The sequence below is a fragment of the Stenella coeruleoalba genome (genome assembly GCF_951394435.1).
Source record: "Stenella coeruleoalba genome assembly, chromosome: 20".
Classification (NCBI taxonomy): Eukaryota; Metazoa; Chordata; class Mammalia; order Artiodactyla; family Delphinidae; genus Stenella; species Stenella coeruleoalba.
Genome location: NC_137166.1, coordinates 45862639 through 45994305, shown reverse-complemented (window position 1 = coordinate 45994305; position 131667 = coordinate 45862639). Strand labels below are relative to the sequence as shown.

Below are 131667 nucleotides of genomic sequence, written 5' to 3'. Positions count from 1 at the left end.
GCCTTCTCCTTGAGCTCGCTGACGTCCGTCGCGTCCTGCAGGAGCAGAGATGGGGCCGAGTGGCGCAGCCGCGGTGGCCGTGGGGCTGTGGGTCTTGGTGACGGTGGGCGTGGCAGCGGACCCCGAAGTGGTGGAGCCTCCGCGCCGCTTCCTCTCACACTACCGCTCCCTGGACCCCCGGGCGCTGCTGGCCATCAAGGCACTGAGGGACCGCTACGTGAGTGATGCTCAGACGCCCCCGCCCCCTGGACCGCGGGCCCACCGGGCTCGGAGACACCAGACTTTGTCCCGAGGGGCCCTCGCGTCCTAGCGTCCAGCAGGCACATCTCAGATTTCAGGGTCCAGAATTGTGACCACGACCTCTTCCCGGAGGCCCGGGTGGTCAGCTCATGCCCGGCCTTGGTGCGGGTCACAGAGGGGCGCCCCCTCCAGGCGGACTCGGCTCCACATCGGGGCACAGGCTCCGCACGGGGAGCGCGGGTACCTTTCAGCCCCGCTCAGCCATCGGCGCGCTGCCTGGTTCGGGACACGATAAGCACAACCGTCCCGGCCAGTCCCCAGCCACGTCCAGGAATCTCCGACGTTCCAGTGCTTCAGGGGCCCTTGCCAGTAGACCCCGCGTCACCCCAGCCCTTGCCCCGCAGGAAGAAGAGACGCTGAGCTGGAGGCCGCGCAACTGCTCGTTCCGCCGGAGGAGGGACCCTCCGCGGCCTTCCGTGAGGCCCGAGGGCGGCGGGCGGGGTGGGGGTGGGGTGGGGAGCGCGGGCTGGTGCGCGGCCCCGTCTAACTCCCGCCCGGTGCCCGTAGTCCCGTGCGCTGCTCCGCCAGGTGGCCCGCGGCCTCGCCGACGCCCAAGAGGTGCTGAGCAGCCTGCCGAGCCCCGAGCTGTTCCCCGGCGTCGGCCCGACCCTGGAGCTGCTGGCGGCCGCGGGGCGGGACGTGGCGGCCTGCGTGAGTGCGCCGCGCCCTGGCCCCGCACACTTCCCGGCTCGCTCTGCGCCCCTGGTCTCGAGGCCAGGCCCCCGACAGCGAATCTGTCCCATGAGGCCAGAAACGGGCGCAGACACGATTCACCTCCTCTCGGTGTCCCCAAATCCGGGCTTTGGTCTGCGGGGGGGGGGGGGGGTGCTTGGTTCCCCGCCGCCTTCATTAACCTCCTGTTCTCCCTCCAGCTCGAGCTGGTCCGGCCAGGCTCCCGGAGCAAGTCCCTGCGGAGGCCCAGGAGGCGTCCCCAAACTCGCACAGCTGTGAGTGGAGCGGGAGGCGGGAAAGAGGCTAGACGGGAGCCCGGCTTGGAGCCGTGAGGGTCTGGAGAGGGGTCTCTCGGGGAAGGAGATTCCTGACTCAGCCCCGCTCCGCCTCCTTCCCGGGCTGCAGGACTCGCCTCGGTGCCACGAAGCCACCGTCATCTTCAACCTCCTGCGCCTGCTCGCGTGGGACCTGCGGCTGGTGGCGCACTCGGGTCCTTGTCTGTGATCCCGCCGCGGCTCCGCCTGGGACCCGAAACTCTGGGGGCGCCTGGCTGCGGACTCCGCCCTCCTCCGTGGCCCCATCGGACCAGGCGGATCTCTCAGCCTGGACCCGCCGGCGCTGGTGCCAGAGGCGCCCTTTTCCCAAAGACCACAACGAGTTCCCCCGGAAGCAGCGATATTTCCGCGGGATGCGTTGCCCTAAGATCTTCCAGGGCCCGGGCTGGCAGGAAAAGACTGGAGTCCGTGTCCGCCTTGGTCGCTGACCACCACGTACCATGGACCAGTTTCTACTTCTGCGGTTACAGGAACAGCCCTGTCTCATGACAGGTCCCAGCCCTGCTTTGAACCTTCAGTGCCCGCTTTGCGATTCCATGAATATGTGACTCTTGGACGTGCCCGCTGGGGAAGTCTCTTTCCCTGAGGGACTGGGTAGTGAAAGGGCCAAAAGTCCTCTGGATGAGTAGTTTTTTGAATTCCATTACTTAGGTGTGTTTTGTGTTTATGAAGTTTCTGTGTGTATTTGCCGTTCTGTCTTCTGCTGTTAATTTATTGCGAATTATTAACTATTTTTGCATTTCTTTGGGTTGTTTATTCCGTGATCATTTTGAGGGGGGCTGTTCAGCACAAAATGCTGAGACAGGGAAATCAGGTGACCTGAGTTTCAGGTCTGCCCCTGCCCCTTAAGTGTTGCGTGTCTGGGCAAATTACTTCTCTCTGAGCCTCAGTTTACTCATTTATGCCATGGTATTGTTACACTTCCCTTGCAGTGAGTACTATACGTTGAAATAATGTTTCTGAAGCTTCCAGCTGAAGCCACAGAATGGCCTTAATAATTGGTCTCCATTAAATAATCACACACGTAAATGCAGAACAATTGCACTTTTAAAATCTGTCTGCATCTGTGGATGGGCATCTTCGTGGCCAACTGCAAAGGCTGTTTGCCAAGGTCACACAGCTAGAGAGGGTCAGAGCCAGGTTTGAGCCCCAGAGTCTAGCTCCAGCTCCCATGCTCCTAACCACTCCCCTGAACTTCCTTTCTAAGAGAAACAGTATGATGTTGAGGGATTTTGAGATAATTTGTCAATTTTCAGGATTCACAGTTGTTGCAATGTGTCCTCCCCCGATGTAAGGCCGATGCAATTAATAGAAACTGACCATAAAGAACACTGGTAGGTGACTTGGGCACATCCCTGCTGTTGCTTTTATTTTTATTATTATTATTATTATTATTTTTTGCTGTACGCGGGCCTCTCACTGTTGTGGCCTCTCCCGTTGCGGAGCACAGGCTCCGGACGCGCAGGCTCAGCAGCCATGGCTCACGGGCCCAGCCGCTCCGCGACATGTGGGATCTTCCCGGACCAGGGCACGAACCCGTGTCCCCTGCATCAGCAGGCAGACTCTCAACCACTGCACCACCAGGGAAGCCCTGTTGCTTTTATTTTTAAAAAACATGATTATTTATTTTGGCTGCTCTGGGTCTGAGTTGCGGCATGCATGCAGGACCTAGTTCCTCTACCACGGATGGAGCCCGGGCCCCCTGCACAGAGTCTTACCCACTGGACCCCCAGGGAGGTCCACCTGCTGTTACAGGTGAACCTATCTGCAGGGCAGGAGTAGAGACGTGGACATAGAGAATGGACATGTGGACAGAGTGGGGGCAGGGGAGGGTGGGCCGAAGTGGGAGGGTAGGGCTGACATATATACACTACCATGCGTAAAATAGCTAGCTAGTGGGAACCTGCTGTAAAGCACAGGAAGCTCAGCTCAGTGCTCTGTGACGACCTAGAGGGGTGGGATGGGGGCGTGGGAATGAGGTCCAGGACGGAGGGCATATAGGCATACATATGGCTGATTCACTTCATTGTACGGCAGAAACTAATACAACGTTGTAAAGCAATTATACTCCAATAAAAAAATTTCTAAAAAACGTTACGTCTCAGAGCTCAAGGACATTCCCAAATGAGGACTTTGGTCCACCCTCTCCCCGGAATTATGAATGAGGGAAAGAGGGGGTGGGAGTAATAGTCAAAAGGACTCCACACCTTCTGTTCGAGACGTCCATTACCTCCAAGTCAGGAGATGTAGCTACGCTGGGGCCGTTGAGTGTAGTGGTTACTCTCTGGTGTCAGACAGAACTCAGTTAATATCCTGCCCTCACCACTTGTTTGCTGTATGACCTTGGAGAAGTCTCTTACCTCCTCTGAGTCCCTGCAGTGTCCTCTCTATTTGCAATGTAGGCAAAGCACAGGATGTCCTTGGTGCTACCATGAGTATTCAGTAGCACGTTGCGAGGGAATTCCCTGCCATTCGAGTGGTCAGGACGCCGCGCTTTCACTGCCGAGGGCCCGGTTCAATCCCTGCTCGGGGAACTGAGATCCTGCAGGCAGCGCGGCCAAAAACAACAACAACAACAACAAAGAAAACAAACCACATTGTGGCAGAGCCTCTGTGAACAGGGTGAGATGTACAGGCTCCCAGAAGGAGGGGCGTGTCTCTGTTTCTCTTTTTCACTGACTGTTCCCTTTTCCTGGAAGGCTCCCCCTCAGATCTCCACAGACCTCCCTCCCTCACTTCCTTTAGGTCTTCCCTCAAATGTCATCTCATGACCTCATTAAATACAGATTTCCTCTCGCACTCTGCTCTCGTCCCTGCTTCACTTCTTTCATTTTCCGTTATCTGACTTGACCTAACGTAATACATACCACATGCCTCATCCCCGTGTCCCAGACAGGTACTATCTCGTACCTCTCTCCAGTAAAAAGCCCCATGAAGGATTGTTTCATGTCTTTTCTTTTTTCAGTGCTTTCTTCCTGGCACCTTGAGCAGGGTCTGACCCAAAGCGGGGGTGGGAGGGCAAATAGGTACTTGGTGAATGAATGAAGGCATTTTTCTCAACCCCACCTGATTTCCCTGAAGTACTGGTCACAGCTCAATTTCATAGCACATCCTCCTATTCCTGGGTCCTTGTGCGCCTGACAGTCAGAGAGCAGGCCGGTGCAGGCTCCCATGCTGTCTCTATAGGTACCAGGTGGGGAAGGGTGGGGAGCAGCTGGTGTCCTCTCTGAATTCGCGAGTGTTTTGCCTTTCTCACTCTCCCTCCCACCCGCAGCAGCACCCCTGGACCTTCTGCCGTCTCCTAGACAGCCTCCCTCTTGGAAGTTCCAGGCTCTTCATGGCAACACCTCCTACAGGTGCCTTTTGCCTCTACTCCCTGTACTGGGGACTCTGCCAGAAAGGAAGTCCCTCTGTCCCCTCCCCACCGCAGTCCTAGATCAGCCTGGGCACCGGCGCAGGAGACCCGCCGTGTGGGGCTGAAGCTGCCCCAGCCCTGATTTTGACTTCCTTACTCACTTTCTTGGAGGTGAAATGGGACATGAATCCATGTCAGTTTCTCTTTCCCTGAGCAGCTCACAGGGCTCACAGGCCCCGCCCCGCTCTGGGCTTTCCCAGCGCTCGGCTCCCCTGTTGCCAGTGTCAGCCGCTAGCTGTGTTTTCACTTTTCCTACATCAGCTGGGGTTGCCCAGCTGCACAGGCTAAAAGCTGCGCCATGGAACTCAGGCAGGAATTACACCTGAGACGGAGCTGGAAGTTCAGAGACAAGGACAGAGCAGCGAGCTGAGATCCAGAGGAGGAGGCTGAAGTCAGAGACGCCGGACGAGACTGAGAGACCCCAGGCGGCAGCCTCAGAGCAGACACTTGATCCCCATCTGCTGCAGAGACCAGAGAGCAGGAATGAAGCTGGGTCAGCCCCTACATCATTGTCTGGGACCCTCGCCTCCCCAGAGCCTCCCCCTCCCCCCCGCGACGCCCTCCCTCCCCTCACCTTCTGTCCTTCCTTAACACAGACGTGGCCCCCGGCTGCAGGCTGCTGCTGGTGCTGATGACTGTGGCGCCGAGCGGGACAGGAGCGGTTCCTGTGCCCTCACCCCTCGGGGCCCTCCCAGGTGCAAGGGGCTGCCACATGGCTCAGTTCAAGTCTCTGTCCCCACAAGAGCTGCAGGCCTTCAAGAGGGCCAAGGATGCCTTTGTGAGTCTCCCCCGACTCCTCCTGCAGTGGGCGACCCTCCACCCCTCCCTCTGTGCGCTCCCAGGCTACCTGGGCTGAAGGTGGGCCTGCCCTCCCCGCACTGGGCTGACCTCCACCCTCCCCGCGGTGGGCGATCTCCTGTCCTCCTGCAGTGGACCTGCCTCTGCGGTCCTTCTGGAAGTCAACCTCCCGTCCTCCTGTTGTTGGCCATCCTCCAGTCTCCCTGGGGTCTTCCCTCTGTCCCTCCCCCCATGGGCTGACCTTGCCCTTGCTCTCCAGGAAGAGTCGCTCTTGCAGAAGGACTGGAACTGCAGCTCCCGCCTCTTCCCCAGGACCCGGGACCTGAGGCAGCTGCAGGTGAGTTGGGAGAGTCAGGCCCGCCTGCCCTCACCTGCTTGCCCTGCTCCCGCTCTGCAGGTGGCCCCTCACCTCCTCCTTCCCTCACGTCCTTCTCTCCCTGCCCTCCCCACCCGTCCCCTGACCCCTTCCCCTCAGCCAACCACATCGGCTCTCAGCTGACCCCGACTTTCACCTTCCACTGTCCCTTCCTCTGTCCCCCTCACCTGTGCCTCCTCGCCTGTTCTCTCTCACGTGCAACTCTCACCTGTCTTCTGTCTCCTCCTCAGGTGTGGGAGCGCCCCGTGGCCTTGGAGGCGGAGCTGGCCCTGACACTGAATGTCCTGGAGGCCACGGCTAACTCATCCCTGGATCACATCCTGGACCAGCCCCTTCACACGCTGCACCACATCCACTCCAAGCTCCAGGCCTGTGTGAGCACTCGGGGCACCCGGGCCGCGTCTGGGCTCTGGCCACCTGTACGTGCCCCTCTGTCCCAGGCCCTGCCTCACACCCTCAACACCACCCTCCTCTGCCCACAGGTCCCAGCTCGGCCCACAGCAGGCCCCAGGCCCCGGGGCCGCCTCCACCACTGGCTCCACCGGCTCCAGGAGGCCCCGAAGAAGGTGAGTGACCGGGGAGGGGAAACCGATGGCTGGGCTCAGCTGGGAGCCCAGACGTGGGAGCTACTGAGCCATCCCCCTCTGCCCCCAGGAGTCCCGGGACTGCCTCGAAGCCTCTGTCGTGTTCAACCTCTTCCGCCTCCTCACCCGGGACCTGAAATGTGTTGCCAGTGGAGACCAGTGTGTCTGACCCCAGAGACCCACCTGTCTCAGCATCTTATTTATTTTTTTTAAATTTAATTAATTAATTTATTTCTGGCTGCATTGGGTCTTTGTTGCTCTGCACGGGCTTTCTCCAGTTGCGGCAAGCACGGGGTACTCTTCATTGCGGTTCATGGGCTTCTCATTGCGGTGGCTTCTCTTGTTGCAGATCGCTGGCTCTAGGCGTGTGGGCGTCAGTAGTTGTGGCACGTGGGCTCAGTAGTTGTGGCGCACGGGCTTAGTTGTTCCGCGGCAATGGGATCTTCCCAGACCAGCACCCTAACCCGTGTCCCCTGCATTGGCAGGTGGATTCTTAAGCACTGTGCCACCAGGGAAGCCCTGTCTCAGCATCTTAGATATTATTTATGCACAAACTACCTCCACTGGATTATTGCTTCCAGATCCCTATTTGTTTTTGAAGCCCCTAAAAGATATTTATTCTTGTACTTTTTGTAAAATGTGTGAAAATAAACAATTTGTCTATGACATTGACCTTGTTTATATGTGACTGTATAAGTGACCGCACAACTGAGTATGTGACTGTGGCCCTCTGAGTGTGCGTGTATTGCATTTGGAAGGAGAAGTGAGAGATGAAGAGACTATGAAAGAATAAATGAATGAGGAGTGAAAAAATCACTGAGGATGTTTTCAGCCACAACAATGGAAGATTTCATTGCATCACAAGCTATCATTACATTAAGTAATAAGATGTCTAGAGGAGGCTGTGTCTGGGTCAGATCAGTGGGACCATGGCTTTATCATGGACCTACGGTCTATAACTGTTAGTATTTCTAAGGATATGTGTTATAATTGTGTTTGCGTTACATTCACCCCAACCTCCTGTGGTTCTAAACCTGGGATGACTATTGTCAGGGTGGCGATGTGCTGGGAGAAACATCACAGAGAGAGTTGTCACCAAAAAGTCATTAAGTTCCACTGTGGGCATTGTTCTATGTAGACAGTGGTGTTGACTGCAAATAATTTTCTTGTCTGATCTGTATGTCTTTTATTTCCTTTTCTTGCCTTATTGCACTGGATAGAACTGTAGTACTATGTTGAATAAGAAGGGTGAAAGAGGCCATCTTTGCCTTCTTCCTGATCTTAGGGGGAAAACATTCAGTTTCACCATTAAGTGTAAATGTCAGCTGTAGGTTTTTTGTAGATGCTCTTTTTCAAGTTGAGGAAGTTCCTTTCCATTCCTATTTTTCTAAGAGTTTAAAAAAATCATGATGGGGACTTCCCTGGTGGTCCAGTGGTTAAAAATCTGCCTTCCAATGCAGGGGACATGGGTTCGATCCCTGGTCAGGGAACTAAGATCCCACATGCCACGGGGCAACTAAACCCGTGTGCCACAACTATTGAGTCTGTGCACCACAACTAGAGAGCCTGTGTGCTGCAACTACTGAGATTGTGCACTCTGGAGCCCGTGCGCTGCAACTAGAGAAGCCTGTGTGCTCTGGAGTCCACGTGCCACAACTAGAGAGAAGCCTGCGCACTGCAACGAAGAGCCCGTGTGCTGCAATGAAAGATCCTGCATGCCACAACTAAGACCTGACACAGCCCAATTAAAAAAAAAAAAGATCATGAATGGATGTTGAAATCCAGCAAATGTTTTTTCTTCATTGATTGATATGATCATGTGATTTTCTTTAGCCTGTCTTGGTGGATTGTATTGATTGGTTTTCAAAGACTGTCATTGATAAAAAGCTGCAAAGAGTCCTTGTATTCAGTATCCATGGAAGGGGGGCAAGAAGATGAATAATCTGGGGCTGCAGTCTGGGGAAACATGCTCTTCTGCCTACTCCTGTCTCTATGACATTACTATTTCTTACCTCTGTAAGAGTACATGGTGTACCATGCACTGGCTCTTAGAACTTCTGCTCAGAAATGATACACACCACTTCCATCCCCATTTCATTGGCCCAAACAAGTGACATAGCCAAGCCTGAGGTCAATAAGGCAGAGATTAATAATTTTCCCCAAGAAATGGATTCCTCACTTTGGAAAGGAAGAAGGTATTTGGAATGATAAGGCAGTATAAGACATCCTAAGTTCTTATCTCCAACTCTGACTTTATTGTTTATTTATTTTTTGGCTGCATAGGGTCTCAGTTGTGGCACGTGAGATCTTTCGTTGCGGCATGTGGGCTTCTCTCTAGTTGCAGCATGTGGGCTTCTCTCTAGTTGTGGTGCACGGGCTCTAGAGCACGTGGGCTCAGTAGTCACAGCACGCGGGCTTAGTTGCCCCTCGGCATGTGGGATCTTAGTTCCCCGACTAGGGATCGAACTGGCATCCCCTGCATTGCAAGACGGATTCTCAACCACTGGACCACCAGGGAAGTCCCTCCAACTCTGACTTTAAAGACAAAGACAAATTAGCTTTATTATTGTGTGTAGAAACCAGCTCAAGTTCAGATCCAAACTGGACCAGCTGATAAGCCAGTAGCAATGAAGACTCTCATCCTAAAAGTTCCCATGCCATTTTCCGACTAATGATCCGTAGAAAGGGATTTGCTGGTGGGAACCCCCATTAAGAAGAGCTAGTCCACAGTGCTGAGAAGGCAGGCCCACTGTCCACTCTCCATGGTCCTGAACACCACTCTTGGCTACAGGAGGGTGGTTTCTTTCATCCCTGGGACCTTGGTGGATGCCTGTTAACCTCTTCAGCACTTACAGATTTTTAAAATGAAATATTGTCACATCACATAATGGTTATGGGATTTTTTTCTTAAATAACAGAAAACTTCAACTCAACTTGCTTAAACAATCAGGAATTTGTAATCTCATATACCAAGAAGCCTGAGGGGAAGAAAGATAAGGAGTTGGCTAATTCAAGAAATCACACTAATGTTATTAATCATTCAGATCCTTTCCATCTTTCAGCCTTGCTGTCCTCAGCATTTCAGTCTCATCCTCAAGTTTGATCATCTCAGGTCACACGGTGGCTACCGCAGTTATGGATATTAAATCCTTTGAGCAATGTCCAGAGGAAGAAAAGGGACAGCATTTCCATGTATCTTTCTTATCACTGAGGAAAACTTTTCCTAGGAGCCCCTAGCAGACTTTCCTTCAATCCCACATTAACATCCTATTAAAAATTGCAAACCCGGGCTTCCCTGGTGGTGCAGTGGTTGAGAGTCCGCCTGCCGATGCAGGGGACGCAGGTTCGCGCCCCGGTCCGGGAGGATCCCACGTGCCGCGAAGCGGCTGGGCCCGTGAGCCATGGCCACTGAGCCTGCGCGTCTGGAGCCTGTGCTCCGCAACGGGAGAGGCCACAACAGTGAGAGGCCCGCGTACTTCCAAAAAAAAAAAAAAAAAATTGCAAACCCGCTAGTGCTCCTGATATCCTAGTGCTCTACTTCCCCCCGCCATAGCACATATCTACTTCTAACACACCATAAATGTGCTTACTTTAAAAAAAAAATGTATTTATTTGGCTGAGCCAGGTCTTAGTCGTGGCACACGGGGCCTTTGTTGCTGCGTGCGGGATTTAGTTACTTCCCTGACCAGGGATCGACCCCAGGTCCCCTGTATTGGGAGTGTGGAGTCTTAAGCACTGGACCAGCAGGGAAGTCCCAAGAATGTACTTACTTACTGGGACTTCCCTGGCGGTCCAGTGGTTAAGACTTCGCGCTTGCACTGCAGGAGGTGCGGGTTCGATCCTTTGTCTGGGAACCAAGATCCCACAAGCAAAAAAAAAAGAAATGTGGTTACTTATTATGTTGTTGTTTATGACCTGTCTCTCTCTACTAGAATATAAGCTCCACCAGCTCAGAGGTTATTGTCTGTTTTGTTCACCTCTGTCCCCAGCACCCAAAAGAGGCACAGAGTAGGTGCTCAGTCAATACTTATTGAAAGGATGGATGACTGTCACATTGTGTCACATGCCTCAGCCCGAATGATTTGCTGGAAAGGGACATGAGACAACTATAACTGGCTCAGACCAGAGATGGTCTGCTTTGTAGAGCGGGGTTGGGGCCCACTTCTCCTGAAAGCTCAGGTCACAGCAAAGACGGTAGATTTCTGATCAAAATGGGGGTTATTTCAGGCCTCCATAATCTATTACAAGCCTCCAATACTTATTTCATATTTTCTCCCCTCTCCTTAAAACTCCAACTCCTCTCCCCCATCCTCACTCTCACAGATGGCTTTGCTTCTTCCACTGAAAATACGGAAGCAATAGAAGAGACATCCCATATGCTCCCACTACCACATCCACATACCTACCGGCATCGGGGCCTGGATGCTCTGCTATCCTCCTTTCTAAACCCAGCTTCTCCATTTGGACCCTGGATCCTACCTGTTTCTTACTCATAATTCTCCCCTCACCGCTTATCCTGCATCATCAGTTTTCCCCTGTCTATTCCTATCATTTCTATTATTTATTCTATCTCGGGAACTCCCTGGTGGTCCAGTGGTTAGGACTCCACGCTTCCACTGCCAGGGGCACAGGTTTGATCCCTGGTCAGGGAACTAAGATCCCACATGCCGCGATGTGGCCAAAAAAAAATACATAAAAATAAAAACATAGAGAAATTCTATCTCAATCCCACACCCCCTCCAGTTACCACCCCATTTCTCTGCCTCCTTGTACTAGTCAGGCTTCTCCAGAGAAACAGAACCAACAGAATACAGATATATATATATATATATATATATATATATATACTATATATATATGTAGAGATATATATATATATATACATATATATTTATTACGAGCAGTTGGCCATGCATTATGGAGGCCAAGTCCCAAGATCTTCCGTTGGCAATCTGGAGACCCAGGAGAGGCGATGTGTAGTTCCAGTGTAATTCCAAAGCCCTGAGAACCAGGAGAGCCTATGGTGTAAGTTCCGGTCCAAAATCCAGGATGCTTGAGACCCAGGAAGGGCCAATGTCTCAGCTCGAATCTGAAAGCCAGAAAAGAACACCATCTCAACTCAAAGCAGTCAGGCAGGTGGCGTTCTCTCTTACTCAGCCTCTTCCTTCTATTCAGGTCTGTCGTTGATTAGGTGAGGTCCACCCACAGTAGGGAAGGCAGTATATTTACTCAGTCTACCAGTTCAAATGTAATCTAATCCAGAAAAACCCTCGCAGACACACCCTGAACAACGTTTGACCAAATGTCTGGGCACCCAATGGCCCAATCAAGTTGACACATAAAGTTGACCATCACACTCCCTTTTCAGCAACGTTTGTCAAAAGAGTTGTCTATGTCATTGTCTCCTCTTCCCCTGTGTCTCCTTTGAGTAAGGCTTTTGCCCCAACCACTCCACATTCAGCTCTTGTTCAGACCACCAATGACCTCCATGTTGCCAAACCCAGCGGTTAAGTCTCAGCACAATTTTTCCTGATCTGTCAGCAGTAATTGACATGGGTGTGCATCCTCTGCTCCATGAAACACATTCTTCGCTGGCTCCCACTTTCCTGGTTATCCTCCTTCCTCTCTGGTGGTTCCTTCTCATTCTCTTTTCTGATTCTGCTTCTCCCCGAATGTACCAGGGGCTCATCCTGGCCCTTATCTCTCAACTGTCTGTGATGCATGTATCTATTCTCATGGCTTAGAACCCAACCCCACCTCTACAGTCATGGCTCTTGTGGCAGATTGAATTCTTGGTGCAAATTTTCCCCCTCCCTGCATCTATACCCTTCCCATGGCCTCATTGAAGGCAGAGTTTAATTCCCTGCCCCTTGATTTTGGACCTAGCCATGTGACTTTTTTTTTTTTTTTTGCAGTACACGGGCGTCTCACTGTTGTGGCCTCTCCCATTGCGGAGCACAGGCTCCGGACGCGCAGGCTCAGTGGTCATGGCTCACGGGCCCAGCCGCTCCGCGGCATGTGGAATCTTCCCGGACCGGGGCACGAACCCGTGTCCCCTGCATCGGCAGGCGGACTCTCAACCACTGCGTCACCAGGGAAGCCCGCCATGTGACATTTTTTTAGCCAATGGTATGTATGTGCAATGATATACAATAATGTGCCTGTTCTCAGTCTAGTCCTCAAGAGGCCTCATGGGTTTCCTGTGTCCTCCTGGGATTTTGTCATGACAATGAGAAGAGCTCCCCTGGCTTGCTGCTTTCCTTCAGCCTGGCCTCAGACCTGAGCCAGCCAGACCCTCAGCTTGAATCAGAGCCACCCAGCTGAACCCGACCTGCATCACCCAGCCCCAGAGGTCAGCAGAGCCATCCCCAGCTCCTCTGTGGATGGCTGAGCTAAGTAAGTGGTTACCGTGGTTTTGAAATTTTTCTGGTTGTTTGTCAGTCACAGCACACACTGACTGATACACCTCCCAAATTTAGCTCTTCAGACCTCACTCCTGAACTCCAGGCTTATACATCAAACTGACTACTGAACAGCTTCATCTGGATGTCTAATGGGCTTCTCAAACTTATCATGCCGGAAAGGCAACTTCTTCCCTTCTCCACCCTAAACCTCTCCTTCTATTATTTTTCTCATCTTAGTAAAGGGCAGCTCCATCTTTCAAGACCCACAGGCCAAAGACTTTGGAATCATCCTCGGCCCCTCTCTTTTTATCATCTCCCACATCCAGTTAGTAAGTCCAGTCGATGCTACTTGAAAGAATATGCTGCATTGGACCATCGCTCGCTCCCTCTCTGGCCCCACCCTCTCCCAGCTGGACCATGGCAGCAGCCTCTTGCCTGTGCTCCCCAGTCCTGCTCTGAGCCCACCGTCTGTTCCCCACATGCAGCCAGAGGGACTCTGTGAACACCTGAGTCAGGTCAGGCCCCTCCCCTGCCCAGAGTGCTCTCCTGGCTCCATCCCACTCACAGTAAGTGTCCATTGACCAATGAATGAATAAACAAAATAATGATATGTATGTCAAAGAAAAATTGACCAGTCGATCTAAGAAAGAAATGGAATGGATTTGCATTTCCTTAATGATCAGTGAACATATTTCCATATGCTTATTGGTCATTTGCATCAAAATGAGTCTTAGAGGGCTAAAATCAAGGTGTCAGCAGGGCTGATTCCTTAGGGAGGATCCTGGGAAGAATACGATTCCTTGCCTTTTTCAACTTCTAGTGGCCACCTGGATTCCTGGGCTTGTGGCCCCTTCCTCTAGCTTCATAGAACATCACCCCAGTCTCTGCTCCCATCATCACCTCTCCTTCTCATCTGTAGTCACATCTCCCTCTCATAAGGACATTTGTGTCTCCATTTACGGTTCGTCCAGATAACCCAGCACAATCTCCCCATCTCAAGATCCTTAATTCAATTACATCTGCAAAGTTTCTTCTGCCAAAAAAAAGGTCACATTCATAGGTTCCAGGATTAGGACCTGGATATCTTAGGAGACCATTATCAATCAGCCTACCAGAGTCAGCCTTCCCTCTACTGTACCCAGGTTGTGGAAAGACTGAATTCCCTTTATTTTCCCCTGGAGATCTGTGTCCTGTCTGACTCTCTGATCATCCCTCAACCTGCCTCTTACCCAAGCTTTGTGATAATACCTTAATATCTATTCTTCCTTTATTAATAGGAAACTTGATTTTTTACCAGGCATATGGCTAACCTGAGTCATGACTCAGCTTCTTATGACATCATATGCTCACCTGTAGCTAAGTTCTGACAGAAAGAGCTCTTAAAGGGTGGGGCATTCTCTTCTTCTTCCCTCCCTCCTATTCTCCACCTGTTGTCTGGGATACGGATGCAAAGGATGGAGTTCAAGCAATCATCTTGGACCGCGAAGAGGAAGCCACATATTGACGATGGAGCAACAATATAGAAGGAGCTTGGGTTCTCGCACTGTGGAACCCCAGACAGTCTGACACTGGAGCCCCAGACAGCTTGGGTGGCACCTCTCTTCATGAAGGAGAGAAGAATCCTCCTCATTTGCAGTAAAATCAAATACAAATTAGTGATAGGCAGAATAATGGCCCCCCCAAAGATGCCCCTGTCCTAATCCCCAGTTATGACAAGGAGGAGATAAGGTGGCAGATGGAATAAAAGCTGTTAATCAGCTGACCTCAAAATAAGGAAATTATCCTGCATTATCCGGGTGAGTCCAATGTGATCACAAAGATCCTTTAATATGGAAGAGGGGCAGAAGAGGAGGTCAGAGTCAGAGAGAGATTTGAGGATGTTGTGTTGCTGGCTTTGAAGAAGGAGGGGGCCACAAGGTAAGGAGTGTACGCAGCCTCTAGAAACTAGAAAATGCAAGGAACTGGATTGTCCCCTAGAGCCTCCAGAAGGAATGCAGCCCTGCCAACACCTTGATTTTAGCCCAGTGAGATCCACTTTAGACTTCTGACCTCCAGACCTGTCAGATAATGTCTGTGTTGTTTTAAACTACTAAGTTTGTAATCATTTGTTATGGCAGCAATAGAAAACTAATATATAATTGATCCAGGCTTCTTCCCCTGAATCTTTCTGTCTTTAAGGCCCATCACTAATAATAATAATCAAGGGACTTCCCTGGTGGTCCAGTGGTTAAGAATCCACCTTCCAGTGCAGGGGGCGCCAGCTCGATCCCTGGTCGGGGAACTAAGATCCCAAATGCCACGGGGCAACTATGCCTGCACGTCACAACTACTGAGCCCGTGTGCCACAACGAAGAGCCCGCACGCCTTAATGAACGATCCTGCAGGCTGCAGTGAAGATCCTGAGTGTCGCAACTAAGACCTGACGCAGCCAAATAAATAAAAATAAATTTAAAGAAATAATAATCAAAACCAACATCAACATTAATAGTTAACATACTGAGCATCTTCCTGTGCCTGACACAATCTCAGCACATGACACTTATTATCTCACGTAAGCCTCACAACAATCCTACAAAGGAAGTAGAAAGCCTTAAATACAAATGTGGGAAAAGAAAAATGAGGCTGAAAATTAGCAAGCTAAACATCAATCTCAAATGTTAGGATAAGAACAACACAATAAACTCAAAGAACGAATGAAAACCAAATGCACAATAGAAACTAATGCTGTTTATTATTATTAATGAAATAAGATCAAATGAAAGAAAAAAAACTCAAATATGCAATAGAGAGGATCTACAAAGCCAAATGTTGGTTATCACTAGTAATTTGAAAAGACTAATAAAACCCTTGCAATTATATCTCAAAATAGATGAGAAAAAAGATTCAGCCATTAAAAAAAAGAAGGAAATCTTGCAATTTGCGACAGCATGGATGGCATTATGCTAAGTGAAATAAGTCAGACAGAGAAACAAATACTGTGTCATCTCGCTTATATGTGGAATCTAAAAAAACAAAACCAAAAACAAACGAAAAACTGAACTCACAGAAACAGAGAACAGATTGGTGGATGGATGAAGGTGGTCAAAACGTACACATTTCCAGTTATAAGACAGATAAGTCCTGGGGATGTAATGCACAGCATGGTGACTATAGTTAACAATACTGTATTGTATATTTGAAAGTTGCTAAGAGAGGACATCTTAAAGGTTCTCACCACAGGGAAAAAAATGCAATTATTCGAGGGGATGGATGTTAACTAACCTTACTGTGGTCATCATTTTGCAATATACGCATATATCATTATGTTGTACACCTTAAACATATACAATACTATATGTCAATTATATCTCAATAAAACTGGAAAAGAGAAGGAAAAAGAAAAAAGAGAGATAGAGAATATATCAATGACCAATATAAGCAACAGAAAGGGAAACCTTCCGAAATTTTGCCACTTGCAGCAACATGGGTGGACCTAGAGGGTATTATGCTCAGTGAGGTAAGTCAGACAGAGAAAGACATATACTGTATGGTATCACTTACATGTGGAATCTAAAAAGTACAACAAACTAGTGAGTATAATAAGTAAGAAGCAGGGAATTCCCTGGCGGTCCAGTGGTTAGGATTCAGTGCTTTCCCTGCCGTGGCCCGAGATCGAGTTCAATCCCTGGTCGGGGAGCTAAGATCCCACAAGCCTGGGAGCCAAAAAATAAAAAATAAAAATAAAGTAGACATAGATACAGAGAACAAACTAGTGGTTACCAGTGGGGAGGGGCAATATAGAGGTGGGAGAGTGGGAGGTGTAAAGTAAGCTATAAGGATGTATTGTACAACACGGGGAATATTGCCAATATTTTATAGTAACTGTAAAAGGAGTGTAACTTTTAAAAATCGTATAAAAAGTAAAATAAAAGGAAAGGAAACGTTCCTTACAAGTCTCAAAACTAGAAGAGGTAACTAGCTTTTGTGTGTATTGTCTCCACTTCACACACGAGGAAACTGAAGTTCACAGAGGTTGAGTATCTTCCCGAGTTCACGCAGCAGGTAAGTGGCAGCGTTTGGATTTGAACCTGAGGCTCCAGCACTCACCTGCCCGCTACACGAATCTCTGGCTTTGGCGCCACCTCGCGAGAGTGCCCAGCCTCCCCTTCCCGGCCGGCAGCCCGCGAAACTCCGCCCCCTCCCCGAATTGAGTTTAGGGTTTCTACCGTCCACCTGCCGGGAATCTCGGGTCAAAGTTGTTGCAGCCCTTAGGAGGTTCAGACTCCGCTTACTCCACAGGCTTCCTCCTGAAATTTCATTTGATTTTCTCTTTCAGTTTCAATCGCTCCCCTGCAGTGGCCCCCACCCTGCAGCCTTGATCACCTCTGAATTCCTGCCATGCCCTCCTGGTGGCAGGTTGCCTATTTGGAGCTCAATTATTGCTGTATCTGTCTCAGCTGGGAGTGTCCGCCTTGCTCAAGGGCCCCCAGCAGCCTGACATCACCTGGGAGCTGGTAGGAAATGCAGAAACGAAATTCTACCCCAGACCTGCTGAATCGGGATCAGTATCTTGACCCCCCACCCCACCCCACCTCGACCCCCAAGTAATCTGCGGCACAGTGAAGGCTGAGTAGCTCTGGCCTAGACCGCAAGGGGACCGTGGGACCCAGGGAGCCTTCCAGGCAGGCCCCTCACCTGGAGCAGGTGTAGCTGAGAAAATGGTCTTCAGCCACGTCCTGAAGTTAGATGATTTTGTGTCTGAGCTGGAGAAGATTCAAGTGCATTCCAGGCACCTGGGTTCCAGGCACTGTCTTACGAGGCTCCGTCGTGGACCCCAAGAGATGTTCCTTTTTCTATTGCTAATGGAATTTTAGTTTGTTTGGAAAATTATATGAAATAAACTTTATAGGAGCTGAGCAAATTGAGGTATCAATACAGAAAATTCTAGATGTGATAAACAGTCAGTGACATATGAAGTCTTAGAAGACCAAAGCCCTAACCCAGTGGTTCTCAAACTCTAGCATCAAGTCACCAGGAGGGCGTTTAAAACTCAGACTCCTGGGCCCCACCCCTAGTTTCTGATTCATAGAACTGGGGTGGGGCTGAGAATCTGCATTTCTCACAAGTTCCCAGGGGATACTGATGATGTTAGTCCAGAGACCATGCTTTGAGAACCACTGTTTCCAAACTACAGAGTCAGGGCTTCTTTGGAGGGTGGTATTAGCCCTTGAGAATTATATAGAAATGATCCCAGTCAGTGACCTGTCATTACAGAAGAGTAATTCATTCCAGTGATCCAGTGTAAATTTAAGTACTGATCTGAATATTTTCCTGTATTTATGCACGGATTTAGCATTTTCATTTAAATTATGTGTCACCTATAATGGGATTTATGTTCAGGTTCTACCCTGATTGAGACAAAAACTTTCTTTTTTCTTCTAGTGTCACTTTCAAGTGTATACCCACCTCCTTTTTTTATGGTCTGATGAGAAATGTCAAATCAAGATGTGAGATCTAAAAAGGGGATTTTTTTCCCCACATGGTACGAATCAAAATACATCGGTGGATGGTTTTTAAAAAAACCTGCTGTTCTTCCCACTGCATTCCCAGAGTCCTTTGCAACGCACCTGTAATAGCTCTTTTCACATTGTGTTCGAATTATTGATTTACCATCTAACTTTCTGAAGGGCTCATGGGTTTCTCAAGGGCAGGACATTCTTCCATTTGAAGAAAAAAAAATGTGCAATAAGGAGATGTTTATTTTTCTACTATTTGTCCACTATGTTATCCATAGCGAGGAAACTGTTTCTGGGGGAAGATGCCTGATGGGTGCTCCCATGGGCATGTTTGATGTGTGCATGGAGTTTTGTGATTTTGAGATTTCATGGGGCGTAGGGTGGGAGCAGTTGAGAACTGGGGTTCTGTTGATGATGGTGGGCGTGTGATTCTGTTGGAAGGATATTGTCTGGGACCGTGTTTCTCTGGCACTGTGGTATCAAGCATGTGCCTACACTTGATGCCTGTAATCCTCTAGGATCCACCAGTGAGAATCAGTGACCATCGGTGGCTGACTGTGTGAAGGGGTACCCCTACCCCCCCGAACCCATGTGTGTGTCTCTGGACTGGGGATGCTGTGCCCGTGCACCAGATCTCTGTGGGTTCTCTCTGACGCTGGCTGTGTGCTGTGACTCAGTGGGTCCTGCGTTCCTGTCCCTGGTCTGCCTCCGTGTCAGGGTCACCATTCCATGTTACTCTCTGTGTCTGAAGCTCATGGCCCTCCTGGGTGGCTGGGGCTCTGGGGGATTGTGTCCATCCCCAAGTCCGGTGGCCCTTGCAGAGCTGGGAGGGTGAGGACTCTGTGTCCCTGAGGTTAAGGAGGCCCGCTGGGAAGTTAGCAGCTGGAGATAAGATTTCACAGTCATGAGCGGAAAGGAGGGAGAAGGATCCAGATTTGGTCTGAGGCAGGGCCAGGCCAGAGTCCAGGGTCTCAGAATCATTATAAGAATAGTTCTAGGGACTTCCCTGGCAGTCAGTCCAGTGGTTAATACTCTGAGCTTCCACTGCAGGGGGTGTGGGTTCGATCCCTGGTTCAAGGAACTAAGATCCCGCATGCCATGCGGTGCGGCCAAAAAAAAAAAAAAAAGTATAGTGCTAATAGCTCCTGTTAATTGTGCATATACCATGTGCCAGGCACTGTACTTCATGTTTTACAGTTATACTGTTTTTATATTTATACTGTCATTTACAAATATAACTATATTTATATTTATACTGTTGTATTTATTCAATATCACAATTAAGTATTTATAAATAATTATATGAATTGTTCCTAATGTTTTTGAATAATATTCTATTATTTATCAATTACATAGTAATTTTTTTTTTTTTTTTTTCGGTACGCGGGCCTCTCACCGTTGTGGCCTCTCCCGTTGTGGAGCACAGGCTCCGGACGCGCAGGCGGACTCTCAACCACTGTGCCACCAGGGAAGCCCCATAGTAATTTTTAATTATCATTTTCTATTATCCCATTGAAGGTAGGAAGAAAAGTTCAGAGAGGTGAGTTCACTTGCCCGAGGTCATTCAGCAAGGTGACAGAGTCAAAATTTGTACCTAGTTCCAAGTGTTTCCGGCCTTTGGCTCGTGACCATTGCATTACCCTGGTCAAGGCGGAAGACGGCATCTGGGGGACCAGGAGGGAGCAGTGTTAGCTGGGTGGCCGTGCATAATAGCAGATTGTTGTCGGTGTCGCGTTGTGCTGGTGTGTGTTTATTGAGCCTTTAATGTGTGCCAGGCACCGTGCTAAAGGCTTTCACAATAATATGGCAAGTGCTCATATGGCATTTAGCAAGGGCCCTACTCTAAGTACTGTTATGTGGATTAATTCATTTACTCCTTATATCAGCGTCCTGAGGTGGATACCGTCCTTGTCTCCATGAGGCCCTGAGGTGGAATCATGTGTGAAAGCTCGTGGAGGAGCTGGGATCTGGCTCCAGGCAGCCTGGCTCCATAATTGTTCCTTTAGCCCCCATACTTTCTATTATCCCTTGTACTCTTCACAAAAATCCTATAGTGTAGGAAGAAATATCACCCATTTTACAGATGAGGAAACTGAGGCCCAGACTTGGACTCACCCACAGAGCCACAGACTTGAACCACTGTCTGTCTGACCAGCTCATCCACACACCTGACCCTGTTCCTGTCTGGTGGGAGGCCAGGAACTCCAAAGAGCCTCTGAAGGGCCTTGGCCAGACTCCCAGATGCCAGGGGCCCTGTCTCTCCCTGAGGTCCCAGCCTCCTTAACCTTCTTGTGCAGCTCCTTAACTTTGCCTTTGGCTTGTGCCATTTCAGCTTGCTGATTAGTAAGCAGTCATGTTAACAAAAATTGTCTATTTTCCCCCAGATTAGGTTTTTATTTGTTTGTTTGTTGCTCTACAAAAGGTTTAAGTTTTGTACAGTTCAAAAGGTCCTTTGTTTATATTATAGATGCAAGATTTCCAATCTTGGTTAAGAGAATCTCCTAGCTCCTTGGGAGTGGGAATGCCGGGCAGTGGAGTGGGGGGGAGGCAGCCTCTTCTTCCTTCTCTCTCCCCCTCCTTGGCTTGTCTTTCTTGGAGTGGGGACTGGGGGCGGGGTTGTTTGATATCTTCTTGTCAATTTATAAGCCCTCTTTATATATTATAGCTACTAATTCTACGCTGTCCCAAGTGTTGCAGAATTTTCCCCAAGCCTTTTGTACATTGCCTTGCAATGGTTTTTGTTATGCAAATATGTCTAATATCTTAAGATTGGTTAGGAAGATCTCCTGCTCCTGGGGAGGTGGGGGGGTCCCCCTCCCCATCTCCCCTCTCCCCCCTCTTCCTTCCCCGCCAGGGTCTCTCTCTCCTTATCTCCAGCTGTTCTATTCCCAAGGGCCTGCCTCCCGGGAAGGGGACCTGCCCAGCGTGGAGGCCCAGCTCCCCTCCCCCTCTTTGGGTCTCTTGGTATTTGGAAGGGGGTTGTCCATTCCTTGTCAGTTTTTAAGAGCTTCTCCTCCTTATAACTTTTTTTTTTTTTTTTTTGCGGTACGCGGGCCTCTCACTGCTGTGGCCTCTCCCGTTGCGGAGCGCGGCCTCCGGGCGTGCAGGCTCAGCGGCCATGGCTCACGGGCCCAGCTGCTCCGCGGCATGTGGGATCTTTCCGGACTGGGGCACGAACCCGTGTCCCCTGCATCGGCAGGCGGACCCTCAACCACTGAGCCACCAGGGAAGCCGCTCCCTATAACTATTAACTCTATGCTACCTTCTGTATTACAAGCCCCTGGTCCTGTCATTTGCCACATTAAATCTTAAGCTGCTAAGTTTTATACGAATAAGTCCGTCTTGTATTCATCTGTTGTGGGTTTCCGACCTAGGTTGGGAAGACTCCCCGCTCCTAAGCGCCCTCCTCTTCCCTCCCTAAGTCCTTATCTCGCAGCTTTTCCCTTCCCACGGGTCAGGAGCATAAAAGCGCGGGAGGGCGCTGCCCTGCAGTGTCAACATGTCCCCTCTGTGCTCACTGCTGCTGGCCGTGGCCCTGGCGGCCGTCCCCGGCGTCCGAGGCAACTGCCCGGAGCCCGCCAGCCTCAAGAAACCCGACGGGACGCGCACGTGCGCCAAGCTCTACGAAAAGAGCGACTCCTACTACGAAAACTGCTGCGGCGGCGCCGAGCTGTCGGTGGAGCCGGGCACCGACCTGCCCTACCTGCCCTCTGGCTGGAACAACGCCATCTCGTCCGCCGTGGTGGCCCCGCGCTGCGAGCTCGTCGTGTGGTCCTCTCGCGGCAAGGGCGGCAAGACGCGCAAATTCTCCTCCGGCACCTACCCGCGCCTGGAAGAGTACCGCCGCGGCATCTTCGGGGACTGGTCCAACTCCATCTCCGCGCTCTACTGCAGGTGCCCGCCCGCTGGCCCGCGCGCCTAGGGACTCGGCCCTCCAGTCCGCACATCCACCTGCCTAGCTCCCAACAGAGCACCCGGGCTCCAGCCCCATCATCCAGACCACTGAGCCTCTGACCCAAATTGGGCAACCTTAGAACCAGTCCAGGAGGTCCCCCTTCTCACCCACGCCCCCTCCCCCAAGCCCATGCCTCTTGGATCTCCCTGACCCAACTCTGGGATTCCCAGGCTCAGAAGCTGACCCAGTAATCCAGCCTCCGTTCTGGGAGCACCCTCTCCAACCTCAGATCCCAGAGCTCTCAGACCCAACTCTGGGACTCCCAGATTCTAAACCTGACCCAGACCTCAAGACCCCAGACCTCATTCTAGGATTTACCCTATCTAGCCCTCATGCTCCACCCCCCTAGACCCTCTAGATCAGCCTTGGCCCCAGAAACCAGTTCCAGAGCCCCTGTTAAGGTTCTGAAGCCCCCAGACCCAACTTGGAGGCCCCTGAGCCCACCCTGGACTCACATATCCAAGCTCACAGACCCGGGGGCCCTAAATGTAGCCAGGGCACCCTCTAAAACCACCCCACCTGTCCCTCTACCCCCAAGAAGTCCAAGAGCCTCCAGCCCCAAACTTCCAGGCCAGGATGTCTAGCTCCTGAACTTGGAGTCCAGCCTGGGACCCCCACCCCATTTCAGGCTTCTAGAATCCCTCCCACCTGGCACCCCCTGGTAATAATCTTTGATTCTGTGGCAGGTGCTACTGATACCTTAGCAATCCCTCATCTCCATCCCCCGCAAAGCGCTGAGCCCCTCACCTGGCCTTGTCCGTGGGGTCTGCTGAAGTCCGCAAGACCCAGAAGAGAGCTCACCGTCTGCCTCCACCACCCTTCCTTCCCCATAATACAACTGTTATGAACTTGTCCCTGTCTGCCATCTATTGGTGCCTGGGACCCAAGCCCATGCAGATGCGGGTCAGGATGGAGGAGAGAGCAGGGTGGTCAGGCCTGGGTCAGCCCATACTTGGGACAATGCCGTGGATGGGGACACACCCATAGATTCCGACATGGGTTTAGGTGTGGACATCCCCCCCCCCACACAGGACATCTGGGTGACATGCCATGGTACTGCCGGTTGATTGTTAAACATTGAAATGCTTCCCACACTTTTTTTTTTTTTTTTTTTTTTTTTGCGGTATGCAGGCCTCTCACTGCTGTGGCCTCTCCCATTGCGGAGCACAGGCCCCGGACGTGCAGGCTCAGTGGCCATGGCTCACGGGCCCAGCCGCTCCGTGGCATATGGGATCATCCCAGACCGGGGCACGAACCCGTGTCCCCCACATCGGCAGGCGGACTCTCAACCACTGCGCCACCAGGGAAGCCCTTCCCACGCTTTTTGATGGCTAGCCCTTCTCTGAATGCCCCCCAGCTGTTCAGGCCTGCCGGGACCTCCAGACTCCCTCAGGATTTATGAATAGGACAGTAGGAGGCCTTCAAGGACCCTGCTCCAGGCTAGGGCCAGGGTCCGTTTTGCAATCTGGTCACAGCCCAGGACTTATGGGTTGTGAAGTGCTTTCAGTGCCCCTCTACCCAACACATGGAGAACACTTCAGTTCTAATTTGTATAGTTTTGAAAATTCGAATTTGCAATTTACTACTCCCAAGGAGCAGGGCCCTTGATGGGTACCTGGGTTTGGGCGCTCTGAAGGAGTGAGGGAAGAGAAATGAGGGGTCTTGGGGGGAGAAGAAGTAGGGGGACAGCTCTGGGGGATGATAACTTGGGATTGGAGGAGGAAGGGAATCTGGGGGGATTCTGAGTTAAGAGACATGGGAGAAGAGGTAAGTGGAGAGGCTACGAGGCCATAAATTGGGGATACGTGAAGAGATCAGAGGTCAACGGAGGTACTGGAGGATCAAGGATTAGAGGATGGGCAAGTTGGAAAGTGGGAGATGAACACAGTGAAGTTTTTTTCTTTTTCTGGCCACCACGCACGGGTATGTGGTATCTTAGTTCCCCTACCAGGGCTCGAACCTGCGCCCCCTGCAGTGGAAGCGCAGAGTCTTAAACACTGGACCGCCAGGGAAGTCCCTTGGTGAAGTTCTAAGGATCAAACACCACGGAAATAATCAGCATCCTTGGGCACATGTATTTATTCATTCAGTCAGCAAAGATTTATTGAGCCCCTACTATCTGTCAAGCACTGACTCAGGAAGAAGTGGCCACTGCCCTCATGGAAAATGCCAGAGAGTCAGACATTCAAAGATGTGTGAAGATGTCAAATGAGAAACCAAGGGTCAGGCAGGATTACGGGGGCATAGGAGGTGGTACGTGATCCAAGAGCAGCTGAGGGGTCGTGAAGGTCTAGAGGGAGCAGGGAGGTGCTCAGGGAACACGGTAAGCTTAAGGGTCAAGGAGGTGCCAAGGGTTAGGGACTTCTAAGGGTCAGGGAGCTGCTATGGGGTCAGAGAGACGCTAAGACGTCAGAAGTGATAAAGGAGCAAGAAGATGCTAAAGGCTCAGGGAGGTGTCAAGGGGTGGATGGATATGACAAGGGGTCAGAATGGGCCCGGAGCCAGCCAATCACTCCCTGAACTGCACAGACACAGAGGAGTCGGTCACCCTCGTCCGCAGCAGCCCACCGCGCTCCATCCGGTTCTTGGTCTTGTGCAGGAAGTGGACAAAGCGGACGCCAGGGCCGTACTGGCGGAATACGTGGGACACCTGGGGCAGCACCAGGGTCAGGAAGAAGTTCTTATGAGGGACCCATAAACCCTGCTCTCCTCCCTCTGTGAGGTCTTGGGATGCGAAAGCACGTGTGCGGGTGGCAGACGGGGTAGGGAGTCTCACCTGGACCCAGTGGCCAGGGGGGCCTCTCCCAGAGGTCCGGGGGGCCACGTGGTGCTGGGCGATGACTGTGCGGCGGTCAGCTGCCAGCAGCCAGACGTGCAGCTCATACACACACACGTCCAGTCGGCTGTCCTCATACCTGGGGGTGGGGGCCAGGCCTTCAGCTGCCTCCACTGCCCCTACCTCCCAGCCCCAAACCCTGGCTCAGCCGCCTGTCAACACACACTCCCTGGCACCCACTTTGTGCACCGGGGCTGGGTGGTGTTAGCACCACAGCGGTGACCAAGACAACCCCACACCCCGCCCTCATGGGATTCATGGTCCGGTGGGGGAGGCGGACATGTCACCAGGCAGTGACAAACAGGAATGGTCAGGGCCGAGATGGGGGAAATCCAGGGCCCCGGAGGGTAATGCATCTGACACAACCTGGGGGCGGCCAGGGGAAGGCTTCCTGGTGGAGCCACATGTACCGACTCCTGAAGGAGACGGGGGACTTCGCCTCCAGAAAAGAGGGTGGCCACATCCAAGGAAGAAGGAACAGCCTCTGGGCTGGCACACTGCAAGAACGGACTCCGAGAGAAGGGGCCACAGAGGTGGGCAGGGCTGGGTCCTGCGGCGGCAGGAGGGTCTCTGGGAGGATGGCGTGAGGCTGGCGCTTCGGGGAGCGCCTGTGTGCGACCTGGCTGGGCAGGCCGGTGGTGCAGAGGCACATACCAGTCCATGACCGTGATGTTTGGCTGCTCAACGTCGAGCAGCTCCTCCCACAAGCCCTCTGCCAGAAGGTCCACACTCTGCTGCTTCACGGTCCAGCTGTGAGAGACAGCACGGGGGAGGCGGGGTCTGCCTGGAGATTCTCCCAGGCCAGCCTGGCCCCAGCAAGCAGGGCACCCTGATCATTGCACCCTGGAAGTGATGTCAAGGGCACCGGCATAAGGGCACGGAGAGCTCACTCAGGCTACCTCACGGCCTCAGTTCCCATGAACTCCTCTGAAGGTAATGCATCCTGAGCCCCGTGTTGCAGATGGGGAAACCGAGGCTCACAAAGGGAAGTGACGTGTCAAGATCGAGCAGCAAAGAAGTGGCAGAGCTGGGATCCCAACCCAGGTGCCTGTGACTTTGAGCTTCTGAGGTGCACCATCCCACCCACCGTTCAGAAGCAGGGCCTGGTTTAATGGCGGATGGCTGGTGGCCTGGGTGACCCTCCCCCTCCTACGGAAAGAGGCTGAGCATAGGAACAATATTAACTGCTGTTTATTTAACACCTACTATGTGCAGGCTACTCCCAGCGAGCCAGGCGTGTGTTTTATGGGCATGCTCTTATGACTAACTCTGTTTACAGAGCAGAAGACTAGGGCCCAGAGAGGCCGACTGTTTCTCCAGGTCCCACAGCGAGGAAGGCCGGAACAAGGAATCACAGGCAGGCCGCCGTGGGTCCCGGCCACTCACCTGAGGCCCTGCTGGAGCTTCTCCGTCTTAATGTGCCAGCCTCGGAAATTGCCTGGCGGGTGGACGAGCAAAGGATTAGAATGTGCCCATTCTCCAGGGCCAGCCCCTCAGCACCGGGCTAGCCACAAAGTGCTTACCCAGAGTCTCCAGGGGTTGCTGTGTGGGACCAGTAGGGGGCGCTGGCTCATAAATGTTGATGCCTGAAATGCGCAGGGAAGCAGAGCCTCAGGCGCGCTGAAGCTGCCCCGCTTCCGAATGCTCCCCACTTTCTAACCCCAGGGCAGGTTGGAAGAGCAGGAATCAGTGCCCTGCCTGCCAGACCAGACCAGCCAGGCAGGGGTGAGTGGTGAGTCATGGCCCTGGGAGAGCCCTGAGAATGTCCTGGGGGCAGAGGGACAATGCTTGGAGAGGGAGGGCATTGTGGTGAGACAGAGACAGAGGGACAGAGAGAGAGGCACCAAGAAAAAGAGATAGAATATGGGCGGAGGGAGGGAGGGAGAGATACGGGGTGAGACAAAGAGACAAAGGGAGAGATAGACAGAGACACATGACGTAGAAAGAAACAGAGACGCAGGTGGGACAAAGAGACACAGGAGACAGAGAGAGGCACAATGACAAAAAGGGACAGAGAGGGATGTAGAGGAATAAAAAGACAGAGGCACACTAACAGACAACGACGGAGAAACAGAGTAGAGAGACAAGCAAACAGACGGAAAGAAGAGACAGACGATCTGGGTGAGTGAGCCTGGGGAAAGAAGGCGGAGACGTCTCCAGCTCCGCGCGGACTTCTGTCCCGCACCTTCGGGGTTGGGAGAGCGGAGCAGGTTGCGGTAGAGCGGCCGCTGCAGGAAGAGAAGCTTCCAGGTGAGGCGCGGGGGCAGCTCCAGGCTCCCTCCCGGCGGCGCCCATTCCTGTAGCAGCAGCTGCTGTGCATAGCCCTCGGTCGGCTGCTCAGGCACCGGGAGCCCGGGGGTCTCGGGGGCCGCGGGCGACGGCAGCTCCTGGGTGCTCGCGGGTTCCTGCATCCCGCCACCGAGCGCTGGTCCTTCCCGCACCTCCTCCATCCGTCGGGTCTGGGCGACTGTCCCGGCTCCTCTGCAGGGCTCGGTGTTAACCCAGGGCGGGAGAGGGCGGAGCGCCTCGTCTGGCATTTAAGCGAAGGGTGTGTTGGGGGAAGGCTCTGGGGCCCCAGGCCCGACTCCCTCAGATCCAGCAGTCCAGGTCACAGCGCCTCCTTTTCCCAGACTGTAGAAGTCCGGGTCCCGGCCCTGCTCCGTTTCCCAAGCCTCCTGCCCCAGTTTCCCCAGGGCCAGTTGAGGACCCAGACACCAGCCCTGGGAGAGGGGTGGGACCAAGGCGCTAATGCCAGGGATCCGGGGCACATCCACCTCTTTAAGATCCCACATGGCAGGATTAGAGGTTAATTCATGAAGCCCCCCTCTTCCCACCCCCGTCAGCTAGGCAGTAAGGGGTGGGGGCTGGGAGGGTAGGTCCTCTGCCAGTTCCTCCTCTGCCCTGACATGGGACACAACCTTGGGACCTGACATTTCCTGTTCTGGAAACATAGTGGGGGTGCAGTGGAGGTCAGAGAGAGACCTGGAGCCTGAGATGGGGAGTCACAGAGATGGGGAACATCAGGGAGACACTGAGATAGCACCAGAGAGGGAAGAAGCAACCCCTTCTGGGTATCAGGGTGCCTTGCATCCCTTCCTGGGGCTGGGGGAGGTGGCACTGCTGCCAAAGCTTCCTCCCTCGGAGGTCGTAGGGAGTTTGGAGTGAGGGCTGGAGTGATGGTAGGGGTAGGAGGTCGGGGTGCAGAGGAAGTGGGGTGGCAGAGGAACCTGTAGGGCCAGACACCCACAGCCACTTTCTGCCCGTGCCACGTCCCACACCCGGCCCCAGTAAGCACAGGCTCAGAGTCCCACACAGGTTACCAGTAACAAGTGCCACAGTGAGAGATTTCTGCTTGCTAGGTGCTGTCCTAAGCGCTTACAAGTTCATTTCATCCTCTAACGACGTAGGTGCTACTATTTGTGGGCATTTTATAGGTAAAAGAAAGAATAGAGAACGTGTGTGGAGCTGCATGTCGGCCCAAGCGCTCCAGCATCCGCCTGCACACCAACCCTGAGTGGGGAACTGTTGTTATCCCCATTTCACAGATGAGGAAACAGAGTCCCACCTCACAGGCCTGGTCCCATACTGCCCCAGATAACCCCATATGCTTCCATGGGTGCCTCCTGCCTCGGATTCCCACAAGACCCTGAGAGACACATACTGCAGACATACAGAATTGAGCTCACACCGGAATGATGATGCTTGAGGAAACTGAGACTCAGAGAGGTCTAGTAACTCACCCAAGGTTGCACAGCTGGTGTGTGGCGAGCTGGACACAGAATCTCAGTGAGATACACAGGGATTCAGATTCAAACTGCCCCTAGAGAGAAACACTGGCTCAACACAGAAACAGACAGGAGAAAATGGTTACATTTATTGTCTGTCTTTAACTCATTAAATCTTACAACCCTGGGAGGTGGGAACTGGTACTAGTACCTCCATTGACAGATTGGGGAACTGAGGCAAGAGAGGTGAAGAGGGAAACTTGGGAATTAGCCAGGGCCCTGGGAGGAGGGAGGACCCATGGAAGCGGGCAAACCAACGAATGTGCAATAGCCCCGCTGCACCTGGAGTCTCCAGGAGATTCCCAGACAAACACTCGCAGAGCCCGCAACACACGCACAACCGGAAATACTCCCTTGGCCCACTACAAGCGCACAAACCCACAGCCGTGTCTGGCTGGCTGCCCACCTGTCTTCATTGGAGGAGGGGGAGGGGGAGGGGAAAAGAGGGGGAGGGGGAGGAGGGGGAGGGGAGGGGGAAAGAGGGGGAGGAGGAGGGGGGAGGGGAAAAGAGGGGGAGGGGGAGGAGGAAAGGACAGAGCGAGAAGGAGGAGTGTCTGTCTAGTGGACTCAGAGCTGTCCCCTGGTCAGAATCCAGGGCAGGGAGTGGCTCGGAGCCAGAAACCTAAAAAAAAGCGCAGCAAGTCTATAGAACGGGGATCAACACCCCTCCTCTGTCTGCCCCCCTCCTGCCATGGTGTCCACATTATCTCCCTCCTGGGGTCCTCACCCCCTTCTCTTACACACACACACACACACACACACACACACATACACACACACACACACACACACACACACGCCACAGCCAGACGGGTCTTATGAAAGCTTAAACCCAAGCAGTCGCTCCCCCACTTAAACCTGCCATGGCTCCCCAGTGCCGGAGAAACATCCCAGCTCTTTGTCAGCATTAGAGACCCTGGATTTCTGCTCCCTGTTCTCTCCCGTCTTAAGGACTTCGCTCAGAAAGTTCTTTCCACCCAGAATGCCCTTCCCTCTCACCCATACCCCCATACTCAGTGGTTCCCAAGCTTTAGGGCGCGTTAGTTTCACCCAGGGAGCTTATTTTATACGTGTACTTTCAAGCCCCACTCCCAGGAGGCTAATTCAATCCCTCTGGGCCCCAGAATCTAAAAGTTTAGAAGCACCCACCCCATCATTCCATACTATGAGAAACATTTTTACTTAAATCTGAGGGATCCAGGGACACAACCAGGGCCATACAAAGCCAAATGTCTTCAACATTAGATCTCAAACGTCTCCTTTCTCCACCTTCTGAGCGGTAAAGGTCCCAGTGTGGGGACTCAAGCTCTGAAAGGCTGTTTTTCAAAAGGGCCAAGGCCTGGATGACCAACACAGCACGCCTCCCCACAGCCACCTCTCATGTGTCACGAAACATTAAAAAGTACAAGCGATGGTGTGACCACTTTGGAAAACAAATTGGCAAATCTCTCATAAAACCAGATATGCTCCCACGCTACAACCCAGCCATCCCACTCCTGGGGATTTAGCCGTGGCCACCAAAAGACCCACACCCAATGCAGCTTTCCCATGATGACTCCAGAGCAAGCCCACAAAGTGCCCGTCGACAGGCGAGTGGATAAACCAGCCGTGCCGTGTCCACACTGTGGGATGCTCTCAGTAAGAAAACGGAATGACTCGCCAAATGTGCAGCCACACGGATGAACCTAAAAATCCTCACACAGACTGACAAAAGCCCTGCAGAAATGAGCACGTACTGTGTGATTCCGTTTCTAGAAAATTCTGGACAAGGCAACAGTAATCTAGAATCAGAGAAACAGGTTGGTGGTTTCCTGGGTTGCGGGGCAGGGGCGTGGACTTTCTGGAGTGAGAAAAAAAGCTCTTTCTTTTGTGTGTATTTATTTTTTTTAATTTTTAATTTTTTTTGGTGTCACCTCAGGTCATGAGGGATCTTGGTTCCCCAACCAGGGATCGAACCCATGCCCCCTGCAGTGGAGGCGCAGAGTCGTAACCACTGGACCACCAGGCAAGTTCCCAAAAGTTCTATCTTAATTGTGGTGGTAGTTATATGGGTGTATACATTTGCCAAAACTCATCAAACTGTACCTTTAAAATGGGTGTATTTTCTTGTGTGTAAATTATACCTCAATAAGGAACAAAGCAGAAAGGATATGGTAACTCTCTCCACGTACAAACAAGGAAATAGCAACAAGTCTATTGAGTGAAAAAGGCCAGATCTAGACTAGTGGGCCTCATAGGCTACTATTTGTGTGAACAAAAAATATATATGAAGAAAACAAGGATCCATAACTTCCCATTGCCCTTTCTACCTTTTGTTCTTTTAACAAATACTTATTAAACATCCACAGTGGCCAAGGCCTCTGCATTGCGGATATAATGGTGAAAGAACAGACAGATTCCTGTCCCCATGGGGCTTCCTCGTGGGAGGAGGGACAGGCTTCAACTGTTCAACAAGTAACTAACTGACAAGCAGCATGAAATGCTTTGATGGTGAAAAAAGGTTGTGATGGCAGGGAAGAGCAGCGGGTGGGAAGCCTGTTTTAGCTGAGGTGGTCAGGGAGGGCTTCTCGGAGGAGGTGACATTTGAGCAGAGACCTGAAGAAGAGGGAGCAGCAAGTGCAAAGGCCCTGAGGTGGGACCAGGCATGGTGCATTTGGGGAACAGGAGGGAGGCCAGTGTGGTTGGAATGGAGGGAACGCAGGGGAGATGAGATCAGAGAGAGGATGGGGTGTGCAGCTCTGCAGGATTTATCTAAGTGTAATAAATGCAAAGTGAAACTATGGGGAAGTTTTTGGCTGGCAAGTGATGAATTGATCTCTGGCTGAGTGAGGGCAGGGAGGGGGCAAGGAAACAATGAGGAAGGAGATGGGGGTGGGCAGGACCAGGGTGGGGCCATAGAGTGACTGGTCGAGGACAAGTTTAATATCTTTGCTGATCTGACAAAGAGGAAAGGCTTGATTGGACTTGAGGGTTGAGCAATGGGCAGAAGAAGGTGGCACCATTTGCAGAGAGGGGAAAACGAGGTCAGAACAGATCGAGGGCGAAGAGTGGGCACGAAATCAAGTATTTTATCTCAGGTGTCAGTACTGGACATCTAAAGGGGTGATGGGAATTCCCTGGCGGTCCAGTGGTTAGGACTCCGAGCTCTCACTGCCGAGGGCCGGGGTTCAATCCCTGGTTGGGAAACAAAGATCCCACAAGCCACAACAAAACAAAACAAACAAACAGTAGCAATAATGGAGCACTTACTGTGTGCCTGGCACTATGTGCTCTATGTCTGTTAACCAAATGCACCCTCTAAGGTAGGTATTATCATTAAACCTATTTCACAGATGAAGAAACTGAGGCACAGTGATGTGATGCGTCCTGCCCAAGGTCACACAGCCAGAAAGTGGCAGAGCTGGGATTTGAACCCCCGCTGTCCGGCCCCAGAGTCTGCATCCCCAGGGAGGGGAGGGAGGCCCAGGTTAGGGTTCAAGCTCCTCATGCTAGTGTCCAACTCCCAGCATCATGATCCTTTTCACCAGCCATCTGACCATGGCTCTGCTCTCCCTGAAACCCCTCCCGGCTCCTCAAACCCCACCCCCAAGATCAGATTCTAGTTTGCAGCCCCATTTCTAAGTCATCCAGTTGGTCTCAGTGCACCTCAACCCCACCCCTGCCCCTCTCTTTACATCCCAGCAGCTCTGAATTCCACTCCTAAGAAGACTCGGAGCTCTCGGGAAAATGACAGGATGAAGCCAGTGCCGGGCACGGTGACAGGGAAGCCCGGGTGGGCTCAGTCTTCTGCCCGAGGTGGGAAGTCAGGCTGGAGTCTGCTGCTCGGTCTGCCCCATCAGACAGTGGATTCATCTCCTAGGGCTGCTGTGACAAATTAGCACATGCTTGGTGGCTTAAACAACAGAAATGTATTCTCTCATGGTTGTAGAAGCCAAAAGTCTGAAATCAAGTTGGCGGGCAGCACTCACTCCAGAGGCTCTAGGAGAGAAGACTTCCTCGCCTCTCCCAGCTCCTGGTGGCAGCCGGCATTCCTTGGTTTGTGGTCGAATCACTCCAGTCTCTGCCTCCGTGGTCACATTGCCTCCTTTGCTCTCAAATTTCCCTCTTTCTCACTCTTATAAGGACACTTATTGAATTTAGGGCTCTTCCGGAGAATCCAGGATGATCTCATCTCAAGGTCCCCAAACTAATTATAGCTACAAAGACCCTCTTTCCAAAAAAAGGTGGCACTCACAGGTTCCGGGGATTAGGATGTGAACATATCTTTTGGGGGGACCATCAGTCAACCCACAATGGACAGGGATTCCTCATAGGGCAAGAGCAAAATTGGGGGAGGCAGGAGAGCCTGGTTCAGTGGTTCTCAAGTTTGTGTGTTAGAACAGGAAAAAAAAAAAAAAAAAGATCGTGTGTTGGAATCCTCTGGAGGGCTTGTTAAATGCAGGCTTCTGGGCTCCACACCCCTGTGCCCACCTGAGAGGTGATGCTGCTGCAGATCTGGGATCTTGGTGGTGAGAAGCAGAAGGCTGCCTGAGCTCAACAGTCCTCACCCTTACTCCGTGTGTCCTTGGGCAAAGGACTTTCCTTCTTTCCAAAGCTTAGTCTATAAAATGGGGCTATCTTCTCCTCCCCACAGTGCTACTTGAGGTGACCCATGCCTTCCTCTTCACCCACTGTGAGTCCCACATTTTTGCTGGGCCTTGACCCTCCAACTTCCTTCCCACCTCAGGACCTTTGCACATGCTGCCCCTTCTGCCTACAAGGCCTTCCACTCCACGCCTCCAGTGGATGCCTCATCTCCATTCAAATGTCATCTCTTCACAAGGCACACGCCCTTCCTGCTTTATTCTACCTAACAATACATCTCGGTGATTGTTCCCTATTGGTTCCTATAAAGCATCTTGGGCCCTCCCCCACCAGGTCAATTTCCCACCCCCTGCCACACCCTGTTCTTTCTTTCTTGAACTGAGCATTGTTTGTAAATACCTGTGAGTACAGGGGTATGTTCACTTGGTCATGAACTGTGTCACCCGGTAAGAATGTCAACCTCACCAGAGCAGGGCCTTGGGTGGGTTTGTTTATTATTTGTCCTCAGCTCAGGGTTGACACTGACTGGTTGCTCTATTTGCTGAGCAGGGAGGGCAAGAAGGCCGGTCCCGAACAGGAGGAAGAGGCTCTGTCCAGCCCAAGAACCACATCCAACCTGCGCAAGTCTAGCTCCCACGGCTCCTGCTGCAAAACCAGTATCACCCCCAGGTGCATCGGCGCGTCCCAGGGCCCAATCCTGCTGGTGCAGAGAAAGAATGTCCTTGAGGGCGGGCATCAGGGCTTGGAGGAGCAGATGGTGGCTTCTCCACCAGGGCTGCAGGGGATGGGAGAGCCCAGCCAGGTCAGGCGTGGGGTGAGGGTGGGAGAAAGGTGTGCTAGGTTGGGTGCCACGTCCCCCAAATATAAACCACTGGGCTCTGAGGTGGGGATATGTGTTGAGCCAGCTTCACCCTGTAGGGGGCGACAGAGAGGTGGGGATGAGTTGGGGTAGAAGGAAGGAAATGAGAAGGGGTGGGAGGAGGGGAGACGGAGGAGGGACGCTGGTAAGGAGGAAAACAAAGAGACATCCAGACAGAGTGATGAAGATGAAGACAGAAGGAAAGAGAGGTAGAGAGATCTAGAGAGGCTGAAGCAGACAGACAAAAGGAGAGATGCTCATAGGGACTGGGATGGAGTTGATCAGATCCAGGGAAGGATCCAGAGAGTCAGAGATACCCACAAGGCATTACCTGGGACAGAGGGCAGGTGGGAGTCCAGGGACAGGCAGGGGAGGCGAGGCGTACACACACCAGATAAATTTGCCAAATAGAAAGTCCGTGCAAGGTCTCTCCTGTGGCGTTGTTTAGAAAAGCAAACAGCCGCAGGCTGAACGTCCTGAATGTCCATCAGCAGAGGCTGTTTCAGTGAATCAAGGTTCATATGCGTCACGGAATACTACCCAGCCATTAACAGGAGCGAGGCTGCTTTTTATGTACCGACTGGGATCAACCACTAGAACACATTGTTAGGTCACAAAAAAACAAGGTGTAGAAGGATGTGTACAGTATGCTAACATTTGCGCAAAGTGGAACATATATCAGTATATGCATGTAGGTATTTCCTGGTGTATGCATACATTTCTGAAAGCAGATACAAGAAACTTGCATCAGTGGCTGGTCCTGGGGACGGGGACCGAGAGGCTGGGGATGCAGAGGAAGGGAGGTTGACTTTGCAACTTATTCCCTTTGGAATCTTCTATATTTTGTACCATGGGCTTCAGTTACCTGTTCAAACACTAAATAAGATTAAATGATAGAATAAGAAAGACAGAGGGAGACAGAAAGTCGGGGATAAAGCCGTGGGGAAGAGAGGGATGGAGGAAGAAAGGGAGAGAGAGTTTAACTCTGTTTAATCCAGTGGTCCCCAAACTTCTGTAGATGCCTTTGGTCATCCGGGGAAAGGCTGTGAGGGGTCCTGACCTCCCCAAATGACAGGCCAGGACCCTATTTGCTGCCCCATTTTGTCCCCCCAGGCCTAATACCTCTCAGTCTTCTCCTGGAGTGGCCATCTTTCTTCCGGAGTCTCCTTTTTTGGGGTCTGGCCTAGTTGAGTTGACTGGCGGCCCTGGAAGACAGAGGTTGACCCTTTCCTGTTGAGACCTGTGGTCCCTCAGGTGCGGTTGGAAAGGGAGGTCCTGCTCAGTCTTCAGGAGGCTGTGGCATGGTGATGGCTTTGAACCCTGCCTCTACCACTTTCTTGCTGTGTGACCTCAGGCTGGTGACTTCGAGTCTCTGTTCCTCAGTCTCCCAGCTATAAAATGGGACAAGGAAGGTACTTCCTCGGAGGGCTGCTAGGAGGGTTGTGTTAGTTTCCGGGGGCTGCCATAATGAATTGTCACACGCTGGGTTGCTTAAAACAGCAGAAATGTATTCTCTCACAGTTCTAGAAGCCGAAGTCTGAAATCAAGGTGTCAGCAAGGACTCGCTCCGTCTAGAGCTTTAGAGGGAGAAGACTTCTTTGCCTCTTCCTGCTTCTAGGGGCTCCCAGTGCGGTTTTGCTCGTGGCCCCAGGACTCCAATCTCTGCCTGTCTTCACAAGGTCTTCTCTGGGTGTCTCTAGTCTACCTCTGCTTTTCTTTTATAAGGATATTTGTCACTGGATTTAGGGCCCACCCAGATAAGCCAGGATGACCTCACCTCAAGGTCCTTAATCACATCTGCAAAGACCCTTTTTCCAAATAAGGTCACAGTTACAGGTTCCACGGGGACACGTCTGGTTTTTTTGGGGGGGTGGGGTGGGGAGGGGACACTAACCCACTACAGGATTAAATGAGGTAGAACTAGGAGCTCAGCAAAGCGCTGGACACAGTAAGGTTTTGATGAATGTTAACTATTCCCTTGATTTTGCTTGGCCCACATGATATTGTTAAATGTTTTTCATAAGTTGCCTACCTTTGAGTTCAAAAGCTTTCACATGAAAATGAGGATCTCTTGAGGAAAATCAGAACATTTTGCATCATTGGACCAAACCCCCGCAAGGCCAAGGAGCCCTGAGAAGTGACTGACCTTCGAAGGGGCGTGTGTGTGGCCACTTCCCCAGTCCCCAGTGTCACCTGCCTGGCCCTGGGGCATCAGAGTTGGAGCCTCCTGGACCAGATCTGTCCTGCTCACTGTTGCCGCCCCACCGCCCAGCCTGAGGCCTGGCTCAGAAAGCCAGTGAGGGACCCAGGACTTCAGGCCTGGCCCTCGTAGGATGTGCGACCCTGGGCAGGCCCTTCCCCTCCATGGACCTCAGTCTCCACATCTGTGAAATGGGGGAAGGTGTGAGATGATTCCTGGGCCCTTCTCGTTGTGGGGCGTTGGCAGGAGGCAGGCACGAGTTTGAGGTCACCAGTGACTTACTGTGGCAGATAAACTGCCCTTCTCAATCCTGGCTGCATGTTATAATTGCCTGGATAATTCTCATTTTATATACCTATGACCAGACTCCAATCCGCACCAAAGGGGGTTGCCCTTTGCTCACAGAACAGACCTTCAGCATGGCCTTCAAGGCCTTTATTCCTCCCAAGACCACTCTCTCATTCATTCATTCTTTCCCTTTAGCCCACTCCTTCTTCCATTCTCCTCACCATGAGCCATTCTGTTCCGTAAATGAGTTTCTCTTTTTGGTCTTGCCAAATGAGGACTATTCTTTTATGTCCACAATTTTTTGATTTACAGACTTGGTTGGCTTGGCTCCCCATTCCCATGGGCACACTTGGTCCCTGGCTCCTGATGGCTTCACAGGAGCCCTTGCCTTGTGCCCTCAGATCCTGCATGAATACTGCATGGTCCTGAGGGAGAATTTCTTTGGGAAGTCACCCAGGAGCGGAATTACTGCGAGATACGTACGTGCAGCACTTCACCTGACTAAGCCAGACTTTCATTTTTACCAGATTCGTACTGTTACTATGACAGCTCATCGCTGAATTTGCTTTTCTCTGATTACTAATTGGTTTGAGCACCTGCGCACATCCCTGTTGGCCTTTTAATTTGGTATCATCAACTTGATTTTTTTCTTCATAATTTGTTTCTTTGGGGGAGTTTTCAGAAGTCCTTCTCTGCCCCTAGCTCATCAATTATTTTCCTCTATCAACTTTATAGTTTACCTTTCACGGTGTTTTTTTTTTTTTTTTAATATTTATTTGTTTATTTATTTTGCTGCATCGGGTCTTAGTTGCGGCACGCGGGATCTTCGTTGCAGCATACGGGCTCTTAAGTTGCGGCGTGCAGGCTTAGTTGCCCTGTGGCATGTGGGATCTTAGTTCCCCGACCACGGAACAAACCCACGTCCCCTGCATTGGAAGGCGGATTCTTGACCACTGGACCACCAGGGAAGTCCCCACGGTGATATTTAATCCAGCTAGGGAAAAACACTGTCAAAACAGAACTGAGATAATAGAAGGTTTTCGTATATCTACTGTTTAATCCTCAGCCGCTGGCCAGAAGTAGCAATTGAACGTGTGAAATGTGGCTAGTGCAACTGAGGGACCGAATGCTTAATTTTATTTCATTTAATTTAAAAGTAAATAGGCACATGTGGCTAGTGGCTACTGCCCTGCACAGCACTGATCTCAGGTTCCCTTTCATTGTATTCGGTAGGGATTCAGTTTTCTTTTTCTTAATAAAATGAACCAATTTCTTCAACACTATTATTAAACAATCTATTTCCCCCCTTCAATTTGCTCCTGCGTACACTTGGGCCTGCCTCTGGGTTCTGTGGGGTGAAGCCTGGCGAATGTAGTGAATAGCAGGGATGGAGGATCATGATTCTACAGAAGCGTTTTTTTTTTTGTTTTTTTGGCTTTTCCATGCAGCATGTGGGATCTTAGTTCCCCAACCAGGGATCGAACTCGTGTCCCCTGCATTGGGAGCGTGGAGTCTTAACCACTGGACTGCCAAGGAAGTCCCAGTAATAGAAGTTGTAATTAGACACACGGTCGTCCAGAATAAAGACTACATTTCCCAACCTCTTTTGCTGCTGGGTGTGGCCACGTGACTAAGCTCAGGCCAAAGAGGCAATGGTGAAAGCTTTGGGGTCACTGCCCTTTAAAAGGAAGGGGTGTGCCCTCCTATTCACGTGGGAGAGGTAACAATCCTAGGATGGAGGAGCAGCAAGATGGAAGGAAGCTGGGACCTTGCTGACTGGGCAGGACTGAGTCCCCCACTCCTTGGCCTCTTATTGAGAGCAACTGTAGATCTCAGTGGTTCTCAAACTTGAGGGGGCATCAGAATGAGGCTTCACACTGCAATGGCTTCTCCTGCTGCAGAGCAAGGGCTCTAGAGCGCAGGCTCAGTAGTCGTGGTGCACCGGCTTAGTTGCTCCGCGGCATGTGGGATCTTCCCGGACCAGGGCTCGAACCCGTGTCCCTTGCATCGGCAGGCAGATTCTTAACCACTGTGCCACCAGGGACGTCCTGTACTATGCTTTAAATCTCTGTGTTTATCCATCTAGATCATGTGTGTACTTGGCCAGGCTGACACAGAAACAGTGCCGGATCCCTGGGGGACTCAGGTCCTGTGGAGAGGGGTGCTGTGGGGTAGGGGCTGACAGTGGGGGCGAGGCAGGACTAGGTCGGATTCTCTGGCTCCTCTCCACACACTTCCAGCCCACAAACCAGACTGAGGTCCCTGGTGCCGGTGACGCCTGGAGGGCTCTGGGAAGGGGGTCCCCTCCTTGGTCTCTCAGTGTCCCCAGGAGGCCGCTGCTGCCCCGACACCTCCCAGGGTGCTGGGAAGGACATACGCCGAGCCAACACTGGCCTGGGGCAGTCACTGCCCAAAACGCAGAAGCAGCGCCGTCTCCTGTCGGCCGGATTTTCTCCTCTCCCTGAGACCCGGCCTCAGCCTGGAGGGCAGGACACGGCCAATGGAATATTTCTGAGGCTGGCAGCTCCTGGTCCATCCGTCTTAGCCGACGCCCCAGCAGCCCATCTGCCTGTTGACCGGTTTCCTAACATCAGCTCACCAAGGATCAGTTCCCACCCACTGAACGCACTCCAGACAACCTTTAAAATAGGTTTCCAGCAAACTGCAGATTTGGCAAACTGGTCATCATGGCACATGGACTGGTAAACTGGCTGCTTCCAGGCCTGGGGGGCATCAATCCAGCCCTGTAACCGGCTGCTTGGACCTGGAACTCCCGCCCACCCACAGACACGGCCCTGGCCCTGAACTGGGCTGGAATCCTGGGGTCAGCCAGGCCTCCCTCCCAACCCTAGAGCCCCTCCCCATCAATTCTCCCCACAAGACGGCCTGGACGGCGGTGGGGGGGTCTCTATGCACACTGCACACACACAAAACAAGAAACTGGTTTAATTGTAAAACTAAGTTGAGGGAGGGGCGGGCGGGGCTGCACTGAGGGGGCAGGAACCCGATTCTTCAAGCAGTGGTCCTGTCCCCGGTGCCACCCCGCGGGACAGGGACCATCCGTCCCCAGATGGGGGCTAGAGTGTTATAAAATGACAATATAAATAGACTTCTAGAAAAGAGGAGGCTGTTCCAGGTGCAGTAGTCATGTTCTGCAGAGGCTGGGGGTGGGTGGGAAGCCCTGACCCCTGTCTCCGCATCCAGCCACAGAGAGGGGTGTGGGGCGAAGGGAAAAGGCCACTCTTCAGACATTCATGATCGACCCCCGCAATGGCTCAGGGGAGAGGGGCTGTGGATCAGGCGAGGTCTCAGAGACACGCACTCGCAGGCTGGAGGACAGAGGAGCTGGACCTTCTACATGCACACATGCGTGTACACACACACACACACGCGTGCGCACGCACACACACACACACACGCACACACACCTCTTTCGTAGTGTTGTCTCCACCCCTGGCGGCCCCCACTGCAGGTTTCCAGTGATGGGAAGGCCGCCCGTCCTTCCTGGAGACAGGACAACACTGGGGCGGGCCTGTCCCAGAGGGTTGGCGGGTCCTGGGAGCCTCGTGTGCTCCCACAAGTCCCTGCGCTTTTTTAAAAGTCCCAAAATCAAAACGGCAGTTCAGTAGTAGGGTCCCGCACACCCCCCAGCAAGGAGGGCAGAGCCATACAGAGTGTCTCCTGGGCTGGGAGGGGCAGGGGCCGGCCCTCCACTGGCCTCTGGCAGGGCAGGGGTGACCCAAGGGGCTCTTTGGTTCAGGGTCAGGGCGCTGGGCCTCATCTGGTGCGGTTCTGGCGCATGAGGGGCACGATGCTGGCGGGCGGGCCCGCTTTGGCCAGGAATGGGTGCTTGAGCAGCTCAGCCGCCGTGGCCCGCTGTGCCGGGTCACGCACCAGCAGGCGGTCCAGGAAGCCCTTCAGGGATGGCGACACCTGTCAGGAGGCGGGCGAGAGGGTCAGGGGGTCTGAGAGCCAGCTCCACTGCTCACTCGCTGTGGGGCCTCAGTCTCGTCCTCTGTCAAATGGGCTGACAACACCTACTGCCTAGGGAGGGGGCAAAGAGGTCCCAGGAGCTTGGCCCCAGGGGCTCATTCCCTCCCCATTTCCAAGGTTCAGCAGGACCCTGGCAGCAGCTGGGCCCTGGAGGCACCCCTTTCTCACCAGGCAACTCCTTCACCACGAAGTCCCCTCTCCTGGACCTGGCTATGCTGTGTGCGTCTAGCCAGGCCAGCCTAAGTACAACTTCTGGGATGTGGGGTGGTGAGGGCACAGAGTTTACACAGACACTCGAGGCCTGGGGGACACGGGGGTGACCCAGCGCACAGTAAGCGCCACCTCGGGAGGGAGCCATCCATACCCCAGTGCTGCCCGCACCCAGCGCTCTGCTTGGGTTCGGGGCTGGGTGGAGCCCTGTCCCCCCACCCCCACCTGCCTGCCGCCTGCGGGAGGGGCCCACCTTGTGCAGGTTCTTCAGTCGGGGTGGCAGGTTGTCCCGAATCATCTTCATGGCTTTGAGGGGTGGCTCATTGAAGTAGGGGGGCTCCCCATCCACCATCTCGATCACCATCACCCCCAGAGACCAGATGTCCACCTGCGGTGGGGACGGGGCAGCAGGGCTGAGCTGTGCAGGCATGGCCAGTGCTCGAGCGACACCCACAGAGGGATGGCCCTGGTTCTGTCTTTGCCTCTTCGCTCCTAGAATCCTTGGGCCCTGAACACCCTCGCTGATACCTAGCCTGCCGGACCCTATGCACTCCTCACCCAGGGAGCCCTCTGAAGGGTTCTGCCCACCCAGCATCTATCCCCTTCTTTTTTGCTAACCCCCCTCCTTCCCCTGGGTTCCTCTGGAGAACTCCCTCTCCCCTACTTCAGTCCATGGAGCATGACCAGGTAGCCTAATCGGCAAGAGTCCGGACACAGTAATTGGTTCAGGAATGGGCACAGGACCCAAGCTGAGCCAGTCACAGTCAACCCTGAGACTTCAACCAAAATATTCAGGAAAACAGTAGGACTCATGTGATGTGTTCCGGAGTTGCCAGGGTCATGTCTGTGCTGACCAGGGGAGCACCTGCCTGAGTGAAGACTACAGGGGGGAAATTCTAGGGACCCACAGCTTTCCATTTTGCTAAATCCGTTTGAGATAGTTTTGTCACTCACAGGCAGTCCTGATTGAGATGGTCCCTCAGAATCTCCTCCCAGCCTCCCCTCCCAGTGTGATCCCACTCCTGCCTGAGGTTCCCCCAAGATATGCTTCCAAGGGCACCTTGGCCAGGCCCTGGGTCAAGCCTTGTTGACTGTGGAGGAATCCTCAGGGCCACAGGCCACAGCTCAAAGACCAGGCAGGTAACGGCAGGGAGTGAAGCAGGTCAGTGCAGGCAATAGAGCTGGGTGGGGACTACGGCCAAGACGAAGGCGCCCCTGCACTTGCTAACGTGGAGCAGCCCCTCAGCGCCTGCTGACTGTTGCTGTGCGGGAATTTGGCCTCCACATGGCCAGAGCTCTTGGTTTTCTGACAGAGGATAAAATTCAGACTTTCACGTGAGAGCTCTTTTTAAAATGCTCGCAAGAGCATCTTCAGAGCACGTCAGCCAGTTTGTGGCCTCTGCCCCAGGCTGACAGGCAGGGCCAGGGCCAGGGCCACTTCTGCTCAGCATTCTGTTCCCAGCTAAGCACTGGCCTGGCTCCAAACTAGAGCCCAGTCAGCAATGAGTGCACGCAGCCATGCCTACTTCTCCCCCAGACTGTTCCCAGGGACTGAGCCCCCTCACCCCCAGCACTCTGGCTGTTCCGGACTGTCACAGCGTAAACCAGTGCCGAGCGGCACGGCCGGCCACCTCTGGCTCACCTCTGGCCCGTAGGGGAGGCGGGAGATGAGCTCCGGGGCCATCCAGTAGGGCGTGCCGACCAGGGACTTCCTCCGGGGCACCTCCTTGCTCACCTGGGCACAGAACCCAAAGTCTGACAGCTTCACCTGCAGTAGGACGTAGGCAGTAGGGTCAGAGGTGCTGGTGGGAGCAGGGTGAGCAGAGGCATCTACCTAATTGATTCCTTGGCCTCGGACGCGCTGGGTCTCCACGATGCTGCCCAGAGGTCAGAGCCTCTGGGGAGCTCTGCCGTCTCCTGGCTGGGGCCCTCAGCCGTGTCACTTGCCCAAGATCGCACCATCTGCCTCCGTGACAGGGTCTGCGCTGGGGCTCTCGGGGGAAGTGGCCCGAGTCCCAGGGGTACCAAAGGCTGGGCGGGGACTCAGACTGAGGCTGGCTCCCAATGCTGTGCCCTGGGCCCCTGCTTCCCGGCAGGAAGCACACCTTCAGCTGGCAGGTGTCCAAGGGGGGTACAAGGGGACACAGCCTGCCTCTGCAACAGCTACGTCCCCAGACCAAGGATTTATACCTTTGCTGGAACTGTGGGCCCTATCTGGACTCTCGAGGATGTCTGTGGACCCTCCCACCCCCAGAGAGCATGCTGACACATGTCCCCTAGACACATCTGCAGACAACTTTAGGTGTTCGTGGACCCCAGCTGAGACTCCCGGTGACACTGAGCCTTCCCCCCACCCCCCGCCTCTGCTGACTGGCGTAACGTTCCTGGGGGAGGGCGGGCAAATCACCAACAAGAATTTGGTGAAAGTCAAGGGCCCCCTCCCACTGAAAATCATGTTCACTCTTGGAATATAAATGCAGGTTCTGGTCACTGTGGACCACCCATGGACCTCAGACTCAGAACTTCAGCCCAGAAGATGGGAGACGGGACTGGAGTCCACAGCCCACGCCTGGATGCCAGGCTAGGAGCAGGTTCTCACGTGGCCGAGAGGCTGGCCACCCAAATGGAGTCTCCCCTCTCTGGGCCCAGGGCTAGCCTACAGTTCCCAACGGCCCGTGCTGACGGCAGAGCCCCGCCAGCCTGAGCCCCTGACCGCAGGGGCAGAGGCCGCACTCACGTGGACCCCTGACTCTGGACTGCTGCCCAAGGAACGAAGGAACTTACTGCTCCTCACGTGACTGCACTCGGGGGTCAGAGCACACCCTACCAGCAGAGGGAGAGCTGGGCAGAGGCGGGGGAAGGCCAAGCCACCCCGTTCCTCACCCTGCCATCGTGGGTCAGCAAGATGGAGTCGCTCTTGATGTCCCGGTGGATGACCCCCTGGGCGTGGAGCACGGACAAGGCCTGCAGCACGGCCAGGCACACGGCGGCGATCTGCTCCTCGTTCATCCTGCGGGGGTGGGTGGGTGAATGACGGGGACAGACAGGGCCCCGCCCTGGGGTTTAAGGGGGACACAACACTACCCTGGGCTTTGAGGGGGACATGGCCCCACCCCAAGGGGTCTGGAGGGGGCCAGTTCTATCGTGGGAGAGGTCTGAGGGGGCCCAGGTCCACCCTGGGGAGCCGGGGGAGACAGCAGGCTGGCTGTCACAGGGCCCAGCTGTCCAGCAGTACCTGGTGTGGGTGACGATGTCGGTGAGGGCGCCTCCCTCCAGGAACTCCATCACCACCCAGAGCTCGTCCCCGACCAGGTAGCTGTTGTACATCTCCACCACATTCTCATGCTGGTAGTCCCTCATGATCACCACCTGGGCATGGGAGGCCGGGTTGGCGCAGCGGAGGGAGGACGGCCAGCCCCTGCCACCGGAGCCCTCCCCCCTCCCTCTCAGCCTGGGTGTGGACCCTGCCACACTGCGGGTCTGCTTCCACCCGTCACTCCTGCTCATCGGGGTCCCCCTGGGCTGTCCTCCCACGGCCAAAGTCAAGAGACCTCAAAGGCAGCGTGGGCCTGACGTCTGCACTCTATTCCAGGGGTGCTCCCGCCCCGCACACACCCCACACTTCTGACGCTGGTCTCTGACCAGCCCTGGGCTGGGCCGCGAGTGGCTCTGATGGCCAGGCTGGTGTCGGGAGAGGGAGCTGGAACGAGGGCGTCTAAGCACAGGGCTGAGACCAGAAGGCCAAGCAGGTACTAGGCAGGTCAGATAAAAGGCAGTGGGGGGTGGGGGGGTGAGGGAAGAGATTTCAGGGGCAGGAAGGCCTAGCAAGGCAAAGCCTCACGGAGCTGGGGGAACACGATGCTCACAGGGGCCACATTACACGGGGCAAAGCTGAGGAGTGTGGAGAGGTCAGGAGGCAAGAGCTAGAGTCGGACGACCCTGGACCTGACGTCCTCCTGGGATTCCTGCATCAGAGGCCGGGGGCTGCTCCCAACACAGATTCCTCTCGGGAAGGAGCCAGGGGTCTGCCTTTGCAACATGCTCACTGGTAGTGAGCCCCCCAAGGGCCAAAGCCTGAGGTCAGACAGAAGCGAGGCCTAGATGGGGGCGGATCTCAGATGCACGGCCAAGAGGCCAGGCCTTTGTCCTGAGGGCACCAGGGGGCGCTGCAAGGGGCAGTAAAGGGGTGTGTGGCAGCCCTTTGGCTGTGGTGTGCGGAATGCCCAGGGGGCAGGGCCGAGCAGCAAATGGGCTACGTGGGGACAGGAACGGGGATGGGGGAAGGAGTGACAGGCTCAGGACTGACAAGCCGGGGTGGGGGCCAGGGAGGTCCAGAGCTCCGGCCTGCGGACAGGAGTGGCGGGGCCTCTCTGAGACAGGGAACCAGGAGAGGCAGGTTTGGAGTACACGCTTCGGGGCCAGAATGGGACTTGGTGGGTATGAGGGGCCTGGAAGGCACGCAGAGGGTGGGGCTCAGGGGGATTAAGGGAGCCTGGAGCTGGGGCTCGGGGCCTGGCCAGGAACAGGACAGCCGTGGCCATGGGTATCGTGGGGACAGAGGAGACAGCCTGGGGAGGTGTGACGAGTGAGGACAGGAGCCGGGCCCAGGACCCAGCCCTGGGGAACCCCATCCCCGAAGGCCCTTTCCCCTCCTCACCCCATGTGCCCTCAAAAGCCATGGGGCGGAGGAGCCCCAGGAGGCGAGGTGAAGGCGGGGGCGGGGCAGCAGGCCCACCTCATTGAAGAGCAGCTCGCGCCTCTGCTGTTTGCGCAGGTCCATCTTCTTGACGGCCACCAGCCGGCCCGAGCTGCGCACGGTGGCGATGCACACGATGCCCGTGGAGCCCTCGCCGATCTTGATGAAGTTGTCCAGGTAGGAGCGAGGGTCGCCGGGGTCCACCACCAGTTGCAGGGCAGCCCGGAACTGCTCGTGGGACACTCGCTGGGGTTCCCGCTGTGGCGAGCGGGGTCCGGGGGGTCCGGGGGCGGGGGGCGCAGGGGGGGCGGCGAGGGTGCGGGCTGGAGGGGCCAGCTGGGGCTCGGAGGCGTGGGGGCCCAGCACTCCAGGGCTGGGGGGGCCGTGGGCTCGAGCGGGGGGCCGGGAGGCAGAGGAGGACTGGGGGACGGCCAGGCCCCCCACCGATGGCCCATTGGGGGCCACGTTGTGAGGCTCCCCCTGCAACAGAAAAGAGAAGCGGCTGTCAGTGGAGGGGCCAGAGGGACGGGGACCCCGGCTGTGGGACAGACACATGGTGGTCAGGATGCAGATGGACGGTGGGCTGGGCACAGGTTGGAGTCGGTGGGTGGCAACGGGGAAGCTCCGGGCAAGGGGACAGTGGGGCGGTCCTGGGGCAGGGGGAGCAGTTACCTGGGCGCCCCGGGATGGGTGGTCCGTGTCGGCCCGCGGGTACGTGTTAAAGGGCCGGCCAGCTGCCACTTTCGCCCCGCTGGCCAGACCGGCAGGCTGGTGGGGGGTGCCGACGTCAGGCCCAGAGAGGGGTCGCTTGTCCCGGGAGGACTCCTGGGGCCCCCCTGAGCCCTCCCTGGACGACTTGGGCCTCTTGTCCGGCCCCACCCGCCGCCTGTCTCCACTGCTGCCACCCGCCTCGCTGCGACCGGCGACCCGGCCTTGACCGCCCGCCTTCTCTGGGCCCCCTCTGGCCGTGGTGGCCTGCTCCACGGGCATCCCGTTTTCCTGGCGGGCACGGGCGGGTGGCGGCGGGCTGTCTCTCCGCAGGGAGTTGGAGCGCGTCACCGACATGTTCTCAAACTCGTCGAGCAGCAGCGTGAGGGCACCATCCTTGGCGCCTTTGCTGCCCCGCACGATGGTCTGGGGTCCGGGGCAATGGCGGGGTGGGGGCCGGGCAAGGAGGAGGGGGACACAGGACGTGTATCCGACACACGAGGACAGGACAACACAACACACACACAGAGACAAGACAGAGACGGAATGAAGAAATGCCATGGGTGATGACAGGGCGGGGCGGCAGGGGGGGCGGGCAGGAGCAGGGAGGCCCCTGCTGCCCCTCCCCCAGCACCTAGCCTTGGGTGGCAGGAGGGGAGTGGGAGGAAAGCCTGCCCATCCGACAGGCTGTCGCCCCCCCCCCCGTGGGCTGCACCCGTCTTTTTCTTGCTCTCCGGACTGGGGGGCGGTCCCTGCCCTGTGGGGTGCAGGGGAAGAAGGGCAGAGACTATGCCACCCCATAATCAGCCCTGGAGAGCTGCAAATTACAGGATGCTGGGGCCGGGGCCCAGCTTGGCAGTTCCTCCCCTGCAGCCCGCCAGGGCTGTTAACTCCAAACCACGCTCTCTGTCCCTCTGGAGGCTGAGGGCGGGTTAACGGGAGAGCCAGAAAGGTTTGGGCCCGAAGTAGAGGTGCAGGAGTGCCCCAGGAGCAAGGCTGGCAAATGCGAATGCCTGTGTAAAGCCTGTCCTGAACCCACCCTCACCCGCCATGGCCACCATCCTGATCCAGGTCACAGCCTCCAGGGTTCCCCCTGCCCCCGACTCAGCTCCAGGCACATGGGCCTCCTAACTGCTCCTAAAACACACCGGACACACTCCAACCTCAGGCACTGGCTGTTCACACTGCCTGGAACGTCTTCCCCCAAGTTTGCCCTGAGCTCCCCTCCCCAACACACCCCCCTTTCAGGTCTTTGCTGGAGGCTTTCGCTGACCGCCCGTGGTCTGAAACGCCAGCCCCTAACACTCCCTATCCCCCTCCCCTGCTTTCCTGTTCTCTAGAGTACTTAAAACCAGCTGACGTAAAGCATGCGTACAGCTGTCCATGGCCTGCTCCCCCAGTGCAATGATCGTGAGGGAGGCCATGGTTTCCTCCTGTCTGTTTCTGTTCTGGCTGGTATGCAGAAGGTGCTCAATAAGTATTTGCTGAACCCGTGAGTGAGTAAGGCAGGCAGGCTGGGAGGAGGCTGAGGGGAGCAGAGCCCATGCCCCTCAGCCCTGTGCCGTCAATCACTGGCAGGCAGGGACACAGGCTGCCAGACATCCTAAAGCCAGAACCACTTCAAATGTGCAGAAAACACAGATCCCACAAAACCCTCCTACAGGCCGCCGTACCCCTGTGGGGCCAGCCCCTGCCCCCGGCCTCTCCTGGGCTTGGCTGCCAGCCTAGAGGCCTGGCCTTGCCCAGGGGCCCAGCGAAGCAAGGGAGACACCTGGTCAGGCTTTGGTGCTGGAATAAGAGGTCGAGAAGTCCCTGGGGGTTGGGGGAGGGTCTGGGAGGACTAGGGAGTTTCTCAGCCGAGGGCAGCAAACACAAGCGCCCACAGGGGCCCCAGGAGAGTGCCAGCCCGTGTGGCACCTTTGTGTGGCTTAAGGTGCCCCTTCCTCCTGGCACACACAGTCCCAGGTAGGGCTCGTGGCTGGCAGGCCAAGCAGGGGCTAGATTTTAGGAAGCGCCCTAGTGCGGGCATAACCAGCAGACAAGCAGCCACAGGGCCGGGTAGGGGATGGAACTGAGGTGGGCTGGGTGGGGCCTGCGGGCCCAGAAGAGCTGGCACCCCGCCTGCGGTGGCAGCTGCCCCTCCAGTGGCCCCAGCCGATCTGTCAGGAGAAGCCAGAAATAGAGATTTGGATGTGAAGCCTCTTGCTTTTTTAGGCAGTGGCAGAGAATTCAAAGTATCCAAAAGCCCCCTGCCTGGGGCACATGAACGCCTCAGTGGGCTGCCAGCTGGAGACCCTGGGGGAGAGCTTCCGCGCCCCGCTGGCCCGGGGCGGGGCAGGATGAGTCAGCCCTGGGCCTGCCCCCTGGCGCTGAGCCTGCTGACCAGCCGGCCCACCTTCACCCCTCCGAACAACCCGGGTTGCGGTCCCTGGCCCATGGCCCTTCCTGGTTCCCACTGCCCTTGGGATAAAGTCCGTGCTCCAAGGCCGGCTTCGCAGGCTGCGGGGTGCCGCACCCCCTGCCCCCAGAGCAGCCTCACCATAGGCCACGCCCAGCACTGGGATCACGGACACAGGAAAGGAGTTAAGAACATGGGCCTTGGAAACGGACCTTGATTCAAATCCCAACTCTGCCCTTTTGCTCAGATGGCAGGGAAAAAACCCAAACCAAAAACCCCCAATGCTTCATGTGGGCCGTTTCCTCCACTAAAAGCCCTGCCTCTCCACCATTTGCCCCAATGACTCCTCCTCGTCCTCGGCCCTCAGGGCTCAGCTCCGGTGTCACCGACTCCAAGAAGCTGGCCTGGACCCTGGGGCTGGTCAGGAGCCCCCTCTGGGCTCCCCCAGCTCAGCCCTGAGCACTTGGGGCAGTCGCCATGAGGGAACGAGTCTGTCCCTCGTCCTGAGATGAGAGCCCGGTGAAGGCCCAGGACAAGTCTGTGGTGCTGGGGACCGGAGCACAGAGCTCAGGGCGTGAGCCTCCAAGGACAGGAGCACGACTTGGGGCTGGTGTGGGGGACTGTCGGAGGGTCAAGGTCAGTGTAGGGTTCTCAGCAAGGTAAGGGGGGCATCAGCGTTGAGGCCAAGTGAGGGATCAGTGGGTGGAGGGGTGAGTGAAAGGTGAGGACTGGGGCGTGTCTGTGTGGAGCTCAGCAAGGGAGGGGGAGGTGTTGGCCGCAGGGTCAAGTGTGGGGTTGAGGGCTGGGGTCACCCCAAGGGGGTTGGCGTGGGTCAGGAGAGGCGTGGTGGGCACCAGCATACCTTGGGGGCCCCAGGCTGGATGGAGGTGATGCAGGCGGGGTCGATGAGGGGCTTGGGCCGGCGAGCTGACTCCTCGATCAGGCTCTGCCACTGGCGGGGCAGCCCCGTGAACTTCTGCTCGTGCTGGTCGAAGCCCGTGTGCACGCGGTGCTCGAAGTTAGACGGTGCCGAGATCTCAACCCGCTTCTTCTTCTTCCCGAACATGGCGCCAGGCTCTCAGCGTGGTGAGGGTGCAGAGTTGGGCTCCTGCCGGCAGGCCTGTGGGAGGGGACGGCTCGCCAGAACGTGCTATTCTCCTCGATCCTCTGGCCCCGCCCTGGTCCTATCCATCCTCCTCTCCTCCCTGGTCTCCCCACTCCCCCCCGCCCCTTCCCAGTCTGTCCCCCACATGCAGCCCAAGGGACCCCGTGAACACCCGAGTCAGGCCCCTTGCTCAGAGCCCTCCTGTGGCTCCACCTCACTGAGGAGAGCAGCTCAGTCTTCCCGCGGCCCGCCCCACACGACCTGCCCCATCACTTCTCTGCTCTCATCTCTCCCTCTCACTCACACTGGCTTCCAAGCCTCAGGGACTTGCACTGGCTGTTCCCTCTGTGGGGAATACTCTTCCCCAGTATCCACACACATGGTCCCCTCCCTCCCTTCCTTCACAGTCATTGGTGACTCCTTTCCTGAACACCCCAAGAAAAGGAGTCCCCATTCCCCACTGTCCTTCCATCACATTTCATAGCAGGTTTAACTTCTGGAAATTCTGCTGCTCAGTCTTGTGTTTACTAGTTCAGTGTTTAAAACCCCCATCACTAGACTTTCATGCCCCAGGCCAGGTCTCACCTGCCCAGTTTCCTGGCATCCCACTCCCTTGTCTCGGCCACGCCCAGCACACAGTATGTGCTCGGCGACTGGTTCCTGAAGGCCAGCTGACACTATCCCTGCTTTTCCAGCCTGCACTCTGGGCTGCAAGCACCACATACCTTTGGTTACTTGTTCAACAAATGGTTACCAAGCCCCTGTCCTATGCGTGACCCCTAGGTAGCCTTACTGCTATATGCCCACTTTACAGATGAGGAGACTGAGGCTCAGAGGAGGGAAGTTCCTCACCAAGATCAGAGCGGGGAAAGAGCCACTTCATAACAGATACTAACAGACCAAACAGTCCCTGTCTTTAGGGCCTGTGGTCTCCAGTCCTGTACTCAGAACAGCACCGGCACAGAGTAAATGCTCAATGAGAGCTGATTTAAAAACCAAAGGGGCCGAAGAGGACATGTGTGATGGTGGTGTCCCATAGGGGGACCAGAGAAATGATGGGTGGGGAGCCAGATGGCCAGAGTGCAAATCTCTCTCTGTCGCCTACTACGTGTGACCTTGGGCAAGTGACCTAACCTGTCTGTGCGCTGGATCAGCCCCCACAGGGCTGCTGGGAGGATTAATGAGTTAATACGAGCAGAGCTGGGTGCAGGGCTGGGACACGGAGGGAGGGCCCCGTCGGCATTTGCCCTTCTGATGAGTAGGATGACTCCTAGCCACGTCTGGGGAAGGGGGCCCAGGTGTTGCCCCCCAGCCCGCACACGGGCCCTGAGTCCCACGGACCTGGTTTGACGCTGGCTGTGCTAGAAGTGCCCTCGGGCACGAGGCGTCTCCTCTTGGGGCTTCGGGTTACTCATCTGTAAAGTGGGAAGAAAACATCATTTGTCCATTATTCGTTCGTTCATTCATTCAGCAACAACTCACTCCTTTGTGTCCAGCCTTGCGCTGGTTGGTGCTAGGGATACTGCGGTGACTGGGACAGCCCCTGACAGCCCAGAGTGGTCGGCGCTGGGGTCACAGAGTGCCAGACCCAGCCTGGAGGGATGGCAGGCTGGGGATAAGGGAGGTTTCCCAGAAGAGGGCCCGTGTGAACGAAGACCCAAAGAACTAGGGGAAATGCACTGGGTGGGGATTTCTGTCTGGTTTATGGCTGGCTCCCCAGAGCCTGGCACAGTGCCCAGCACAGGGTCGGCCCCAAGCTCAGTGAGTCTCGTGACCTAGCAAGGATGCTTGCGTGTGTCTGGGATGCGGCCCCTGCAGCCCCTGGTTCCACTCCCGGATCCTTTCGCGGAGCAGCTCTGTGAGGTAAGGACGAAGAGGCTGCCATCCCCAGGCCAGAGGTAGGGCCATCAGTGGGCAGTGATCCAGGGGAACCGGTTTGGCAGCAGGAGCCGCCCAGTGGGAGGCGGGTGGGGACCCAGCAGCCAACCTGCCTCAACTGGCCTGGGCCTCCCGGCCAGCAGGTGACCAGAGCCAGGGCTCCCCCAGGGGTCCAGTTTCCCTGCCTGCTCTGGGGTGGAACAGGCCTGGCCAGGGTGAGGGACCCTCTGCCCCAGCCCGTTCTCTACCCTGCAAGCCAGGAGCCCCTTCAGCAGCGGTCCCGCATTCCAGCCCCCGGAACGCTGCCTATCCCGCCCGCCCAGGCCTCCATTCCTGGCCCACCTGCCAGAGGCCCTGACCTACCCTGTCCTCTCTCCAGGCTTCTCTGCCCTCGACTCTCTCCCAGTTCCAGCTCCTAGCCTCATCCCTACCCGCTGACCTTCCCCCATCTTCCCCGCTCCACTCCATCCCTCCAGATGTGTATACCATGTCCCACCACCTCCTCACTGCCTTCCCAGATTTGCCCCCATTGGGCCCTGGGCCCAGCCTCACTCCTCACCTTGGCCTCTCTCACTCTGCCTGCCCATCCTCCGCCCCCCAGCCCAGGATCTGCGGGCCCCAAGTCAGCTCCAAGCTCTCTGCACGAATAGGGTTAGCCACAGGACCCCTCACTAAACCCAGGAGAGGGAGGGGCTCAGGATCCAGACGGGGTGGGCAGGAGGCAGCCTGGAAGACAGGGCAGCCGACCCAGAAGCCCTGCCGCAAACCCCCAAGCCACCTCTGCACCCCACCCCCAGCCCCGCCCCCAGCTGCCTGTGTGACCCGAAGGGGAAGGGGACAGAGGGGCACACCTCCGGATATTTGCCCGGGGCCAGCCCTTCCCTCTGGGCGCTGCATGGAGGGCAGGACAAACAGAGGAACCAACCGTGTTTATAATGATCAGGCGGGAGCCCCACCCTGGGGCAGCTCCAAGCACTGCCGGCTCCCCCGACCAGAAACCCCCCTTCCCACCAAGTCCCCAAGCTCCTGACTTTATGGGGGCCACGGAAGGGAGAGGAGCTGCTACATATAAAGGGGCCTGTGCCAGCAGCAGAGGAGGCGGGCAAAGAGTAGGTGCTGGGGTTCTCAGGCAAGCCCAGAATTTAGGGGTCAGACAGCTCAGGGCCAAGAGCCCAGCTCTCTGCCTGTGAAGTGTGGGTGAGCTGACCCACCGTGGGAGCTCACTGCATGGCCCTGGGCTAGCAGCTCAGCTGCTCTGTGCCTCAGTCTCCTCTTCTGTTAAAAGAGGACCATGACAGTACCTGCTTCCTGGAGTTCTTGTAAGGAGTCACAGAGAACCCAGGCACTGATGGCCCCAAGGCCAAGTGCACACAGCAAGGAAGCGCGCGGTAAATGTCGGTCACTATCACAGCAGCAGCCAACACTTAGGGAGCACCTACCGTGCCGGCCCCTCTCCTAAGCACTTGACCCGGAGTCCCTCGTTTAATCTGCACGCCCGACCCCAGACAAAGGGGCCGTTTTGGGCTTTGTGTTACAGACAAGGAAGACAAGGCACAGAGAGGGCACCCCACTTGCCCAGGTCACACAGCTTGGGAAGCAGAGTGGACACAAGACTCCAGCCCTGTCTAACACAGAGCCCGGGCCCCGCCAGTTCTCAGAATTACGGCAGGTGCGTCCTTGGAGACTCGTGTGTGCCCGGGTCTGCTTGGTGTCCTGTGTCTAATCGCATTCCATCCTCACCGCTAACCTGTGAGACAGACACGCTCATCATCCCCAGTTCACGGGTGGGGAGACTGAGGCTCAGAGAGGGGAAATCCTTTATTCAGGGCACCTAGAATTTGAACCCAGGCAGTCGGGGACCGAAGTCCAGGCTCTTACCCACCTGTCCTGCGGTGGTGCTTCTGTTTTTGTCATTACCATCATGGTCCTGGCCTCCAACCCTTCCTCCCTCCTTCTCCACCCTCTCTATCCACACCCAGACCTTGCTCTTCCTCTCCTGTCCTGACCCCACCTGGGGGTGAGGGTCCCCAGCTCCTCCAACCTGCCCAGGCCCCCAGCGGTAGTGTGGGAGGCAGCACAAAGTGGGGCTCCAACCACCGCCACCCCCCACCCAGGAATAAGGAATTACTCGCCCTTTCCACGGGCCTTTGGCCTGTCGGTCTGCAGCAGAAAAGCTGTCCAAGCACCAGTCCCCACCCCAAATGCGGTTTACTGAGGCTAGCCCCAGTACTCACACCCCTACCACCACCACCAGCACCACCACCATGGGGGGCCCACGACCCTGCGCAGATGCCAATGCTGAGCTCACCGGCTCCCCGGCACTTAGGTGGAGTGGCTATTTCACTCCCATTTTGCAGATGTGGAAACTGAGGCTCACAAAGGTGAAATCTCTCGCTAAGGTCACCAAGCAGAGGTGGGCCTGGAAGACAGTCTGATCCACTACAGAGTCAACATCCTTAAACTCCTCCCCGTGGCCCACGAGGTCCTGAGGGATCTGCCCATCAGCTCTCCTCGCACACGGCCCCTCGCTCACTCTGCCCCAGCCACTCTGGCCTCTTCACTGTTCTTCAAACGTCAGACATGCCCCCACCTCAGGGCCTTTGCACTGGCAGCTTGCAACCCCCCCCCCCACCCCACCCCGTGCTGGAACTCTCTTCTCTGATCTCCATATGGCTCCCTCCCTCCTTCCCTCCACCCACGTCTGCACACAAATGTCCCTGTTCCTGTCTTACCACCCTCTATGCCCCTTTCCTTGCTTTATGTTTCCTCACTGCGTTCACCATATACTGTGTGTGTATGTGTTTGCGTGCGTGAGCTTCTTCAGTGTCTGCTTCTTCCACCAGAACGTCAGCTCCACCAGGGCAGGGCCTGTCCTCTGTCTTGCTCCCCACTGTACCCCAATGCCTACAACACCGCGTGGCAGGCACTCAAGGAACACCTGGTGAACGAACACATTCGCCTGCACCCGCTATGCTACACCCCTGCTCAGACACCTCAGACTCTGCCAGGCAGTACCTGTGAAACTCTGGCAGAGAAACCCCTGGAACCCAGAGGCAGAGGGTGAAGCAGTGACCCCAGCGACACGGCACAAAGGAGCACAGGGTGCAGCCTGCAGCCACCAGCCGGGGCATAGGTGCCTCCGAAGCCCAGTGCTTGATCCCTCAAATGCAGGCACATTTCCCTCCTACTCTAAAATGTTTTATTTCAATTAAAAAAAAAAGTCTTTTGAATTATTTCACATGCGGGATGGGCAGTTTCCGACCTGTCCTAGCAAAAGCTTCCCATTTCCCAGTCACCCCCACGCTCACGTGTTCCACCATCAGACCTTTCATGACACGAAAATGGCACCGCCCTCCCCACCAAGGAAATCAGCGCACGTGGAAGAGCCAGATCTGCTAGTGTGACAACACAGTCAAGGGAGTGTGTGTGCGTGCGCGTGTAGAGGGCTCCTTCCCTCCTGCCCTCCACCTGCTCCAGCTGCCCCCCATCACCCCGGCAGTGGAGGGAGCTGACTCAGCCAGGGCCCCAGGGCGCAGGGGCAGAGCAGAGGATGCGGCAGGGGCCACGGCCACCCCTTCCTAGTCACCAAAATGAAACTAAAGCAGGAAGGGGGCGATGAGGAAGGGCTCACTGGTCCCAGCCTGCGCTCAGCGCTTCCACCGCTGGTTCCCGCCCACCCTTCTGCCGTGATCTCCACCCACCAGCTCCAGAAGCCCCCTCCCTGCCTCAGTTTACCGCCTACCTCCCTGGGCGGTGCTCTGATGATGGAGGGGGAGTCTTAACGTGGCAGCCCATGGCAGGCTCTCGCTGCCCCCCGAAACCCCACACCGTTCCTCCTTCACACCTTTGCTCAGCTCTTGCTGCCCACCTGCGTGTCCCCCACCCCCACCCCCCATTCTCCTCCTGCCCTGAGCCTAGTTCCACCAAGGAACCCTCTGGCACCTTGTCCCCAGACCCTGCCTCACGCTTTGGGGCTGACATGTACTCAAGCCCCTCCTTGGCAAACACCTACTCTACCCACAAATGATCCATCACACTCAGCCCCCCACCCCTCCATCCAATCATCAATGTCTACCGAGGACTGATCTCTGCCAGGCCTGGGGCAGAGGCGCCAGGAGCGTCAGGAATATCCCTGCCCTTGCAGAGCTCACATCCTAGGGGAAAGGAGACAGTCAATAAATGAGATAAATCAGAAAAATAGCTAGTAAGTCAGGTGGTAAGTGCTGAGGAGAGAAATACAGCAGGGATCAGGAGGGTGTGGAGGGTGAGGGGAGGTGGGAATTTTCAGTGAAGTGGTCCGGGAGGGCCTTGCTTGAGGAGGTGACGCTTGAGCAGGGACCCGAGTGGAGAGAGGAGAGGAGCCCTGTGGGTAGCTGGAGGAGGAGCACCCAGGCAGTGGGAACAGCCAGTGCAAATGTCCTGAGGCAGGAACGTGCTTGATGTGGCCAAAGAGCAGCGAGGAGGCGAGTGGCTGGGCCGGGTGAGCGAGGCGAGAGAGAAGGGCAGATTGTGGAGGCACTTGTGGGCCGTGGGTAGGACTCTGGCTTTTTAAAAATTTTTTTATGTGGACCATTTTTTTTTTTTTTTTTTTTGCGGTACACGGGCCTCTCACTATTGGGGCCTCTCCCGTCACGGAGCACAGTCTCCGGACGCACAGGCTCAGCGGCCATGGCTCACGGGCCCAGCCGCTCCGTGGCATGTGGGACCTTCGTGGACCGGGGCACAAACCCGTGTCCCCTGCATTGGCAGGCGGACTCTCAACCACTGCGCCACCAGGGAAGCCCTATGTGGACCATTTTTAAAGTCTTTATTGAATTTGTTACAATATTCCTTCTGTTTTACGTTTTGGTTTTTTGGCTGTGAGCCATGTGAGATCTTAGCTCCCCGACCAGGGATCGACCAGGGATCAAACCTGCACCCTCTGCATTGGAAGGCAAAGTCTTAACCACTGGATCACCATGGAAATTCCCAGGACTCTGGCTTTTACCTGAGTGAGACGGAGCAACAGGAAGGTTCTGAGCAGGGGAGGGATGTGGCCAGACTCAGGTGTTCACAGGCTCCCGGTGGCTGCGTGTGGGGGCAGGGCAGGAGCAGGGACACCTGGGAGGAGGAGGATGCGACAGTCCAGCAGGAGAAGAGGGTGGACGGGACCACGTGGAGCCTGTGGAGGCGGAAGGAATAGGCAGGTTCTGGGCACCCTGTAGAGGTTGAGACGGCAGGATTGCTGAGGACTGACACCACCTTTTGCAACAGCTGGAGCGTGAGCTCCACGGGGGCAGGGGCTTGGTCTGGTCTTGCCCGTCGCCGCATCCCCCAGAGCCTGGCATCCTGGCATCCAGTCCATTCTCTCCCAGCCCTTAGCATCTCCTAACATGTTATATGGTTATGACTGTGTCTGCTGTCTCCCTGCTAAGTCGGTGGCTCGGCGCAGGCAGGAGCAATGCTCTGGTTGGTTACAGGCTGGATCCCAGGTCTCCCCTCAGTGGCTGCTGGGTGGATGGAAGGGACACGTGTTTCAGCGCTGACTCTGGCCTATGCCTGCACCAGGCATGCAGACCAGGCCACAGTGAACCCTCCCAGTGGTTCTTGGGTGCGTGGGTGGAGAGTCCTCTTCCCTCCTGTTTCCCAAACTAGGAAACTGAGGCCCAGAGAGGAGAAGTCACTGCCCAGGGCTGCCCAGCGCCAGGGCACAAAAGCGTCGACTGACCCACGGAGAAGGCCTGTCACTGCCCCCTTAAGCCTCCCGCTTCCCAGCAGCCCTGGCTCCAGCCAAAGCTTCTACTCCAGACAAAGGACCTCAGAGGTTTATGGGACAGGAACATGAACAGAGACAACTCTACTTCCGATGACCAAAACCAAGATCAGAAAGGCTGCTGTGGTCAGCAGGGAATCTGAAGAAATGTTAAACAAAACTCTGCAGGGCTCCCCACCTGGATGAAACTCCCCACTGTGACTTAGCAAGGTCCTGCCCAGCTGGGCCCTGCCACCAAGGGACCCCATCTCCTCCCTGGACTTCACCCCAGCGACGCTGGCCTCCTCCTTTTCAGTCTTGGACACATCAAGCTTGTTCCAGCCTCAGGGCCTTTGCACCCATTGTTCCCTCTGCCCACAGCTGCATGGCTCCCCTTTCTTGATCTTCAGGTCTCAGTGCAAAGAAAACCTCCTCTGGGAGGCCTTCCCTGACCCCCTGACAAAATTTGCACCCCTGCTTTATGCTTCTCCGTGGCATTTATTATCATCTGGCATTATATACCTGTTGACTATTGGTCCCCCCTCCTTCCCCACCCCCCAGCAGAGTATGGGCTCCCCAGGAACAGGGGCCTTTGTCTGTCTCATTCTTGTCGTACCCCTGGCAGCTAGAGCAGGGCCTGGCACACAGCAGGTACCTGGTAAATATCTGTGCAACGGATGAGTGATGTCATCGCCAAAGTGATGAGGCTGGACCCTGAGGAGGTGCAGGGAAGGGTGGTGGGGCAGAGGGCGGCCAGGAGTCCCCAAGGCCCGTCCACACTGCCTGGAAATCTGACCTTGATGCCTGTGACGGAACTGAGCCTCTTTAGAGACTGAATCCAGCTATTCAGTGAATAACCTGGTGTGTGTTCCAAACACAAGGAGCGCCCGGCTGTGAGCCCACTTCCCCAGGCCCTCCCCACCACACGGCCTAGCCTGGGAACTGGAGGAAGTGGTGGTACGTTTTGGCCAGAAGCAAGAAGAACATCATACAGGGGGTGTGCCGCCAGAGATCCGCGCTCCCCACGATGGGTGAAAGCCCATAAAAAGACACAGATCGAGGGCCACCCGAGCCTCGGGGAGCAGGGCCTGGAGTCGCATGTGGGAAGTGACGAGCAGCCTGCTCTCCGTGTTCTGGCCACGTAAGCGCCATCCTCCCCTCAGCAGGCCTCTGCACTGAGTTCCGGACAAGGACTCGGAAGGCAGCCGACGAGTAAGAGCAGACGGCCCAGGCTCGTGCCCGCTCCACCACTGCCAAGCTGTGTGCCCGTGAGCAAGTGACTCTGGGCCTCCGTGTCCTCACCTGCAAACTGGGGGTAACGATGGTCCCTATCTCCTGGGAGTGTTTGGACGAGCAAACCAGATGACCCATGCCAAGCGCTCAGAACAGCGCCTGCCGCCGAGTGGGCCCTCACTGCTACAGCCCAGCTGCTGTTATCATTACTGGCACTGCTGCTGCTGCTGCTGAACGAATAAAGGAAGGAACAAGTAAAGGACAGAGGATGCTGAGCACGGTCTCCCAGAGCAAATGTGCCAGTCTGACTACCTCTGTTTAAGACCGTCCTTCTCCAGGGCTGGGATGGGGGAGCATAATGGGCCCCCATCACGCTCTGATGACCCCTGCCCTCCCAAAGGACAGGGCCTGGGGCGCTCTCAGCCACCCTGCGTCCCCGGCCTTGCCCAGCACAGGGCGAGGCACAGCTCAGAGAGTGTGGCTGAATGCACAGATGGCGCTTCCTTTACCCCGAGGTGCTCTAAGCCCCCAGGGAGGCCAGGCGGCTCCTGTGGCAGCCCCAGGCTCAGGTGCCCCCTCCCCGCCTGGCCAGGCTCAATAGAGCACAGACACAAAGGGCACTGCTGGTGTCCCTCACCCCCCAGAGGTGCCCAGGGTGGGGATGGATGCCACAACAAACCTGAGAGTGTGGGCGAGCCCCCAGGGACGGGGGAAATCAGATTCGACTTCATTCATTCCTCCCCTGAGGTGGGGCAGAAAGGAGGGAGGGGGCAACAGGTAGAAAAGAGGCTCCAGTGGCCTCCCAGGCCCCTCCAACCTAAGTCCTTCCCCGCCATACACACACACACACACACACACACACACACACACACACACACACACACACACACACACACACACACACACCCCCAAGACACAGAAGCAAATGAAGTCGCTCCACAGTGCACAGCTGTCCTCAGAGACTGACACAGACGTCCAGCCACACAACCACAGAAACACGAGAACACACACACTGGTTGCACGGAAAAGTCCCCAAGCAGCCCGAGACGGAGCAGCCGCTTGCCCCACACTAGCCGGGTACCCTGCTGGCGGCTGTACAGGGGCCTGGGCGCAGGAGGGAACATCCCACCCCAAGCCTCAGCAAGTGGGCCGGAGGCAACTGTGAGGTGTCATGGGAGAAGGTGGGAAAGCAGTCTTAAGAGGGGCCTGGCTCAGAGGAAGTTCTCAGAACGAAAGGGCCACAACACTGGGGACCCACGGCTGGGACCCCAAGAAGTCAAGGACCCGGGGCCCCTCCACAAACAACGTAAAGACCCGTTCACCCCTGAGATGGAGGGACTCCAGAGAGACCCAGAGTCGCATACAAGGATCCTGGGGGAGCCAAATAACATAATGATACGGACTTCAGCCACCACCTAGAAACACAGCCACATGCTCACACACACATAACCCCACAAATGCTCCGTATGGCTGGACTCACTAGGAAGGCAGACCCCAAGACCCTCCACACACCCAGGAGCGCTCCTGAGACAGTTAACCATGAGACCCGCACACAGACCCAGGCATGCCCACAGCCAGCCCCAGGGTCACCAGTGGCCCAGGGAGGCACAACCCCTTGGAAACACCTCCATGCAGACCAGACCCCAGGAATGCGCTCCCACAGAGATGCTCAGGGGGACCCGCGCCGAGGTGTGGGCTAAGCCCCAGAAGATAGACGCCTGCCACCGCCCACACGGGCACACACACAGCCACCCCGCCCCTGGCCCCAAGACAGGTGTGGCCCCTGGCGCACGTGTTTACGCTGGCTCAGGTGGCCGTGTGTCCGGACTGCCCTCCCGCACACCCAGGCAGCCCTCCCCCTCCTCCGCTCCTCCCCAAGGCCTGGGCCAGCTCACCTCCACCATCCTCTTCCCTCTGTCCTGGGCCACCCGCAGTGGGGCAGGCCGGCAGACAGAGGCTTCCAGCTGAAAGATCAGGGAGCTGGGATCAAGGGGTTCCCCTGCCCACGGAGGTGAGCTGGCTGGGCTCTGCGCCCTGGCCTCCCTGGCAGCGGCTGGTGACGCGGCCCTGCCCTGGCAGGAGTTGAGCTTGGCTGTGGCTCCAGCCCATGGGAGGGGGAGGGGAAGGGTGGAGGGTGAAGGGAGGGCCGGAGGGAGGCGGGGCTGAGCCTGGAAAACCTGAGCCATGGGGCCCACAACTGTCCCAGCGGAGGGAGGGCTGGGCAGGGACACAGGAGCAGGGGACCCAACCACAGCCCCTGCTTCGGCAGGGTCAGTCTCCCACCACACACGCACACCCCCATCTCACTCCCTATGCCAGGCCAGGTGCCAGGGGCCAGAAACAGTGGCTCAGCATGGGGCTGAGTGCCCGAGAGTGGCTGGCGGGGCAGCCAGGTGTGAAACACTGGCTGGGGCTGTGGTGCAGGACACAGAGATGGGGGATGAGTGGCCTCTTTGACGGGGAGGGTGGCTGGAGATCCGGGGCTTGCTGTGTCCCCCTCTCCCTGCACACCCAGGCTGCGATGCCAGCAAGAGCCCCAGAGGGTGCAACGAAGGGGGGCCCTGCTGCTCTGCCCCACTCACCCATCAGGATGAACCCGAGACTTGCGGCCTCACCAGGGGAGATCACGGTAAACAGCCGCCACCCCCATGCCACGGAAATACCTAGGCGTGAGAGTGGGGCTGGATGGCGGGAATGTGGAGAGGGAAAGGTGGGGACGGCTGCGACTCCTGTGTCGCTATGCTGGCTGTCTTGCCAGGATGTAACTAACCTTTCTGAAAATAAGTGGCCCAACTTTCCAGAGAACTTCCTCTGGGCCAGGTCCTCCTCTCAGCATCGACACACATTAAGTCATTTTAGCTCACCACTGCCCTAAATGGGCAGGTACTTTATCAGGCCCATTTTACAACAGAGGAAACTGAAGCCTGGAGAGGCCGAGTGACTTGCCCAAGTGGGCCGTCTGTCCCAGTGCCTGTGTCCTAGACCAGCCACTCTGAGCAGAAGGCTAGGGGGCCCAGAACCCCTATCGCAGAACAGGAGAAAAGGACGCTCAGAGAAAGGGACTCTAGAAGGGGTCGTGCAGGCCCACCCCACCTCTGCCTCACACCTTCTCCCCGCTTCAGATCTCACTTTCTCTGAGAAGCCTTCCTTGGCCCGGGGCACAGCTCCTGGCACGAAATCTGTTTCTTTCTGTCTCCCCTGTGGGGGGCAGGGGCCGGGGCTGCCCAGTTCATCCCTTTACTGCAGCCCCTCCTGCAGGAAGCCTTCCCTGACACCCCGGGCTCCATCCCCGCGCTGACCCTCAGGCTGTCACCGTCCCTGACCTGTCTCCCCCATTGGTTCACACATTCGCCCCACTCCTGGCACATACCAGGCAAGCCTGTCGGAGGCCCTGGCAATTCAGCAGTGAACAAACCCGACCAAACTGCCTGTCCTGGGGGCGGACAGAAGAGTAGGACTGCTCCCTGACTTGGGTTGGGGGGGTGGTCGTGTGAGCGGCAGCAATGATCAGATTCAAGCAGGGTCCTGGGCCCTGGGCGGGTACTCGGCTGACGGGCAGCCCAGGGAGAACAGTGAGTGCGCAGGTGGCCTGGGCGGCAGGTGGACAGAGGTGCCTGGGTCCTTCCCACTCCCCTGCTCCGGCACCCTACCACGGCTTCTGCCACAGACCGACTCCTCCAGGACTTTACCACGGGGACCAGGAGGACTGACTGGCTCCAAGGGCCTGGAAATCCCATCTACCCCCTTCTGTCTACCACCTGCTCAATAAGCCAGGGGCTCCCGGCCAGGCCTGGGGCCACGGCAGGGCAGGTCTGGCCCCTCCCGCTCCCCCCCCACGCCCCAGATCCCAGGCCGCCCCCTCCCCCATCAGGGTGGAGCACCTGTCAGGCAGCCACCCAGAGAAGAGCCAAATGGGGCGGGCTCCCCAAACCGGACCGGCTGGTTTGGGCTCTGGTGAAGGAGGCGGTCAGGACTGGGCAGTTCTGACCAGCCAGGGAAACTAGGTCCCAAGGGAAGGGACCGGGGAGTGGGGAGGAAGGAGGGAGCACCCCTCCTCCAGGAGGACGTCTCACTGGAAACAAGGGATCCTCCTGGGACAGGCCTCAGGGGCAAGGAGAGGTCGGTTCAAGAGCCTCTCACACCGGAACAGATCTTCATTACCAAACTTTATAAACACACCCCAAGCTAGAGACTAAACCAATGAACCCCCATAAAATCCATCGTTGGGATTCTCAACTATTAACATTCTGCCACATTTAGGCTTCATCTATCCCCTCCCTTTCCTTTCCTTCTCTCCGTCTCAGTCTCTGTCCCTTTATAATACGGAACATAGTTCAAAAGCCAATGGCACCAAAGGGAAAACAGGGACAGGACGATGCCCTCCTGCCCTGCCCCACCCCAGCTCAGCCCTGGAGCCACCTCTACTGGAGTTTCTTTGTTTTCTTTCTGAGAGAGCTTATGCACGTGTGTGTGTGCACACGCGCGCACAGAGATGCTTACGCACTTTTAAAACAGCCAGAAATGGCAGCGCACCACTCGTACGATGCTTTTGCCAACAGCATTCCTCGGCCCCGCTGCGCCGTTGGCACCAGGAGGAATTTGGCAGTATCCAGTCGAGGTGAAGACACACTGGGGACCTGGCAAGTGCTCTCCCACGTCTACACCCAGGGACACACATGAGAAGGTTCACACAGCACAGTCTGAATCGGCGAGGGACTGGAAACAACACAAACGCTCGTCTACAGGAGAAGGATGATGAAGTGTGATCTACCAGCTCCGCGGAATAGTACACAACAGTGAGAATGAATGACCCACAGCTACATTGGATGGACATCAAAAACAATATTAAACAGAAGAAGCAAAACAAAAACCGATACATCCTACGACTTTGTTCAGAAATAGCTTAAAACCAGACAAAATGAAATATGCTCTTTAGGGAAGCATACAGAGGTAGCAAAACCAAAGAGAAAAGCAAGGCAGCGACTGCCTCAAAAATCAGGGGAGAAGCTGCCTCCGGGGGGCAGGAGGGCTTGGGACGGGCTTCTGGGGGGCTGGAACCATCTGTGTCTTCAAATGGAGGCGGGGGTTACGTGGGTTTTCCCTTTAAAGTAACTGGTCATACTATACATTTATGCCTTAGGTAGGCTAATAATTTAAAATTAGGATTTTAAATAAAAAATATATATATGTCTAGTGATCTTTCCATGCTTCCATCTCTGCAAAGCACAGCCTTGTTGCTTTAGCAGCTGTGTGGAAGGGCCACGATGTCTTGAGCCAGTCCCCACGGGGCCAGGTCAGTGGTTTCCAGGCATTTGCTCTTACAAACGGTGCAGCAACGATAACCGTGTGCAGTTGTCATTTCACAGGTGTGCCAGCATCTCTGTGGGCCAAATGCCTACAAGTGGGATTGCCGGGCAAAGCTCAGCACTGCCAAGTCGCCCGTTCTCAGCCCCTCCCTCGGCCTCATGCCCAGGGTGTTGTCAAACTCTCCCATCTTCCTCAGTCAGACAGGTGAAGTCTGGCCCCTCTCGGCCTAGTTTTCATTTGCGTTTTTGTACTTAGTAATTGTGCATCCTTTCATATTTATAAAAGCACCACAATTCCTTTTCTGCTAAGTGTCTCTTCAAAGCCTTTGCCTCCTGCATGCTGCGCGGCGTGGCCAAAAAAAAAAAAGTTTTATTTTGGAACTTTCTGGGTCCGTGCTTCCAGTGCAGGGGGCGCGGGCCTGATCCCTGGTTGGGCAGATCGCACATGCCACGTGGTATGGCCGGAAAAAAAAAAAAAGCCTTTGCCTGTTTTTCTGCAAGGGTCAGGGAGACCTCTGTAAACCCACCCCAGCTATCCCCACGTCTCCAGCCTCATCTCCCCACCACCACCCCCAACCATGGGCTCCTTCCCACATTCATGGAGTTTGTCAACAGAAATCCAATGTGCATGCACCAAGTCCAGTCCCAGCCGGTGTGACGGGGCAGCATGGCCCCTGCCCGCTGGGGCCTGCAGTCCAGCATCGCCTGATGAAGTGTGAAATTCCAGCGGAGACGGGTGGCTGGAGGGCTGAGAGTGTGGGGGAGCCAGGCTGGAGCAGGGCAGGAGCCAGGCCACCAGGGAGGCGGGGGAGCAGAGGCAGGCGCTGAGGACGGGCTGGTATTTGGGAGATGTAACTCTGGCTGCCTTGTCTGTGGAGGATGGGATCAAGGGGGCCTGAGAGGGTGTGCGGACAAGTGATGAGACGGAAGCCGTGTTCCAGGAGACTGATGAAAGCAGCCAGTATGGCTGGACACGGAGAGAGAAGCGCAGACCAGAGCTATGTCTGCCCCCAAAAAAGCAACGCTTGTTGATGAGTCAGATACGGGGGGCTGAGGGCAAGGCAGGTGTCAAGGGTGACTTTGAAAGTAGGTAAGCCCTGGTGCCATCTTCTACCAAAGGGAGCGCGAGAGGGGCTCCAAAAATGCCAGGCCCAGGCCCTAGAAGAACTCAGCTGTGAAAAAGGTGAACAAAACGGGAAGACCACTTTCCCCAGTAGTTGCCCCGCTAGTTTAAGACCAGCTGTACAGACACAGCAATCAAGACAGTGGGGATAAACACAGTAATCAAGACAGTGGGGATAAACACAGAGCCCGGGGAACGGAATAGAGAACCCAGAGACAGACCCTTACAAATACACCCAACTGGTTTTTTTTTTTTTTTTTTTTTTTGCGGTACGCGGGCCTCTCACCGCTGTGGCCTCTCCCGTTGTGGAGCACAGGCTCCGGATGCGCAGGCCCAGCGGCCATGGCCCACGGGCCCAGCCGCTCCGCAGCATGTGGGATCCTCCCGGACCGGGGCACGAATCCGTGTCCCCTGCATCGGCAGGCGGACTCTCAACCACTGCGCCACCAGGGAAGCCCCCAACTGGTTTTTAAAACATTGATTTTTTTCACTGTGGTAAAATATACATAATATTTATCTTTTAACCATTTGTAAAGTGTACACTTCAGTGGCCTTAAATACATTCACAATGTTGTGGAACCACCTTCAAGGTCTATGCCTCAAACTTTTTCATTATCCCCAAAAAAGATCCTGTACCCATTAAACAATAGCTCCCCACTCCCTCCTTCCCCCCAGCCTCAGGTAACCTCTATTCTACTTTCCTTCTCTATGAATCTGCCCACGCTAGGTGGAATACGTAAGTGGAATCTCACAATATTTCTCCTATGTCTGGCTTATTTCACTAAGCATGTTTCCAAGGTCCACCCACCTTGTAGCATGAATTAAAACTTCATTCCTTTTTATGGCTGAATAATATTCCCTTGTGTGTATGCACCAAATTTTGTTTATTCATTCATCTGTTGATAGACACTTGGATCGTTTCCACTTTTGAGGTATTGTTAATAATGCATCTATGAACATTAAAGTATACAAATATCTGTTCAAGTCTCTGCTTTCAATTCTTTTGGATGTGTACCTAGCAGTCGAATTGCTGGGTCATATGGTAGTTCTATATTTAACCTTTTGAGAAACCACCAAACTGTTTCCCACGGCAGCCGCACCATTTTACATCCCCACCAGCAATCCATAAGGGCTCCAATTTCTCTGCATCCTCACCAATACATGTTATTTTCCTTTCTTCTTTTGATAATAGCCATCCTGGTAGGTGTGAAGTGGTATCTCACTGTGGTAACTTATTTTTGACAAAGAAGCATAAGCAATTCAACGGAGGAAAGACAGCATTTTCAACAAATGGTACAGGAACAATCAGACATCCCTATGCTAAAAAATGAACCTTCATCTAAACCTCACACTTGCACAAACCTTCATTCATAATGGATCACAGGCTTAAATATAAAATGTGAAACTATAAAACTTTTAGAAAACAAACAAATCGTCAGGATCTAGGGCTAAGCACAGAGTCCTCAGACTTGATACCAAAAGCATGACCCGTAAAAGGAAAAATTAATAAAGCAGACCTCATCAAAATTAAAAACTTCTGCTCTGCAAAAGTCCACGTGAACAGGGTAAAAAGCCACAGGTTGGGAGCAAATATTTGCAAGCACATATCTGACAAGTGATTAATATCTAGAAGTGATAAAGAACTCTCAATACTCAACAGTAAAAAAACCCCCAAACAATCCAATTCGAAAATGGGCAGGAGACATGAGACATTTCACCAAAGGGGATACACAGATGGCAGATAAGCTCATGAAAGGATGTTCAACATCATTAGCCATTAGAGAAATGCAAATGAAAGCCACAATGAGTTATCATCACATGCCTATTAGAACAGCCAAAATAAAAAATAGTGATAACACCAAATGCCGGTGAGGACACAGAAAAACTGATCGCTCATACACTGCTGGTGGGAATGCAGAATGGAACAGTCATTCTGGAAAACAGTCTGGCAGTTTCTTTAAACATGCATCTACCTTACTTTCCAGCAACTGCACTTATGGGTATTTGTCCCAGAAAACCGAAAATTTACACTCACACAAAAACCTGTATGAGACTGTTTATAGCAGCTTTATTTCTAATAGCCCCAAACTGGAAACAACCCAGATGCCCCTCAATGGGTGAATGGTTCAATAAACTATGGCACATCCACTGCTGAGCAAGAAAAAGGAATGAACTATTGACACAGGCAACAACCTGGATGAATCTCCAGAGAACTATGCTGAGTGAAAAAAAGCCAACACCAAAAGGTGACGTACAGTATGATCCCATTTACATAACGCTGAAATGACAGAGTAATAAAAATGGGGAACAGATAGATGAGAGGTTGCCAGGAGTTAGGGACAGGCCAGGGAGGGGATGTGACTATAAAAAGGCATCGGGGGGATCCTTGTGATGGAATGTTCTATATCTTGACTGTATCTGTGTCAATATCCTGGTTGTGGTCTTGTACTAACCATAATTTTGCAGGATGTTATTATTGGGGGAACTGGGTAAAGGGTATGGGGGCTCTCTCTGTGTTATTTCTTACACGTCCAAGTTAATCTACAATGATCTCACAATAAAAAGCTTAATTAAAAATATTAATAATTAAAAAAAGATATTAATAATTTACTGAAAATGCCAGACCCTTTCCCACCTTAGAAGATGCTATTCATTCTCCTTGGAATGCACAGCTTTCCACACACTAACTCCTACTCCTTTTACAGCCCTCAGCGCAGATGTCTCCTCCTCCAGGAAGCCTTCCCTGATTTCCTAGGGCGGAGCCAGGGCTTGCTTCAAGTTCTCGGGGTGGGGGGGGGAGCTTCCTCCACCAAAGCCATGACCCTCGGGCCTGTGCTTTCCTCAGGGTCACTCTGGGCTGTCACTGCTTAGTGCTGTGTCTGTCTCCCATCACTGGACATGAGGGCAGGGCCTCGGGCAGACAGGTCACCATCCTGTCCCAGGCATCAGCCAGCACAGGGCTGGACTCAGAGGAGGCACACAGTGAAAGAGTGAGGGACAATAATGACAATAATACTCTCAGCTAACACTTGTTAAGAGGTTTCTATGTGCTAGCTCTCTTTTGAGTGCTTTACATGGATAAAATAACCTTTATAACAATCTCATTTTACAAATGGGGAAATTGAGGCCGAGGGGGGCTGGAGGGGAGCCACAAGCCCAAGGTCACCCAGCTAGTAGGTGGCGGAGCTGGGTAGCAAACCCAGGCCTTCAGATCCAGAGCCTTTGATAGTCATCTCCACCCCACAGGGCTTCTCCATGAAAGGCTGGATGAGACTGGCTAACAGGGGAAGCAGAGGGGCAGAGGAGGCAGGGGAAGAGAAGAGACCCTCCCTGCACCCAGCCCCCAATCCATTCCCATGTGTGTGGGGGGGTCTCACCCTTCTCCAGGGAAGGCCCCTCCGTGGAAGTGACAGATCTGGGATGGTACCAGAACCCCCTTCACACCTTACAAGTGTCAGGGAAGGCCCCTTACAGGTCATGGGCTTACAGCTGAATCCCAATTGTCAACCTGGGAAGCTGGCAGTGCCCTCTCCGGACAGGGACTACCCACCTTCATCTGAGGCAGAGGTGTCACACCCGGCTGGAGCAGGGGGTGGCAAGCCGAGAGGAGCCCCAGAGCGCCCTCCTGCGGCTCCACCGGGGCAGGGATGCTTTCCTCTGGCTATGGGGAGAGGCTTCCATCTGACCCATGCTGGGGAGCATGCGACTTCACTTAGCCACCCTATTGAGAGCAAGCTGCAGCTGAGTGCTGGCGGTCTGGAGCCATTTACATACAGTGTTAAAACCTGCAGAACAATATGGGATACTATTTATGGAAGCAACAAGGAAGCACAGTGAGTACCTGCGGGAGGGGACCCAGGGGACTTTAACCACGGCAAGCGTTTTTTCTCTCTTAGCTGGGCAACAGGCCCAAGGGAGTCCATCAGGTGATTCTCTGATCTCTTGAGGGCAACTGTAATCTTTCATGATTCACAAACGAACAGGCAACAATTAAAAGGAAGAAAAGAGGGCTTCCCTGGTGGCGCAGTGGTTGAAAGTCCGCCTGCCGATGCAGGGGACGCGGGTTCGTGCCCCGGTCCGGGAAGATCCCACGTGCCGCGGAGCGGCTGGGCCTGTGAGCCATGGCTGCTGAGCCTGCGCGTCCGGAGCCTGTGCTCCGCAACGGGAGAGGCCACAACAGTGAGAGGCCCGAGTACAGCAAAAAAAAAAAAAAAAGGAAGAAAAGAGGGCTGAATTTATTTGATAAACCTGGAAAGAGCACACGAAGGAGGGGGCTTCTAGGGTGCTGGCAACGCTTGTCTTCTTGATCTGGTGGTCGTTAGAAGGGCGTGTGCTTTATGATTATTCACTAGACTGAACAGGGAGGTCTCACGCAGTTTTCTGTACACGTGTCATATTTTACACTCTGGTGCAGGAAACACCAGGGGTAGCAATTCTGACAGCTGGAAGCTTCCTCCATACCTGCAGGTGTCCGCAGACAGTCTCTTTCGCTCTCTGTCCATCTCTCTCTCTCTCTCACACTCACACACTCCCAAGGCTGTAACTGCTGCCGCGATCAGAGCAGTAGCCCCCCTTGGCCCCTTGCAGCTCTTGGGCTGTTTCCTGCAAAGGAGACAAAGGCCTGGAAGCAGCCAGACTCAGCCTCAGCCCCAACACCCAGGTCTCTGCACATGCCCAGCACTCTGGTGTCCTGCGTGGATCACACTCCCTGTGGAGCCTTTCTGGCCACGGGGAAGTATCTATCCACGGCGTCCCTACCCTGGGGTGCCACAGCCGGTCACCCAGAGTGGAAGGAGTTAGTTAAGATTTGGTAGGGTCCCCATGGTGGGGACAGCCCTAGGTGGCTCACCTGTGCCCTGCGCTGGAGACAGAGGACACCAGCGAGGCCAGCTACAGAGCCTTACGCGCGCACCACACTAGTGCAAGACAAGGCAGCGAGCAGGGTGCTGTGAACGCCTCCACGTTGCAGAGGAGGAAAGTGGGGCTCAGGGAGGGGAGGTGCTGGCCCAAGGCCACACAGCATGTATTAGGGCCAGGATTCCATGGCAGGTGTGACCCAGGCCAGAGTCCACTCACTTAACCACGTTCAGGCTCTTATTCGTCCCGTTCAAGGCTCTTATTCGGTCCCACACTCAACAATTCTTTATTATGCACTCAGTATGTGCCAGGCATTGTTTTAAGCACTGGGGATACAGCAGTGAGTAAGATAGTCCCTCCTTCCCCGAGATGATATCCTAGTGAGTGAGACGGAGTTAAGACAACACACAAGTAAACAAAAAAGTCCGTAACGAGTGGGAGAGGGGACAGTGGGGGGAGGGGTGTCTCTGAGGGGGCGGCATTTGGGCAAGAGCAGGGGAGTGAGGGAGCCACGTGCGGATCCAGGGAAGAGTTTTCAGGGTGGAAGGAACCACAACTGCAAAGGCCCGAGGACTGAAGCCTGCCTGGCACATTCCAGAATGCCGGAGGAGGCTGGCCAAGGAGGCTGGCGTGGCAGGAAGGGAGGAAGGGTGGAAGGGGAGAGTGGCCCGGCTGAGGTCAAAGAGAGTCTACACTAAATGCAGAAGAACAGCAGCTCCCGGCGCCCAGGCCTCTTGACCACAGCCCTCCAAGGGAGGTGTGGTCCCCCTACCAGCATCATGTTACGGAGGAGGAAGCCCGTGGGGGATGGGAAAGCTTCCCAGGGTGGCCCTGCTGGCCAAGGGCAGAACTGGGGCAGGAGTCCCTAAAGCTTAACCGCCAGGCCAGGCTGAAGGATGGGGGTGGGGCTGGGGGGTCAGGGACGGCTCTCAGCTGGGCGCCTCTGGTCCCAGCAAAGCAGGAGCCCAAAGCTGTGCACTTATGACAATGGTTCACTGGAAGCCAGGGGCTCACACACAGCCATTTGCTCCCAGGCCCCGGCCATTCTGCAAGTCAGGCCTTTGGCTTCCTCCCGCTCCGCTCTGCAGTAGCTGGGTACCAGCCTTACTAGGAGTGACTTAAGAACTTTTTTTTCAATCCACTCACTTAAAAAAAAAACTTAATTAAATTTATTTTAAAATAGTCACTCAGACACAAATGTTGGCCTGATGTTCCCACAGAGCACCGCCTATGAAATAAGGGAACCTGAATCCAGTAGCGCCTCTAGGCCTAAGGCCCAATATACAGGAAGTACAGGGGACAGAGGAACATGTGAAATGACACCACAAAGATGCATCAGTGAGATCCAGAGTGTGGAAACTTCCAGAGGAGAGAGGACCAGGGTTTTTGACGACCCAATAAGCAAGCACAGGAAAGAGCCGCCAGGGGAAACCCTATGGACTACAGAAGCCTTCAGGGGCCTATCAACCGAACGCAAAGCAGACCCTGTCTGGATGCCAAGTCAAACAAACACATGAAAAAGGATGATAAGACAGCTGGGGAAATGTGAGGATATTAAGGAAGTACTGGTTCTTTTTCTCCTGTGACAATGGTATTGTGTGTGTGTATGTGTGTGTCTGTGTGTTTTAAGGATTCCTTATCTCTCATAGGCAAAAAAAATCTGAGATACTTATGGCTGAAGTCTATGATGTTTGAGAAGTGCTTCAAAAGAATCAGGGAGGTGGGGATGGGGCACAGATGAAAAAGCCTGGTGGTGACTGATAACTGCTGAAGCTGGGGACGGGGACGTGGGGAGGGCAGCAGACCACTCTTCAGAGCATGTGTGGACACTTCCATTATACAAAGGTTTTAAATGTTTTGCAAAAGGAAATGTGACCTAGTCATAACAGTGAAGAATTATGGATCGCTCACCCCGTGAACCTTAATTACTAAATCCAAACACATATCCTGCCTCTAATAACTGTAACAGTAATCACGGCAACAGTAACCAGAATGACATAATGATGACAGCCCTGTGCTGAGTGTTACACACACGCTGACTCAATTCTCCCAGCTACCCTGGGAGGCAACAAGAATCCTTCTCCTCTGGCTCCAAATGGGAACCAGTGCAGAGATACCCAGGGCTCAGGGCCTGGCCTCAGGTCACAGAGGAAGCTCTGTTGGGGGTGGGTGAGGCTGGCAGGGGAGCTGCATGCCCAGCCCTTGCTGGGATGGGGTCGGGGAGAGGAGGCCAGGGAGCCCTTGGTGAGTGGGGACACACAGGGGCACTGGACTCTTGGTCCCCCTTGTTCCCATCAAACAATAACGGCTCCTGCAATGCAATATTCACATATTAGCACAAACCTTTCCTGAAATTAAACCAGGAGCCACCCCACGGGAGCCTGAAATGGTAACCAGCAACAGATGACAACACCACATCTGGGGCCCACGGGACTTGTTAGGCTCCACCCTCTGGATGGTCCTCCCTGCAAGGTTGCAGAGCCAGCCCCAGTACTCCCGGCCCCTGACCATCAGTGGGATGGGTGCCCTGCCTCCCACCCTCTCCCACACCAGGTGCCAGGAGGAGCAAGGGAGGCTGGAGTGTATGTGGCAGGGGGAGCCTGTGGAAGGAGGGAAGCCCTCCTTCCTGTTCTTGTCCTGGGCCTGTAGAAACCATCTCCCCTCTGTGGCTTCAGCAGGATCCTGGCTCTAAACAGGGAAGCTAAGGAAGCCTCTTCAGGGGAGGAGGGAAGCAGAAATTGAGGGAAAGAGGGAGAGAGATAGGAGGCAGAGACACAGGTAGAGAAAGACAGGAGCGGGGCGGGGACAGAGCGATAGCTGCTCAGACAGAGGTCTGGAGGGCCCAGGGATGGGAAGACAGGACAGCAACAGAGGCTGCACCACCAGGCACGGACGCCTTCTTTGGGCCTCAGTTCCCTTGACAGTAACATGGGAATAATAATCATATCTTCCTACAGTGTGCTTATGGAGGTGACATGACTTAATCACGCCATGTCAGAAACCCAGGAAAGTGCCCAAAGCCAGGAAATCGCAAAAGCTAATATATGTTTCCTATCATTCTGTAAGCCAGTGGCTCTCATCTCGGTTCAGAATTGCACTAGAGTAACCCAGGGAGCTTGAAAAAACCTCACAAAACCCAATGCTCAGGCCTCACAGCCAGAGATTCGGATTCAAATGGTCTGACCTTGGACCCCCGCATGGATGCCTGCACCAGGTAACCCTAATGTGTGGCCAGAGGTGAGCACGGGATTAGAGGTGGGGGGCCTGGACACACAGTCCCAGGCCTGCGTCCTCGAGGGGTGGTGTAAAGTGAGACAGACTGATGGGGGTGTAGGCCTTAGGGGCTGAAAGGGAAAGGGCGGGGCAGGGTGAGTGCCCAGGAGGCCCCCCTCTCTGCCTGCCCACCCTCCCCCACCATAGCCACCGGGAGTCTGGGGCCTGCTGAAGAATGCAAGGAATGAAGCCAGGCCTGGCACGGCCATCTCCAGGTCCCCGCCCCTTTCACAAACTCCCAAGAGCCCTCCCCTGGTCAGGTCACTGGCCAGATTGCCAACCACCGCCCCCGGGAAGGCCTCAGCAATCACTCAGTCCTCCGGGCCTGAAGCCCGCGCCCAGCCCTCTCCTCAGAGCGCCCATCCTGAACCCCTTCTCCTCTTGGGTCCTCCGCAACCCCAATGCTGGACCACAGGGCGCAGCCCAGGGGTGAAGCGCTTATCAGTGGTGGAGGGAGTGACACTGACAGCCAGCCTGTGGCTGGCAGAGCTTATCACCTGCTCTGGAGGCAGGAGTGGCCTGAGAAGGCTTCCCAGAGGTGGTGACCTTTAGGCCAGGACCCAAAGAATAAATGAGGTGAGAGCACTAAAAAAAGGCCAGTGAGGCTGAAGTGCAGCTGGCAAGGGAGGGGGGCAGGGCCTTGCTGACCAGAGGCGGGACTAGATCCCCCACCACCCCAGCAGTGGGAACCACAGAGGATTTTAAGCAGGGCAGGGACCCACTCTGACCTCACCGGCATCTGCTGCCCTCCACCCCGTTCTCTCCCAGGGACGGAGAACCGCAGCTGGCCTCCTGGGGGTGCCGGGGTATCCCCAGATCCTGCCATGGCTACGGGGTAAGGGCTGGACCCTGGCTCCTTCCCGCCACGCTGTAAGGAGACCCCAGCACTGCTGCTTCCTGCATCCCTGAGTCTGTTTCCCGATAATTAAACTGTAAGCTGATTAGTCAAGGAAAACCTTTAATTAGCCCTTGAAATCATTCAGGAAAATTACAACCTCCTCTCTGGCACCCTGCCTGCCCTCTGCCAGGGCCCAGGGGCGGTGCCAGGGAGAAAGCAGGGAATGGGGGAGGTGGGCTCCTGCCTCTGCTGTGAGAGCCTCACCCAGCAGAGCCAAGCCCAGTGAACAAGGCGCCTCGTGGGAGAGGAGGCCACAGGCTCCCCCTGCCACAGCACAAAGTGCCTTGGAATAAATCCAGCAAGCGGCGGGCAAGGCCCAGGCTGGAGAAGTGCGATACTTTGCTGAAAGACACCAGAGAAGACATACATAAACGGAGAGACGGACCACGTTCATGGACTGGGAGACTCAATGTCACGTCTGTGTGTGCGGCAAGATGCTTGTCTCATCTCTAAATGGAATCATGAAAAGTCAAACAGCCGAGACACTCGGGAAGAAGGACATGTGGAAGGGCTTGCTCTCCACACCAGCGAGACTTACTATCAACTACAGAAATTAGGACAGTGGGGTACTGACCCAGGAATAGGCAAACCAAGCATAAGAAAGGAAGAAAGTACCCAGAAACAGGCCCACTTATACAGAGAGATAATTTATGACACAGGTGGCAGGGGAGAAACGCTGGTTTGTAATAAATGGCACACGGATGACTGAGGATCCAGATGGACAATGTGAAACTGGGTGCCTATCTCACACCACACACACACACTCCAATTCTAGCACAAAGGAAAACTAAACGTGAAAAGCAGAACTATAAAACTATAAAGGAAATGGGTGATAACTGACTGCATTAAAATTAAAGGCTTCTGTTCATCAAAAGACACAATAAAAAAAGTGAATGGACTTCCCTGGCGGTCCAGTGGTTAAGAATCTGCCTTCCAATGCAGGGGACGTGGGTTCGACCCCTGGTCAGGGAACTAAGATCCCACACACCGCAGGACAACTAAGCCACAACTACTGAGCCCGTGGCCTCAACTAGAGAGCCCATGCGCCACAACTAGAGAGAAGCCTGAGTGCTGCAATGAAGAGCCCGTGTGCTGCAAGTAAGATCTGATGCAGCCAGATGAATAAATAAATAAATATTTTTTTTAAAAAAAGTGAAAAGACAGGCCATGGACTGAGAGAAGGCAGGAGTACCATCTAGGAAACACTTGTTCTTGACCAGAATCTAGAATTTAACTCACAGAAATTCAAAATAAAAATGCCGACAGGGAATTCCCTGGCGGTCTAGTGGTTAAAAAAAGTACAGACAGCCAGAGGAAACAGAGGCAAGTGACCCGAGTGGGCCATTCATAGGAGGGGCGCTCCAGATGTCTGAGGAGCACGTGCAAAGCTGCTCCAACACCCCGAGGAGATACCACCACATCAGGTTACTCACTACTGGTGCCACCCTCACCACCCTCATCTCTGAAATGGGTTGAATCCTTCCAGGAAGGACTGAGTAGAAACAGCGTGGGAGTTGTGTGCGGGCACTGGGCCTGGCACGTGCAAACCCGCGATTAGTTCTCCCTGTTAATCAGCCTCAGGAATGAGGACTCCCCAGGCCCAAGGTCTTTTCAGGCCTTCTCCTGCCTCTGACCTGGGAGGTCGGGGGTGTGGCTAGAAGGCTAAGAGTCCAAGAGATAGGCTCCATCTGGGTAGCAACTGCGTCTGTTTATCTACCACAGTGTCCCCGGAGGCCACAAAGGGCCAGGCGCTCCAGAGTATTTGTTGGAAAAAAGGGTAATAAACCAATCACATTCACATTTCTATGCCAGGCACTAGGATACGTATGTTAGGAGCAGAACTTTACACAAGCCACAGGACACGCAGAGGAACCTCAGTTCTAGAGGAAGAAGCTGAGACACAAAGAGGCCCGAGTGGCTGCCGAGATTCGAATCCAGAGCCGTGGGAGAATCCCAGTCTTCCTTCAGCTCCTGGAAGGCTCCCCGCGCTCTCCCGCCTGGAACCTCTGCACAGGCAGCTCCCTCAGCCTCGACAGTCACCCTCCTCCTCCCTGAGCTCATCCTTCAAGCAGCAATTCCTCCTTAGGAAAGCCTGCCCTGTAATTCTCACGTTGGGGGTGGGGCGGGCGGGTGGGGGAAGGACACCCCCCACATCATACACGCTGGCAATGACACTCTCCGCTTATTATGGCTTGTTCGTTCATTCGGCCCACCAGTGTTTACTGAGCGACTACTACAAGTCAAGCCCTGAGATACAACAAGGGACGCAAGAATCCCCCCCCCACCGCCTTGAAGCCTTGAAGCTAAGTCATTCGGGGCGGGGCGGGGGGGGGGGCGGGCCGAGAGGACACTAACCCACACGCCCACAGTCATAACTAAGGATCAGTAGTGACGGTGAGTGGACCAGGAGAACCAAGCAGGGGAAGGTGGGGAGAGAGAGTGACAGCACTACTGTAGACAGGAGTCAGGGAGATCTTCCTGGATGCAGGGATGCGAGGTACTGCAAACACAAGGGAGCAGCATGAACAGAGGGCCTGAGGCAGGACCAGCCTGGAATGTTCCAGGAATAGGGCGGCAGGAGAGGAGTGAAGGCGAGCAGGGAACCTGGGCCAGGATCTTGTGGGGCCTTGGAGGCGTTCCCAAAAGAGATGAAGCCACGGGAGGGCGCCCAGCAGGGCAGGGAACCCCTGGCTGGGCACGGGGACAAACTGTGGGGGCAGCGGGGGAGTGAGGAGGCGGCCACATGGCCCAGGCAGGAGTGGAGGGCGGCTGGAACGGCGGAGACAACGAGGAGTGGGAGGCGCTGGGGTCTAATCTGAGGCAGAACAGCCGGCTTTTTTTTTCAGTACGCGGGCCTCTCACTGCTGTGGCCTCTCCCATTGCAGAGCACAGGTTCCGGACGCGCAGGCCCAGCGGCCATGGCTCACGGGGCCAGCCGCGGCATGTGGGATCTTCCCGGACCGGGGCACGAACCCGCGTCCCCTGCATCGGCAGGCGGACTCTCAACCACTGCACCACCAGGGAAGCGCCAGCCGGCTTTCTTGACATCGTGGATGTGGAGGATGAGGACAAGAGGAGCCAGGATGACGCCAGATTCCCGGTCCCATGGAGAGGACGGATGGGGTGCCCGTGAACGAGGCAGGGTTGCTGGGAGGAGATGGGGCTTGGGAGTCTGGTCTATTTTACCTGTCTCCGCATCACTCTTTGGTCAAGGTCTGGGTCGCCTGCCAGACTGAGCCCAGCGAGGGAGCCTGCTGTGTTCACCTCCGGGTCCTGGCACCCGGGGCCCCAGCACAGGGCTTATCAAGGAGTAAGCATGGGACTCCCATAGGTGGGATGGGTAAGAGCTGGCCTGGATAGGAGCCCGGGGAGGAGAAAAGGACAAGAGGACTCATCTCAGCGATAAGAAGCACACATGTTACTTCTGTAGGAGAAGAGAATATAAAGTGTTCCAAGGTCAGTTACAAAGTCTGAGAGACCCAGTGCAGGGAGGACGAGCAGCGCTGCTGGGTGGGCGCGCAGTTACGGCCACTCTGGACAGCTGCGTGGCGGGCTCTGCTAAGGGGGTGAGACTCGACCCTCTGAGCTGAGCACCGCAGCCCGGATGTGATCCCTGGAGAAGTGCATGCACACAGGTCCCAGCAGATGTGTTGAAAGAGCACAGTCACCCCCGTGCAGCAGGGGCGGAGAAGTAAGTTATGATTAGCAGGCTGCCCAGCAACGAGGGCGAATGAACCACTCACACCCATAACCACATGGCTGTGCCTCACAGACCAAGGATGAGGGAGGGCAGACCCAGACGAGGATGTGCTGCAGGAGTCCCTTTATGTGAAGTCCCCAGGCAGGCGAGGTGGCAGGCTATAACTCAGGATGCACACCTAGTAAAACCTCTGGAAAAGCGGGGGCCTGGTGACCCCCAAGGTCAGGGAGGTGGCCTCTACTGGGGTTGTGGTCAAGAGGGCATGGGAGGCTCCTGGGGTGCTGTGTTCGCAGTCTTCGCCTAGGTGTGGTGAAAATGCTGCTCACCTTATAATTACCTGTTAAACTGACATGGGCACTGATGCACTTTTCTATAGGCATGTTACCCTTCACCACTGTGGAAGGTTTAAAGAGGTGGAATCAGCAAGGTACATAAATACACAAATAATCTGGGGCCAGATTTGGAGGAAGGGAGCTGGGGAAGTGGCTGCAGGCAGCAGAGGAGGGGTCCCTAGGGAGAAAGAAAGCGAGAGAAAGAGAGCGTGTACCTGCGCACAGGACTTGGGGGGTTGTCCTCACCTGGGGGACAGTAGGAGCCCAGCCCTCCCGCAATGCCCTACTTCCTCCCCATTCCCAGCACTCGCGTGCAGGGCTGGCAGGAGGGGCGGGGGAGGGGGAGGAGGCTCAGGCGGCTTCCCCATGTGTGGGAGTGGCTGAAAGCAGCCAGGGGAAGCAAGCCCGAAACTGCCACACAATGCCGCTTTATCAGAGTTTCCAGGGCCGGGCTAGAGCGCTGGAGTGGGAGCAGAGGGCCCAGGAGGGAGGCTCTCTATGTGGGGCCCCTGCCTGGCGTCCCCACCTGCCAAGGTGTGCCCTCCAGAGCTCCCCTGCAGCCGGCTGGGAAGGCAGGAGCCTTCTAATCCCTCCGCTCAGTTAGCGGGTGGCAGGGGGAGCCCGGGGCCAAACCCCAGCCCTGCTGGCTGACACCAGGCTGGTCTCCCAGGTTCTCCATTTCCTCCCCTTAAAAGTGGGATAATAAGAACATCTACATCTAGGACTTCGCTGGTGGTCCAGTGGGTAAGACTCTGGGCTTCTACTGCAGGGGGCCCGGGAACTAAGATCCCACATGCCGCTAACAAAAAACAACCACCACCAAAAAAACAAGAACGTCTACATCTTGGGGTTGCTAGGAGGACGTGACAAGTTCGTTCGCTCAAAGCACACAAAACAGTGCCTGCTAATACTAATAATATAGAGTAATACTGTGAGTACTAATACTGGCAGCTATCCGTCTTTGAACACTTACTATGCATTTTGTCTGATGAGTATGCATTTATATCCTCAAAACAACCCTGTAAAGGAGGTATCATTATCATCCCCATTTTATAGATGAGGACGCGGAGGCACAGAGGGGTGAACTGACTTGTCTGGGATCACACAGCTAAGAGTGGCGAAGTTGGCTCCAGAGTCTATGCCCTCAATCTCCACTGCACCCGACAGGTCAAGAGCTCCAGACTGGAGCGAGGCAGGCCTGGATTTGAGTCCCAAACCTGCCACTCACTCACTGTGGGGTTTCCAGCCTATGCCTCAGTTTCCTCTTTTTAGGGAAAGCAAAAATATCACAAATAGACAGGAAAGGAAGTCCAGAGGGCTTTCAACAAACACAAAGATGCTCCCTTTTACTCATATTAAAATCAGGGGACTTCCCTGGTGGTCCAGTGATTAAGACTCTGTGCTTCCCCGGCAGGGGGCATGGTCGGGGAACTGAGATCCCACATGGTACGGCCAAAATTAAAATAAAATAAATAACAAGAATAATTTTTAAAAATCAGAACCACAATAAGGACCACTTACTGTGGCACCTGCCTGACTGGCAGAGGTCAAAGTATCAGATAACACCCATCCACATGGCGAGAACGTGAGGAGACCACGGCGCCACCGGACACTGGGAGTGGGGTGCAAACAGGAGCGTGCTCTCAGGCAGGCTGGGACACTGCCAGCAGAGCTCCCGGGGCACGCATCTCAGACCCCCGAGCACCTCCAGAGGTGTGCCCACAGCTCACACGCGTGTGGGGGGACACCATGCCATGGAACCTCACACAGCCACAGAAAGCACGAGGAAGCCCCCTACATCCTGACACAGAACTTAAGAGTGAAAAATGCAAGGGGCAGGACAGAATACAAACATGGGAAGTCGGCTCCACGTGAGCAAAAACAAAAGCGGGGGAGAACACGTGCAGAACAAACACCCAAGAAAGAAAAGAAACCAGGAACAATGCTGTCTCTGGGAAGGGGCCGGAAGACAGAGACGGGGTGGGAAAGAGACCTTATCGCTGTATATACCCTTCTGCGCTGTGCGTGGTTTCTCAACTGCAAATAGGCAATACATGCAGACAGGGCAAAAACGGGCCTCTTAAAATTAAAATGCAGGAAAAGATTAATGAGGTTAATAACACCTCCTCCTCAGGGCTCCGGGCCGCGCCACGGCGGGATGCTCAAAGAGCACACATCTGGCGCCTGGCACTCAGGGACCTGGCGGCTAGCATGGTGTCACGAGGGGCTGGGAGCAGGCGAACAGGAGGCTGCAGCCCAGAAGGGCACACATACCACGAGCTTACTATGTACCAGGCAATGTGCTAAGCACTCGACAGCACGGTCTCCTCCAATCCCCCCGACAGCCCATTTAACAGGTGAGGAAGGTGAGGCCCGGGGGTGCTCTGGCTCTTCCAGTAGAGGGTCGGGCTGAGGGACGTGTGAGCGGAATGCGTGGCCCTGGCAGGGAAGGTGCCATTGGGCAGGACCAGAGGGCCCCGTGAGACAGGCTGCAGTGAGTGGTGGCTTCTGACACATCTGCTGTAGCTGGCTCCCCTGGGACCTGGGAAAGCTCCCCTTCTGACCCTCCCTGCCCACCTCCACCAGCGTTCCTGTGGGCCAAGGCTGCTGGCAGACAATAAGCCCCAGCCCCGGATGGGTGGCTGGGCCGGGAAGGGTCCCATTTCCCTGGCTGTGACTTGGAAGGAGGCTGCTTCCTGCTGGCAGCATCTGTGGCCGCCCGGCTTGGGTGATGGGAGAAACAGCTGCTGGGGACACCCCGACCGGCGTCTGGCCAGGAAGTCTGGCTCACTGTGAGCCAGCAGGACAAGGAGGGGTGAGGCAGTAGACACGAAAGGGAAGGGGGCTGTGGGAGGTCGTGAGGGAAGTAGGGACCCAGTGCCCAGAAACCACCCAGGCTGAACAGGCCCCCGAAGAGTTTCTATCTAAACAGGAGCCTGGAAGAACAGGAAGTACCTTGTCTTACCAAGACCACTTCCAAAACACTGCAGGGCACTGGAGCCTGAAGGCCTGGAGTTCAAGTCCTGCTTCTGCCACGTGCCTGCTGTGTGACCCTAGGCAGGTCACGTATCTCTCTGGGTCTCAATTCTCTCATCTCTAAAAAGGAGTTGATACCAGTACCTACCTCATAGGTTGCTGTGAAGATCAAATGAGTCCATACGGCTAAAGGACTCACAATCTTGGCCAGCACACGGGACCCTCCAACACCGCCACCCTCATGCTACCCACTCTCTTCTGCTTGGACTATCCCGGCAGCCTCCCCTCAGGTCTCCCGGCCCCCAGCCTCCCTGATCTGTTCCCCACATGGCAGCCTGAGCAATCTTTATAAAAGGCAAAGCAGATGTCGCTTAAAGGCCTCCGATGACTCCCATTACACACGGAATGAAGTCCACACTCCTCACCCCAGCCTGTCACCCCTGCTGGATCTGCCCCACCTCCCCACCTCCTCGACCTCACTGCCGGCTCTGCCACACTGGCTTCCTTGGTGGGAACTGAACATCCCAAGCTCCTCTGGACCTCAGGGCCTTTGCACTTTCCATACCAACTACCTGTTCTGTTCTTTCCAACTCTTCCCAGGCCTGGCTCCCTCTCATCAATCAGATGTCTCCTTCTCCAGAAAGCCCTTGTGCTGGCTCCCCAGGCTGGGTCAGATGCCTCCTCCGGATTCCTACAGTCCCTGTGCGTCCCCCATCACAGCCCTAACCATTCTGCTTGTGCATCCCTATCCCAGACCAACCACTGTGGGCTGTCACCGTCTGGGGACAGGTCTATCTCCTTCACTGTCCTGTAACCCATGAGGGCAGGGCTTGGACTGTGTTGGTCACCACTGGGACCAATGATCTGACACACACCAGTGTATCAAGGCTTTGCCCATCCCTTTCCGAGCTGCACCTCCTTCCTCTTTGCCTCCCTCCTGAGGAGGTTTAAGTCAGTACCGTTTCCCTTCCCAAATGTCAGCCCTGGGAGATGATCCCCAAGGAGAGTTGGGTCAAAGTTTCAGCCACTGTCCTGGATACCCTAGATGGCGAAGGTCAAAGCCCAGCCTGCCTTCTCCTCTGGGTGTGAGGGCTCAGCAGGTGTCAGGGCCCAGCTAAGCCAATCACATGAACCATGCCCCTGTTTCCAGCCTGGGGTGAGGGGGGCAGGCAGGTGGCATGAAACCTACCACCTCATGGCTGAGTAAATCGTTTCAGCAAGGGCCGCAGACTTGCCCAAAGCAGACACGGAGGCAAGGGAACCCTCAAGCACTGCTGGGAAGCACATTGGTACAAATGCTTAGGGAAGCAATTTGGAAGGTCCAGCATTTCCACTGTGAGACATATACCTGAGAGAGACTCTGGCCGTGGTACACAAGGAAACATGTCTAGAATGTTCATTGAAGTGTTGTTTGTTACAGTCCCAGTGGGAACCACCTAAATGGCCACCGAAAGGTGAATGGGTAACTCCTGTGTGTCACTAATACAAAAAGAAAACGCAGAAAGGGAAAACGAATGACCTGCTCTAGACCGACACACGTCCACATGGAGAAAAAGTCAAACTAACGCAGAGCAGAAGAAGCAGGCTGTTTACTGTGGTACGCTTTATATGATCTGTAAAACTGTAAAACACTGGGCAACCCTGGCTGGCCATCAGAACCACGTGCCGATGCTGGCCCCACGCCAGACCAAGGGACTCCAAGCCAGAATTTCTAGGGTGGGCCTGGGCAGCAGTATTTTTGAAAGCTCTCCAGGTGACTGCAGTATGTAGCCAGGGTTGAGAGCTATTACTCTATTGTTTGTGAATCCATCCGAGGGCAGGAACAGTAGGCAAACCTTCAGAGGAAGGCTGGACACCAAATCCAGCCCAGCGGCTACCACTGGGAGGGAGGACAGACAGGGAGGGCGGGGCAGAGAAGAGGGGCCTTTAACTGTATCCACTGTGTGCTCTGTCCCAGGCTGGACACTGGAAGCGTGGGTGTTTTGCTACATTGAGAGCTCTACTTTTTTCCCTAGTCTAAAAATGTATCACAGGAACAAAACTGGCAAATAAGAAATCACTTGCTCAAGGTCCCATGGCTGGTAAGTGATGGGGCAGGAGGCCGAATGTCTAGTGCCAAAGCCCTATAATTCCCCCATTATCTGTGCTAAGCCCTGAGATGCTGAGCGAGTTGCCGCCGTGAGGGACCGAGGCTGGCTGGCCTCATAGGGCTGCCTGGCCCTGTACCCACCCAGTGACCCTGCCAGAGCCAGGTGGGGGAGGGGCAGCTCCCAGAGTAAGCCAGGAGGCAGGTGGAGAGAGGCCCGGCCACCACCTCTGAGGCCCTCCTCAGGTAGCGGTAGCAGCAGCGGCCTCAAGACCAGAGCTTACACAGCACCTACTGTGTGCTAGGCCTCGGGCCAAGCGCTTTATGCTCTGCATCCTCACAGCAGTTCTATGAAGTAGTCATTATTGTTGTGCCCATTTTGCAGAGGAGGAAACTGAGGCCCAGAAAAGTTAAGCGACTTGCCCACGGTCACACAGCCTGTGAGTGATGAATGTGAGCCAGGCATCCTTGCACCAGCGTCCTTTCTCTGAACCACTCCCCAGTACTGCCTCGGAGCTCCACACACACAGGGCAGCTACTCATCTGCCCCTGCTCCACTGCCCACCCTCCTCCAAGGCCAGGAACCCTAGGGGTCTCACACAGGCTACATGCTGCCGACAAGCCCCCAACTCTGCATCCCTGACCTCCACTCACGCCTTTTCTTCTGCCTGGCGCACCCTTTCCCATTCCTCCTACTCATCCTTCAGAGATTACCCAGGGGACTTTCCAAGGGACAGAGTACCAGGCCCAGGGTCTGGGCACTCTCCTGGTCCTCTGACCATGTCCTCGCAGGCCACGTCACTGCTGGTAGAGATGTAGCCATGTATCACTGGCTAGGGGTCTGGTTCCAGTCCGCTCCCACCAAGGGACACTGAGGGCCCTCAGGGGCCAGGGGCCCGTGTGTCTTGTCCGCTGCTGCAGACTCAGCACCCAGCACCACGCCCGACATTCAACCACCACCAACCCAGCACCCTCCATGGACCAGGCAGTGATTCAAGTGGGGATTCAGGGAAAGAACAACATGGAGAAATTCCTGCCCGTGAGGGGCCCACATTCTAGTGGGAGGCAGACAAGAAACTGCGTGTTGATAAATAAGTTAAAGACCGAGTGAAGGGCTGGGAGAGAACAATAGTGAGATAAAGAGTGTGTGTGGAGGGCGGTTGGGAGTTCCCTGGTGGCCTAGTGGTTAGGATTCAGTGCTTTCACTGCAGAGGTCTGGGTTCGATCCCTGGTCCGGGAACCATCCCACATGCCACACAGCACGGCCAAAATACCACAAAACAGTGTCTGGGGGCAGGGTGGTCCTGGTCAGGCTGTGAGTGAGTGGCTCGTGAGTGAGAGGGTGCAAAGTGGGGAAGGGATTCCAAGCAGAGGAAACACGAAGGTCAAAGACCTGGAGGCAGGCATAAGCCTACAGAGTTGAAGAACAGCAAACAGGCCAGTGTGGTTGGACCTCGGGGAGGGACGCGAGAGAGCAGGAGGAAAAGAGGTGGCAGTGACTGAAGATCGTGAGGAGAGGTTGGGGTTTTAAGGACAAAGAACACCCAACTTTGTACAGGGTACCACCCAACAACACCCTCCCCAGACAGGAGCCTGCCAGACTCACTTGGACTCCGGGCCACCCACAAACACCCCATCCCATCGGCCCAGGGGACCCTCTCCTCCCAGATCACACCCTTCCACCGAGGCCAAACAGACAATCTGTTCCTGCCCAGGGAGCAGCCCAGCCTTGCCCAGCCCCAGCTTCCACGAACAGACCTCTGGCAATCTACAGTGTGGCGACCAGGGGCAGGAGCTCTGGAATCATTCAGATCCAGCCTGGAATCTGCCTCCATCACTTACCAGAAGCTCTTTGAGCCTCACTTTTTGTGGCTGTAAAGTGGGTGTATCTAGATTGTAGTACAATAAGACCAGGCGCTGAGCACAGTGTCAGCCCTCATTAAGTATTAACTAACATTATGAGTATTTGAGAGGCAGCAGAGCATAGAACTCTGGGCCCAGAACTCCAGAGTTCCAATCTCAGCTGCAAAACGTACTCATGAGGTGGCCCTGGGCAAATCACTTGGCCTCTTAATAATGGCACCAAGCCCATAAGGTTGTGGTCAGGATTAAATACGTGTAAAGAGTTTAGAACAGGGTCTGACACATAGTGCTTTATGAGTGCTTGGAATTCTTTTCATTATCTGCGGGAGGGGGGCTTCCTTCTCCCCCACCAGAAAGCACCTTTGATTTCTTTCTTGAATGTCCTACCCCTCCTCTCCAGCAATATGTCCCACTTGGGTTTTAACTTTCGACCCTTGGGAACATCATCTGTCGGGCCATCAGATTCTGATTTTTGCTCGCTTTGGTCACGCCCCATCTTTGATCTCATAAAGATGCCCCCCAACCTAAGTCTCCTGCATTTGCTCCACTGGCTGCTGCCTTAACTCCAACAGCCGCCCCCACGGTTGTGACCTCTGACCCTCGTAGGCACATCCTCCCATCAAATTATTAATTTGACCCCCTTTTTTGACATTCACCCCGTGCCCCTCCAACGAACTCCCACTTCAAATTTCGAATTTTGCGCCCCCCTTCGCCACGCCCCCTTCGTTAGTTTGACCTCTGACCTCCTATACACCTCCCTCCCTCCCGCTCAGCGTAGACCCACGACCCCCCCGGACGCGACCCTTCCCTCCACAAGTGAACTTTGACCCCAGCGGCCCCGCCCCCTACTCGCCTAAACGCTCTACAACCGCCCGGCGCACCCCAATCCCGTGGCCAGACCACTTATCCTACCGGCTCGGCACCGCAGTCGCTCGCGGCCTAGCTGCTCGGCCCGGAAATCGGCTCCCTCACGCCGCCCTCAGCTCTCTTGCGCCGCCGCCACCACGGCCACTGCCGCCGCCATGTTGAATCCCCAACGAACATCCGGGGCTTTCCCCCCTCGCCGTCCACCAGTCCCCATAGCAACGGGGCTGACTGGGCCGGGGGCAGGGCCCGCTCAGGGGCGGAGCTGGGCTCCGGGCAGCGCCGCTCCAGCCTCTGATTGGTGCTGATAGTCCAATCGGAGACCTTCAGGCGGAAAATGCCAAGCAGGGATTGGAAAATTTGGAAAGGGTGCGGAGAGGCTGGCTCCCAGCCCACTTGGATTCTTAAAGGGGAAAATGGCCATCCTCTGGTAACAGAACTTCCCACCTTCCCTCAAAAGGAGTTAGTGGGTGGAAGGCAGTAATGGTAATAATGGCCAGAAACAGTTCGTAAGCATTTACTATGTGTCAGACACCCCGCCAAGTGAAATTTCTCGCTGAATACTCACAACAGACGTATGTTAATACCCATTTTACAGATAAAACTGAGGTTTAGAGGGGCGAACGAGCTGGTTCGGGATCACAGGAAGTAAATAATGAGTTTTGGACGACGTCTGGCAGTCTGTTTGAGTCCGGGAACTTGGCCCGGAATCAAGGCACAGTTTGATTTAATCTTTTTATAAGGTTTTTTTGTGTGTTTTTGTTTTGTTGTTTATAGTATTTATTTGTAAAAAATTTTTTTGAAAAAAAAACCCCGTAATCTAAACTCGGACATCTTTTTCTGTGATTGCACTCATTGAGCTCCAGCCACTTTGCTCTTCCAAAAAAAAAAAAAAAAAAAAAAATCAGGTGCTCTCCCACTTCAAGGTCATTGCATTGCATTTTCCTTCTGTCTGGAATAGACTCTTTCCCCAGGTATCGTCATGGCTACCTCCTTTCTGTCCTTCAGGGTTTTACTCAAATGTCATCTTATCAGTGGGACTGTTCCTGCCCATGCTGACTAATGCAGCAAACATCCCTCTCACATGCTACTAAAGCCCTTACCTTGTCTGCTTTTTCTTATTTTCTGTTGCTCAAATCATCCTCTAACATACTAGATGATTAGATAATCATAGTTACTGTTTTTTGGCTCTCTCTGCTGCTGTCGTGTCAGCACCATGAGAGCATTGATTTTTGTCTGTTTTGTTCACTGTACTTGCCCATTTGTTGAATGGATGGTTGGATAAGTTGTAAATCCACCTCCGCAGAGGTACTTTTAAATATTTAGTGCATCTCCCTTGCCCCAGCACAGTGTCTAGCACATAGTAGGCATTTAATTAATACCTGCAGAAGCAATGAATAAGTGATTGCATAATGTCTTTTTTTCTGTGCATTTACCTACCTTTTATTTATTTTTAAAATAAATTTATTTTATTTATTTTTAATTTTGGCTGTGTTGTGTCTTCGTTGCTGCGCTCAGGCTTTCTCTAGTTGCGGCGAGCAGGGGCTACTCTTCGTTGCGGTGCGCGGGCTTCTCATTGCCGTGGCTTCTGTTGTTGCAGAGCACGGACTCTAGGCGCGTGGGCTTCAGTAGTTGTGGCTTGCAGGCTCTAGAGCACAGGCTCAGCAGTTGTGGCGCCTGGACCTAGCTGCTCCGCGGCATGTGGTATCTTCCTGGACCAGTGCTCGAACCTGTGTCCCCTGCATTGGCAGGTGGATTCTTAAGCACTGCGCCACCAGGGAAGCCCCCTACCTACCTTTTAAAACAGAATTGGAAACACATTTATAAAGAATTTTGTATCTTTTTAAAACAAGACTATAAATATCACCAGTAACTTTCCAGGTCATTAAATATTCTTCAAGAACATTTGTTTTAATGGCTGCATAAGATGCCATTCTATCAATGAATGCTAATTTGTCTGAACCACTCTTTCTTGTTGAACATCTAAACTGTGATAAATATTTTGCTATTATAAATAATTTATCCCACCCCCAAAATCCAAGCAGTTAAATATTTGTGCACATCTTTAATTATTTCCTTTGAAAAGATTACCACAGTTGGAACTGCTGGGTCAAAGGAAACGTACATCTTTAAGATTTAATAATAGTAACAGTTCCCATGCTTCAAACATTTCTGTGCACTATACATGGTGCTAAGTTGCATAATTTAATCAGCAGGGGCTGTGATTATCCCTGCTCCACAGAGGAGGAAACTGAGGCTTAGAGAAGTAACTTCATTTGCTCGAAACCCCACACTGGGTTCATCCCTAGCTTTGATGCCCAAGCAAGGCTCTCGCTAACTTCCCTCTGCTGCCTCCCCACGGCCTGGGACACACATTGCCAAGTTGTGCTGCAGGGATCCAATTCACACACCCGCCAGTGTTCGGAGAGAATATGCCCTTTAAACTACCCTTGCCAGCATTAAACATTCTTGTTCTTGTGCTCTTTTGAAGTCTTTCTGCCTTACTGAGTCTCCGTTTTTAAAAAAAAAACAAGTCTTGGGACTTCCCTGGTGGTCCAGAGGTTAGGACTCTGCCCTTCCACTTCAGGGGACACAGGTTCAATCCCTGGTCCCTGGGCGGGGAACTAAGACTCTGCAACCCCACCTCACCCCCCCACACACACAAAAAAAAACAAGCAAGTCTAGTAGCTGAGACGATGGCACTTTATCCAAATCCCAGTGATGGAAGGATGGCCGGGTACAGCCTTTGTCTCTCTCTTTTTAATTTTACATTGGACTATAGTTGATTTGCAGTGTTGTGTTAGTTTCAGGTGTACAGCAAAGTGATTCACTTACACATATACATATACCTAGTCTTTGCCTCTTTAATACCCTGCACACAGTGCAGGGCATCAGGCTCTAGAACCCATGTTTGGGGAAGCCCTCCTGTAACTTAGTTGGGGATCTCAGTCAGCGATCAGAGCCCTGGAACAAGCCCAGTGGTAGATCTGCTCCAAGGGTTTCCTCAGGATGGGCAATCAGGCCCTTCTACTTCAGGGCCCTGGGAGAGGAAATCGGGCCCAAAGAGCCTCCTATAGCAGGCTTCCTGGAGGGGTTGGTGAGGAGGTGACCCTCAATAGATGGAAAAGGTGAGGAGAGTGAGGACAATTTGGCCTCATAAAAATGATAAATTTTGGGCTTCCCTGGTGGCGCAGTGGTTGGGAGTCTGCATACCAATGCAGGGGACACGGGTTCGAGCCCTGGCCCAGGGAGCAGCTAAGCCTGTGCGCCACAACTGCTGAGCCTGCGCTCCAGAGCCCATGAGCCACAACTCCTAAAGCCCGGGCGCCTAGAGCCCGTGCTCTGCAACAAGAAAAGCCATTGCAGTGCGAAGCCCGCGCAACGCAACGAAGAGGAGCCCCTGCTCGCCGCAACTAGAGAAAAGCCCGCGCACAGCAATGAAGACCCAACACAGCCAAAAATAAATAAATTTTTTAAAAAATGATAAGTTTCAATACATCATGGGAAAAGATCAGTGGCAATATATAGATGGCAAGCAAAGCTTCCTGTCCTTTATATGTAAAGAGCATTTACAAATTTGTGGTCCAGTGGTTAAGACTCCACACTCCCAATGCAGGGGGCCCAGGTTCAATCCCTGGTCAGGGAACTAGATCCCACATGCCGCAGATAAGCGTTCACATGGCACAACTAAGGAGCCAGTGAACTGCAACTAAGGAGCTCTCGAGCCACAACTAAGGAGCCCATGTGCCACAACTAAGAAGCTGGTGAGCCTCAACTAAGGAAACTGCCTGCTGCAACTAAGGAACCCAACTGCTGCAACTAAGACCTGGCACAACCAAGTAAATAAAAAAAAAAAAAAAGAAAGAAAGAAACTGCAAGGAGCCTTGGGCCTAGTGGAGCCTGGGGGGGAATAAGATGTGAGGAGGCTGAAACTGCATGGCGCAATGGAGGAATACATGTGCCATCAGCCAGAGCTAGGGGCTCACAGGCTTCTCTCAGGGGAGCCCTCAGCCCTGGGGCCAGAGCCCAGCCTTTGCCTAGGACTTCTGGAGTCAGATCCTGTCCATCCCCAGCTCAGAGCCCTCCCCTGGTTCCATGTCACTCAGGATAAAGGACAGAGTCCTCCCTGTGACCCACAAGGTCCCACGCGATCTGCCCCAGTCACCTCCCTGCCCTCATCCCCACTCTGCCTCTCACTCCCTCTGCCCTCTGACAGGATGGGCGTGCTTCTGTCTCGGGGCCTGTGCATTAGCTGTTCCTCTGCCTGAACTGCTCTGCGCACATGGCTCCCCCTTCAGATTCCTTCAGATCTAAACATCACCCTCTCAGTGAGGTCTCCCTGACCACCCTCGTGAAAACTGTCACTGCCCCCCACTACTCTCTATCCCCCTTCCTGCTTTTTCTGTGCATTTATCACTATTTACCATTATATGTTTTACTTATTTATTGTGTTTGCTGTCCGACACCCTGGATAGAATGTCAGCTCCATGAGGGCAGACATCTCTGTGTTGTTCACAGCACGGAGAACAGGTCCTGGCACATGACAGGTGCTCAATAAATACCGATTGAATACAGGAAAGGAAGAAGGGAAACAGGGGGAGGGGGAAAAATTTAAAAAGGGAGGAAAATGGCAGCTCCGTGAGCTCCTAAGCTTGTCACCTGCCCCAGTTGGAAGTTAGGAGTGTTAACACTTCCCGCCTTCCAGGATAAGTCAGTGCCAGGCTGGGAAACTGAGGCATGAAGGACACTGGTTACCGCTCCTTGGGCCATTGGAGACAGGCCTCTGATTGGCACTAAGGGCCGGCCTGGAGGAGAAAGTCACCATCGCCACCTGCTGGACAATGGTGTCATGACAGCCATGCCCACCCTGCTGACTTGGGGCTGGTGATGGCCCTTGCTCCGTGGTCAGGAGAGGAGTCGGCCCAGTGGGGCATCCCCAGCAAAAGTTCAGAGTCCACGGAGACACAGCCATAAGCCTCTTTACTCCTGAGGCCCTGTGGACACTCTGCGCAGTCAGTGCTATGCAGGAGGGCAGGGTTGTGCCACCCAAGACCTGTCTTGCTTCACTTTGTCCGTACAGCTGCTCTCCCAACACAGCAGGTTGGGACCCCCTCCTCTCGGGGAGGAGAGAGCTGCTCCAGCTCCCTCAGGGCTGTATCCACCCCACATGGGACCTAGGAAGGTAGAGGAGTCGAGGACCTCCCTGACACCCTCCCGGGCCTGGGTACCCCAGCCAAGGTAGCAAGGCCCAGGGTTCCTGATGAGAGCTGTCTCCATCCCCAGAGGTACATCATCCGGCCAAGCAGAGGTCTCACCACCCAGACACCGTCCACAATCTTCCCATCATGCAAGGGACAGAAAAAAAATAATAAAATAAAAGGAGGTAATGAAGGCCGAAAGCCCAGATTCTGGGGCCAAGTAGCCTGAGTTCAAATCCCAGCTCTGCCTCTGATAGGCTGTGTGACCTTGGGTGAGCTATTAGACCTCTCTCGGTGTCAGTTTTCCTCAACTGGAAAGTGAGGATGATAGTAATAGTACCTACATCATAGCTATCATGAGAATTAAGTGAGATATTTGGAAAAGGCTGGAAAGGGAACCTGGCACAAGGCAAGGACTGGGTAAGTGTGGGCTATTATTATTAGAGCACAAACCCTGGAGTCAGACAAAACTCACTTTATATCCCAGCAAAGCCACTCCCTATGTGGCCTTCAGCACATGCCCCTACTCTGAGCCTCACTTCCATATTGCATAAAATGGGGAGAACTGAATAGATAACATACACAAGAGCCTGCCTGTGGTGTATGGGCTACACAGTAAATAGTAGTTATTTATCATGAAAAGAATATGGTCTTTGGGGTCAGATCTTAGTTCTGCACCCTCTGGCTGTGTGACCCTGGGAAAATTACCTCCCCTTTCTGAGCTGTAAAATGAAAAGAAAATTTGTCGCATGGTATTGTTGTGGTGATTAAAGGGACTAACTATAAGGCATCCAGTTCAGAGTCTGGAACACAACAGGTGTTCAATCAGTCAGTTATTAGCACCTTTATAAAACTACAACGGCAGAAATAAAGAAAGGTGAGCCATGATTATTTGGGTCCATCTAACCTTAAGCCATCCCTACCACACACACACATCATATTGCTTTCCCTTTACCTGTCTCCCACAACCTAGCTTTTTCTTCCCCTGCTTCATGTGATAAATACCTATAGAATCGACTGTGTTTTAGAAACTGTTCTAAGCACTTTATATATAATAAGTCATTCAACCCTTGTGAGGTAGAGACTATTAATATCCCCATTTTTCAGATGGGAAAACTATGGCTCAAAGTTGCTTGAGGTCATCCAGCTGGTAAATAGCAGAGGCAGGATTTGAACCCAGGATTTCCAGCTCTCACGTCCACTTCTGAAACCACTTGGCTCCAGAGCATGCTAGGCCTGGTTACTCAGGCAGGTGATTGGGCCACTGCTCACTGACCTGGTCATCAGACACTTGCTGGATGTGGACACGGGTCTCACTGAGGTTGTATAGCCGTGTGTACCCGTTCTCTTTGATGCGCACGGTGCTCCAGGGCCGCGGGAAGAGGGTTAAGGGGTTCAGCCGCTCCTCACAACCCTGCCGGAGAGAATCATTTAGACCCAGGGCTGGCGCAGGTGGAGTACCCACTGGGGAGCAGAAAAGACCTGCCAGGCTGGGACCCTGCCACCCCCAAGGAAGACAAAGCCAGTTAAGACTTGATCTTGATAATGCTCACTGCTGAGTGTTTTGACCCAACCAGGCTTCCTGGTTCTCTGACTTCTAGAACAGTGCCTGGCTGTACAAGACTGTCCACTGCAGCATTTTCTCGAAAAGCCCTGAGCTGGAAGCCAGCCAAACGGCCATCAGTGGGGGTCAGTTAAATAAATTATAGGGTAGCCATCACAAAGTGGGGTGGTAGAGAAAAATGGCCAAGACGTATGGTTAAGGGGAAAATGCAATTCACAGAATAGAAGAAATTGGTGGCTCTCAACCGTCGCTGCACAGTAGACCCTCCAAGAAAGCTATTGAAATCGTCATTGCCTGGGGGAGAGGAAGTGCTTATCCTTGCAGTAGAAACCCAGGTAATGTGAGCAGAAAGGATGAGGGAGCATCAGCCTCAAAAACAAAAAAAATCACCATTTTGCAGCCATCATCATAGTAACTGATTGAAGCCAGAACCATCAATGGATGGTCAAAGTAGCGGCGAAAATTTGAGGAATATCAGGATGTTTGTGGAGTCTCAAAGTACCTCCAGGAGACCCTTGTTAATTTTAAAGGGGAAAACCGTGACTATGGTGGAGAAGATGTGTAAACTGAGACTTAAAGGGGCTAAAGAGATACCACGCACCTCCTCATAGGGTGCACTGAAAAGAACACAATATCGCTTTTTATTCTTACCCAAAATGTGTAACTTCAGTCTAATCACCAGCAAACATCAGACAAATCCGAACTGAGGGATAGTCTACAAAACAACTTTGCTATGCTCTTCAAATTTTTCAAAGTCATGAAGAATGAAGAAAGAGTAGGGAAATGTTTCTGATTAAAGGAAGGGAGAGGGGGCTTCCCTGGTGGCGCAGTGGTTGAGAGTCCGCCTGCCGATGCAGGGGGCGCGGGTTCGTGCCCCGGTCCGGGAGGGTCCCGCGTGCCACGGAGTGGCTGGGCCCGTGAGCCATGGGAGAGGCCGCAGCGGTGAGAGGCCAGCGTATCGCAAAAAAAAAAGGAAGGGAGAGAGATAAGACACGGAAGTAGAATGTATGATCTTAGACTAGATTCTGGACCAGAAAAAAAAAAATTCTTTAATTTAAAGGACATGAATAGGACAATTGGCTAAATTTGAATGAGATTAGATAATGGTATATTATCAATGTTAACTACCTGAATCTGATTATTATACTGTACTGATGTAAGAGAATGTCCTCGTTTTCTTAGGACATACAGATGGAAAGATAAAGGGGCATCATTTCTGCAACGTACTCTTCATCGGATCTGAAAATAATAGTAAGATGTATACACACACACACACACACACTTAGACAGACAGACAGACAAAAACAGAGATTGAAACAAGCGTGGTTAAATGTTCACATTTGGGAAATCTTGGTAAAGGGGATATGGAACATCTTTGTATTATTTTTGCTACTTTTCTGTTAGTCTAAAATAATTTCAAAATTTAAAATGAAAGAAAAAAGCTAATCTGCACTGATTAAGGTCAGAATAGTGATCACCTACACCTATGAGGAGCCACCTGCACTGATAACATTCTATTTCCTGCTGCAGGTGGTGGCCGCACAGGGGTGGCAATGCCAGGGCCGAGCCCTCGGAGATTCTGGTGTTTGTTCTGGGGTTGGGCCCAGGCACTGGAGTTTTAAAACCTCCCCAGGTAATTCTAACGTGCACCAAGGCTGAGAACTGCTAGGGTGTGAAGCATGATCCAAGCTGTTTTTAAAAAGTGGGTGATGCCGTAACACAACTCCATTGAGACAATGACTCATTTGCATACATGGAAAATATTCTCAAATGCCACCCGAGATGTAACCGTTGAGAGTGGGACTAAGAAGGGTGTGGAGAGTTTTACCTCCTGCCCTCTGTTCTGTTTGAATTTTTATCATGAGAGGTTCTTACTTTGATCTCACTAATTTGTAAGAAACAGCTTAAAAAATAAGCCCTCGCTTCTTGTGGAAGTGACTGATTCCAAGGCTCGGCGGGTGGGGGTAGGGGGACAGAAGATGATCCTGGAGCACCCTGTAGTGCCAAAAAGTAAGAGAGAGCCCACAAAACGACAGGGACACATCGAAAGGACACGGCCTGATCTGAAGAGTTCCCAGTGGCCAAAGTTAGAGCAATCTAGGCAGCAGCGTAAACGGCAGGAGTATTGGATTCGAGCCCACGGGAGAAGATAATTACCCATGAGGCCATACTAGTATAAATCCATAACTAACTAACCAAATAAATGGGGCAGAAGGGACAACTCTTCCTCATGGGAGGATGCTAACTAATAAATCGAGGAGGAATGAGGGAAATAGAAGATCCCCAGTGGAACATCCCAGTGATCACTGTAACAGACAAGACCCACTGATGGGTTCAAAAATTAGCAGGTGAAAGTTAGAGGAGAAACAGGACATTTGCAGGGTCTAAAAGCATCTCCCCCAAGATGTTTATCAACTAAAAAGGGAAATACAACAACTTTACAGAGCAAGAACCCAGCAGACACTTCCTTAAACAGGTGATTCAGAGAAATCCCTCCAGGAATGAGACACAGTGAGGACAGGGACCCCCCCCCGGTATGGCCCGCTGAGAAGGACAGACCATCATTTGTGACTGTGTGGCCCCAAATGCATAACCCGAATCTTGGCAGGAGAAAATATCAGACAAACCCAGATCCAGGGGCATTCTGAACAAAACAACTGACCTGAATGAAAGACAAGGGAAGAGGGAGGAACCATCACAGTTTGGAGGAGACTAAGGAGACACAATAACTAAATACAGTGTGGGATCCTGAAACAGAAAAAGGTCATTGGTGGGAAAGCTGGTGCAATGTGAATGAAGTCTGGAGTCCAGTTACAATGCTAATAATAAGCCCTCTGCCCTGGATCCATCCAGTAGACCTGGGCAAGCACCCCCTGCCCCCGCCACTTATTGATCCTGCGATTCTGAAGGAGTATTTTACTGTCTGAGCCTCTGTTTCCACATCTGTGCAATGGGCATGCTATTGATACTAGGTGCATCTAACCACATAAGAGATAGCAGCTGTATAAAGGATGAGGCACCCAGGCTGGTACAAGTGCAGCCCTCAATAGATCAGAGGCCAAAGCAGCACCCCCCCTCCCCCCACCCTGCTCGCGGCAGATCCGGTGATGATGCGGACCGGGACACAAGGGTGGGTGTTGGGCATCTCTCGGCTGCCATTAAATACCTGGAGAAGGGACAAAGGGGAGGGGCCTGTCATACCCAGCCAGGCCCCGCGGTTCTGACCTTGAGGGGGCGGTCCACTGACACCAGCCACATGGCTCTCAGCCCACCCCAGGCCTCACATGGTAGTTGTAAATTGGCCACAGGCATTCATAGGAGCGTTCGTGAGCCCACAGCTGCAGGTCCACCCCTGATACAAAGCAAGAGGGGGGTCAGGTCCCTGAATCCAGGAGAGATGGGGCGTGGGGTCTGGGGCTGGGGAGTCCCCTGGGGTCACTCACCGTATTTATAGAAAAGATCCTCCAACTCATAGAACTTGCCAAGGAGGCCTCTGCGAACCTGGGCCGGATGAGCAAGGAGGTGAGGGGTGACTCGGGCCAACCCCCCAACCTGGATTTCAGCACCTTTTCCCCAGGGAGGGGGTCCTCACCTTGCTTTCATGCCAGGTGCAGTCATCCCAATCAGCACTGGAACAGTACATGGGCCGGTGACCCATGGTAATGATCCAGGGCGGGGCTGCTGGGTTCTTATTGGCTTTCTGCAGAGAAGGGCGCAGTGTGAGGGGCAGGGGTTGCAGGAGGGGGAGGCGAGGCAGGTCCAAGGGGGACATCCACAGGTTACCTGGAGGTCGCTCTCCAGCCAGCGAAACTGTCTCTCTACCAGGTGGCGCCGTAATGGAGAAAGAAATATACCTCGGTGGAGAAGGAAATGATGTGTACCGGGCCCAGATCCCAGCTGGAAGGGTCAAAGGGCAGGGGTCAAATATGGGGTCTCTCCTGCATCTCCCATCCTTCAGGGGAGGGACGCCAGTCCCCCAGCTTCCCTCAGGTTACCGGTACCACAGGCCTTCACTGTCCCCTGGCATGATGAAGCGAGCTTTGTAGTTGGAGAAGTTGCTGGATAAAAGGAAGTAAAACGGTGGGGAGAAGGTCTGGGTGCCCCCGCCCACCCCCACCTCCCACTGTCAGGCCAGGCCTGGCTCCCAGCCCAGCCCTCATCTCCTTTCCTCTCACTTCCACAAATGAGCTGCTGCAGTACGAGAGACTAAGGTGAGACACTAGGAAGGACTTTTCTTTGGCCAGGCCCTTGCCCACCCTGAGCCCTCAGGCCTCACTAGCGGTCTTCGTGATTCCCAGGACACGCATGTATGGAAGGCTGGCGGCCACAGGTTCGAGATTCATGAACTTGTCCCTGACGTGAGCGTTGCCCTGATTCATGTTGTAAAAAAAGTCTCCTGGGGGGTGGAGGAGAGAATGAGGACCCAGACCTGGCTCTGCTTTCTCCAGATTTGAGAGACCTGGTTGGTCACGTGCGGGCTGTGCAAGTCCTGGTCGCCCCCACTGTGAGGCGTCCTGATTCTCCGATCCCTACCTCACACCCACCCACATGTGCGCTTGGAACCATTTCCTGAGCCTCTGGTCCCCGAGGGCCCCTGCAGGACCTTGCCGGTCTCCTGTGCTCTGAGCACACCAGCCGCCATCTCACCCCTTCTCAGAGTAATAACAACGTTAAGACTGACATAGTCTGGGAAATTCCCTGGTGATCCAGTGGTTTAAGACTCGGTGCTTCCACTGCAGGGGGCACAAGTTCAATACCTGGTCAGGGAACTAAGATCCTTCATGCCCCTCGGAGGGGCCAAAATAAACAAATAAAAAAATATATAAGGGTGAATTAAAAAAAAAAAGACTGACATAGTCTAGTCAGGTACCAGGCACATTTTCAGATGCTTTACATGCTCGATCACCTGAATCTTCAAAACACCCTCTGAGGTGGATGTTATTATCATCCCCATTTCAGATGGGGAAACTGAGGCCCGGAGGGGTTAAGTGCTCGTTTAAGGTCACAGAGCTGGTTAGTGAGGATCCAGGAATCGAACCCTGGGAGCCTGATTCCAGAGTCTACTATGGCTTTGAACTATATCGGCCCCAATCTCCATCTCCCATCTGGTTCCCGTCCTCTCAAATCACAACAGAAATGATCATGACAACAAACACTTATGTAGCACTTACAACAGGACAGGCAATATCGACTTATTTAGTCATCACAAGAGCCCTGTGAATTCTAACCTAGTCTTAGCCCTTAGAACAATAATACAGAGGAGAAAACCAACGCACATAGCTCGAAGCGTCAAGACTGATTTTAACCTGGGCAGCCTGGTTGACCACAGCACCGTCTCTGTGGCCAGTCTCATCCCCCAGCCTGCAGAGCCACGCTAGCCCCGGCCCAGGTCCCCTCCGCGGTCCTGGCGTTGCCTCCCACCCAAGCTTCCCCTCCCCGACCCCAAACCTCCAGGCGCACCCTGGCTGATGCCTCACCCACATGAAGAACAGCGTCGTACCTGCCCTGCTGGGTGTCACTGCACAGTCAGGGTAGGGCCCTAGGATTGTCAGTCCCTATGTCCCCAAACACAGCCAGACAGGGGCTCCAGTGGGGCCCAGTCTTCAGGGCCCTGAAGAGGAACCGACGGCTCCAGCCCTGAGTACTGCCGCAGCAGTAAACTGAGGGGAAAGGAAAAGGTCACAGTCGGCTGGGGAGCGGGGTGGGGGGCACCCCAGGATGTCTCCTTCACCCCCATCCGTCTTCAACTGGTGTGGGGATTGAATGGGTCTGCCCTATGCCCCTTCTGTCCACCTCACCCCAGGTCCCCAGCCTTCCATTTTCATCCCAGGGTCTTATACAATAGGCTTGCATGTAAGCAGAAGGGGTACCAGCCCACCTGAGCCACCCGCCAATAGCAGCTTCTAGCCCACATCCCACTCCTCTTCCCATTGCCCCCTCAACACCTGGGCCCAGGGCCCCTCTCACCATACTGGACCCTGGGCAGCAGCCCCTGCAGTGTGATTCGGTCGGTGTATGTAGAACTTCCGCCAGAGAATGCCCCCATCCATAGAGGGGCTGGAGGTGCCCTGAGCCCGGAGGGGCAGGGGCCCCCCCTAGCTGCAGCCCGAACAACTGCACTTCCGAGGGGGTTGGGACCCATGTGGTCCAAGTTACAGTCATGCAGCCTGTCTCACCTGGAGAGAAAGGAAATGGGGGTCGGGCAGTGAGGCCTGGGCAGGGGTGGGGAGGGATGTGAGGAGAGTGAGGGGCAATAACGAGAGACTGAGGGGCTCTTGAACATTTAGTAGTTAAGATCACAGGTTCTGCAGCTTTCCAAGTTCAATCCCCGCTCCACCATTTCCAAGCTGTGCTTTCCTTGGGCAAGTCACTTCACCTCTCTGAGCCTCAGTTTCCTTCTCAATAAAATGGAATAATAATAGTATCTTCCCTATAGGGTTCTGTGAGGCTTAGATGAATAAGTAAAAGTAAAGTAATATGTATAGCTGATTCACTTTGTTATAAAGCAGAAACTAACACACCATTGTAAAGCAATTATACTCCAATAAAGATGTAAAAAAATAAAAGTAAAGTACTTGAAACAGTGCCTAGTACAGTCAGGGTTACATGAGTGAATGAATATTATTATTAATATCGTTACTGGGTGCAGGCCTGTTCCGCGTATTTTACACATGACATAGTTTAGGGGTTGTCAACTCAGATGTCTAGAGGCCAGCTAGGTAATACACATGGGGACAAGGGCCAGCTGTAAGGAGTAAGGCAGCAGGGAGACGTGGAGTATGTTGCAAAGCGTAGAGCCTGCCCTGCCTCAGAGAGGAGCCATCGTTCAGCTCTGGTACCACTCAATCTGTCAACTTCTAGAGCAAATCTTTATACGGTGTTTTTTTTTTTTTTTTGCGGTACGTGGGCCTCTCACTGTTGTGGCCTCTCCCGTTGCGGAGCACAGGCTCCGGACACGCAGGCTCAGCGGCCATGGCTCACGCGCCCAGCCGTTCCGCGGCACGTGGGATCCTCCCGGACCGGGGCACGAACCCACGTCCCCTGCATCGGCAGGCGGACTCTCAACCACTGCGCCACCAGGGAAGCCATATACGGTGGTTTTTATAGCCCAAAAGCATGTAAGAGTAGATATACAAACTTTTAAGTGATAGCTCCTAATTAATTCTTAAACGTCAGCAAATCAAGGTTTTAAAAATACCATGTGGTATAGGATGACGTTAAGAGCATGAGCGGGCTTCATATTTATACATTCATATATATATAGAAATATAGGTGTGTACGTATGCATATCAACATATCCGCATGTATTGTCAAGCCCTGTTTGTGAGAGGGCCTAGGAGCAGCGACGCCTCAGTAGCAGTGAGCACACCTAGTGCTCAGATCTTAGTTTCTAAATACCCATTCTCCAATCAAAGGAACCAGGGCTCCTTGGAGAAGTAGTTGATTCCAGAGATGGGGTAGGAAATATACAAGATGAGTCTGGGATAATTGGTGGTGCCAGAAGGTGAGGCAGTGCTCAGGACACGATGGGAGTGGGGTTGTGGAAAGAACACAGAAGCCAAGCTGGAGGAGTTCTAAAAGACCAAGTCAGAGACAATTTGAGCCACAAAATAAATAGCAATGGTACTGAGTTTAATTCACGGGATAAAATAAATATCCGAGAGTCCATACCAAATAAATAAATAACCAAAACAAACAAACAAATAAATAGAGGGGGCGGGGAGGGATAGCCCTTCCTTACAGTAAAATTTCAATTAGACAGAGAGAGGGAATTAGAAAGTTACAAAATCACAATTAGGCACACCCCATGCTAATAATTGTGGCAGACAAGATTTACCAATGAATGCTAAAATTAGTGCACAAAAGTTTCAGGAGAAACCTGATTTCCAGCCTTAAGGAATCTTCCCCTAGATATTCATTACAAGGATATTTATACAAAGGAAAGAATAAAAGCTTTACAGTGGAGAAACCCAGCAGGCACCATTTTAACCAAGCAATGAAGGTTCACATTACCAGTGACAGCAATAAGACATGTCAGTGTCATGAACACTCTGATACCATGCACTGAGAAGGGCACTACATCCCACTAGGACAGTCTTGCCAGAAAAATACGTAATTCAATACGTATTCCAATCGTGAGAAAATAGCAGATAACCCCCAAATGAGGACTGTTCTATAAAAACCAAACAAAATCAGAAAGACAACAGCTCAGTACTCCAAAATGTCAAGATGTTCACGTTAGGAGAAACTGGGTGAGGGGGATATAAGAACTCTGTAATATTTTTTGCAAAATTTCTGTTAAATCTAAAATTAGTACAAAATTTACAGTTTTAAAAACAAATATGACAGTCTTTTGAGCCAGCCTGCCTGGGTTCAAATTCCAGGCTATGTGACCTGCGGTCAGACTCTTCATGTCTTTGAGCCTCAGTTTACTCTTTTGTAAAATGGAAGGAACAATAGTACTTACAGCTTAAGGTCCAATAAGAGGTTAAATGAGTCTTCCATCTGAATCGCTTGTAAGAGTATATTTGTTATTATTATCATTATTGTGTAGGCCAAACAAAGGCCAGCTGTGATCTCACTGGGTTTTCACAGTGAAATGGGTTTTATTTTTGTTCCATTTTACAGAAGCCTCCAGGCAAAGTGCCTTGTCCAAGGTCACTTAGCCAGCAAATGCCAAAGCCAGTTCATTCGTGTGGTTTCAGATTCTCATTGCAACTAACCCTTAAGAAACTACCTTAAAAGTGTCAAGGACACACAAAAGAATAAGGAAAGACTGAGGAATTGTCACAGATAGGAGGAGTAATTAAGGAGACTTAAAGAGAGATAAACCAATGCCTCTCCTCACTATATTCCCTTTTTTTTTTTTTTTTTTTTTTTTTATGGTACGCGGGCCTCTCACTGTCGTGGCCTCTCCCGTTGTGGAGTACAGGCTCCGGATGCACAGGCTCAGCGGCCATGGCTCACGGGCCCAGCTGCTCCGCACCATGTGGGATCTTCCCAGACCAGGGTACGAACCCATGTCCCCTGCATCGGCAGGCGGACTCTCAACCACTGCGCCACCAGGGAAGCCCTCCCTTTCTTTTTTAAAGTGTAGTTATTTTTCATGAAAAATGTCATCTACCTTACTAATGAATGGGTTTATTATTGCTCATTTTTAATGATTGAATCAATAGTTTTAAATGCCTCCATTTTAGTTTCTGTTATGGCAACTATCATGGACGTAACTCACATAAACTGAAGCTCTCTAAGGTTCTTATAATTTTTTTAGCTGTGCCAAAGCGTCCTGAGACAAAAACGTGTGAGAAGCACCGCCACACGCCAAGTTCCCTTTTGCTGCTTCACAGCTGATATTTCACTTACTCGTCACTCTGAGGTCACACTAATATTACCCCATTGTCCAGATGAGGAGACTGAGGCCAGAGAGGTTAAGTCACTTGCCCAAGTTTACACGGCAGGTAAGCAGCAAAGCTGGGGTTAAAACCCAGGAAGTCTGGGTGCAGAGGGTCCAGAGTCCAAGGTCCTACTACCTCCTTGCACCTCCACCAGAAGATCAAGGACCAGGAGGGAGCTTTGTGGGAACACCGCGATGAGCGAGGACGACAGCAGCCCCCTTAGGAGAGCGCTTACTATAGGCTGGGCTCCAGAGGCATTTCCCACACAGCCAGATGCGCCGCTGCTTATAATCTCCATTTAACAGAGGTGGACACATGAGGCTCAGAGAGAACCGCCAGCCTAGAAATCAGTGTGGGATTCCTGATTCTCACTGGGAAATGCCCAGGGAGAGGTCGCAGACACTCACCTGGGTAGGACAGGTGGGCTTGCTCAGGGGCAGCGCTGGGAGCCTTTGGGGACCCCTGGACTCCCAGGGAGAAACAGAGGAGCGGACAGCAGCAGGACCAGCAGGGACGAGGGGAGCACACGGTAGAGGGAAGGGGGGAAGCAGAAAGGGGAAGGGCAAGGGTCTAACGTGTATGAGATCCCTTCAGAACAGCAGGAGCGGCTGGGGAGGATGGGGAAAGAAGGGGGATCAGGCAAGATCACACGGAGGGAGGGAGGACGGCAGGGAGGTCTTCACAGGGATGGTTATCCAGATGCTGGAGAAAAACAAAAACAGTCATCACTACTGAGAGGCGAATGCCCTCTGAGCCTCGCTGGCTGCTAAGCATTTTACATAGATTAACTCATGGGAGCCTGACGACATTCCTCTGTGTGGTGGCCACTGCTCATCAGCCCCATGTCACAGATGACGGAGCTGATCAACGGAGTGACTCAGTTGCGTGGCTCGGGTGTGATGGAGCGGGGATTGGAACCCAGGGGTCCTGGCTCCAGAGCCCTTGCTCTTACCCACCGCTCACTCTCAATGCAAGAGGCTTGGGAGTGGGGCTGGGGGGTCTCAGTGTAGGAAGTTGCCTTTGGCAACCCCATCCCCAGCATTCCACCCTGCCCTCAGAGACCTCATCACCCTCTACTCCATCCTCCAACCTTCCATTTCCATCATAGTAACCTCAATCCCCCCACTCCATCCCCAGACGGCCCAAGAATTCCGTCCCACCTGGAGCAGCCCCGTCCTCCTTGCCCCTTACCCAGCATCCCATTCTGCCTTCAGTGACCCCAATTCCTCCCCATCTCCACCTGTCTCCCCTGACCCTGCACCTGTATACCCACCCTCCTCATCCCCAGCCCTTCCCTTCCCGCTCCAGTTCGGTCTCCAGCCCCTCGAGGACCTGCCTGCCTGCCTGCCGGGGCAGAGCCAGGCCGGGACTGTCAATCTGGGGGCCGGGAGCTGGGCCTGGAGGTTCCCCCCAGGTCCCTGGCTCACCCGCTGGGGCTCCAACTCCCAGCATGCGCGTCTCGGGGCACCAGTGGGACAGCGGTATTTTATGAGTTTGTAGGCGCTGAGACATCCCGCCGCCCACAGCTATCCCAGCCCCGGAAGAGCCTGCCTTCTCCAGGTGACGGCCTCCCCAGACAGCTGGCGCCCCGGGTTCCACAGGTCCGGCTGGTCTTGGGCGGCCCATGCCCACGCGCCCACCTCCCCCCGCCCCCGCCTCCCCGGGCTGGGCGGGGGAAGGGGACCTAGGTAAATTTGATAAGCTGCTGCCGCCACCTCCAAGCCGGCCTCCAGGTGAGCACCCGGACAGGAGGTCTTTGCTCGTCCCCCAGGAGCCCCATCCCGCAGCTACGGAGCCCCCAGGGCACTGACACCGGTCCCCAGCTCTGGCCCTGCCGGATCCTGAGGTACCCAGGTGTGCTGGCACCTGCGCCTGCGACCGAGGTGGGTGTGGGGAGATTCTCCCATCGCTTCCCGCGGCGCCGGCTTTGTATTCTCGGCAGTTCCTTCCGCCTTCCTCACTCTGCAAGCTTAGTCCACGCCGGTTCCTCCTCAGGCCCCCGGGCATGCTGAAAACAGAAAATCAAAGTCCACCGAATGACGGTGCTGCTTCTGAGTCGTGCGCCCGAGGCCGGTTACTCGACCCCGCTGGGCCTTGGTTTCTTCACCTGTGAAATGAGGGTGATAACAGTATGGACACTATGGGCTACTGTGAGGATTAAACCAGTTGACACATGAAATTTCACGCTGAGAACAGGGACTGGCCCAGAGTAAGGGCTGGATAAGAATCCGCTGTTATTTTTATTATTATTAATGCATGAGTTCCAGAAATTGCCCTGGGGTCTAGGTGCGAGCAAGTGAGTATTTTCTCTGTAAACCTTTGTGAGCTGTTTGAAGGTTGTGAGTGGCTTGCTGCAAAAATACCCTTGGGTATTTTCCCAGAGCAGCAGGAAAAGTCAGAGGATCCAGGTTTTAGTTGTTTCGTCTTCCTGTCTGCAGATCAAATGACTCCACAATTTGGCTTTGTCAAGTCAGGTATAGCAGTGTCTGCTGATTGGGAACACTGATTCCATAGACTGACACTGAGGGTGTAGGGGTGGTTCAAGATGGGCTTTTGCACTGTTTGGACCTTTTTCCCCCACCTTCTGGAGTCTCCATTACAACTTAAAATGTAATAAAAAGCAACCCTCTTGGCCATATTCAAATACCCTCAAGACCCTGCTCACCCTCAGCAATTTTAACTTCCCCTTAGTTCTAGTTTTTCTGGTGGTCTTCCAGGAGCTGTGGTTACGAACGTTGTTTTTGTTAAAGTCACCTGTGGCGGGCTGGTGAAGCCCTTCTCCAAATCATGTTTTAACATGTATTAAAAAGAAAAAAAAAAAACACAGGATACAAAAGAAACGGATGCTATTGAATTACAGATACACGATTTTTTTTGGATATGTAATACAGTAATATATGTACTTCTTTATCAGTGCATTAAACTTCAAGATCTAGGGACAGGTCCAAAATTATAGTAATTTAGAAACTTTGTTGAGTGTATAGACGATGTTTGAGAGTCTTGCGACGACTACAGTGGGGTTGGAAAACAACTGTTAATTTCTTCTCATGACAAAGCCAGAAATCTGCTAACTGTCCTGTGGTTGGCCCTTCCAACACTCACCCCCCCCCTCATGGCAGAAGGACCTGGTAAATTTCAATTACAGCAACAGTTTATAAACATTACCCTCTTAAAAATTTTTGAGGACCCCAAAGAGCTTTGGTATGTGTGGGTTATATCTTTTAATACTTACCATGTAAGAAAATAAAACTGGGAAGTGTTTTTTTCTTTTTTCTTTTTTTTTTGGCTGTGCTGCGCGGCTTGTGGAATCGTAGTTCCCCGACCAGGGATTGAACCTGGGCCCTCGGCAGTGAAAGCACTGAGTCCTAATCACTGGACCACCAGGGAATTCCCAAAATTAGGAAGGTAGGCCTTGTTACCATCCCAGTTTACAAAATGAGAAAAAAAGCTTGGGGAGGGCAGCAGCCTGCCCAAAGTCACACAGCTGAACCCCGGTCCACAGGAAGGAGGCTCCTGAGCCCGCCTCTAACCTGCTGTGCGGGGCATCTGAGCAGGGCAGTGACGGGAGGGAACCAGTCTCAGCCAGGAGCTGGCTCTTGGGGGGCAGGTGGAGGCAGGTACCCTGAGCCCCAGGTCCTTCTCCACCAGCAGTCCCTGAACTTGGCATGGAGCCTAGGGGAGCCGTTGGCATCAGTTCTGAAGCCGAGACTGCCAGGTCTCAAACCTTAGCTGGGACAAACCAAACACTCCATACCTGCCCCCTCCCTCCAATGCCACTCCCCACCCCAAGCCACCATCCTGGGAAGGCACACGCTTTGGGTTACGTTCTCCTTTTTCTCCATATGTTTGGCCCACAATTATTATTTTTTTAAAATCTTTAAAAAAAATTAATTATTTATGTTTGGCTGCGTTGGGTCTTCGTTGCTGCACGCGGGCTTTCTCTAGTTGAGGTGAGGGGGGTTACTCTTCGTTGCGGTGCACGGGCTTCTCATTGCGGTGGCTTCTCTTGTTGCAGAGCACGGGCTCTAGAGCGCAGGCTCGGTAGTTGTGGCACATGGGCTTAGTTGCTCCACCGCATGTGGGATCTTCCTGGACCAGGGCTCGAACCCACGTCCCCTGCATTGGGAGGTGGATTCCTAACCACTGTGCCACCAAGGAAGTACCTGGCCCACAATTATTATATAGCATTTTTTAAATGTGTTTTTAAGTTTTATGGAAATGATATATTGTACTCACCAACCCACAGCTTCATGTTTGCCCTGAGGCTGTGCTTTTGGATTAGTCCATATTGTTACCTGGAGATCTTGTCCTCTTGTGTGTCAATACTTAACTCTTCTTTAACGCCCTTCAATAAAGTTTTATAAATTGTTCATAAAATATTGCGTATCTTTTGCTGGATTTATTCTGAGCCACCTTAAGATTTTGTAAATCGAATTTAAAAATTTTTTTAATAAAAAATATTCTTAAAGAGTCAAATTTCACCATCTTAACCATCTTTGAGTTTAATAACGTTAAGTACATTCACATTGTTGTGTAACCCAGCTCCAGAACTCTTTTCAACTTGTACAATTGAAACTCTGGGCCCATTAATCCGTCTCCCCACTGCAACCCCCAGCAACCACCATTCTACTTGGCCTCTATGCGTTTCCCTACTCTAAGAACCTTATATAAGTGGAATCATACGGTTTTTGTCTCTTTGTGCCTGGCTTATTTCTCTTAGAGAAATGTCCTCAAGGTCCATGTTGCAGCATGTAGCGGCTGAATAATATTCCACTGTGTGTAAACACCACATTCTGTTTATCCAGTCATCTGTCGAGGGACACGTGGGTTACTTCTGCCTTTTGGCCGTTGTGAATAATTCTATGAACATGAGTGTACAACTATCTCTTCAAGACCTTGCTTTCAGTTCTCTTGGGTATATACTCAGAAGTGGAATTGCTGCATCATATATGGAATTTAATTTTTTTTAACCTTGAACTTTAACACACACACACACAAGGAGAGAAAATGGCATAATCAAATCTCATGTCCTCATCGCCCAGATTCAACAATTACCAGCTTGGGGCCAATCTCATTTTTTGTTTGTATATTTGTTTTACCTTTTTATTGAAGTATAATGTACACACAGAGAGTATAACCTGACTCCATCTATAACCAGCCACAGACTGAGAAAAGGCATTTGCTCCTTTTCGTCTGGTGTATTTACCTTATCCATAGCCTTCTAAAGTCCATCCATGTTGTTGCACGTGGCTGTAGCTTACTCTACAGGAGCCCTCCAGAAGACAGCCTTTTCTGAAATAACCATCCCACAAGGTGGAAGTCCCTTTGCTACTGAGTCTAATTTAGTTTTGAAGCATAAAAGCAAGTCATCTGGGAATTTCCTGGCAGTCCAGTGGTTAGGACTTGGCGCTTTCACTGCGGGGCCCCGGGTTTGATCCCTGGTCAGGGAAGATCCTGAAAGCCGCACTGCATGGCCAAATAAATAAATAAATAAATAAAGCAAAAACCATAAAAAAAAAAAAAAAGCGAGTCATCTACCAGCATTTTTGTAAAAGCATCAGTGTAAGACAATAATTGTCTATATATGCAAAAGACTGAAAAAGAAATTTGTTGTGACTTACAACTTTTTAAGATAACAGCTAAAACGATGACTGACATCATACCAGGACACTTCAAATTTTAAGAACTTCCTGTAATTTCTAGAACATTTATATTAATAATATTTACCTTTACAATGTAACTTAAGATTTATTATTACTCATTTGGCATTGTTTCCCAGGTCATTTAATATACCAAATATACCTAACTAGTTTCATACCTCCCTTTGGGATGTTCAGGGGCCCTCACTGAAGCATCCCAGAGTTAGCTGGAGGTCAAAAGAACTTCATTTAGAATTTGATTTGAGAAAGTTTGTCAAAGACATCAAAATGTTTTAAATTTGGTCAAATAGAATCAGAAGTCACTGTGAGGCAATACTGATACATATAACCAAAATGACGATAAAAGATCTCAAAGGCAAGTGCAGGAAGTCACTGGTAAAGAAACTCTACAATCTCTTATCAAAAGCAGAACCATATTTCAAGAAAACTTTGTCCTCTCAACAGAGAAAAAACCAAATTCTAGTTTTACATCATTTTACCTTTATTATTAAAATTCATTTATTTAATTAAATTAAATCGAAACTTAATCTTGATCATGCATAAAACTCTCTTCTCAGTATTCCCTTTTAAAAATTAATTTCTAGAAATATATGCCATTTCATAGTACAATCTTTCAATAAAGCACAAAATATATCTATTAATAGTTTCATACATATTTAGTCTCTCTGTAATAAGAGGTCAAGAGTAGGTAAACAGAGGCCTCTTTAGCAATTAATGTTTTAGTATTTTATCTTATTAAAAATGATCTAGACATTCAATGAATTTCCAACATTTGATTTGAGTTAGCAGAACTCTAAAGTTTCAAACTGCCAAAAATCTGGAGAAACTGTTTGCAGGTAGACATACAATAAAACATATTATTCTTAAAGCATCACCCAAAAGCTTTTATCCCATTTATCTCTATTTAATTACTTGTGAAAATAACATCATACCATTAATTATCTTGTTGACAAATTTTATAACATAAATAACACGAGCTTATTGACTTTCAGTAACCCTAGGTACAATAAAAGTATTATACTTAATTAATGTTGATGACTCTAAAGACATGTCTATATTAGTTAAACCATCAGTTTAAACTTGTTTTTAGTCATTAAAGATTAATTCTAGATCATGTGATCCTTTAAAAATTTGGGTTAGTTTTTTTTTTTTTTTTTTTTTTTTTTTTGTGGTACACGGGCCTCTCATTGTTGTGGCCTCTCCCGTTGCGGAGCACAGGCTCCGGATGCGCAGGCTCAGCGGCCATGGCTCACGGGCCCAGCCGCTCCGCAGCATGTGGGATCTTCCCGGACCGGGGCACGAACCCGCGTCCCCTGCATCGGCAGGCGGACTCCCAACCACTGCGCCACCAGGGAAGCCCAGCGCTTGCTTTTAAGTCCATTAAACAGAGCTCTTTTACAAATTAATTTTGATAACACCGTCTGGAGGTAGGGACATAGCATATTTACAACATACACACAGACACGGATACATCCAGACAGACACAGAGACCTCATAATTTTCCTGCTTGAACTTAAAAAGCCTCTTTCCCTTCTTTTCCTTCCTTTCAGTTTTACGTTCTACTAACTGAGCTAAGGCTGTATTCTCAGATGATGTGGGCTGTGTTTACATTTCAAGGATGTAATAAACGTTATAACTTCAAGCTTTCTCCTAGGAGTACTTTTTTTCTTTAACTGGCTCCACCTCACAGCATGTAGGATCTTTGAACCTATGCCCCCAAGCAGTGGGAGCGTGGAGTCTTAACCACTGGACCAACAGGGAAGTCCCTCCTAGGAATACTTTTATTCTCTTGGGGTCAGAACTTTGAAAAGGTGTTTTTTCAAGCTGACTTTCTCTAAAATGTGAAAAGAGCTCCCTCCTGGCCATTTAAGAGTTAAGATAAGTGCATTGGCTTTGTTCCAATTGTACATGAAACCACGCAGAGTTCCCGCGAGTGGCTGCCCATCCAGGAGCTGTTTGGCCTTTGAGGCATGGTTTCCCATTACTAATTTGGCAGCCTAATTCAGATATGATCTGAACAACTTTCTGAAGGCAGTTGTGATGGAGTGAATGCGTGCTGCTTCTGAGTCTAGTTCACCAAGGGAGTTCTATCCTTGGGTTGGTTTGACTCTCTTACGTGTCTCAGTTTCTCCCTCCAGTGGTCTAAAACTGTCAGGGGTTCTCGGGGCACTACATGATCAGCCTTTATTATGCCCCGATGACAAGCAGAATTTACTTACTGATTGTAGTGGGATCCTCTGTGGGACTGCTACAGGTCACGAGGATTGATCCTCAGACACTTCCCCTAGGTTCTCAGTCACCTCAGACCACCTCGTGGCCAGAAGGAGCAGTTGTCCCTTTTCCTTCAGAGCCGTGCAGGCTCAGTCTCTCATTTCACTAGCAGACAGTTTGTTCAGACCATATACACACAATCTTCCCAATTTAAGCCAAATTTTACAAAAGGACAAGACAACCCAATTCGCTCCAGATTTCCCCCTAGGTCCTTGCCTAGCAAATGTACCTGAACCCCTTCAGGACTCCAAGTCCCAAGAAAAAGAGATAAATTTCAGGAGTAAAATTCAGGACAGCGTTTAAGCAATGATGTCCGGATATCAGGAGAACTTGGAGAAGCACCTGAGGAATACCAAGAAGCTGGTGGGGCTCAAAGTTTCAGGGTGGGGGGCTCCTGGTGTCCTTTGGTGGGTGTCTCCGATATCCTGCAGACTACGCCAAGAAAATGTCGATGAAAATTCAATAAACTCTCAAGTTAAAAAAGAAAGAAAAAAGGGAATTTTCTTCAAGCCAAACAGGGTTATAATGCTGGAAGCAGATTCTCAGAAAGCTCTGAGAACTATTCTGCCTGTTAGAAGTCGAAGGTACAGTCATATACATTTTCTCGACAAAGGATTGTACAACAAAATGACATATTTTACATCAAGTTCACCAAGGATACCTAGCCCAGATAAGAATATACAAAATGAGTAGCAAGTCACCATGACCCCCACAGAGCTGGGAAAGAATTCTATTCTTCAGGAAGGTACATTGTGAACCTTCAGAAGAAAGGGGGAAAAATGATCTTTACAATTGAGCAGGCACTGCCGTCTTTGAGGAGCTCTGGGCGATTGCATAATGCAGGCACGTTGCATTAGGGAGGGACAGAGGAGGCCCAAAAAAGCACATGGAGAGAATTTTATTTTTAATTTCTCTTGTCCTGCCTCAAAATATACATTTTATTTCATCACACCACGATCTCACTAACGCGGATTTATTGTGATTGTTACTCGTTTCTTCTTGGGGTTTTATTGTTTGTTTGTGTAGCCATATGGCTTATCACAGGACACTAAGTACAGTTCTCTGGGCTATACAGTAGGACTTTGTTGTTTACCCATTCTAGATAAAATAGTTTGCATTTGCTAATCCCAAACTCCCAATCCTTCCCTCCCCCAGCCCCCTCTCCCTTGGCAACCACAAGTCTGTTCTCTATATCTGTGAGTCTGTTTCTACTTCATAGATAAGTTCATTTGTGTCATATTTTAGATTCCACATATAACTGATGTCATATGGTATTTCTCTTTCTCTTTCTGACTTACTTCACTTAGTATGATAATCTCTAGGTCCATCCATGTTGCTGTAAATGGCATTATTTCCTTCTTTTTTATGGCTGAGTAGTATTCCATTGTATATACGTACCACATCTTTATCCTTCATCTGTCCATCTGTGGATGGACATTTAGGTTGGTTCCATGTCTCGGCTATTGTAAATAGTGCTGCAATGAACATTGGGGTGTATGTATCTTTTGGAACTATAGTCTTCTCTGGATATATGCCCAGGAGTGGGATTGCAGGATCATATGGCCACTCTATTTTTAGTTTTTGAGGAAACTTCATAATGTTTTCCATATCGGCTGCACCAATTTACATTCTGCAGCATGGCCAAAAAAAAAAAGTACTGCTATGGGCAGCAGGGTGTGGTTTCTAAGATATGCTTCAAATTGCCTGGAGGAGCAAGTGGGTGGGAGTAGAGATGAAACCAGATTGGTCAGGAGTTAACTGCTGGAGCTCCTTACACTATTGCACTTTGGAATATGTTGGAAAACCTCAATAGTACTAATTTTATCGACAGTGTATGTAACGAAAAGAAATTTGGCCCATGTAATAGTCAATCCGTCTCTCAGAATTCAGGATCTCCCCACCCAGATTGCTTATGGCCCTTTTCCCCTTGCCTGCTCTGTTTCCCAGAACACTGATCACCTACACTACACACTACACAATTTCCATGTCACGTCCACTGCTCATCATGGCCCATGTGAATTACAGTCTGATTTAATGTTTATTCCATCATAAAACTCTGAATCTTTTCTACAATTGTGAAGAGGATGTTGGGGGTTGGCAGATTTTATTTTTAATGATTTCCCCAACAGTATATAACTTGCTTATTCTGTCTCCTGTTTACCACGTCTCTCCCCCTTGAGGGTAAGTTCCATGGGGGCAAAAAACCATGTCTGGTTTTACTTGCTGATACTGTAAAATTATATGTGTAGCACACATTTTATTTTTATTGGGTAGAGTTGGTATACAGATTAAAAGCAAGGATTCTAGATGCAGCCTGGTTAGGTTCAAATCCCAGCTCTGTCACCTACTAGCTGTTTGATTTGGGCAGGTCCCTTGGCCTCAGTTTTCTCACCTGGGAAGTGGGGACATAGCCATACCTATCTCAGGGGGTTGCTACCCTGACTGGTAGTAAGAGGCTCCATGAAGTTTGGCTGGGGTTATTACTGGTTACAGCACTCATTTAGGGAGTCAGATCGAAATGCATTTAGCTCCTGTTGGAGCCTGCTTTCTCCTGTGCAATGATCTCTGAGTTAGTGATGCTGGATCCTTAAACGTGATAGGAATTTTTACAGGAACTAAGGAATATTGTTGCAGCAAAAATAGAAATGAAGTTTTCCCTCCCCTGAGAACAAGGGAAATAAAGGGAACAGTGAACAGGCTAGAGAAGAAACATAACCTGGTCTGAAAGAGTTAGTCATGTTGCAGTGTAAATAGAAGTGAGAGTTTTCTTTCTTCTTCTCCCGAGACCAGGGAAAACAAAGGGAACAGCGAACAGGCTAGAGAAGAAACAAAACCTGGCCGGGAAGAGTTCATCACTCCTTGTTTTACTTCAACTGTCACTAATTTGTAGTAACTAGATTTGTGCCTTACAAAGCGAACCTCACACCCTGACACTATGTAATTTACATTCGGCACCCATCACCCCTAACGCTGTGTGGGTTACATCCCGCGCCCCTCACTCCCTAACCTTATTATGTCGCGGCACTTATATTCTATACGCCCCTTCTAACAAATCACCTCGTAGAGTTTTTGCATTTCAGAGACAAGGTCAGCAGCCGATAAACGGGAGGCAAACGGACGCAATTACCAGGCTGCCGGACCCCAATTATCGCGCCGCCTGACGCCAGCTCTGACTGTTTTGAAATAATGCAAAGGAAAGGAGGAACGCAAGACCTTCACTACTTTGATCCTTATCACATACCCCGGACTTCGAGCCCCACATATAAAATCTTCTCCGATTCCCAAGGATTCCCACAGTTCTTGAGGCGCTGGCCTGCTGTGTCTTCCCTTCTGCCCGGCCGAAAAATAAAGCTATCCCTCTCTTCCTAAAATCCCTGTCTCCGTATTTCTGTTCGGCCTCGGTGCCCAGGTAAGCCGATATTTCGGCAACAATATGAGGCCTCCCGTCCGGAGGCCTGACTGGAAAGCAGCAGTTGTTCAGCACCAAGGGCTTTACAGCCTGGTTAGGGACACTCCAAGGGCCCACTGGGGCGGACGAAGAGCGAGAGACTCTGCATCCTGGCGTTCCTACTCCCTCCCTCTTCTGCGGATTCTGTGTGGTAGTTTCCTCGGGATTTGAATACAGCCCAAAGGAGAGGGTGTCTGGAGATTACTGGAGGCGGGGACGGGAGGTCCTGGCCTGTAAATTGGCGCGAAGCAGAGGGAGGAGGGTGCAGGTCAGTGAGAAGGGAGTGGCTCTCAGAGACTGGAAGTTAGAGGGAGGATGGGGCCGCAGGGTGGTGCCGGCTGTTAAGAAGGGAGGGGCGGGTGAATTAAAAGGGGGGAGGAAGAGATAAGGGCACGTGAAGCAAGGTGATGGCCCACCCAGGAGGAGCGCTCGCTGAGATGCAGGGTGGGACTCAGGGCTCCGCGCGGCCCCAGAGCCGGTTGGCTGTCCAGGGCTGTGTTTGGGGCGCATGGTGGAGAGGGGAGGGGATGGGAGCCCGGCAAGGATAGGTTGGGAATCTGGGGACTTGAGGACAAGACTGGGGGTGGTGAAGATGGGGAGGCGGCTGACGGGGTTTGGGGGCTGACAGTCTTGGGGTGTGGCTGGCAGGGGCGGGGCTGACGGAGGCTGCAGGTCTCTGACATCTTGGCCCTGGTTGTCCCGCAGTCGCAGCGGAGCCTGGCGAGAAAACCTCCTCTAGGGGCCAGCCTGTCGGGATCCCCTTGCTAGAGCAGGAACCCGAGGAGCCGCTGGGTCTGGGCCAGCTGCCCACGGAGCTGCTCGAGATGGTGCCGAGCCACGTGCCCCCTCACGTGCTGCTCGGGCGCTGCCGCCGGGTGTGCCGGCGCTGGCGCGACCTGGTCGACTGCCAGGCCCTGTGGCTGAGCATCCTGGCCCGGAAACACGCCTCCCTGTGGCCCATCGTCAGCACCTGCCTGCCGGCCGCCGACGACCCCAGGCCCTGCGTCCTGGGCCGCTTCTGCGAGCGCAGACCCATAGGACGCAACCTCCTCCGGAACCCCAGGGGCGAAGGTGGGGAGCCCAGGAAAGGGGTCCTCCTCAAGGGAGCCGGTGGGAGGGGCCGGATGCGGGCGGCGCTTGGACTCCGTGGGTGGGGTGGAACTGGATCCCAAGGGAGGAGCGGGACGTGCAGGTCCCCACGGGAAACCCCTGGGACTTATACCTGAGCTGAGAGGTGGAGGAAGAACTTGGGCACAAAATTTTTTTACTTAATAGATGGCTCCCAGAAACAGCCTATGCTGAGCGGTGGGGACGGCTGGACAAAGGAGGGAAAATGTAAGGGCATGCCTGCCACTCCTTGTGATGTCCACTTCCTACCTGCCTACTACCTACCTGGTTACAGGTAAACGTCCCTCCCCATTCCCCAAGGGCCAGGGCTGTGGGGGTGAGTACTTGGCCTGCTCTCTTGACCTTCCTCTTTCTTAGGTGGTTTCAAAAGAAGGAAGTGTTGGACCTGGAGGAGGAGGGTTTCTGGCCAGAACTCCTGGACAGTGGAAAGATTGAGATCTGTGTCTCTGCCCGGTGAGTGTGATGATCAAAACTGCCCTTCTGCTGAGCGCTGACTGACGGCAAGCACGAAGCCAGTGCTCTGAAGTTTGAGCTGTTTCAGCACCCTTCGTGATCCTTGATCCTGTGGGAAAGTGTATTTTAAGACCTCAAATTGAGAAGTTCAGAAAGGGAGGTGACTTCCCCTGGGGGCACAGCTAGGGCTTGGCAGGACCTGGCAGGAGGCTCGTACTTGTCTGACTCTTGTGCACTGTATGATGGTCTTGAAACTGAGGTCCATGAAGACTTTCCAAGGGATGCATGACCCAGATAATTTTAAGGGAGGCAAATTACAAATTCTCTACACTTTTATGTTCCCTGTTTTCAAATTCATCAGCTAAAGATCACATCTATGGTGGGAGCATCATTGGTTATGCCTTCCCAATTCCTATCTCTCATCCCTCCAGTTTTACAGGAAAAAAAAGCCCCTCACTAAGATGTATGGTCCACAGATGTAAAGACCTCTGGGGAGACAGGCAAAGTGACCATTTTGAAATTTCAGCCTTACCACATTCAGTTTCAATCAAGACATCTTAAACTCCCCCCGCCCACCCCACCCCGAAAACCCACCTCATTAGGAGATATATTTACAGTAAGCTTCTGTTTTTCACTTAATCATTTGTAAGTTATTGAAGCACATTTGTGTTGCTTAGAGCAACGGTGTAGCTTTTCATTGTAATAATCCGTGATTCCCAATTTTGCCATACATCACCCAGGAACACTGAAAACTCTTGATGCCTGGGTCACACATCATATTCATTAAATTGGAGTGTCTGGGCTGAGGGAGTCAGGCATCAATATCTTTGAGAAATTTAGAGCCAACTGCAAGGTTAGAGGGCACAATTCCAAAACCACCCTCAGACTCAGTAACTGACTAGAAAGACATAGAACTGAATGAAAACTCTTATCACAGGGAACAGATACAGACTAAAATTAGCCGTGGGAAGATCACAGGGCAGCATCCAGGGGAAATATCCAACACCAGACTTCCATTGCCCTCTCTCTCCCTGTGGAGTCAGGACACCTGACTCTGCTGGCCTCTGATGGTGACAGTACGCATGGAATATTGCCAACCAGGGAAGCTCGCCTGAGTTTATAGGGGCTTTATCATGTGTATCATCTCGGCCTCCAGGTCAACCGGTACTGCGTGATTCATCCTAAGTCATATTGTTGGTTTTCCTGGAGTGGCTGGCCCCCTATCTATATGGATGTGGCCAGCTCCCACCAAATCACATTGGCTGGCTGTCCACTATGACCCAAGTCTGTAGGCAAACAAGGTTATTCCTGTCAGACATAACATTCCAAGGGTCCAGAGATTACATCCCAGTAGCAGAGGGCAAAGACCACAGCTTTGGACAGGCCAAAAAATTTTTCTACACGATATCTTTTCAAGAATGAAGATGATTCCAATCTGTAGCTATAACTGGAACCACTAGTAGGTAATAATCGAAAAGAAAAGATGTTGACACCTAGAGCTTTATGGTCACAAGAAAATTTTAATGTCTAATTATGTTCTTTGTGTGTGTGTGGTTGGCACAGAACAGCATGAAAGATAAGTCCAAAGAACATAATATTATTATATAAGGACAAAATCTGGGAGAAGTAGAATGGACATCTAAGTCTAAGAAGTGGAGTGATGTGAAGTCTCTGTAAAGAAAGTTACTTCTCTGTGTATTTATATAACCAATTACTCTTGTTTTTAAATTTTTAATTTCTAATATCAAAAATGCACATATCTTGGGTGTGAAATTCAAAGAATTATGACCAATTGAACACTTTCACTTACACCAAGAACGGGATGTTGCCAGCCATCCCCACCCTCAGCATGCCTCATGCCCCATTCCCCATCACTTCCAACACAAGGGTACCGCCATCCAGAATTCTGTTACCATAGATAGATTCCCCTGGATCCTTTTAAACGACTGATAAGAAAACTGTATCTTAAAACATCACCATTGTACCCATTGGAAATGACATCTTTTGCTACCAGTGAAATATAGAATGAGAAATAATATGGGAGGAGGTACCTTGAAGAGCACAGCTCTAGGTCATTCCTCCTGAATGTGCCTGCAGACCAGCTGGGAAGCACATTTGGGACAGATGGATTCATTGGGTATGCAGAGGGGCCAAGCTCCCAAGTGACCTAATGGTGCTACTTCTGGGGACCACAGCACCATTTTGGGTTTGTATACATGGGAAGGCCATTCAGGTCGGGGAGAATGGGCGGCAGGTCCAGCCTGTAAGGTTTCCCTTCTCCCACAGCTGGATGGAACAAAGAGGCACTAACCGTATACGTATATATCAGCTAATTGTGCAAATTCTAGACGTCAACCAGGCTGTCCTGCATCATTTCTCTTCGAATCCTTTTCCCATCCGGCGGTGGAGGAGAGTCCCCTTTGAGGTCAGTCTCTGTGGGGAAAGGATGGTAGGGCCTCCGCTGATCTACTGCTGCGTAACAAACTGCCCCTGAATTTAGTGGCTTAATATTGACAGCAGTCATTTTCTCACCTCTCGTGGGTTCTACGAGTAGGGCTCTGCTGGGCGTTTCTGGCTCTGGTCTCTCATGTGGCTGCATTGCAGACACTGGCTGGAGCTGAAGGGCAGGGTAGGGTGTGAGTGTGTATACAGCAGCTGGTGGCTGGCCAAGCAGCTCTTGGTTTAATCTCAGAGCTTGGTCTTGGGATCTCTCTGCTTGGTCTAGTTTGGGCCTCGGAAATCACTTGGCAAAAGTCACTCAGTACCACTTCCACCACACTCTGGGTTACAAGGAAACCCACCCAGATAGATTCAAGGGGACGGAAATTAGACTCCACTTCTGGGTGAGGAGTGGCATTGATTCTAGAAGTACATGTGGAACTGGAGACATTGTTGCAGCCATCTATGGAAAATACACCTGTCAGAAGACCCCCAACTCAGCTTTTGAGGGGAAGGCTATGTCACAACGAGGCTTACCTTTTTCTGTCTGTAGGGCAGCCATGTGTTCTCCAACCTCAAGAAGGGCGTTCGCTTTGTGTCTTTTGAACAATGGGTGTCGAACTTGGAGTTTGGGAACGAGCAATATGGAGTCCTTTTTACCAACTCCAGTGTGATTGTGCGGGTCTGTCTGTCCTAGTCGTGGGCTGTCCTTGCAAAACTACCTGACCGTGCCTTCCAGGAGCTGGGCCCATTGGCTGGACCATCTCAGTAATCAAGGGCTTGTAGCTCCCTGGCATCCTGGGATCTCCTGGGTCCATTCGAAGTTCCTGCTGGGCCCTGTCTTCAGGTTTTGGAAACTACTAGAAGAAAGTTTCTGCTGCTCTCTAAGGCAGACCCTGTTCTACTGAATGGAAACCCACGGTTGAGCACAGGGAAATGCTGGATCCTGAGAGCTCCACGATCCCCCAGAGGCCCTCTGCTTCAGCCCCAGTGCCCTCTGCCCTTGTCTCCTCCTGTTTCTGCTGCAGCAGCTATATTCGTTCCTTCCAGGAGGCCCTCTTTCACCTCTGAACTAGAAGCTCATCCCTATGGCTGGGAAAATTCCAGCCCCCCTTGGGTGGTGAACTTAACCTCATGGGGTTTCAAGCAAGACTGGGACCAGGACTCACAGCAGGAAGTCAAACTAGTGCAAAAATTGTTTGGAGACAGAGGGTTCTGCCCACCCTGTGAACAATGAAGCGGTTCCCTGAGCCCAACCCTACCCTGAATTGTATGGGGTATATAATAATTTTGTTATTTTGAAATGCTTTTTAAACATGGAGAGAATAAATGAGCAATATATCTGCCGATCATAGGTAATAAATGTATCATTTTGTCAAAAGTGTCTCATGTCTTTTTAATAGAAATACAATGTTACAGCCTTGGTGAATACTTGGTTCAGAGTAAGGAGTTGTCCCAGGTGAGGAGGGAAAATTGTACAGAAGAAAACACCATAGAAGGTATTCTCCATCTGAGAGCGTGGAAGTGTTAGCACCCTGTTTTCCAAGCCCCAAGGAAATCATGGAGTCAAAGATTATCAATCAGGGTTAAAAGCATTAGGCAGGTGGTGGATGTGGGACAGTGTCACAGTGACACCACATTTGTGACATTCTAGTCATGATGAGGGTGAGAGAGGACCATGCAATGGCAGGATCCGGCTGTCCCCACCCCAGTCCAGGGGTCGTGGCTAGCCTCACTGCTGCAGGATCCCTAAGGAGTTCCAGTCTCCTGATGTAATGCAGGTGAAGCCTGCCGCTGCCTTTGATGTAACTACCCTGAACTGCCCCACCCACCTGCAGTATAAGCATGGGACACACTCACTGGGGACAGTGTTTTGCCAGTATCATCAAAAGGGGATCGTGGGGTTTCCCTGATGGCGCCGTGGTTAAGAATCCACCTGCCAATGCAGGGGACACGGGTTCGAGCCCTGGTCCGGGAAGATCCCACATGCTGTGGAACAACTAAGCCCGTGCACCACAACTACTGAGCCTGCGCTCTAGAGCCCGCAAGCCACAACTATTGAAGCCCGCGTGTCTAGAGCCTGTGCTCTGCAACAAGAGATGCCACCGCAATGGGAAGCCCGCGCACCGCTATGAAGAGGAACCCCCTCTCACCGCAACTAGAGAAAGCCGGCGCGCAGCAGCGAGGATCCAGCACAGCCAAATATAAATAAATAAAATAAAATTTTTAAAAAAAGGCTTTCAAATTGAGTGGCCTGTCCTTCAAGAGAAATCGGAAGGAGGGTGGGGTGATCCGTCTGCCTCGTCACCCACAGGGGAAGAGCCGGAGCAGGGAGAGGTCGGTGCCTGCAGTGAGGAAGGCACTGCCCAGGGAGGGAAGGCTGCCGCCACCCCTGAGAGCCAGGAGCCCCAGGCCAAAGGGGCCGAGGCTGGTGCTGCCTCCCAGGGAGGAGACACGGAAGAGGCGGGGCCCCAGGCGCACAGCCATCCACTCCCTCTGGCCAGAGAGTGGCCCTACACCAGCGAGTGAGCAGAGTGAGTATCTGGGTGGGGGCAGATGCGTGATTCCTAAGCTGCAAAAACTGTGCTGTCCTTGTGGTCACTGCCTGGACCTGGTGCCCTGGCTGCCTTCCTGTGCCCAGAAAGGAAGGGTCTGTTGTCCGCTAGCCACGTTCCCTCTCCTCCTCTCCCTCCTGTGGATTCTCCCATCATCCATCTGGTCTTCCTCTTAAGCCCAGTTGAAGATGGTCCCTTGCAGTTTCCCAAGTTAGGTTAGTGATGTGAAATCCTCCTGCCCCTGTCCCTACCTCCTTCCCTGTCCCCACCTGTGCAGAAGGCAGTTGCTGGTTTTCTTCCCCAATTCTTTTCCAAGTAGGCTTTGTTTCCTCCCTCCCTGAGCCAGATGTGGTGGTGCCTACGCCCACAGTCTGAGTGTCCAGCCTTCCCCTGTTGAGTTTGTAGTCTCTTGTGCTGTGCCTAGTGGCCCCTGGGCTGGGGAGGACACTGCCCCTGTCTAGGTTTTTGTAAATGTCTTAACTCAAGTTCAAACCTCCAGCTTGTGAATCAGCTGTGTCTCTTTTTTGACTTGGTGAGCAAGTATTAAGCTCTGGGATTTTGGGGGGGAGGTATGTAATGTGAAACAACTTCTTGTCTTTTTTTCCCCCCTCCCATTGTTGTAGACAACTTTTAATGCCCAAACCCCAGATTTGGACATTTTTTTTTCTAACTGCTAAAACCATTCTTTTCCACCTGGTTTTACTGCAACATTTGGAAAAGGAATAAATGTCATCCTTTTAAAAAAAAAAAAAAAACCATGATATTGGAGTCGGGTTGGGGAGGGAGTTGAAATAACCCAGAAACCCATCTGAAGAAAATCAAAAGACCATATCAGGGACCATCTGAGTCACAAAATAAATAGCAACAGTATTGGATTTAACCCGGGGGACAAAATATATATCAGTAACTCCATACTGACATAAAGAAATAATTGAATAAATAAATAAATGGAGTGGGGAGGAACAGCCCTTCCTCACAGTAAAATTTCAATTAGACAAGAAAGAATTAGAAAATAACAAAATCACCATTAGGCAAACCCCATGCTTATAATTCTTGCAGACGAGATCCACCAATGAATGATAAAATTAGTGGATGAAAATTTCAGAAGAAACCTGATTTGCATAGCCTTAAGGGATCCACACCTCCCCCCAAGATATTTATTAACTACAAAGGAAAGAATAAAAGCTTTACAGTGGAGAAACCCAGCAGACACCGCTTTAACCAAGCAATGAAGGTTAATGTCAGCAGTGACAGCAATAAGACATGTCAGTGTCATGAACACTCTGATACCATGCACTGAGAAGGACACTACATCCCACTAGGACAGTCGTGCCAGAAAAATCCAGAATCCAATTCACTTAATTCCAATCATGAGAAAACATCAGATAAACCTCAAAGGAGTGATATCCTACAAAACAACAACGGCTCAGGACTCTAAAATGTCAAGATGTTAACATTAGGAGAAACAGGGTGAGGGGGACAGAGGAACTTTGTAATATATCTGCAAATTTTCTGCTAAGTCTAAAATGAGTACAAAATTTAAAGTTCTAAAAAAAAAATATCAAGGGTTTTTCGGCCAGCCTGCCTGGTTTCAAATCCCAGACTGTGTGACCTGAGGTCAGACTCGTCATCTCTTTGAGCCTCAATTTACTCTTTTGTAAATGGAAGGAACAATAGTACCTACAGCTTAAGGTGCAGTAAGAAGTTAAATGAGTTTTCCACCTGATCACTTGTAAGAGTATATTTGTTATTATTACTGTCGTGTAGACCAAACAAAGGACGACTGTGAGAACAACTTTGGGAGTGTTTCCTCCTCTTCAATCTTTTGGAAGAGTTTGAGAATGATGGATATAAGTTCTTCTTTGTATGTTTGGTAGAATTCCCCGGTGAAGGCATCCTGTCCTGGACTTTTGTTTGTAGGGAGTTTTAAAATTACACAGTCTAGGGCTTCCCTGGTGGCGCAGTGGTTGAGGGTCCGCCTGCCGATGCCCGGGACACGGATTTGTGCCTTGGTCCGGGAGGATCCCACATGCCGCGGAGCGGCTGGGCCCGTGAGCCATGGCCGCTGAGCCTGCACGTCCGGAGCCTGTGCTCCACAACGGGAGAGGCCACAACAGTGAGAGGCCCGCGTACCGCAAAAAAAAAAATTACACAGTCTATTTCACTTCTAGAGTGATAGGTTTGTTCAAATTATCTATTTCATCCTGATTCAGTTTTGGTGGGCTGTATGTTTCTAGAAACCTGTCCATTTCTTCTAGGTTGTCCAATTAAATTATGTGGGTTTTTTTTTTTTGAGCAAATGGTCTCCACCTTTCCCTTCCTGAACATGACTGTCTCATATTCCTCCTATCAAAATTCCTCCAGTTGACCCAAAATTATCCTCCAGAGTTGAATTGTTCAAACCAGTATCTGCTCCAGGACCACACACTACATGTGATCATGACTCTTAGGGCTGTTTCAACCTGTCACACTCGCCTTTTGATGATACTGGAAAAACACTAACCCCTCTAGCTGTGTCTCGCTGCTAGGTGGGTGGGGCAGTTCAAGGTGGATACATCAAAGGCAGCAGCAGGCTTCATCTGCATTACATCAGGAGACTGGAACTCCTTAGGGATTCTGCAGCAGTGAGTCTAGCCACAACCCCTGGACTGGGGTGAAGACAGTCAAATTCTGCCATTGCATGGTCCTCTCTCACCCTCATCATGACTAGAATGTCACAGTTGTGGTGTCACTGTGACACTGTACCCACATCCACCACCTAATACTTCTAACCCTAATTGATAATCTTTGACCCATGATTTCCTTAGGGCTTGGGAAATAGGGTGCTAACACTTCCATTCTCTCGACCGGAGAACACCTTCTATTGGTGTTTTCTTCTGTACAGTTTTCCCTCCTCAACCGGGACAACTCCTTACTCTGAACCAAGTACTCACCAAGGCTGTAACATTGTATTTCCATTAAAAAGAGCGGAGCCACTTTTGGCAAAATAATACGTTTATTACCTATGATCGGCAGATGTATCGCTCAATATTCTCTCCGTGTTTGAAAAGAATTTAACAATAGCAAAATAATTTTATACGCCATACAATTCAAAGCAGCGTTGGGCTCAGGGGACCACTTCATCGTTCACAGAGTGGGCAGAACCTTCTGTCTCCAAACATTTTTTTGAGCTGGTTGACTTTCTGCTATGAGTCTTGGTCCCAATCTTAAAACCCCAAGAGGGCTGGAATTCTCTCAGCCATAGGGATAAGGTTCTAGTTCATAGGTGAAGAGAGGGCTTCCTGGAAGGGACCAATAAAGCCTCCGCAGCCGATCCAGGAGGAGACAAGGGCAGAGGGCACTGGGGCCGAACAAGACGGGCCTGACATCGGGGAAGGGTGAGGAGCCCTCTCCCCATCCAGGATTTCCCTGTGTTCACCCCTGCGTCTCCACTCGGTAGAACAGGGGCTGCCTTGGAGAAGCAGAAGCTGGTAAATCTGATGCAGGAACTTTCTTGTAGTAGCTTCCAGAACCTAAAGACAGGGCCCAGTAGGACTTCGACTGGACCCAGGAGATCCCAGGGTGCCAGGGAGCTACAAGCCCTTGATTACTGAGATGGTCCTGCCAATGGTCCCAGCTCCTGGAAGGCACTGTCAGGTTGTTTGCAAGGACAGTCCTTGGCTAGGACAGACAAACCCGAACAATTACACTGGAGTGGGACAGAGAGAATCCGTATTGCTCATTCCTGAACTCCAGGTCCCAGATGTACTGTTCAAAAGACACAAAGCAGGGCTTCCCTGGTGGCGCAGTGGTTGAGAGTCCACCTGCCGATGCAGGGGACGCGGGTTCGTGCCCCAGTCCGGGAAGATCCCACAGGCCGCGGAGCGGCTGGGCCTGTGAGCCATGGCCACTGAGCCTGAGCTCTACAGCCCACAAGCCACAACTACTGAAGCCCGCGTGCCACAAATACTGAAGCCTGCGCGCCTATAGCCCATGCTCCACAACAAGAGAAGCCACTGCAATGAGAAGCCCACGCACTGCAATGAAGGGTAGCCCCCGCTTACCGCAACTAGAGAAAGCCCGCATGCAGCAACGAAGACCCAACGCAGCCAAAAATAAAATAAATTAAAATAAATAAATTTTTAACTCTATACCAACTCTATCCAAGAAAAATAAAAGGGAAGCTACACATATAATTTTCAGTATCAGCAAATAAAACCAGAAATGGATTCTTGCCCACGTGGGACTTAACCTTCTAAGAGAGAGAGACACGGTGAACAGGAGGCATAGTAAGCAAATTAGATACTGTTGGGGAAATCATTAAAAATAAAGTCTCCTGCCAACCCCCCAAAATTCTCTTCACAAATGTAGAAAAGATGCAGTTTTATTTTTTAATTTAATTTTTATTTTATTTTATAGTTGATTTACAATGTTGTTTTAGTTTCAGGTGTACAGCAGAGTGATTCGGTTGTACATATACATATATCCATTCTTTTTTAAAATAAAGTTATTTATTTTTATGTATTTATTTTTGGCTGCATTGGGTCTTCATTGCTGTGCTCAGGCTTTCTCTAGTTGCGGTGAGCGGAGGCTACTCTTTGTTGTGGTGCGTGGGCTCAGTAGTTGTGGCTCACAGGCTCCAGAGCACAGGCTCCAGAGCACAGGCTCAGTAGTTGTGGCTCACAGGCTTTGTTGCTCCGTGACATGTGGGATCTTCCCAGACCAGGGCTCGAACCTGTGCCCTCTGCATTGGCAGGCAGATTCTTAACTACTGTGCCACCAGGGAAATCCCTTCATTCTTTTTCAGATTCTTTTCCCACATAGGTTATTACAGATTATTGATGGAGTTCCCTGTACTATACAGTAGGTCCCTGTTGATTATCTATTTTATATACAGTAGAGTGTATATGTTAATCCCAAACTCCTAATTTATCCTTCCCCCCACCTTTCCCCCTTGGTAGCCATAAGTTTGTTTCCAAAGTCTGTGAGTCTGTTTCTATTTTGTAAATAAGTTCAGTTGTATCATTTTCTTAGATTCCATATATAAGTGATATCATATGATGTTTGTCTTTCTCTGTCTGACTTACTTCACTTAGGATGATGATCTCTAGGTCCATCCATGTTGTTGCAAATGGCATTATTTCATTCTTTTTTATGGCTGAGTAATATTCCATTGTATATATGTACCACAACTTCTGTATCCATTCATCTGCCAATGGACATTTGGTTGCTTCCATATCTTGGCTGTTGTAAATAGTGCTGCAATGAACATTGGGGTGCATGTATCTTTTTGAATTATGGTTTTCTCTGGATATATGCCCAGGAGTGCTTTTTTAAGGAACCTCCATACTGTTTTCCATAATGATTGTACCAATTTACCTTCCTACCAACAGTGTAAGAGGGTTCCCTTTTCTCCACATGCTCTCCAGCATTTATTGTTTGCAGACTTTTTGATGCTGACCATTCTGACTGGTGTGAGGTGATACCTCATTATAGTTTTGATTTGCATTTCTCTAGTAATTTGTGATGTTGAGTATCTTTTCCTGTGCTTTTTGGTCATCTGTATGTTTTCTTAGGAGAAATGTCTATTTAGATCTTCTGCCTATTTTTTTTTTAATTACTTTATTTATTTATTTATTTATTTTTGGCTACATTGGGTCTTCATTGCTGTGCACGGGCTTTCTCTATTTGCCGCGAGCAGGGCCTACTCTTTGTTGTGGTGCGCGTACTCCCATTGCGGTGGCTTCTCTTATTGTGGAGCATGGGCTCTAGGGGCATGAGCTTCAGTAGTTGCAACATGCAGGCTCAGTAGCTGTGGCACACGGGCTCAGTAGTTGTGGCTTGCGGCTCTAGAGCGCAGCCTCGGTAGTTGTGGTACACGGGCTTAGTTGCTCCGCGGTATGTGGGATCTTCCCAGACCAGGGCTCGAACCCATGTCCCCTGCATTGACAGGGGGATTCTTAACAACTGCACCACCAAGGAAGTAACAATATGGACTAATCCAAAAGCACATCCTCAGGGCAAACATGAAGCTGTGGGTTGGCGACTGCAATATATGATTTCCATAAAACTTAAGAACACATAAAAAAATGCTATATAATAATTGTGGGCCAAACACATGTAGAAAAAGGAGAATGTAACCCAAAGCGTGTGCCTTCCCAGGACGGTGGCTGGGGGTGGAGAGTGGCATTGGAGGGAGGGGGCAGGTATGGAGTGTTTGGTTTGTCCCAGCTAAGGTTTGAGACCTGGCAGTCTCGGCTTCAGAACTGATGCCAACGGTTCCCCTAGGCTCCATGCCAAGTTCAGGGACTGCTGGTGGAGAAGGACCTGGGGCTCAGGGCACCTGCCTCCACCTGCCCCCCAAGAGCCAGCTCCTGGCTGAGACTGGTTCCCTCCCGTCACTGCCCTGCTCAGATGCCCCGCACAGCAGGTTAGAGGCGGGCTCAGGAGCCTCCTCCCTGTGGACCGGGGTTCAGCTGTGTGACTTTGGGCAGGCTGCTGCCCTCCCCAAGCTTTTTTTCTCATTTTGTAGCGAGGCCTAAATCAAGGGGGAGTTGAGAGGAGTTGATGAAGTAGTGCTCCTAAGACGTGCAACTAATTGCCTGGGATGGGGAGAGGGCACAGTTATTACTGATGTTATTATTATCATTATGCTTCCTGGGTGAAAGGGTCAAGAATGGTTGACCGTCATCCAAGGGGAATCCCCATAGCCCTTGACCTCCCCATCCCATGCAGAGACAACTTCTACAGGGCCATGGCAACCACCGCATCCCTGCTAACACCATCCCTTCCACAAGGTGGCCAGCACCACCCCTCCTGAGCTGGGCAAGTCACTTGTCTTCTGTCAGAAGCTCAGTTTCTTCCTGAATTAAATGTGGGCCATCACCTTTGTTCCTGGAGGTGGACAACGGTTTCCTGACATGGCCCATGCCTGTCCTCAGTCAGGAGCCCCATGCAGAAGAATCTAGTTAAAGTGGAATGGTAACCCTGTGAGAAACTGCCGCAACTCACTCATAAATTCCACAAGCATTTATGGAGCTCCTACTGTTTGCCAGGCCCCGGGCCAGGCATGGAGACACAACAGTAAATACAACAGGTAAATGGAACCGCAATACCAGTGTCATACATAAGGAATTATTAATGTCTTTTTAAATATATGGGATCACCTATGGATTACATTTTCTAAATAGACAGTTGCCAGCATGCAGTAATGCTACCGGGTGTAGTACACCAGAGGTGCAGGCAGCTCTGGCTGAACCCTTACTAGAATGTTCACATGGTCTGCGATTTTGGACGTTCTGGCTAGACAGTCCCCTGAGAGGTGGGTAGGGTAGATTGCTCTGGAAGGAGGTCGGCCCCTCCACACCCTCCAGGCCCATCTCCCCTCAGGCTGGAGCCGTCCTCCTCACCCCCTGCCTTCTACAGACCTTCCACACCAGGGCTCTCCCTTCCCGCCCTCCCTGGCCTGTCCCACTCCTTGCCCTGCCCAGGACTTTCCTTTCACAACTCCCTAGGTGTGTGTCCTCTCTAGATAGGTTGGTGCTTTGATATTTAAAGGCTCTTAGTTTGTTGTAGAGCCTAGAAAACTGGCCCTAGGCAGAACTTTTTTTTTTAATTATTATTATTTTTTTGGCTGCATTAGGTCTTTGTTGCTGTGCGTGGGCTTCCTCCACTTGTGGTGAGGGGGGGCTACTCTTTGTTGCGGTGCACAGGCTTCTCATTGCAGTGGCTTCTCTTGTTGCGGAGCATGGGCTCTAGGTGCACAGGCTTCAGTAGTTGTGGCGTGTGGGCTCAGTAGTTGTGGCGCATGGGTTTAGTTGCTCCGCGGCATGTGGGATCTTCCAGGACCAGGGCTCGAAGCCGTGTCCCCTGCCTTGGCAGGCGGATTCTTAACCACTGTGCCACCAGGGAAGCCCCGGATTTTCTTCTTTAGAGCAAAGAAATTTTGTGGGTTTTGTGGCTCTTTTCTGCTCTTGACCCCCGAGAGGCTGGGTTGGGTGGGGAGCTGAGAAGGTTTTACGTGAAATCCCATCTCCCCACCCACATCCTCCCTAATCCAGGAGAGAAGAGCCTTCAGGGGCTGAATCACCTTGAGGAAGGAACTTGAACCCGACACCCAGGGCTGGATGCACTCAACCCTAAGCTAGGGAGCTGGGCTCTCTTCAAATCCCTCCCATCCTTCTGAGAGAGATTTTATTAACTACTTACCTCCTTCCTCCTAAGATCCCTCAGACCCTCCATCCACACAAAAGGCCCATCCCCAGTCCAGTTCTTTTCCTGGAATCAAAATGCCCCTAGGCTTGCTACTCCACTCCTGTTAACAGGATAGGAGAACCAGGGGCAGGGAAGCAAAGTTGGTGGAACTTCTGATATCCTTGGGATATTCGTGCAACCTGCCTCCAGTGCTCTGAGGTTCAGGAATTTTCTACTTCTGCAAACCAGGCCCGCAGGTTTCCCCCCAACTTCCCAACCACTCCTCCTCCAGCAGAGAGAGGCACCTGCATCCCCACTCAGCACTTCCCTGCCCATCCTTGTTGCTTCACTCGGTCAGAGCCAACCACAACCTTCCTCCATTTATGGCGAAGAATTTCTCATTCAGCCTTTACCACCTTGAAATGAAATACTTGATGAAACCTATCTCCACAGAGAAATCTTTAAATGTTAATAAAAGGTCCCAAATATATATGTATAGTGTAAAGGTGAAATAAAAGGAGAGAAATTTGTAAGTAAAAGAATACATATTTCGGGCTTCCCTGGTGGTGCAGTGGTTGAGAGTCCGCCTGCCGATGCAGGGGACACGGGTTCGTGCCCCGGTCCGGGAAGATCCCACATGCTGCGGAGTGGCTACGCCTGTGAACCATGGCCGCTGAGTCTGTGCGTCCGGAGCCTGTGCTCCGCAACGGGAGAGGCCACAACAGTGAGAGGCCCGCGTACCGCAAAAAAACCCCAAAAAAAACCATATTTCAATATGCAAGTGATACTCGGGCTTGCTCCCAATAAGATCCAGATAGTGTGTGGTCCATGGAGGGTAGCCATCAACATCCCTTGGGAATTTGTTACAAATGCAGATCTGATTCAGAGTTGGATTTTAAAACTTCCCCGGTGTATCTGAAAAATCCCCAGCACTCTCTGTGGATCCCTAAAGCTCCACAAAGCCCACAGCTGGCCCTGCCTAGATGAAGAGATTTTGCAGTTTCCTGAACTGGATCGTAACAACTAGTAAAGTGCCAAGAAAGCCGAGGAAACTCTTCCAATTGACTCAGAAGTTGCGTTCTTGGACCATTCAGTGTCTATTAACACTCTTGACATTTACAGGCCAACTAATTTGGGTTCTAGGCTCAGATTAACAGGCTTTCCTCCTACGTAAAACACACAGGACATTGGCTAGGAGGAGGAATCCACGATAGTTCTCCCCTGGGTGGCACTGTCCTGTGCACGGCTTCCCAATAACACTCTCATTACTGTGACACCAAAATGCACCCACAACTTCCCCAAAAGGCCCCTGGGGTGCCTGTACACCCTCGTCTCCTGGGAGCCATTATTCTCTAATCTTTTTCTTCTAGGCAGTAAGCCCTTGGAACAGAATTATATTTTTCTTTTATTTTTTAAAATTTTATTTATTTAATTTTTTTTGGCTGTGTTGGGTCTTCGTTGCTGTGTGTGGGCTTTCTCTAGTTCCGGCGAGCAGGGGCTACTCTTCGTTGTGGTGTGAGGGCTTCTCATTGCAGTGGCTTCTCTTGTTGCGGAGCATGGGCTCTAGGAGCGCGGGCTTCAGTAGTTGTGGCACGCGGGCTCAGTAGTTATGGCTTGGGGGCTCTAGAGCGCAGGGTCAGTAGTTGTGGCACATGGACTTAGTTGCTCTGCGGCTTGTGGGATCTTCCTGGATCCGGGCTCGAACCCATGTCCCGTGCACTGGCAGGCGGATTCTTAATTATTGCGCCACCTTGGAAGTCCCTATTTTTCTTTTTAACTGGAGTTCACCATGGGGTGTAATTCTAGGAATTAACGGAGATTGTGTCTGAGGAGGAAATTGAAGAATGGAAACTGACTTATCAGTCTCTGCTCTTTTATCTTACTTGAAGTTTTCAAACTTTTTTATTTTAACCACTTTTTGAAATCCTGATTGGGTCATAATCAATTTTCATAATCTCATTATCAAATGGATTCCCCCAGTTTACAAATTACATTAAAATAATGTATTGCTATGGGCAGAAGGGTGTGGTTTCTAAGATTTGCTTTAAATTGCCTGGGGGAGCAAGTGGGTGGGAGTAGAGATGAAACCAGATTGGTCAGCAGTTAACTGCTGGAGCTCCTTACACTATTCCACTTTGGGATATGTTGGAAAACCTCAACAGTAAAAATTGTACTGACAGTGTATGTATCGAAAAGAAATTTGGCCCATGTAATAGTCAATCCATCTCTCAGAATTCAGGATCTCCCCACCCAGACTACTTATGGCCCTTTACCCCTTGCCTGCTCTGTTTCCCAGAACACTGATCACCTTCTAACACACTACACAATTTCCATGTCATGTCTACTGCTCATCATGGCCCATGTGAATTACAGTCTGATTTGATGCTTACTCCATAGAAAAACTGTTTGCATCTTTTCTGCATTTTTGAAGAGGATGTTGGGGGTTGGCAGGAGATTTTATTTTTAATGATTTCCTAACAGTATCTAATTTGCTTAATCTGTCTCCTGTTCACCATGTCTCTCTCCCTTAGAAAGTAAGTTCCACGTGGGCAAAAATCAATGATGGTTTTACTTGCTGATATTGGAAATTGTATGTGTAGCTTCCCTTTTATTTTTCTTGGACAGAGTTGGTATAGAGGTTAAAAGCAAGAATTCTAGAGCTACCCAGGCTAGGCTCAAATCCCAGCTCTGTCACCTACTAGCTGTTTGATTTGGGCAGGTCCCTTGGCCTCAGTTTTCTCACCTGGGAAGTGGGGACATAGCCATACCTATCTCAGGGGGTTGCTACCCTGACTGGTAGTAAGAGGCTCCATGAAGTTTGGCTGGGGTTATTACTGGTTACAGCACTCTTTTAGGGAGTCAGATAGAAATGCATTTGGCTCCTGCTGGAGCCTGTTTTCTCCTATGCAATGATCTCCAAGCTAGTGATGCTGGATCCTCAAAGGTGATGAGAATTTTATACGACCTAATGAATACAAAGCCTCCTGCCCAGGTGTCTGACCCAAATAGCAGCAGTTGTTCAGCACCAAGGGCCTTACAGCCTGGTTAGGGACACTCCAAGGGGCCACTGGTCCGGACGAAGAGCGACAGACTCTGGATCCTGGCGGCCCCTACTCTGGGAGATTTGGTTCGGCAGTTCCACCTCAGTCCAAATACGGCCTGAGGGAGGCGGGTGTCTGGAGAATACAGGAGGTGGGGACAGGAGGGGCTGGCTAGTAAGTCGGGGCAAGGCAGAGGGAGGAGGGGGCATGACAGACAGTAAGAAAGG

General features: G+C 52.5%; 7 protein-coding genes across 9 annotated transcripts in view; 4 read left to right on the top strand and 3 right to left on the bottom strand.

Annotated features, from left to right (window-relative positions):
* LOC307179033 (interferon lambda-4-like) overlaps positions 1-2060 on the top strand; it is a 2175-nt gene extending 115 nt beyond the window's left edge. Inside the window, exons 1-5 of one of the 2 annotated variants that reach the window (XM_079907771.1) lie at positions 1-217; positions 645-716; positions 808-951; positions 1173-1247; positions 1378-2060. The exon at positions 1-217 is cut by the window's left edge and continues 115 nt beyond it. In XM_079907771.1, the coding sequence (XP_079763897.1) occupies positions 50-217; positions 645-716; positions 808-951; positions 1173-1247; positions 1378-1476 (558 nt within the window). In that variant the 5' untranslated portion in view covers positions 1-49 and the 3' untranslated portion in view covers positions 1477-2060. Of the gene's footprint in view, positions 218-264; positions 717-807; positions 952-1172; positions 1248-1377 lie in introns of those variants that run through there. The other variant, XM_079907770.1, reaches the window with a different exon arrangement.
* Positions 2061-5297: 3237 nt separating this feature from the next.
* On the top strand, positions 5298-6649 carry LOC307178887 (interferon lambda-3-like; the record flags this gene model as incomplete). Its single annotated transcript, XM_079907539.1, has 5 exons — positions 5298-5500; positions 5780-5857; positions 6127-6270; positions 6379-6462; positions 6551-6649. Exons 1-5 carry the CDS (start codon positions 5354-5356, stop codon positions 6647-6649), a joined length of 552 nt encoding a protein of 183 aa, XP_079763665.1. The 5' UTR covers positions 5298-5353.
* Positions 6650-21796: 15147 nt separating this feature from the next.
* On the top strand, positions 21797-22340 carry SYCN (syncollin). The gene has a single exon (XM_079908127.1). It carries the CDS (start codon positions 21879-21881, stop codon positions 22299-22301), a length of 423 nt encoding a protein of 140 aa, XP_079764253.1. The 5' UTR covers positions 21797-21878; the 3' UTR covers positions 22302-22340.
* A 2503-nt stretch (positions 22341-24843) lies between these two features.
* Positions 24844-27620, bottom strand: NCCRP1 (NCCRP1, F-box associated domain containing; the record flags this gene model as incomplete). Its single annotated transcript, XM_079908038.1, has 6 exons — positions 24844-24984; positions 25111-25249; positions 25825-25920; positions 26557-26608; positions 26694-26756; positions 27356-27620. The coding sequence occupies 6 exons, from the start codon at positions 27618-27620 to the stop codon at positions 24844-24846; spliced, it is 756 nt and encodes a 251-aa protein (XP_079764164.1).
* A 12194-nt stretch (positions 27621-39814) lies between these two features.
* On the bottom strand, positions 39815-86396 carry PAK4 (p21 (RAC1) activated kinase 4). Of its 2 annotated transcripts, XM_079908245.1 has the most exons (11): positions 86165-86396; positions 56862-57035; positions 51338-51411; positions 49754-50011; positions 46458-46919; positions 45825-46265; positions 44325-44458; positions 43973-44099; positions 42732-42857; positions 41343-41477; positions 39815-40819 (listed from the first exon to the last, which is right to left on the bottom strand). In XM_079908245.1, the coding sequence occupies exons 4-11, from the start codon at positions 49955-49957 to the stop codon at positions 40664-40666; spliced, it is 1785 nt and encodes a 594-aa protein (XP_079764371.1). In that variant the 5' UTR covers positions 49958-50011; positions 51338-51411; positions 56862-57035; positions 86165-86396; the 3' UTR covers positions 39815-40663. The 2 variants fall into 2 exon arrangements, with proteins under 2 accessions (XP_079764371.1, XP_079764370.1); XM_079908244.1 differs by lacking the exon at positions 56862-57035.
* On the bottom strand, positions 86192-104280 carry ACP7 (acid phosphatase 7, tartrate resistant (putative); the record flags this gene model as incomplete). Its single annotated transcript, XM_079906639.1, is given in 19 exon segments — positions 86192-86440; positions 91345-91461; positions 92591-92728; positions 95973-96044; positions 96163-96230; positions 96322-96379; positions 96471-96578; positions 96662-96708; positions 96711-96775; positions 96874-96936; positions 97155-97182; positions 97185-97274; positions 98356-98404; positions 98408-98538; positions 98846-98888; positions 98890-98973; positions 98975-99054; positions 102681-102843; positions 104140-104280. Coding segments are annotated over 19 exon segments (1794 nt in total).
* Positions 104281-114257: 9977 nt separating this feature from the next.
* Positions 114258-131667, top strand: part of LOC307178444 (F-box only protein 27-like) — a gene marked incomplete at its 3' end in the record, with an annotated part of 44552 nt that continues 27142 nt past the window's right edge. The window contains exons 1-4 of the mRNA XM_079906638.1: positions 114258-114723; positions 114928-115054; positions 115138-115233; positions 118226-118258. Coding sequence (XP_079762764.1) covers positions 114477-114723; positions 114928-115054; positions 115138-115233; positions 118226-118258 — 503 coding nt within the window. The 5' untranslated portion in view covers positions 114258-114476. The remainder of the gene's footprint in view (positions 114724-114927; positions 115055-115137; positions 115234-118225; positions 118259-131667) is intronic.

What these genes read in the sequence shown, in the direction of transcription:
- PAK4 (XM_079908245.1), bottom strand. Translation starts at nt 49,957, where the DNA reads ATGTTCGGGAAGAAGAAGAAGCGGGTTGAGATCTCGGCACCGTCTAAC. An exon ending in GCGAGCTGCTCTTCAATGAG is followed by an intron (nt 44,459 to 45,824) that starts GTGGGCCTGCTG and finishes TCCCATGCCCAG; the next exon opens with GTGGTGATCATGAGGGACTA. An exon ending in TGCTGACCCACGATGGCAGG is followed by an intron (nt 42,858 to 43,972) that starts GTGAGGAACGGG and finishes GTCCTACTGCAG; the next exon opens with GTGAAGCTGTCAGACTTTGG.
- SYCN (XM_079908127.1), top strand. Translation starts at nt 21,879, where the DNA reads ATGTCCCCTCTGTGCTCACTGCTGCTGGCCGTGGCCCTGGCGGCCGTC.